General features: G+C 32.5%; 15 protein-coding genes and 2 long non-coding RNA genes across 31 annotated transcripts in view; 8 read left to right on the top strand and 9 right to left on the bottom strand.

Annotated features, from left to right (window-relative positions):
* The window catches only part of LOC107010323 (auxin transport protein BIG), a 22,838-nt gene extending 18,723 nt beyond the window's left edge, over positions 1-4,115 (top strand). The window contains exons 12-14 of the mRNA XM_015209600.2: positions 1-548; positions 1,265-1,771; positions 2,974-4,115. The exon at positions 1-548 is cut by the window's left edge and continues 478 nt beyond it. Coding sequence (XP_015065086.1) covers positions 1-548; positions 1,265-1,771; positions 2,974-3,795 — 1,877 coding nt within the window. The 3' untranslated portion in view covers positions 3,796-4,115. The remainder of the gene's footprint in view (positions 549-1,264; positions 1,772-2,973) is intronic.
* Positions 4,116-4,359: 244 nt separating this feature from the next.
* LOC107011456 lies at positions 4,360-7,068 on the bottom strand. Of its 5 annotated transcripts, none has more exons than XR_003576909.1 (3): positions 6,474-7,067; positions 5,199-6,311; positions 4,360-4,588 (listed from the first exon to the last, which is right to left on the bottom strand). It is a non-coding gene; the product is annotated as an uncharacterized LOC107011456 (long non-coding RNA). The 5 variants fall into 5 exon arrangements; XR_001455896.2 differs by having other exon boundaries at positions 5,199-6,651; positions 6,819-7,066; XR_001455895.2 differs by having other exon boundaries at positions 5,199-5,973; positions 6,065-7,066.
* A 1,214-nt stretch (positions 7,069-8,282) lies between these two features.
* LOC107011454 (U3 small nucleolar ribonucleoprotein protein IMP3) lies at positions 8,283-10,764 on the bottom strand. The gene is made up of 4 exons (XM_015210967.2): positions 10,536-10,764; positions 10,335-10,442; positions 9,273-9,347; positions 8,283-8,848 (listed from the first exon to the last, which is right to left on the bottom strand). Exons 1-4 carry the CDS (start codon positions 10,667-10,669, stop codon positions 8,617-8,619), a joined length of 549 nt encoding a protein of 182 aa, XP_015066453.1. The 5' UTR covers positions 10,670-10,764; the 3' UTR covers positions 8,283-8,616.
* A 603-nt stretch (positions 10,765-11,367) lies between these two features.
* Positions 11,368-16,719, bottom strand: LOC107011453 (calcium/calmodulin-regulated receptor-like kinase 2). The gene is made up of 8 exons (XM_015210966.2): positions 16,406-16,719; positions 14,968-15,355; positions 14,196-14,349; positions 13,098-13,224; positions 12,454-12,536; positions 12,300-12,371; positions 11,981-12,184; positions 11,368-11,890 (listed from the first exon to the last, which is right to left on the bottom strand). The coding sequence occupies exons 2-8, from the start codon at positions 15,291-15,293 to the stop codon at positions 11,588-11,590; spliced, it is 1,269 nt and encodes a 422-aa protein (XP_015066452.1). The 5' UTR covers positions 15,294-15,355; positions 16,406-16,719; the 3' UTR covers positions 11,368-11,587.
* A 1,897-nt stretch (positions 16,720-18,616) lies between these two features.
* On the bottom strand, positions 18,617-20,958 carry LOC107008842. The gene is made up of 5 exons (XM_015208033.2): positions 20,619-20,958; positions 20,478-20,530; positions 20,298-20,367; positions 20,017-20,069; positions 18,617-19,230 (listed from the first exon to the last, which is right to left on the bottom strand). The coding sequence occupies exons 1-5, from the start codon at positions 20,710-20,712 to the stop codon at positions 19,069-19,071; spliced, it is 432 nt and encodes a 143-aa protein (XP_015063519.1). The 5' UTR covers positions 20,713-20,958; the 3' UTR covers positions 18,617-19,068.
* Positions 20,959-25,101: 4,143 nt separating this feature from the next.
* LOC107008841 (F-box/kelch-repeat protein At5g15710) lies at positions 25,102-27,510 on the bottom strand. Its single transcript, XM_015208032.2, has one exon. It carries the CDS (start codon positions 26,926-26,928, stop codon positions 25,612-25,614), a length of 1,317 nt encoding a protein of 438 aa, XP_015063518.1. The 5' UTR covers positions 26,929-27,510; the 3' UTR covers positions 25,102-25,611.
* A 6,479-nt stretch (positions 27,511-33,989) lies between these two features.
* LOC107009173 (alpha/beta hydrolase domain-containing protein 17B-like) lies at positions 33,990-39,568 on the top strand. Of its 4 annotated transcripts, none has more exons than XR_003576244.1 (7): positions 33,990-34,651; positions 35,897-35,933; positions 36,021-36,257; positions 36,343-36,390; positions 37,352-37,793; positions 37,923-38,008; positions 38,969-39,568. XR_003576244.1 is itself a non-coding variant. In XM_027914126.1 (7 exons), the coding sequence occupies exons 1-6, from the start codon at positions 34,350-34,352 to the stop codon at positions 37,993-37,995; spliced, it is 1,134 nt and encodes a 377-aa protein (XP_027769927.1). In that variant the 5' UTR covers positions 33,990-34,349; the 3' UTR covers positions 37,996-38,008; positions 38,969-39,568. The 4 variants fall into 4 exon arrangements, 2 of the variants coding, with proteins under 2 accessions (XP_027769927.1, XP_015063937.1); XR_003576243.1 differs by having other exon boundaries at positions 38,987-39,568; XM_027914126.1 differs by having other exon boundaries at positions 37,352-37,788.
* Positions 39,569-40,382: 814 nt separating this feature from the next.
* On the top strand, positions 40,383-51,304 carry LOC107008792 (DNA-directed RNA polymerase 2B, chloroplastic/mitochondrial). Of its 3 annotated transcripts, none has more exons than XM_015207971.2 (19): positions 40,383-41,529; positions 42,601-42,810; positions 42,898-43,031; positions 43,143-43,209; positions 43,345-43,403; positions 43,575-43,692; positions 43,800-43,913; positions 44,055-44,186; positions 44,354-44,770; positions 45,813-45,863; positions 46,266-46,336; positions 47,285-47,369; positions 47,588-47,740; positions 48,274-48,348; positions 49,305-49,394; positions 49,487-49,534; positions 49,736-49,850; positions 49,930-50,033; positions 50,477-51,304. In XM_015207971.2, exons 1-19 carry the CDS (start codon positions 40,621-40,623, stop codon positions 50,585-50,587), a joined length of 3,063 nt encoding a protein of 1,020 aa, XP_015063457.1. In that variant the 5' UTR covers positions 40,383-40,620; the 3' UTR covers positions 50,588-51,304. The 3 variants fall into 3 exon arrangements, with proteins under 3 accessions (XP_015063457.1, XP_015063458.1, XP_027770684.1); XM_015207972.2 differs by having other exon boundaries at positions 40,384-41,529; positions 43,146-43,209; XM_027914883.1 differs by lacking the exons at positions 46,266-46,336; positions 47,285-47,369 and having other exon boundaries at positions 40,384-41,529.
* Positions 51,305-54,374: 3,070 nt separating this feature from the next.
* LOC107011123 (protein GAST1) lies at positions 54,375-55,470 on the top strand. The gene is made up of 4 exons (XM_015210484.2): positions 54,375-54,556; positions 54,665-54,724; positions 54,815-54,848; positions 54,975-55,470. The coding sequence occupies exons 1-4, from the start codon at positions 54,494-54,496 to the stop codon at positions 55,154-55,156; spliced, it is 339 nt and encodes a 112-aa protein (XP_015065970.1). The 5' UTR covers positions 54,375-54,493; the 3' UTR covers positions 55,157-55,470.
* A 670-nt stretch (positions 55,471-56,140) lies between these two features.
* LOC107011122 (kanadaptin) lies at positions 56,141-63,856 on the bottom strand. Its single transcript, XM_015210483.2, has 12 exons — positions 63,234-63,856; positions 62,621-62,706; positions 62,343-62,422; positions 61,981-62,036; positions 61,469-61,517; positions 60,931-61,077; positions 60,303-60,398; positions 60,079-60,192; positions 59,768-59,892; positions 59,046-59,278; positions 56,857-57,666; positions 56,141-56,756 (listed from the first exon to the last, which is right to left on the bottom strand). Exons 1-12 carry the CDS (start codon positions 63,725-63,727, stop codon positions 56,707-56,709), a joined length of 2,340 nt encoding a protein of 779 aa, XP_015065969.1. The 5' UTR covers positions 63,728-63,856; the 3' UTR covers positions 56,141-56,706.
* A 5,493-nt stretch (positions 63,857-69,349) lies between these two features.
* Positions 69,350-85,581, top strand: LOC107010862 (protein furry homolog). 2 transcript variants are annotated; one of them, XM_015210126.2, is made up of 18 exons: positions 69,350-69,665; positions 69,860-70,048; positions 70,782-70,900; positions 71,954-71,999; positions 72,802-72,874; positions 72,961-73,018; positions 73,747-73,842; positions 74,194-74,311; positions 74,379-74,645; positions 75,593-75,694; positions 75,797-76,154; positions 76,239-76,352; positions 77,059-77,687; positions 77,787-77,983; positions 78,467-78,689; positions 79,363-79,482; positions 81,025-81,798; positions 82,279-85,581. In XM_015210126.2, exons 2-18 carry the CDS (start codon positions 69,953-69,955, stop codon positions 85,345-85,347), a joined length of 6,459 nt encoding a protein of 2,152 aa, XP_015065612.1. In that variant the 5' UTR covers positions 69,350-69,665; positions 69,860-69,952; the 3' UTR covers positions 85,348-85,581. The 2 variants fall into 2 exon arrangements, with proteins under 2 accessions (XP_015065612.1, XP_015065613.1); XM_015210127.2 differs by having other exon boundaries at positions 69,350-69,649.
* A 74-nt stretch (positions 85,582-85,655) lies between these two features.
* On the bottom strand, positions 85,656-90,849 carry LOC107010863 (amino acid transporter AVT6A). Of its 2 annotated transcripts, XR_001455758.2 has the most exons (7): positions 90,424-90,849; positions 89,427-89,933; positions 89,142-89,294; positions 88,627-88,830; positions 87,458-87,923; positions 86,496-86,604; positions 86,201-86,340 (listed from the first exon to the last, which is right to left on the bottom strand). XR_001455758.2 is itself a non-coding variant. In XM_015210130.2 (6 exons), exons 2-6 carry the CDS (start codon positions 89,845-89,847, stop codon positions 86,202-86,204), a joined length of 1,383 nt encoding a protein of 460 aa, XP_015065616.1. In that variant the 5' UTR covers positions 89,848-89,933; positions 90,424-90,848; the 3' UTR covers positions 85,656-86,201. The 2 variants fall into 2 exon arrangements, 1 of the variants encoding a protein (XP_015065616.1); XM_015210130.2 differs by lacking the exon at positions 86,496-86,604 and having other exon boundaries at positions 85,656-86,340; positions 90,424-90,848.
* Positions 90,850-96,825: 5,976 nt separating this feature from the next.
* Positions 96,826-101,718, top strand: LOC107008975 (E3 ubiquitin ligase BIG BROTHER-related-like). 4 transcript variants are annotated; one of them, XM_027914967.1, is made up of 2 exons: positions 96,826-98,016; positions 101,018-101,718. In XM_027914967.1, the coding sequence occupies exons 1-2, from the start codon at positions 96,955-96,957 to the stop codon at positions 101,087-101,089; spliced, it is 1,134 nt and encodes a 377-aa protein (XP_027770768.1). In that variant the 5' UTR covers positions 96,826-96,954; the 3' UTR covers positions 101,090-101,718. The 4 variants fall into 4 exon arrangements, 3 of the variants coding, with proteins under 3 accessions (XP_027770768.1, XP_015063694.1, XP_015063692.1); XM_015208208.2 differs by lacking the exon at positions 101,018-101,718 and adding an exon at positions 98,863-99,667; XM_015208206.2 differs by lacking the exon at positions 101,018-101,718 and adding an exon at positions 99,146-99,667.
* A 7,140-nt stretch (positions 101,719-108,858) lies between these two features.
* LOC107009636 (basic leucine zipper 43) lies at positions 108,859-110,329 on the top strand. Its single transcript, XM_015208984.2, has one exon. The coding sequence runs from the start codon at positions 109,570-109,572 to the stop codon at positions 110,110-110,112; it is 543 nt and encodes a 180-aa protein (XP_015064470.1). The 5' UTR covers positions 108,859-109,569; the 3' UTR covers positions 110,113-110,329.
* A 678-nt stretch (positions 110,330-111,007) lies between these two features.
* On the bottom strand, positions 111,008-112,790 carry LOC107009638. Its single transcript, XR_001455437.2, has 2 exons — positions 112,647-112,790; positions 111,008-111,401 (listed from the first exon to the last, which is right to left on the bottom strand). It is a non-coding gene; the product is annotated as an uncharacterized LOC107009638 (long non-coding RNA).
* Positions 112,791-115,441: 2,651 nt separating this feature from the next.
* Positions 115,442-118,333, top strand: LOC107011668 (probable galacturonosyltransferase 9). Its single transcript, XM_015211250.2, has 3 exons — positions 115,442-115,969; positions 116,335-117,561; positions 117,735-118,333. The coding sequence occupies exons 1-3, from the start codon at positions 115,829-115,831 to the stop codon at positions 118,008-118,010; spliced, it is 1,644 nt and encodes a 547-aa protein (XP_015066736.1). The 5' UTR covers positions 115,442-115,828; the 3' UTR covers positions 118,011-118,333.
* A 22,238-nt stretch (positions 118,334-140,571) lies between these two features.
* Positions 140,572-140,925, bottom strand: LOC107010183 (protein GLUTAMINE DUMPER 6). The gene has a single exon (XM_015209424.1). It carries the CDS (start codon positions 140,923-140,925, stop codon positions 140,572-140,574), a length of 354 nt encoding a protein of 117 aa, XP_015064910.1.
* Between the last annotated feature and the right edge of the window lie 1,063 nt (positions 140,926-141,988).

Here is a 141,988-nt window from a genome sequence, read left to right on the forward strand (position 1 = left end):
TTGATAGGCTGCAAAAACATTACGAAGAAAATATGAAAGATGAAACAATTGCGCAGCAAGCTTCAAAGCAAAAATACACCCTAGAGAATTTTGTTAGGGTTTCAGAATCCCTCAAGACAAGTTCTTGTGGAGAGAGGTTGAAAGATATTATACTGGAAAAAGGGATTACTGGGGCTGCAATCAGCCATCTAAAAGAAAGCTTTGCTTTCACTGGACAGGTTGGTTTCAAATCAACTGTGGAGTGGACCTCGGGTTTAAAGCTTCCATCTATTCCTCTTATTTTATCCATGCTGAGGGGTTTGTCGATGGGACATTTAGCAACTCAAAAGTGCATAGATGAAGGAGGAATCTTGCCATTGCTTCATGCTTTAGAGGGTGTCGCTGGTGAGAATGAGATTGGAGCCAGGGCTGAAAACTTGTTGGACACACTGTCTGACAAAGAGGGAAAAGGTGATGGGTTCTTAGCTCAGAAAGTTCACCAACTACGTCATGCGACAAAGGATGAGATGAGGCGACGAGCATTGAGAAAGAGAGCAGAATTACTGCAGGTTCCTCGCCATCCCACTTTACTCTTAACTCCTACTTTACTATTCTTGATGTCCTTTGCGTCTTTATTTTTGTGTTGGCTTGACTTAACACAACTGATGTGTTGCGTAGTAATGAATGATTAAATACCACTTGTCCTCATCTGAAGCATATTTTATGGTCAAATCTTCCCAGCAAAATTGCACATCATAGCCTCCTGTTTGGTAACAAAGCATTTCCAGAACTAGAGATCCTTAGGTGACGAGTAGACATAACAGGAGCATTACTTTAAGAATATTTCTTAAGTAATTGAAACATTTTGCTAAATATAATTTAAAATTGGAAGTTAGAAGTGTCTGTCTTGAATGTAAGAACTGATATTGAGACGCTGTGGAATTGTACAGAAGCTTATCAACAGTATCTATCTCTTAGGAAGATGATTGATACTGAAGCTAGAATTTCTTCAACGTAGGTCGGTGGTTACTTCATATTGTTATATGTAGATGCTAAAGTAGAATAGTTTTCTGTCAAGCATCTAATCATTCTCTGGCAAGAATATCTTTTAATCTAGTGACACAATATGTTTCTTCCCTTCCAATTTCCTTGTGATTTATTTAATGAAGCTTCTTAGATGTCTTTTAGATGCAACATTTAATATCTAACAACTGAGGTTATAAATGTTGTTTCGGTTGGGCCAATATCGTAACTAAGGAGATTCATCTCATTTTTATGGTACCAGGGACTTGGTATGCACCAAGAACTGTCCTCAGATGGTGGTGAACGTATTGTTGTTGCTCGACCTATCTTGGAAGGTTTGGAAGATGTTGAGGATGAGGAAGAGGAAGGCTTGGCTTGCATGGTTTGTCGTGAAGGCTACCGCTTGCGCCCTACAGACTTGCTTGGTGTTTACACTTATAGTAAACGGGTTAATCTTGGTGTTGGAAGCCCTGGAAATGCTCGTGGGGACTGTGTTTACACAACGGTCAGCCATTTCAACGTCATACATTTTCAGTGCCATCAGGAGGCTAAACGAGCAGATGCGGCCTTAAGTAAACCTAAAAAAGAATGGGATGGAGCAGCCCTTAGAAATAACGAGACACTATGCAATAATCTTTTCCCTCTGAGAGGTCCATCAGTACCAATAGGGCAATATATACGCTACGTTGACCAATACTGGGATTACCTGAATGCTCTTGGGCGTGCTGATGGAAGTCGGCTCCGGTTGTTAACTTACGACATTGTTTTGGTGAGTTTCTATCTTTGTTATTCCTTTCTATCATGTTTTCATCTCTCCACTCCTGATCTTCTCTTTTTATCTCTATCCCTCTTTTTTCTTTATCTTTTTCTTTTTTAAGAAGGTAACATATTTGTGTATTCCTTTACACCAAAAATCAAACAGCACTAAGCACATCTTCTGGAATAGTTGGCTTTATCTTGAAAACATCTTTGGTTTCTCTCTTCCCGAACTGTCCCCAAATGCAAACTGGAATATTCTTTCATCTCATTTTGTGAATTGCATTACTGCCTTCTCTGTTCCAGCCTCTTTTATTTTAATCCCTCCCTTTCCGTGTGGTTGGGATCGAGGAGGTAGGAATGGTTTTGTTGGACGATGAGGTAGGTTAGGGGTGTTAAATGGGAGGGTTGGGTTAATTTGATTCCGAAGGTCTGCATACACTCTACCCTCCCCAAACCCCACTTTATGGGATTTCACTGGGTATGTTGTTATTGTTGATTTTGTGTGATTCCTATTTTGTTGATTTCAGAAGGTTAAATTGGTTCAATAAAGTACGAAAAAGTTCTTGCACTTTTTGAGACTATAATTTTGTTCATATCATTCTTGAAAGTTGAGTATGGAGTAGAAGATCTGAAAACTTGGTCAAAAATGTGTTTCATTTTCTCTAATGGCAAATGGACTTCCCTCTGGATGGAAAAATCAGACCTCTGTTTTGCTTTTCTAAATCCTTTTCCAATTTATTCAACTTTAATTATAATCAATTTATTCTACTTTTTCCCATCGTAATTTGATAGAGTAGAATGTTCACAGAAAAGGTAAGAATATGTGTTGAACATATTCCAAATCAGACCATCTGATGTTTAAAATTTGACAGCATTAAGGTCAGAAACATAACTAAGTCAACATTACCTCTGTTAGAACTTGGAAGTACAAAAAGTCGAGAACCCACAAGCTGCTTAGAAATTTATCATTCCTGCTGGAGTTCAGAAGCTAATGGTCACCAACTTGGATAATTAATTATGACCTGTTAGGTAACACTTGTGTCAACCCAATCTGACCCAATATTTTGATGGGTCAACCCATCTTGACCCAATCAGTTCAAGCTTTGGCGGGTTACATATTCTTGGGCTGATTTTTCCACTTCTGAAGTAGGTGAAGCTTCATACAACAGAGACTGTTGATTTTAATGCAAATCTTTTTTGGGTGACATGCAGATGCTTGCTCGATTTGCCACTGGTGCTTCATTTAGTGCAGATTGCAGGGGTGGTGGAAAAGACAGTAATGCTCGATTTTTGCCTTTCATGATGCAAATGGCGCGTCACCTTCTTGATCATGATTCTTCTCAGCAGCATATCATGATTAAGTCTATCTCAACCTATTTAAGTTCTCCTGCATCAGAATCCAGAGCCTCCACTACCTCTGGAACTCAGACTTCCGCTGGTACAGAGGAGACTGTCCAATTCATGATGGTTACCTCACTTCTTTCAGAATCCTATGAGTCGTGGCTGCAGAATCGCGCTTCCTTTTTACAACGAGGTATATACCATGCGTATATCCAGCGGACTCATGGTAGGCCTGTGCCTCGCTCGTCCCCCAATATGTCTGGGGCTTTGAAAACAGAGTCGGGAAGTACAAGTACATCTGCTTCTGAGGCTGGGGGATCAATTGAGTTATTCTCAACTATTCAACCAATGCTTGTCTACACTGGTTTGATAGAACAACTGCAGCGCTTCTTCAAGGTAAAAAAACCATCTAGTGCGACCACCTTGCGAACCCAAGGGACTTCCAAGAATGTGGAAGATGATGACGAGGGCAGAAAGCTAGAAGGCTGGGAGTTAGTCATGAAAGAGAGACTATTAAATGTTAAGGAAATGGCAGATTTTTCGTCTGAACTGTTATCGTGGCTTGATGACATGACTTCAGCAACGGATTTCCAGGAGGCATTTGATGTTCTTGGTGTTTTGGGTGATGTGCTTTCTGGGTTCAGTCGATGTGAAGATTATGTACATGCTGCAATCAGTGGTGGGAAAAACTGATCCATCAAAGGTGTTTCTGTGACATGCTTTCTGGGTTCAGTCAATGTGAGGATTATGTACATGGTGGCGGGCCAAACATAGAATTCGTCGAAGGCTCACTTCGGTTAAGTATTGTATTCCCTAGTCTTCTTACTTCGGTGTATGTGGAATATTCTTTTGTAGGTGCGTCTTTTTTTCCCTTGTACACGAATTGCGAGTGAGCCTTCTGAGTTTTGTTTCTCAATGTAGTCGAAGTGTACATCTTTCTGTATCGACCATAACTTAAAACCAGTAAAATAGCCTCCCCTTTGGGCAGCAAAAAAATTAAATACTTTTGTCTACTTGAGTATCACAAACATTTTAAATTCAAGTTGATATATTTTAATCATTCCAAATACACCACAAAATAAATATAGATACAAGCAGATCAAACAATTATTGAATAAGTATATTACGGACATCGATTATGAAATGGTGCAAAGAGATATGTCTTAATACATAGAATAAACAAAAATTATTCTCATGTTAAGTTTGGAGTCGTTATGGATTTTGCATAGTGCTGTTGAAAGAAGATGAGACAAAGCATAAGAATGAAAAAATTATCCTTCAAAAAAATGAGTCTGAAACTTCCACAATTTTGATTGCTTTATACAATTTCTGATCTTAAATTAAGAACTCAATTGATATTCATTGAGATTGGATACTGTAAAAGGAAAAGAAAATGACCAGTCTCAGGAATTAACCCATGTGTAGAGTTTATATGTAACTCAACTTAATTGCCTGACCACCTAAGAATATCCCTACATAAAAGATCCTGCAATCAAATCGAATTAACACCAAACTTTATACCATCCATAAGCATTAGGAAGTAAAAAATAAATAATAGAAATTCTGAGGTTTACAACTCGAATTCAAGCAGCAAAAAAATCTGCAAATTCTTTTTAAAAATATTTGAAGTTATAATTCTCAAGATTCAAGAGGAATTTCAAATGCATCGAACTTAACAAGTGTTCAACAGAATTACTCTAAAGCCATATATGTGAGTTTAGGCAAGATGTTGTCCTACTAAATAACAGGAAACTTCAATTGTGATAAAAACCAGCAAGGAAACAATCTTTTTTCACCAACTTATTGTCAAATCCAAAAAGCCTCTACGAAATATTAAGAACGGGCTTCTGAAGGCAATCAAGAAAATCAAACCCCATGACTTGAAGTAATTTTATTTGGATTTTCAAGCAACTATTTCCAAATAGAAACTAATCCAAATGATTTGTTCACAAAATACCAACCAACAGTTGCATCTATAAAGAGATAATCCAATGTGAGTAATATAATTGATACATGTACAGATCTTTATTCAGGATTAAGTGAGTGTATATCTTTTTGAGATTATCAGTAATACATTTATCAGAAGAAAAGTTCACCTGGTCCAGTGTGGTTTTCGCTCCTTCCATTCAATGTTGGAGAATGCTGAGGATTTCTCCATAGATGTACAAATCATCCATATTATATTCAACCCGGAGAGAACATGCTGTGTCGACCAACTTAAACAATAGGATGATAAATAAATTCAATGAGGAAAGGTATATTCATTTCAACAAAGAAGAACATAATGATCTTGAATGAAATAGTGATTCAAATACAGGATAAACAGAGAAGGAATAACATTATTTTTTGAACCTCAACATTCATCACTACGAAACAGTAATACTTATCAATAAAACTAAGAAAGGTAAGACCATCAATGTTTCTTTTTCTAGAATGAAACTAAATCCTTTTAAGCTCCTAATGCAAAGCACAGTAACTGCTAACTTTTTAATATACTCTAGCAAATAGCATCTAATCTTTGCAAACTTCCAAAAACTTTTGAATCGAAGCCAAACAGACACATATATATCAACTTTCAACATCATCAAAAATCACCTTGTTTGTCCATTTTATCTTTATACATACAATTTTGTGATTACTTCAACTTGACAGAATGAAGTTTATCTTTTTAGTCTGATCAATTGTAGGAACTTCCAATTACGTTAATCAGAACGTTTTGTTGACTCCCCATCGTGTGTACTTGTGTGCTCCCCTTGAGCCTAGTATTTCCTATTTCAGATGTCAACAAGTTTCATTTTCACACTTGGCCTGAAGAGAGAAACATAACTAATATATTTGATTTAGCAATTTCAAGGTACAAAACATGTCATCCTGTAAACAATGTCAAAAACAACGACCAGGTTAGTAGTGTTATACCTATCCTAATGGATACTACCCAAGCTAAATCTCAAAAGAACTTTACCTTCAAAACCTTTCGATAACCTAATGGATACTACCCAAACTAACTCCCATGAGTTGTATTACTAACAATTTCCAACAAAAGAAAGGTCCGAATTAGAACTAGCTCACGGACTCTCCTTTAAAGACAAAGCTTGCTGGGAAAGCACACATAACATCTGAATGGCAGTATTTTGTTGTTGCTAGCGTAAAGGAAGGAATAGTTGATTAACACCACATCCTTCAAAAGTAAAGTACAACTTCCGACAATCCTTCAAAAGAAAGTATAACTTGAGATAATGAAGTAATATAATAAATTGAGCAACATTAAATGCATTAGATCAATGTCAAAAATCATTCATCTTTTCAGAATTCCCCATTATCTTACTTGACACAATTTTCAACTTTTAAGAATCAAGTTCAAAAATCTCAACTATGTAAAAGAACTGAAGGGGCTGTATACAAAAGTCTGTCCAATCGAATGTCTTCATTCAACTTTCCATTCAATTCCTAGGTGGTAACCCACCCTTGTGAAAATCATACGCTGACCGAATTGAACTCCAAATAGCCTTAGGCATTTGCTAATGTAACAAATTCTTCAATATCCATACACTGTGAGAATAACAACATAATTTGTTGGAAAAAGAAAGATTTCTTGAAATTTTGATATTCGTAATGCCAATATATTCTTGAAAACTACGGTTTCTTTTGATTTTCTTTAAATATAATACGAATGTAGCTTTAAAAAGACAACAAGTTGTTGATTTTCTTCACTTAACTGCGAATGCATGCAAGAAATTCAAGAAAAACTGACAATATCAAGTAGATAGGTCGGCTGCAGCAAAATTGATTTGGGGTTCTGATCGGACATCGCCCTGCAAAAAAAAAAAAAACCCAAAATCCAAATTCAGTAACGAAAGCATACCGAAGATGCACAAAAAAAGGAAATAAATTCGAGTGAGATGAAACGAAGAACCAAAAGCACAGCGCAGACAAAAGATGAAGGTACATAAACAGTGAGAAAGAATCTGTATTTATAGTGATGAGAAGCACCGTAATAAGCACGCTAAGTACTAAAATGTATTAATGACTTATTAAGTACGCTAAAGGTAAAATCGTGTATTTAAACGCTCGGAGGAAACAAAATAACCTAAGAATATATAAAAATTATACATTTATGGTAACTTCGTAAGTTAAAATTTTTTATTTCCGTAATTATTTTTATATACGTGATCGTTTTAAATTTCATATTTATCAAGAAAACTAGATAAGTTTATCGTTATATATTTATTTAGTGTTCTTTTAAAGTTAAATTTTTTAATTGCTGAAAATAAATTAATTTACATTGATTAATTTAATTGACCAATGAACCAGAATTAATTATCTAGTTTCCTACATTATACGCTTATAACTCTTAAGGATAAAATAGAAAGCGTAATATTATTTACTTATTAGGAAACATATATTTTTAGTAAAGGTCACGTATAAATATCAATGTAGAGACTAGAGAGTATGCGCATCTTTGAAATTTTGAAATTATACTGTTGATAGAATTATAATAAAGAATTGAAAACCATATTTTAATATTGTCTTATTAAACATTCCAAACTTAAATAATTAAATTATCAAATAACTAAATTAAAAAAGAAATACTCCCTTCATTCGATATTATTTGTCATGTTATGTTTTTTGAAAATCAATTTAACTAATTTTTAAAGTTAAATCACATTAATTCGACATTTTAAATAAAAAAAATAGATATTCTAAAATTATATGAAAAGTACTATAAATAGCAATTTTTGCATATTAATATGATTAAAAAGTACATTTTAAAATATTAATTAAAGTTTTCCTAATTTGACTTTAAAAATAGAAATCATGACAAATAATACTGAACGGATGAAAGTAGTCCTTTTTAACTTTAAATATCTTCTAAACATAACCGTGACACTCCATAAAAGATGTCTTAAAAGATGCAAAAAGAAAAGAAAAAGAACTCAATAAAAGATTAGAAAAAATGTAGGAAACAAAAAGACCAGCCTTCAAAGAAATGAGACTGAAACCGTCATAATTTTGATTGCTTCATACAATTTTTAACCTTAAATTAACATGCTCTTCTTTCATCTATTCTAAAAACATGTCTTTAGATTGAATAAGGTAAAATATTGTAAAGTTCATGTCTTTAGATTGAATAAGGTAAAATATTGTAAAGTTCATATGCTGACCACCCAAAAATTATCTCTAGATATAGAATCTTGTACAGTAAAATCGAATTAACACCAAACATTATACCATCCATAAGCATTAGAAAATCAACTTTGAATATAATAAATTTAACTCCAAATGACCGACATGTGAATTAAGTTACTAACAAGGATATTCTATTAAACTTTACTGTTGAATATAATGTGTACATCTTCAACAGTCTACAGGAGCAAAAATGTAGAGGGGAGGTAGTACAAGGCAACCTAGCAGGAGGTAAATCTGCCAGGGAACTCCAACAATGGCCAAGAAGAATGTGTTCCATTTCTCTCATTCAATCAATTCTCAAATGCTTCATAAATCTGTCACCAGTCATCAATTCATTGCATCATAATCGTCTAGCTGATCGTTGTACTCCAAGACCTTTCTCCTAATCTTAGATGTATCTACCCAAGTGATGAAATCCTCCATATTTCTCGTCACGAGAAATGCTGGGTCAACAACTGTATCGGGTCCAACTCGAATATGACCTTGTTCTATGTATGTCACTGCTTCCTTCATGTGTTCAGCAAACTTCAGCCTCACCAAGATAGTGGACAACCTACGCCTGTGAATGAAGAATACATGCATGTCTTTATTACCAAGAACATTATCCTTGCAAATTTTGATCAGGAAGAACAAAAACATGCAGTAACACAACTCCATTTATGACCAACGAGTGGTGTCTCGCAATGTTGTCTTAAATCAACAACCTAAGAAGAGTTGAAAAATGATTGCTTATGCTTGGAAGATTGGTAGGTAGGTGAGAGGTTCTTTTGTATGCACGTAAAACTGCATAATGTTACCTTTCAGAGATTTTTAAGTGTAGAAAATATAGAGAATTTAAATTTAAATGTTTTTTTATTTGTATTTGCATAATAATGGCATGAGATGAGTTTAAATGGATGGTAAGTGATGATTCATACAGCTGACCCCAACTTGTTTGTAGTTGTAAAGAACTACACAATAGGAAATATAGAGAGCTCATTTACCTGCAGAAGGATGACACGGATAAGTTCTCACACACGGATAAGCTTTTCCTTGTAGTTATTACGCCCATGTTGTACCTGAATTAAGGAGAAATTTATCAGAATTTGTAATTTCATGAAATCTGTGGAAATACTAAGGAGAGATAAGGAGGATGTGCTTTCACAGAGAAAATGATTGAGGAAAGATTTTCAGCACAAGGAAGGATGAGAGCAATAACAACATCTCTCAAACCAGAAAAGAGGAAAAAGGGAAATGTTCATGCACATATATTACACTGCTAACGATCATCTTTGCATTAAGTTCACAAAATATAGTAATGCATACAAATCAAGCAAACAGAAGATCAGAAGCAGAGATGGATGCAGTCATCAACTGTTTCAGAAGAAATCACATGGTCACCAAGTATCTGATGCTCACTTGTTGAAAACAGAAGTTCTGTAGCTGAGTTATTTTATAGCTACAACAGATTAAGGTCTATCACTCCTGCACCATTATCTTCTTAACTGGCTATTGTCTACATATACTAAGAAAAAAAAACTAAATAAATATACATATTATTGAAAAATTAATGTAGGCATTAAGTAATTAGCCTACACAATGAAGGTCACAAGTTGATATCCGGAGAAAGGATTTTCAAACTATAAAGAAACAAACATAAAAAGCCAAGGGAATCCAACATCTACTATATATATATATATATAAGATAATTTTGACCTTGTAGACTGTAGTACACAGCATAAATTTTTGCCCAACTTCACTTGGAAAAATATCTCTCACGAACTTAAATTATCAGGGCACTCAAACTTGATAAGTATCGCAACAACATACCCAGTGTAATCCCACAAGTGAGATCCCGTGAGGGTGGTGTGAAGCAGTCTCAGACAGGTTGTTAAGGAAAAAACACATGCTGAAAACAAGGAAACAAGAACAATAGCAACAACAAATAATACAATAATTGAAGCAAGCAAACAACATGTAATACTAAAATCGAAGAAACAAGATACTAAGAGAGTAATTATAACAATAAATGGGATTAACAACATAAGTTAGGCTAAAACACTCACAGCTTCTCTAGAAGAGAATCAGTCATTTCTATTCTATATGGATCTCTTGGGTCCATCTGCTTCAGTATATTCACAAGCTTCTGCACTGTTCTGCACAAACCCGAATACCTAAATAGAGATAAAACAAACAAGAAATTAGCTTTATACACCAATAAGACTGTAAGAACAGAAACATTCACATGTGATATAGGAAAGACATACTTTTTGTAGTCGTCTCTGCCAGTGACGTGGTAACGACGCATGACATCAGCTTCTCTGTGACCTCCTTCTCTCTTCCATTCAAGGAAGTTCACCTTCTTCAGAAGCTTCTTTTCATGAGCTTTAAGCTTCCTCATCCTGATTGACTATGGCTACCGATTTCGAGCTCTGTAAGGCGAAGGGGACACAATTAGGTTAACCTAAGGAAGAAGAAGATTATTCAATCGGTTGGTTTCGGGTTGGGCCGATGTAAACAAAATAATCGGCCCAAATTAATAACGATCTTTGAAAGTTGTCTGAATTAGCCACTTTTTGGTCCGGTAATCAAAGTTTACCTGCTACTTCGAAAATATAATTAAAAAATAGGATGTTTTCTTTTTATTGTGCAAGTAAAAATTTGGACAAAAATACTCCCAAGTAAATTTGTAAAACTCGTAGAGTTTGAATTGCACATTTTCAATTATACTTTTAAATTATTTTGAATATTTCTATTGCATATAATTGGCTAGGACCGCATAGAATAAACAATACCTATAGTCACTGCTAACCATACTCTAGGTTAGGGAGAAAAAATGTCCAAAGTATCATTAAATATTATATTAGTAATCCCTAGATATTAGATGGTGTATTAAATTTTTCACGTATTAGATATTGTTTAAATTGTAATACAAGGACTATTTCATTTAATACATTCTACGACTCCTAAAGTCTTTCTTTGGCTAAAGTTAGAAATCTTTTTCTCATTTAAAATTGAAAAAAAATATATTTAACCGTGAAAATCTTGAATATGAACTTGAAAAAGCTAAGATATTAATAAGCGTGAATTAGTAAGAGGTGGAAAGAAAGGATACATGTTAAAATCTTGTCAACTTAAATTTTCCGATATAAAAATTCTTTACATGGTTAGTTTATATAACTTAAATCATATCCAAAAACACCAATTTCATGCCAAGTTGTTGATCCAACACTCAGCGTGATGTCTTTCCTATATCTTTTATGCTGCAAAAAATAAGCTCAAGAATTGAAACAAAGTGTTCATGGTTGTGAATGAAAAGTCATTCAACTTCTCTTTCATTAATGCTGGCCATGTTTCTCAATTCAACCTGTTGATGTTCTATCCTTCTAGCCATTCTTGAACTGTCATATCTTGTAAATGACATGGTATCCTCTTTGACAAGGCGCCTCTGTTTTATTTTCAATATTGCATGTGATATTTCGCCCATGGAAGGACGCTTCCTAGGTGTTCTGTGTATGCATTTATGAGCAATTGCAGCAAGACTCCTCACTTGTTCTACACTGCATGTTCCAACAAGCTTCTTGTCTAGGATCTCATCAACTCCATCAGAACTCATTGCCGCCTTTGTACATAACAGGTCAAGAACAATAAGAGAACGTAAAATTTGCATTTGAAGTGTGATGGGATGGGATGGGATGATCTGGGAACTTACAAGATTTACATATTCCATTAAGTTCTGATGTGGATGAATAGCGGTGATTAGTTCAAAAAGGATAATGCCAAAGCTATATATGTCACTCTTCGTTGTGAACTTGCTTGTGGATATATACATAGGATCTATGTAGCCATATGTACCTTTAAGGCCTGAATTGCGGCCATCATATACCTCCTCTTTTGACAGCCCAAAATCAGCAACCTAGTCATAAAGAAAGAGGTAAATACTCGGAAGTAACAACTTCGGCTAATATGCAAAGGAAGCAATTTAATAGACAACAACAGCAGCAAAGTTGAGTGTATGGAGTTCCACTGACCTTAGCTCTCATAGATTGATCTAGCAATATATTGGCAGTCTTCAAATCACGGTGTATCACTGGGGGAACTGCCTGTTGGAAGAAATGTGAACCAAGAATAAGTAACCAGTCTTGTGAGCACGGCAAATAGAAGTAAATTGGTCAGTCAGACTACCCCATCGTGAAGATACTCAACGCCATGTGAAATATCAAGGGCTATTTGCACCCGATCTTCCCAACTCAAGCTGTATTCCTCACCTGAACATGTGCAGGACAAAACAGTTTCATCACCTCTTCTTAGTCAACAGAAGATTTAAAATAGAGAAACCACACAGAAGGAAGAAGCTCCATTGAACGTATAACCATAGAGAGACAATTAACATTCAGATTATTTTGCGTTGTTTACTGATCATCCCCTCCAGATTCCTTTACATTTAAGTGATGATTCTACAGGAATTGGTTGTTTCATTGCAAAAAAATTGACTTTGTAGAATATATAGAGTGATGGATATAACTGTTGATAGTAGCGGCAGAGATGATTCCAAGTTGGAGGTTAAGCCACTAAAGTACTCTGAGAACTAGAAGAAACAAGCTCTGGAAACCCTTTTTCTTGATTTTGGTAAATATATAGAGAAAGAAATAGGATGATTATTTAAGGCAATGAAAACATTTGTTTCGATTCGAAGTTCTCTTTTAGGGAAAGAACAAGAAAATTGTTTCACAGGCAGCTTTAAGTTAGAGCAAAATGTCTAGAAGTTTCTCATCAGTAGTCATCTCCAATAAAGTAATGTTATAAAAGGAAAAGAGTAATACACTTACTGTATAAAAGGTTTGCCAAACTTCCATTACTCATGAACTCATATATTAACATGCGATGTCCTTTATCAACACAATAACCCACCAAATTTACTAAATTCCGATGATGAAGCCTACCTAGAAGTGTTACCTGCACAAACACCAATCGAAATCAAAACTTTATCGAGAACATTCACCTTCATGAGAAATATGAATAGAGGAGCATAAGATGCATTATTGTACTGTTTGAGAGTTGGAAATCGATATGCTTAAAGAACCTCTTAAGACCTTTAGAACCTATATGCTAGCTTCTTTTTTGGCCCTTCTTTTAGCCTCATGTGAATAGGAATTTTTCCCTAAATATGTCCTAAGTAAATATGCTTCACCATTATCTTAGAGCCCACATGGCATACAAGTCTCATCCAATTACATTGAAGTGCGGTAACATCATCTCCGCCTTACAAGATAAAATGTTCATTTGAGATGCCCCTTTTTATCTCTATATTAAGGTGGCAGATGTATAACTGCTTTCTGAGACTGACCAAGATGATAGATAAAATTATTGATAAGGACCAATTTACAAATTTGATATAGTTCATAAACAATAGTAAAAGAATTTTTTGACTGTCTCATCCAAAATACTAAGATGATGGGTAGGTAATGAGTAGAGTTAACCCAGAACCTTTAAACAGTCTTGGATGTCCTTTTACACGTGACATTAGGCACTGCAGGTTTTAAATACCCTCCATACATAACCCAATTATAGGGTCTACACATGGATGACAAGTGAGGAATAGATTTATCAAAGGTTAGCTATAATATATAAAAGAATCTATCCAACTCAATGTTTTAAGACAATTAGTGGGTAAACCATGTGTTTCATAAACCAGTTATGGGTACCCTTATGCGTCTAATGTGAAATTTGTATACCTCTGAACAAAATTCTTATTTACGTGAACATAAATCTCAAATAAAACGGATATATAGATACAGTTTACAGCCACTACTTTAGCTTTCACTGTTGGATGAGGCTATATAATAAGGATGCTGCAGCAGAATAATTCTTCATAGAAATGACAACACTGTTATTTCTCTGGGAAAAAGTTAACGAGCAATCCATACCTCTGTAAAGAACTCCTTCTCTCCTTGTCTTGAGTCAGTAGCAAGAACTTTCACTGCAACTACTCCACCAGCAGGCATTGTAGCTTTGTACACTGGACCAAAAGAGCCCTGTCCCAGAATGGTTGTAAAGTTTTGGGTAGCTTTTTGAATGTCCCTGGGGTTCCAAAAAAGATCAGCACCGGCAGTTGGCATTGTTAAGCATTTTAATATGGAATTCGTAGAGAAAAATGTATTCAATAAAAGGCTTATTTTAACAATGCTAAATTGCCAATTACAACTTCTAGGCATTCTTCAAACCAGATTGCCTAACACATCCAATGTGTATTTGAAGGATCAATAGTTTCATTAGTTGGGGAATCAAAGAAACGTATAAAAATATTCCGTTGCATTCTGACACCTGGATTACATAATCTCTCAACATGCTTATATGATGACAAACGAAGCAAGCATAGAGATAAAAGGAAGAAGAAGTCATCAGCTTGCCGCTAAGAAAAGAACCAAAGCCTGATGGCGATGCCAGAGAGAAATTATAGAGACAAGTAAAAATTTTCTGAAATACACGGGATAAAAAGGTATCTATGTATGTTTTATGGATTTAAATTGCTCTTAAGTTGCTAATCAATACACATTAAGAAGAGGAACCATGATTGAAGAGTTTCCCTCAGTTACTATTTAGGATGCAATAACATGAAAAGCTGTTGAATTTAGTCATCTACAAGGTAATTCCCCCACCAAAGATATTAATATCCCTTTAGAGTTGTAGATAACATACTTGTAAAAATATCTTGGTAATCCAGATGCTGAAGCAAATTGATCTTTAGAAGGGTGACTCCACCAACTGTGCTGTGGTTTTGTGGCAGGAAATCCTGATGTCTTAATAGCTACAGAATTTGACAGAGATGCACTAAAATCAACGCTTGTTCCAAGTCCATTTGTCCGTATTGGAAGAGTTGCTAGAGATCTCTCATTTGCATGGTGCTGAAGATGAACACGCCTTTTGTACCACCGAATTCCAAAGAAAACAAGTGATGCAATGAGAATTCCAAAAGCCACACCGACACAGATGCCAATAATAACTAAATCAGCTTTATGAACCATTATTCAATCTTTTCCCAAAAACAAGAAACTTGACCATGTTGTGAGACTAGGATGGAGCTTATCTGTCATAACGAAGGTAAATAACCATTCAGAAGTGAATAGTGAACCTTTTCCAGTCAGTATACAAATTAAATATTGAAGTAAGAAAGCATTAAACTTGGAAGAACATATGGCTCTTGATGATATTATTCATGCTGGTGTCAGAAAGAAATATTACATGTTGTCAACTAAATTGGGCAAGTAGGGAGCAACAAGCACCACCAGTGGAGTACAACACCCCCACCCCCAGGTACATTGTTCATATTGACAGTAGGAAGAAGAATTTCGTTTGATAAGGTAAATAAATTCTATAAATGTTTGAACAAAAGATTATACATTGTCAATTGAATTCAGCAAGTTAAGGGACGAGGGAGAATCAGCAGGGGAATACCCTACCTCTGGAGAAACATGTCAAAAGCATCTAAAGACAAATTGTGCACAAATCTATTACTCTTTTTTATAACAAGAGAATCCCCAGCCATAGCCCTTTGGATGCAGTCATATTACGAAGCAAATTGATACTTCACCAGAAAGAAAAAAAGCATAATCTATGGAAAGGAAGAACAAAAAAAATCAGGTACGCTAAACCATAGCCCCTGAAGCATTATACCAGTCCTCTTCTCCATATGGGTTCACGTCAAATAAATTGATTGGTGTTGAAATTCTGACTTAATTAATGCCACCTCAGTGAAAGACACCAAAATATACCCTTGAGTTATCATATGGAAAATACCTTGAAATCTAGTGAAAACAAAGATTCAAAACTTCTACTCACCCTGACAGACTACAATAATCATCCCTTATTGCTTTATTACTACACAAACCAACCAAATCAATTTTTTTTTCTTTTCAAGAAAGCCTGCAGTTCAAAATTATGTTAAAGAACTAGATCAGACCACTCTTTTCATTCACAATCAAAATACTTGAAGACCCCCAGTCCACTCATCAAGCAAACACCTCCCACACCCCAACCCCCCAAAAAAAACCATAATTAGCAGTACATGTAACTAAATACGCAGAAAACGAAAATCAAGAATCTTGATTTATTTTTTATAAAAAAAAAAAAAACATACCTACAGAGGGGAATCTCATTGGGTTTCCATCAAAACCAAGAAAAAGAGAAAGAAACCGTAAAAGGGTGTGCTATCAATTGTTGAATTGGCGCAGTAGAATAATGGGTAAAAAGCCAATGCACGCGGTTTACTTTTGGTTTTTAGAAGTAGAAAAGCAGAGCCCTACTAAACATTTGGGGTGGCTAAGCACACATTAATGGGCGATTGTTAAGGGATTTGACAGAACTTGGGCGAGTCCGCCTTCGGATTTTTCAATGTAGCACTGCCATTTTGGTCGTCTGCTTGTAGTCAATTTCGGTGTAATATTTTCATCTATTTTCAAAAAAAAAAAAAAAACTTAAAAGTACACTTATACTTTCGATCCAAATATATAGGTATCTTGTTATATTTTCTCCCTAAATATAGCACTTTATTATACATTAACACAAATTTATCCTTAATTTTGATTAATGAACAGGTGTTAAGCTCAAAAATAAATAATTCATCTCCTATTTTTTAAAAAAAACTCATTTGTTTAACCTGGACCAACCTTTTTTTTTTTTTTTTTGGTCTTCTTCTTCAAGACCTAATTTGAAATTTTATTTTATTTTTTACATCATTTTATCGAAATATTAGGTTAGATTTTTTAAAAAAAAACATATTTGATTTTTTAGATAGGAATATTAATTTTACCTTAATGGTTTGAGTTGAGGGGCAATGTAGGTCCCTTACAAACCACTTGTGAGAGCAGATGAATGTTGGTTAGGTTTGAAATAATTAATAAAGAAATGGTCCTCTGCCAGACTACAAATGGAAGTAAAATAAAAAATATTCGTTTGGTTGGTTTTGGTCAGAAGCTTTTGTGTTTGTGCCATGAATAAGTCCTCCAATCATGTGCCTATTGCTTCTGAAATGGTCACCCAATATATATATATAAAATATATATACTACAACAAGTTACATAAATTTAATATTGTTTTTGTTTTTATTCCATAAAAACGTCCACATTAGAGTTTGACTATTTTAAATTTATATTGTTTAGAACTTTTTTTCATGAATTGAATCTGAGATTTCTGATTAAAAAATGAGCAGTTTCATTCACTACACCATATCTGTTGGTTGTTGTTTCTGCCTCTTTAAAAAAATAGAAATGGATCTATAAGAGGTACAAAGGTAGGGTAGTAATATTCGAAATAGGAACAATTTGTTGTATTATATCACTGACAAGGCACTTGCACCATAACGGACAATACATTGAAGAATATAACGAGATTGTAGTAATGTTCAAACAACCTTCAAGGCTCTGCATTTATTCATCTCCAATCCTTCTACTTTTGGTATAATTTAATCTAGTCATGTTCTTTTTAACCAACTACATTAAATTGCGATATACTGAATCTAAACTTAGAAATCGTTTGGTAGGCTGCATTAAAAGAATTAGTCCATAGATTATGTAAGGTATTATTTAGTATCATGTTTGATAGGAATTTAGGCTTGTGTTATACATTCTACATGGTATTATAGAATGTATTACTAATACCTTCCATTTGGAGGTATTAGTAATACATAGGATATAATACCATAGAATAAGCCTATATAAAGACAAAAATATCCCTCAAATCATTTTAATTATTTTGTGTATTTTCTTGATTTTATTATTTATATTTGTACTAGTAAATTTATTTAAATAAATTAGCTTACAGATTATTTAGAAAGAAATACAAATTTGAAATGTGAGTTGTGTATTTGTATATGAAGTTTGTGATCTTTTATATACATATATGTTTGCTTGGTTCTCTAATTATTTGTATTTTAAAAAATATTAATATACATATTAAAACTATAACCTGCAATTTTATGTGTACATATAGATTATTTATTCAATTTTGTCATTGTTGACCATTTTTTCAATTTTAAAAGTAGATTGTTTATCTTTTTAAAATTGAAAAATGTCGTGTTATGAGTGATCAATTATTCAAATGACAATTATTTATCCTCAAATAGTTCAAGTTAAAAAATAACAAACAAGACAACTAAATTGTTCTTCCCATAGCTAGTTAATTAGAAGGTTATAAAAAATAATATTGTCCGGCAATTATCCATCTTGATCCTAATCCAATTACAAAATAATTCAAGGGTATAATTGGAAAAAATAATTTATAGAGTTATTATCCAAACACAAGATGAGGTGGGAAAAAATGAATCAAACACGTGATAAAATTTAACCCAACATTACTAATCGCAATACTAATAATCCCTGCATTATTAATCCCTGTGGTTACATAAGCATGCCGATTAAAATACCTAGACATGATTAATATTCGACTACAATATACAAGGTTAAACGGAGTTTGATGGAGTAATATATATAAACTATAAAGATAGGAAGGAAGCAAATGTACAATAACAAACATGATTTTTGGGCCTTCACTACTAGGGAGGCAAAATTGTGTGGCCCAAATCTACTTGTACTAGTTACTACTACTAAGGTTTTAATTCAGGAAATTACACCTAATGATCTTGAAAATGGACGATTTTGAGCTTTTGACCTTTAACTTAGTTTATAGACGAACCTTCGAGGTTAAAATTTGTTAAAACTTCGAAGTTTTGCCCCGTAATGTAAGTGAGGTAAAAGTTCAAAATCACCTACCTTCAAGACTATTTTTATAAATCGCTCGTTTTAATTAGTCGGTAGGCTTGTGATTATTGATGGGTGGTTTGCTGCGGCGAGGCTTGCTTCTTCCACTATAGTCTTTGGTCAGAAGCTTTGTTATTTCATCTTCTACATCAACAAACTCCTTCGATTCTTCTTTCTTACCTCTCTCGTGATTCTTCTTGATATCCGCCTAGTAATCCACTATAAATATTAGTAATAGAATGCAAGAATTAAAAAAAATGTGATGTTACATTTATCAAAAGGTATATTCATATGTGGTCAATGAAATAGCGTTAAATCAAGTTCAAATTACAGCAAACATAAAAATACAATAGGCAATTTTTTCCCGATTAATCAACTTAATTTTAATGAATGTGTGTGTTATAACCATCATCAGGCTGTCTAACTTTAGGTAAATTAACGATCATAAAAAGTAGGATTAATATTCTGAATTTTACTAAGGCGTGTTTATTCTTATTAAAAATGCACTAATAATATAAGAATTAATCATTTTATTTATATATTGTAGATAAGTTAAACCCATTTTTTTTAAATTAATAAACAACAGACTGATTAATATTGTGCCCCGTGAGTTAGAGCGTGAATGATAGCATCTTTTAAGGTATATGTGTCTATTTGTCCCCCGGAGCCGAGGTTGTTGAAATATCATTACAAGAAATAAAGAATTTAGCGGTAATATTATAAGTATTGTATTTATTTATTTTTAAAATAAATTGATCTTATTTTATTTTTTAACTAAAAGATTTTAAAGTTAAAAAGATAAATATTAAAAATAAAATAACATAAATAAAATATTATTTTATCAAAGTTAACATAATTATTTTTCATATTAAAATATATGTATATTAATAATTAGACATTAATATAAATATCAAAAATTTTAACGATTCTAAATAATTCATTTGTCGCTGAATATTTTGGCGAAAATAATACTCGAAAAATGGGAAAAGAGAACCTGAACATTCACGTGAGAGGTCTTCATTGAATCAAATCCAGCATCTCCTTTCACTACCAAAAATAAAATAAAAATTACTGATCGGACAATTTTTATTACTCTAAAAAAAAAGAATTAAAAGTTCAAAATGATCAGAAAATCATGTTAGCTATGAACTATTTAGCAATATAGCTTCTTTTTTTAAAAAAAATTGCTTCAGAACGAATAGATCGATTCGAAATTAAATGATCATCACGTATATTAAAACAGAATAGCTAGTAGTAGTATATATATATATATACCTGAAAATTGATACACTAGCATTTTTCTAATTCCTCCAGCAGATGCAACGATACCATCCACATGCGAATCCTACATAAATTTCAAAAGAATATATGTAAATAGTATACTACAAATAACTGCTAAGAAGAGAACGAAATCAAGAATCAGATCAAACGTAATTCTGTATACTTTTAACATACATGATCTTTTTCTATAGAGGTAAACTTTAGCCACTCTTTTTTCCTTAGCTTTCCTACAGAAAGCAAAGAAGGGGAGAAATATTACTACTTAGCTTGTAAATAGCGGCTATTAAGAAAATGTATGAATTGAAGTGTAGTTACCAAACAGAACATTAGCTGAAGTGTGTTGTTGTTGTTGAAGAATGAGCAAAGCAATTACAAGTACAAGCTGAATATTGAAACAAAGTGACACCATATTATTATCAACTTAAATAAGCATAGATTAATTTTCTTCATCAAGAGAGTGGGAGTAGTAAATATATAGTAGAATTAATGTGGGATTTTTATACAGTTTTTTCAAAAATAAAAGTTTTGAGTCAAAGTTAGGATTCCAACACCTGTCTGTCTTATTCTATTATTATATAACATACTTCGGTAATCTCAACTCTTCAAATATATTAATTTAACAAAACTTATTAATAAAAGGGAAAAGGGTCTGATATACCCCTCAACTTTGTCATTTGGAGCTGATATATCACTCGTTATAAAAGTGGCTCATATATGCCCTTACCGTTATACAAACGGCTCATATATACCCCTGCCGTTTATAAAATGGCTCACATATACTCTTCATTTAACGGAAGTTAAAAAATTAGTTTTAAATTTATATTTATTACTTCTAATTTTTTAAAAAAAATTATTTAGGGGTATATATGATTCTTCTATCAAAGTTCAAGGTATATTTTAATTTTTTTGATACATAAATTATTTTTTGACTTCTTTTATTATAATTATTTGAATTTCTTATTCTTATTTTGTTTTTTTCTTTCATTCCTTAGTTTAAAGAATAAAAAATTAAACTATTTTTTTGTGTGTATTATTGTAATTTAATTTCGTATTCGAAGAAAAAATTTGGTCATCTACGATAAGTTTTACAAGAATATTAGTGAAACATAAATAAATTTGATTATCAAAATAATAATTATAAATTAGTCATTGAAACAAAAAAATATGTTTGACGAGAATTAAATTTACTCATATGGGATTATATTTTTTAGAAAAAAATAATAAAAATTTAGATTAAAATTATTTTTTTTTTCATTTCCGTTAGAGGAAAAGGGTATATGTGAGCCATTTATTTACAAGTAGGGGTATATATGAGCCACTTTCATAACAAGGGGTATATCAGCTCTGAATGACAAAGTTGAGGGGTATATCAGACTTTTTTCCCTTAATAAAATGTTCGGAGTGATAAGGATCAATTTTAATATTAAAATAAACAAAATAAAAGAAAACTTTTAGGGAGAAATAAGAAAAATGTAATAGTTCGGTTAAATTTATTTATTAATATGATAAATATATAACATGAACCAAAGGTTGTAATTTTCTACTAATATTTTATTTTGAAGGACAAAACAATAAGAATCAAAATATTGGATTTGAACAAGCTAAGTCATAGTTTATCTTTAATTTTAAAAAAAAAGTTGTCAGTAATTTTATAAGAGATGATGAGCTGTTATATATGGTTCCACAAGGTGCCATGCAAATCATGAGTAGATAATGGAGAGTGAATTATTAGTACCAAAATTAAATTAAATGTACTTTAATCTTATTCGCAGATTCGGCTACTGTACACCACCTTAAAGTTTTAAAAAAGTGTGTGAAAAAATATAAATAATAAAATAAACAAATAGTGATATGCTTTGGATGCCATTTCGGCTTCTACTGGGGTAATCTTGTAAAAATATTTGTACCATCTTGTTATTTAAAAGTTAAAACAAAATTACTGTTTATACAATCTTGTTAAATACTCAATAGCATTGATTGGTAAATTTAAAACAAATTAATAAGTATTAGTTTAGTGTTTAGATAACAGTACTCACTCCAATTCAAATAATTAAATTGCAAGGAAGAAGATTAGGACATAAATTCGATATTACTTTTCATTTTTATCCTTATTAATTATTGTTAAGTTAATTCTTAAAAGATATAAGACATAAATATGCCCTTTTACTTAGTTTCAAATTACATTTATGTCCTTCAACTTTGAGTATGCACAAGTAGACACTTAAACTTGTATAAAGTTAACAAATTGACACACACGTCATACATGTCATTTTTTTGTCCTACGTGGTTTTTGCCATGTAGGACTCATGTGTTTATTTATTTAAAAGTTGGATAGTTAAAATGTCTGTTTGCGCATTATGAAAGTTGAAGGTCAAAATTAAAATTTAAAATTGAGTTTAGGATCCAATATATATAATTAATCATAATAAGTAATTTCAAATACTAATGAATTTATAATACAAACTCTTAAAATATATCGATCGAGTCTTTCATCCATAATAGTGGACTATTTCAATTGAATCTTCAAAATAAAAATTTATAAAATATACTAATTCACTTTTAAATTTGGTGAAGATGACGTGTAGAGTATAGTATTAATTTGTCAATATAGTGAATAATTTTTTTTATTATAATGTCAGCCACATTGATAAGGAATTTCTAAGAAAAGAATTCAGAGCAATTGAAGTTTCTTGAACTTAAGGGTTTAATTTGGTTTTTTAAAATATCAAATCACATTATTTGTGTCGGTTTTTTAAATCAATAAATTAAATTAAATTAACAAATCATAATTTAAAAGTACTAAATTATGCTAAAATAAGTTTAATAAGTATTAGTTACATGACTAAATATTTAAAGAAAATCAAAATTAGATTATGTATTTTAATTGTCTAAAGCAAATGTAAAATCAAAAAACAAATATTCTTAAAGATAATTTTTTTTTTGTATTAGTATTACTTTGATTTTGATTTAAGTTTTACTATAATTACTAACGTATGTGAACTATAAGCTTTATGGAACTATTTAAAATTGTGAATTTCAAACTTGAAATAATATATTAAAAGATAAAAAACTATAAAAAAGAAAAGAAATATTTAACAATTATATTAAAGTAAATATTTTTATGTATAAAATAAAAATTTTAAATTATATGTAATATCGGGTTTATTTGGTCTCGAGTTGATTCTTTTAGTTAAAATTAAACCAACCTAAATATAATCGTATTTTTTTTTCAACAACAAATCAAATCAAATTAACCACTAGTCGAGTTTTTTTTTCTTGATTTGAAATTTGATTCGATTTTATACACCCCTACTTATTACATAAAAAAATTCAACTAAAGGTGAAAAATGATAGAATATTCTAAAAGTAATTTTGAAGATTAAATAATTAAGTTAATTTGAAATATGAAAAATATATTGATCAATTCAATTATTTTAAATCAGAGAGTATATATATTAATGTAAGGAGGGATGTACCTTCCAAGTGATTGATCCTTGAAAACTGTGTGATTTCTCTGTTCCTACCCTTCTTCCTCGCTGGTTCCAATTACTGGGTTTTGCTGGAACTGCAGGTTCACTCTTTACGAAAATCAACACATTTTACTAACTACATAATTTAACTCTTTCTTCCTACCTGTTATGTATATATAACTTAAAAAGTGGAGATTGGTAAAACATTAGATAGACAATATATTTGATCAAGAAATGACAAGGTTTTGTATTTGGTCGTACGAGATTAGGAGATAAATTAAATCCCAAAGTAAAGGATTAGTCATGAGTAAGGCTACGAGTACCGATGACTTTGTCTCCCTCTTTTTAACCAAATGTAACTTGTCTAATATGATGAAGAAAAAATTCTCTCTTGATAACGCTCCTTACCAAGTGTTTCCTGCCTCCGTTGGAATTTGAACTTGAAACCTCATGGTTCTACCTCTCACTTCATTGACCACTAGACCACACCTTGGGCGAGTATGACACAAACTCAACAAGTCCTGCAGCATTTTGCCCAAAACCATAGATACTATGCCTGCTGATGTAGAGGAATCTGAGATTTCCAGACTTTGATGTAAGTTCAGCCACCAAAGGTAAGAGGAGCACAAAACTAGATTATGCATTTGATAGAGATTAATACGATTTGCTCTCCTAATTTATACTTGACCTAGTTCCCAAGGTACTACAAATGCATTGATGGAAAGACAGGGGAGGGAGAAAAAGTGGGTTTATACAAACTAGAAGCTATGAAGAGATGCTACTCCTAGCCAGTAGATGTTACACATGCTTCGGCCAAGAATGTTCAACCATGAATAGGAAGCATACATCAAAATACAAGAATACAATTTATCAACTCCCTGGGATTTTACCCATTATGTCTAAGTGGACAAGAAATATATCATTTATAGCCTATAGTAAGTGTCTCAACCAGTGCATGAAGCTATGGATGAACATGGGGATAAGGAAGCATCAAACACTGAAAGAGTGTAGCAACAAAGATAACATTTTTTCTTATATACCCTATAGTAAGCATCTTAGTAAGTGCAAGATGAAGCTAAGGACGAACATGGAGGAAAATGAAGCATGAGTAACAAAGACAAGCATAAGAGAGTTACCATTTAAACCTAGTCTGATACTGATAATAACACACTAAGAAAGGCACAATTTCAAAATATAAGAAATACGTAACATAATTAAGACAGCAGTAAATCATTATAAACATCATTCCTGCAGAAAAGACAAGGGATTTGAATAACTAGCATGAATGTCCAACTATCCTGCAGTTCGATCACCATCAACATGTAAAGTAAAGAAGCTGTTGGTAGTTGTGAGATAAAGAAGAGCTGAAATGTAAGATCACAGTGATTTTTTGTTACTTCAGTTAAGAAAAGCAACAAGAATGTGCTGATTACTTACAAAGAGAAGATCAATGTACATAAGCTGAAAACAAAATTTTATCTTACAACCATACTCCCGAATCGTCCATCCCCACGGTCATCTCGAGAAGATACCCGACACTCAGGTCTTCATGAAACCTTGTCCAAGCAAGGAAATGTTTTCAACTTCTTCCCCCTCGAATAACACCTCAGGCCATTAATGTGCAGAATCAAAACCTTCTCGAGACTCTAGCCTCGAGAATTCGAACTTTTACCAGATAGATTAAGATGGATAAATTTAAGCTTGAGAATCTAGCCTGAGGAAAGTTCAATGATGAACGGCAGGCAGTACAGAACTTGAAGGAAACAAGACTGCTGAATCATCAAGATAGCTAATGACCCTGGTAAAAAGTATGTTGGAAATTTAAGCTAAGCATTACTTTAGTATATTGAAGCATCAAATCTTGGCTCATAGAAGCAGACTTGGCTGTTATATGATTGAAGAGCACACCCAGCAATCCAAGACCACACCTTCTTATCAACATCATAAAGAAGGCCTTTTCCTTGGTTCCAAGATGTGAAGCATATTAGGTTATCCTGTCCAAAGCATTCAAATCTTTCAGCAGATAGTCTTAAAAGTGCACGAAAATATCTTGGAGGCATCCTGCTTATTTCAACCCAGACGACTTTTGTGTGATCTAGTTCCCATATCCTCATACTTTGAAGAGTACTATAGAGCCCTATCCTTCCAACCAAAAATAGGCGTTTGTGAGTTCCAGCAACTAGGTACCCATCCAACAATGAGCGTGGAAACTTAGCAGGGATGTGTTCCCACTGCCCTGTATCCAGCCGATACATCATCAAACCAAGTGGGGAGAGAGTTTCCAAATACAGTCTTGAATCACAAAATGCCATCTTGGAGGAACAAAGGTTTACAGCAGGCATTGTCTGGTGAAGCGACCATTTGTCGATCTTTGAATCATATACCTCCGTTGGCAAAGACCTGTCACCATAAATATCACTGGTGGCAATAACTTTAAATGACCTATCCTTTCTATCAACAACCATAAGCAACTGCCTCTGCTGATTATAATGCATGCTAGGCAATGTCCTCCAAGTCTGTGTCAAGGGATTACAAACTAAAGTTTTGAATGTCAACACATCTAATCCTGAGAAACAAACAAGACCTCCTGAAGACCCAACTAGCCAAAATGCCCACTGTGGTAAGAAAGTGAATGGTATTCTAAACCACTGTTTCAGTGGCAAGCTAAATACCGAACACTGAGGGGTCTGTGAATTCTTCCAAAATGTAAGAAGGCAGGGTCCATGGGAGGGCACTTGGGAATGAAACTTCAAAAAGCTATGATCTTGCAAAATTGAATTCCACCTTTTACAAACAGATCGGAGCCGAAATATCATGAACGGTGGAACTCTAGCTAAGATTTCATTCAGCAAATCTTCTGGGAGCATGGCCCAGATATTATCTTCCATTTGAACATCTGGTTGAACCGCTTTAGCAAATGTGGTTACAGTCTCTTCATCCAATCCCCTTGGTTTCGTCTTAACCACTTTCTGCCTTGAAGGGCTTGTATTTCTTGATCCTATACGCCCTAATGGGCTTGTATTCCTGGAGCCACTACTTCCAAAGCTGCTAACTTGCCTGTGAATACTGTCCTCTTCTGGCAAAGACCCAATTTTTACCTGTGTCGAGTTCAACAACCCAGACCCAGATTCCGAAGATTCCGCTATTTCAACCATTGAATCAAATCCCAGAAATCCCCACTTAGCTAGAACCTATGAATGTGGGTACAATTAATCCCCCAAAACCCCAATTCTAATTGAGCTGCACACACCAGACCAAACCCAAAGTAACTTCAATCAAGGCAAAACTCCAATTAGGTTGAATTTACAATGTAAACAGTTCTCCATTGAACTTAGAAATGCTCAATTTTGATTGATGAAAACACCAACAACAAAAAGGATCATCTGAGGTATGGATCGAATCTTTTTCCAACTGGGTTTCACAGATCCGATTCGAACAAAATCGAATCTTGTTGGAGGGACTACAGATTTGAGGATAAAAATGATAAAAAGTTGTAGAAAAAGGTTACCTCAATGTATAAATTACAGGGCATATCGCTATCCGTCAAAACCAAATCCTGTATGTTATCATCTCTCCGTTCTTGCCTCTTTCGTGAACTGCGTTACCATGTTTTTTTTTTCCACTACTGAACTACAGAGTAATAATTTTCAGAAATATATAAAAAAAAAATGAAAATTATATGATTTTTGAAAAAGAGTTTTTGCTAATTTTGATTTTTGACCAGTATATTGCTTATCCAATTGTTTGCAACAATCTTTTTTTGAACAACGGAATAATAAATACAATAGGAAAGAAAAAATAAATTATTTTGAATAATGAATTTTTGGGAATTTTATATATTCTCTATATTCTTTTTTTAAGAAGATAAAAATGTTTAAAGAAGTTTTTTTCTCTCCATTATACACGAATTTCTTATATATATAAATGTGATTTAAATTTATTTTATAAATAGTAAAATTACTTATATTTTGCGCAGGAATTTAATATCTCAGGAATTTATACATTGTATTATATTACATGCAAGATTATGTAGTAACAAACATTAATAATGTAAAGGAAAATAAAAAATTATTACTTTTTATCATTTTTATTCTTAATAACGTAAACATAAATTAATGACTTTAAAAACACATACCAGAATTTGTAACATAAGCAATAGTATCAAAGAATTATTCAACATGAGCAAAGTACACAAATATTTAATTATGAAAAAGTAGAAGAAGTTCATAATTTTTAATAACGACTGTAAGAAAAATTACATACCATGATTTGTAACATAAGTAATGATGTCACTGAGCCACTCAACAGGAGCAAAGTGCATAAATATTTAATTGTGAAGAAGAAGAAAAAGAAGAGGTTCAGAATTTTTGTTATTTTAAAATGAACGAAAATCTCTGTATTTACAGATAACAAAGATTAATGTGAACAAATATTTATTATGCCTTATCGGAAAGGTTACAACTATATTAAAAAGATGCAATCATTCAGAAATGTTACAACTTTACATAAAAATCGCAACTCTTAATTATAGTCGCAACTTTTCATAAAGTCACAATTTTTCATAAAAGTCGCACATTTTCATTAAAATTACAACTTTTCATAAAAGTCACAAATTTTAATGAAAGAGGAAGGTTAGTTTGAAAATAAATAAATTAAAAGAAGATTTTAGTTTGTGGTGGTGACACGTAGTCGGACCTAATGTTCTTTTTTATATGATATTAGTAAAATTACCCGTGCTTCGTGTGGAAATTTAACTTCACATAATTTAGAAATTAATACTTAAAATCTATCTATCATTAAAATTAAAACACTATATTATCTTACATACAAGGTTACATAGTAACAAACTTTAATAATATAAAGAAAAAATAAAATTATTACATCTTATTATTTATCTTTAATAACATAAGTATAAATTAATGACTGTAAAAACACATATCATGATTTGTAACATAAGTAATAGTGTCAGTGAGCCGCTCAACAGGAGCAAAGTACACAAATAATTAATTGTGATGAAGAAGAAGTACAAAATTTTCGTTGTTTTAAAATGAGAGAAAATCTCTTGACAACAAAAGGTAGAAGGAACAAATGTTTATTGTGTCTTACTGTAAAGGTTATACAACTATTTAGAAAAGTTGCATCTTTCAGGAATGTTACAACCTTTCATAAAAGTTACAACTCTTCAGTAAAGTCGCAACTTATCATAAAAATCACAATTTTTCATAAAATCACAACTTTTTATTAAATGAGAAAGATTAGTTTTGAAAATAAATAAATTAAAAGATAATTCTAATTTGTAACGGCGCCACATAAACGGATCTAAGATTATCTAATTTATATATATATATAATATATATATATATATATGTGTGTGTGTGTGTGTGTGTGTGAGAGAGAGAGAGAGAGAGAGAGAATGATAATGACTTTGGCTTCACCATGTCATGAGTTACATATGGTATAAAACTTTCAAGTCAATTAGGTTTTTGTTGAACAATATCATTATGTAAATAGTAAGATAGTGAAAGCTCATTAATTATGGAAAAAAATCATAATTCACAAATATCCGATACACTAAATAATCCATTTAATTTTTTATTTTATTTATTCAAATAATATGGAAGGTGAAACCTCAAGAAAATTTTATCTTTCTTCCCTTTGAAATAACGAAATTATAACATTGATAACCAAAAGTCCAAAAATAGATAACATTCAATCTGCCTTAGGAATTTCCCCAAAAACTAAACCTTGAGTTTTTTTTTTTTTAAGAAGATAATGAATTTGTTTTCTTTTAAAAAATAATTTTTAAAAATCAAAATAGGACAAAAATACGTTCACGCTTCACATGCAAAGAATCGAAATGGTTATCTTGTTGCCTCTTTTGACAAAACAAAACTTGTGATTGAAAAATTAAAGTAAAAACAAAATCCAATTTAATAGTAATTACAATGTCTTAAAATAATTTAATTGCTGCAATGATTGAACAATTCAGAATTATCAATGAAAAAAAGGCTTGTTTTTTTTATAAAAAAAATTATACATATAGAATAGAAAGAGAGGATAAAATTAGTAGAGTCCGTTATTTTGTCGTTAATAAATAAGTAGATTAAATTAATTTGTTGCGTATTTAAAATAATGAGAATTAGACAAATTGTCCTAATTATTGGTGGAGACCACACCACAACAACGCTAGCTGTCCATTCACAGGTCAACAAATCTAACTTGGGTACTACTACTAACATTATTAATTTATTATTAGTATTTCGGTGCAAATTCTTTTTAAAAAGTTGAGTGTTTTTTTTATTTATAATTTAAACATTCAAATTTCATGACTGTTAAACTCAAAGTTACAATGAAAAATAAAACTAATAAAGAAATTGTAAAATAATAATAAATTCGTAAAATAAAGATTGTTGAAGAAGATAACTAGAAGGAAAAGGAGAAGTTTAGACTTAAAGAAAGGGAATAAAAGGGCTAAATATTTTTCTCAACAATTTGCATAAATCGTTATTTCTGATTGTCCTTTTAATTAGTTGTCAATTGGACCTGAATCACAAATCAACCTTTGTGAAGACCCTAATTTTATTGCTTCTTTTCGACTCAATAACTAGTTGCTTGACATCCATATAGATGTCGATATTAGGTCGAAATTGGTTCATAATAAAAAACTTGAAAGGTTTAAGATTTAATTTTTTATATAAAATTATAATTTTTAGATAAATCAATTATTTTATTATTTTTTTTCCGCTTAAGAGCAAATTATAAGCTTTATGCATACAAATTAATTTAACCAACTAATAAGTATCAGATTTAATATAATTATACAAAATAAAAGGAGTATTAACTGCAAAGTTGGTAAATTTCAAATAGTAAAAATACTTTTGTCAATAAGAAAATATTGCACAAATTGTCAAAAATTACTATTATTTATTTTTATACTATTAGGGTCGTTTACTCGTTCTTATTACCCTGTTTATCTTTACTCACTTTAAATTACTTTACCAGAAAATGTAAAACATTACATCACTTAAAATAAAAATAAACTGTATTTAATTGCATGCATTATTGTAGAATGTAGATATACTACATAAACATTATTGAGCCCAACCTTTTCATCTATTTATTTCTCAATACATTTATTTAGTCTTAAAAAATCCATGTATGTTTAATAACAAAACAAAATATTGGTGATTGTCATAAATACATTGAATTAAGTGGATTGTACATTAAGCTTATCATAAACTTATCCTTATCATGGATATGTATTCCCAAGGTGATGAATCTTTTTGGGATAGAAATGTATCTACTAATGTGACATTAAAAATACATACCTTATGAGCTTGATTTCATAACACGTTATCAGCACGAGTCTCTAGCCAATTGAGAGTGAGTTTTAATTTTTCTTTAACTCATGTTTTGGTTGATCTCGTTATGAGAATCAAGGTATTATTTGCATAAAATCAGGTATGTATTTTTTAAAATATTTTTATGATTTAGAATAAAATAGTATTCAGTCACTAACAATTATCAGGAACCGAAGACATATACTACTATTGGTTAAATATGACAGGCTATACAAAATTTCTTAAAAAGAAGAAGATATAAAATTTTAATAGCATGAGTTTGAATATTATTTTGATTGTTTTGAAAGACTCAAAGGGTGAGTCATGTTGTACTTCGGTCTATTATACCGTTGGTTAAGGGTAAGACGATGGGCTCAAGTCTCATCGCACCAAAAAGGGTAAGACATCAGGTTAAAGTCCTGATGCACCATAATAAAACAAAATAATTGAGGATAAGACGATAGATTCAAGTTCTATCGCACCAAAAGGGTAAGACATCAATTTGAGTTTTGATGCACCGTAATGATAATGTATTGGGTTCAAGTCCCATAGAATTATGGCCTAATGTTCCTTGTATGGATAAGACATTGAGTTTGAGTCTCAATGCACCATAGTGGTGATAAAATGATGATTGAAGAAAAATAATAAGGCTTTGGTGAAAAGCCTTGAAATTCGTCCTATTGAATTTGCTCCATTCCTTGAAAAGAATGTGGTAGCAACATATGATAACTTTGAAATCTGATGTTGACTTGCTCCATTCAATCATATGAATGTGGTAGCAGTGAATGATTAGTCTGAAAGATGACAAATAATTAATGATATGAATAAGGGCGTGGAGGAACAGCATTATAATAGTTATCATTGTGGTAATGATAAAAGGAAGAACACTATGAGTTCTTCAAATAGTCCTTCAAAATGTGAAGGCAATTTTTATTATCAAAATGGTATGAAAGGTCATTAGACTTGTGAATGTTGTCAACCCAATAATTTGACAAGTTTATAAATCCTCTATCATGATACAAGAAGATAAAGTGATGGTACACTTGATCTTTCAAAGTGATGTTGAGGTGTGTCATGGAAATATGATGAATTTTAAAGCCATGACAATGTGCTTATAATGCAAATTTATGAAGTACATATAAATAATTAGTCCATTCCTTGAAAAGAATGTGACTTGTGATGAGTATCGTGAATGCTCGACCATTCTATAAGAGAATGGACCCAGATGTGATAAAATCATTATGGGTTAGATATATGCAACAACTCACCTCTATGGGAGGTTTGAAAAAAAATGATATATGTCAAAACTCACCTCTACGGGAGGTTTGAGAGGAAATAAATTTTATTTGACAGAAATGGCTAATCGTATTGTACGTTTATACGTCACTATGGTATGTTTATTATGAACTACCGAAAGAGAAAAAGAAAGAAATAGGTCTTGCCTATAAGAGTTGTGGTCATTATTGTGTGGCAATACAAATTTGTCATTAGTTGTGTACATATGGTATAACAAAAGAAAAACAAGAAACATGTCTTGATCGTAATAATTTTAACCATGACAATAATGATATAATTTCTCCTTGAGGAGATGTTCATCATATTGATGGTGTCATGGAATATGTGATAGTACACAAAATTAGTTGCAAGCTCTAACGAATTAAGTGGATTGTCCATTAAGCTTATCATAAACTTATCCTTATCATGGATATGTATTCCCAAAGTGATGAATCTTTTTGGGATAGAAATGTATCTACTAATGTGACATTAAACATGGTGACCTTTTGGTTGATTTCTTTACCTATAAATAGAGATATCATTCACCATTGTAATATACACTTGAATAAGAAGAAAATTTCCCTTCTTCTATCTACTTCTCTTGTCTTATTCTCTTTATGATTATATTCTTATGAGCTTGATTTTATAACAGTGATGGATAAATAAAAACAAATAAATATAGAACAACATTAATTATTAAAAGGACCTTAAATAAATTATTGATGAACAATGCCTTTTTCTTTAATTAACTTTATATGGACAAATAAAATTAGCCTGATTAAAAAATAGCAAATATCATATGATTATAATTATATACAATGAAAAAAAAACTAATAATTGCAATGTTGTTATCCATCGATACACCGATTATTCATTTCATTTTCGTTATAAATAAATTAAAAAGGTATACATCACATGATTATAAGCTGTGTACAATCAAGAAAACTTTTGGATAGACACAATAGCCTTTAGACAGTCTAATCCAAACTGTTCTTTCGAATCCTCCAAATTCCCATGTTTTCACAAGTCAATTATTACCAAATGACATTTTTTCACTAAATTTTTTTTAGGTATTTGAATTAATTGCCCTAAAAATATACAGCTCAAATATCATTTTATCTTTTATAATTTTAAATATATCATGTGAAAGTATAAAATATTTTTATTTTTTGAGGTAGGTAGTAATAGTATAGATAATTTGAAATGGAGTAGTAATCTTGCATTAAATAGCATATAATAATAAGGCACAATACATATATTGGATTCTAAACTTAGTTTCAAATTTTAATTTTAACCTCTAACTTTCATAATGCACAAATAGACATTCTAACTATCCAACTTTTAAATAAATAAACACATGAGTCCTACATGAAACAATACATGTAGATTACCATGTAAGACAAAAAATGACATATGAGACATGTGTGTCTGTTTGTTCAAATTTATACAAGTTTAAGTGTCTATTTGTATATATCTAAAATTAAAAAGCATAAATATAATTTGAAGCCAATTTAAAGAGCACGTATATATATATATTATGCTTAATAATAATTATTGTGATAGTAGTAAAACAGACATCTCTGTACCATCATAGGACCGGTAAAACCTAAGGCGACACGTGTCAAGCAAAGAGATGAGTAGTACATTGTTCATCCCGTACAACGGCAGCGTACACCACCTAATTTTGGAAGCAGCGTTTATTATACACGTGCTCTCTTCCTTTTTAACGCCGGAAATCCCTCCACCTTTTCCTTTTTCTCTCTTCAAACCAAATCTCTACACTTAGCCGTAGAAATATACGTATAATTAATATATTGATTGCCATTTTTCACCATCAACGGATTCGATTCGGAACCCTAGCTAGATTTTGGGATCCTACACTTATACATAGAGAGATATAGTCTACTGTTACTTGTACTCTTTGTGTAAATAATTCATTTCTAGATTTTGGTTCGGAAGCAATGGGAGCGGTGACATCGTCCATGGCAGCAAAGTTTGCGTTTTTTCCGCCGAATCCGCCGTCGTATGGAGTGGTGGTGGAAGAATCGACGGGGAAATTGAAGTTGACTGAAGTGGCGGCGAAGGAAAACGTTGACGTATTGAAGCTACCGACGAAGAAGGGGACGGAGATTGTCGCGGTGTATATTAGGAATCCGGCGGCGACGCTGACGGTGCTTTACTCGCATGGCAACGCGGCTGATCTAGGGCAGATGTACGAGTTGTTTGTCGAACTCAGTCACCTTCTCCGGGTCAATTTGATGGGGTATATTTTCTCGTGCTCCTTGTACCAGTACTTTTTTTTTAACTCTAATTATTTAAGTTTTTTTGCTTTTTCCTTTTTTTGGGTGAAAAGTATGTCTTGCTGTCGGATGAGAATGGTACAGTGGCTTTTTTGTTTCAATAGTAGAATCCAGTGTATACATCAAGGAGGGTTATTTTAGAAGATCTTTTTATATGTCTGGCACTTTTTTTTTGTTTTTGCTTGGCACGGACTCTTGTTTCGAGTGAAAGGGAGAGCAGTGACCCTCACCACATTCACTGGTAATTTTCCCTCTACGGGGCGGGGTGTGGAAAGCACTGTAAGTTAGTTGACTTCTCGACCAAAGGTGGTCTAGCTCAACCTCCAAGTAGGAATAGATTCTATGAGTCGTGATCCAGTTAAGATGAGGGGCATTTCTAGCATTGAAATCATTCCTGCCAATTTCTGTTACAAGTAAGCTTCCTTAAGCCTAATATATACCGTTGATGCATCTTCAGATTCAGTGATAAAATAATGCTTGCATCGGAAACATAGTAAGGTGATAGACCCATTGAGAGTTTCTGTTCTCACAGCATAATTGAAGTTGAAATACTCTCTGCTCCATCTTATGTGATTAGGCTCTCAGATTAACACATTGCACGATGAAAAAGTTTGTCTGTGTGAGAAGAACTCCCACCAAAGTTTTACATTTGGAAGTTATTTTATTTCCTGAAAGTTGTAAGAGTTGTATGTGAATAAAATGGTATCAAATGGTTTGGGACAAAGGAGCATTATTCTTGATGCTTTTCTATATCTTCTTCCATATGAAGAGAAGACCAGTTGAGAACTTGTTTCCTGCGGCACAGCTGAAGTTGAAATTATACACTGATGAAAGCTAGGATTAATTTTCCAGTCAGATCTGGTGAAATGAGAAGTAAAGCTTGATTCTTTATGGCAAGAGATAAGCATTTCTTACATCTGGACTACGCGGACTGTAGAAGTAACACTTATACCTTGCTCATGTATAGTCTTGGAAATCGTTTCAGCTCTTTTTGGAACTTTTATGACCTCCAAAGAGTGAGATCTATGTAATTGCGATCTTGTGTTTGCGTCCTTTCATCCCCTTTTTATCCGGTTGCATAAATATTGTCTGAATGAACTTGGAGGAAAAGAGTACCCTGAGTTTGAGAAAAAGTCGCTTACTCTCGTCCTTTTGAACAGCTAGTGAAATTTTTTTTGATATTGAACCCCGTTCCTTGCTTCTGGCAGATATGACTATTCAGGGTATGGGCGGTCCACCGGCAAGGTACTAAAGATGTCTTTTGAAGATTAATTAGGGTTGAGGTTTGTTGTGTTTGAAGTGTTAAACTCTTATATTCTTAATTTCCTATAGCCTAGTGAGCAGAATACTTATGCCGACATAGAAGCTGCATATAGATGTCTTGAAGAGACATATGGGGTAAAAGAGGAAGATGTCATACTATATGGACAGTCAGTTGGTAGTGGACCCACACTGGATCTGGCGTCGCGGTTGTCAAGATTGAGGGCAGTGGTTCTTCACAGCCCAATACTCTCCGGACTTCGTGTAATGTATGCAGTGAAGCGGACATATTGGTTTGACATATATAAGGTTAGCTTTATATTTCGAGCAGTTTGTGAAGTTGATTAGAAGGACTGGAGTTCATTGTGTAATTGGTTGCTTCTTTATGGTGCAGAATATTGACAAAATACCATTGGTTGAATGTCCTGTCCTCATTATTCACGTGAGTATTCATTTCTTTTTTCAATCGTCAACATTTACTAATACAGCTATAGTGATAAAACAGAGTGTTGCCAATAATTATAAAATAATTTACTGGTTAACTGTGATCTTTGGATATGAAATGGGGTCATTGGGATAATGCATATTGGGGTATATAAAATTCTTTTTGCCTGATTGTGTTTATGGAGGAACCAGAATAGAGGTTGGACTAAAATCTGATGTTCTTGGCAATTCTGCCTTCGGATTTCTCCAATTTAGCCTCCACTTACGACTCTCTACGAGTCTACTCCACCCCTGCCCCTGAAAATATTCACCACTTCTTTTTTTTCTTTTAGGATAAGTTTTGAGTTTTAGAATATTTATAATTTATTTCTTTTCTTAATAGAATTCTCTATCATTAGGTCGAGCCTTTCCATTTGTTGGGTTGTCGATACTCCTTCCTCCATCCTATTTTGGTTGACCTTTCTATATTAGTCTATCCCATCAATATGACCTCTTTTCTTTAAATTGCATAAGTCCACCACATTCAAATAGAATGTTACATCTTCCCTTTTTTTGTTAGTTTAATTATATCTACATCTTTATTCCCTTCTTACATTTCCAGCCATTTTGTTAAAAGATGTCTTTTTTGAAGACTCAAATGTAATATCTCAGCAAACCTTTTCCTCTAGAGATTTATGCAAGTCGATGCAAAATAGGACAGGGTAATAAGAGTAATTTGCCTTTCTAAGTCTAAGATGATTCCATACCTGTCATATTTTACAATCACAAATTCGCTGTTTGAAAACAAAAATACGAATACGGCGAAGATATATTGTTCTAGAGCACAGTAATAGTATTTTTTTTCTGGATGTACCTTCTTTAGAGAGCAAACTATTCTTTTCTAGTTATATTATAATGGTAACTGTTGGATTCAGAAATGCTAGCTGGTATCTGATATGTATTATTTCTGGGATTTCCAGGGCACTGCAGATGATGTAGTTGATTGCTCCCATGGCAAACAACTTTTTGAGCTATCTAAGCAGAAATATGAGCCTTTGTGGGTTAAAACTGGTAACCATTGTGATTTGGAGCTCTTCCCAGAGTACATAATACATCTGAAGAAGTTCATATCAGCTATTGAGAAATCAACTAGTTTTAGAAATGTATCTGCACTTAGCATGAACCAAATAGATAAACCTCGAAGCAGTACAGATTGTAGACCCCGGCCGAGCACAGATCAGAGGGAGAAATCTAGGCTAAGCACAGAGAAGAGAGAGCCTAGAACAAGCACAGATCAAAGAGAAAAATCCAGAGCTAGCATAGACCGCAAGGAAAAGTCGAGCAAGAGTGTGGATCTCTCAGATAAGGCAAATGATAATACAGAACAACAAGAGAAAGCTAGAAAAAGCATTGATCGGTTAGGTTACTACTGTCTAAGAGTGCTTCACTTTATTTATTTTCGTCTCTTTTACCGCTATGTTAATTCAGAATAGCCTTATCTTGTATAAAATGTGATAAACTGTTATGACTGATAGATGTTATTGGTGGCAGCTTTGGCAACATGATGAGATCTGCCGTATTGTGCAATATTGATTGCTTCAAGCCAGTGGGAGCAAATGTCTGAATGTCTGATGAAGGTTAGTCTAAAAGGGTAGTCTTTACCACCTTCGGCTTTTGAACACTTGGTTGTTTATTTGGTTTTATCGGTTTCATCTTTAATTCTTACCTTGTCCATATGTTCCTTTAAAACTAGGGATTTTCCTTCTTTCTTATGATTGATTTGCTTCATCATTTTGGAGTCTTAACGTCTATTTCCTTGTACTACATGGTTAGCCATTTGGTCAATGTTTGAAGTCCTTGTGCAGGTTTATTCACCTCAAATAACTGTATATACTCCTATTTGTAATCTGTGGCTCTCTGTCTGAGTTCTTGATTGCCTAATAAACTTATCATCAACAAAAAGAAATATATGGATATCCTGAATTCTGTGCAAACTTTCGCATGTAACTGAAATGCACGAGCGTATGTTGCATTTCTTTTATTCTGGAAACAATTCCATATATTTGATCCCCGAATAGGTCATGTTTGTGTCGTTTGAAGTTTGATGCCTGCTGCTGAAACCTCTAAAGAATCACTAAAATTAAGTTCAATTGAGGTTCTTGTAGTTGCTACGTGTTTCTTTTCAGCATTGTGCAGTATAATGTTAGCACAAAAGCTGTTTGTTTATCAGAAAAATTTCCAAAATACTTGTTGAAATAAGTCATCCAGATAAAACCTTCATAGCTTCGAACCTCAGGAGTAATTTCTAGTGATTAGACAATAAGCTGCAGAAATGGCAGAAAGGATCTACTTTGTTGTAAGTCATACACTGCTTTTGCTGGAAGCGTTTCATGGAGATCCCATGTCTACCCGTTTAATCTCCCTTATGATGAGCTGGTGCGAATATAAAGTAAAACTATATTTTGGTTGATTGTAGAATGTAATGCTTAATTTTGCCTGCTATATTTTATTTAATTGGAGACGATAATGATTGTCATTTCAAATCTTTGACGGACCAGAAAAAACCTGAATGTTTTGTCGAACTCTTACACTTACAGTTATACGATTGCTTTCAGATCGCAGTTTTCCAAGAATGTACGTGCTCCGGAGCTCAACTGAACATCCCAATGCAAACACTGTTTGTAGATACCACGGCGAACCAAAATGGTCTTAGCATGAAAGTTATCACACGGGATCCTACAATTTGGATGAATTGGGTTAATAACCAGGAAAAAGTGGCGGGGTTTCTCCCGTTGGGTTATGTGATTATATGACCCATTACAAAATGTTCTTTTAAAGTTTTATGACCCATTTCACAGGAGATCTGTTTATTATTTTAAGACATAGGAGATACAGTGCTATAAAGTACAATAGATCTTTGTGGTCATTCTCTTTAATTCAAATTGTAACTGGCTATTTATATCATTTCCTCTCCCGTGCCTGTACCAAATGGCAAATGCTATGCTTCAATACCCTGAAGTTGTGTTGCCTGTACTACCGGAAGCGAACCGAATCTTCTGTTGTGGCTTCATGATGAAACAACCCAGGTTTGAGCTTGGTTTTGGAGTAACCATAGTTGTGTCATCTTCCCTCCTTCGACACTCTTTATCATATCGATCTTTCTCCTTTATTATGAATCTACACACTTCCGCTGACTAGACTAGTTTACAGAATATGTACAAAGTGTATGTTGTTGTGGTATGGAGTACCATAAACCAACCAATGAAAAGAATTACTCAAAAGATTTACAAGGGTAATAATTAAGATATCACAACTACCTTTAACCCCATTTATATTGTTCGTTAATTAAAATGGATGAAAAGTTTCTCGGTATATTTTTATTTTTTTTTAATCAAGTTTTTGTAGTTTGTTTGATCTGTCAGTAATTTTTTCTTGGTTAAACTTCAGAAAAGCACAGCCGTAATTGTGACTAACTAATGTAAAAACTAATCTAGTGATTGAATTTTATGTTGGCTTCGTAATTAGAACTCCTCATTTTTCAGCTGTTTTGACAATTTTTTTAAAAAAGTTTTTCTAACTATGTGGAAAAGAGACAATATGCAATTGTAGTTATTTGTTGATTTAGTTGAAGGTATTATTTCAAACGTCAGTACGTTAGATTATAATTTTGAAATAACTTTAACTGATATTTTTACATGCATTTAATTTCGCACAAAATAGAATAAATTATTTCACATTGATAATTATAATTTTAAAATAATTTTATTTGCGAATTAAATTAACATTGTATGCATTTAATAAAAGGAGTAAAAAAATTATTTTTTAAAATGAATTATATCACTCTCACTCCCAAATACATTAATGAAGAACCCAAATTATGTTTTTTCTTGATTAAAATTTAGAGAAACAAAAATTCTGGAATACTTACACGTGTCCCTTGGTCGGGGTCTAGCTCGTAAAAAAGCAGGTGAATGAAGTTACAAAAAAGTGTATTATAAATAGTAGAGGGCATAGACTCCATTAGCCACAACGGACCCAAGATTTAAGGAGGGTTTATAAGGTCGGTTTGCTGTTAGCCATCTCCGTTTATACAAATATATCCAGTTTCCCTTTTTCTTGTTTACTTTACACTTCGGAGTAATTCAGTTTCATGAATATCTCTTGATCCTTCATCTTGCTTCTCTTCTATAATTTATCTGTTTCTTCATTACAACTCTATTTCTTTTACAAAAAAATCTTGAACATTTTGATGTCCTGCACTAAAACCCCTATTTCCCTAACCATCAAATTCAACACTGATTTAGAAACAAACCCATATCATAATTCTCCTATTATGTGGCGAAACATAGTCAAACAGTTCTCTACAAGAACCCCACAAAAGATTCTTCTTACCTCAAAGAATCATGCTTATAGTTATCTTGGTTTCGGCCTAGATTCTGTTTTCAAGGATAAAAGAATATTAAGATCCTTTATCCCTGTTTCTTGTTCGAATAGTGGATTTCTTGAGATGGGGTTTCAGAATCTTGGTGAATTTCTTCCTGGGGATGAGTTCTTGAGGAGACCCTTGTTGTGTGCTATGAAAAGTCAAGTGAGTAACAATGATATTTGTAGAAAGAACTATGCTAGTGTAGCTGAGGCTGTTGCAGTATCTTCCACTGATGCGGAGGAAGATGTGTCTGTGGTTGGTGAAGTTCAAGAATTGTTAACTGAATTAAAGAAAGAAGAGAAAAAACAGTTCACTTTTAGGCGGAGGAAGCAAAGGATGTTGACTAGTGGTATTGACCGCAGGAAGTATCCAGCGCTTATGAGGAGGCAAGTCCAGATAGAGACACAGGCATGGGAACAAGCTGCAAAGGAGTACAGGGAGCTTTTGTTTGATATGTGTGAGCAAAAATTAGCACCCAATTTGCCATATGTGAAGTCATTGTTTTTGGGGTGGTTTGAGCCTTTGCGCAACAAGATAGCTCAAGAGCAGGAATTATGTATCCAAGGGAAGTCTAAAGCAGCGTATTCAAAATATTTTCACCTGTTACCTGCGGATATGATGGCGGTTATCACTATGCATAAGTTGATGGGATTGCTGATGACAGGGGGTGAACATGGTAATGTAAGAGTGGTACAAGCTGCGCTTGCTATTGGTGATGCAATTGAGCAGGAGGTTGGTTATCCTGGAATTTTATGTTTGTGATCTAGAGAACGCTATTTTTAAGCATCAAATTTGCTGCATTATGAACTTTCTCTTTAAACTTTCTTCTGTGTTATTCAGCTCCTCTTCTATAAGTGTTGTGATGGAGCAGTAGAGTGTCTGGAGAATATCACTTTCACTTTTGTGAAGTTTGTACAGATAAATGTTAAAAAAATTGTGTGTCAGCATATTAAGAGACCAACTGTACAATACTTAGAACTATCAAAAGTGGACATTGGACAATAATACTCATGCAGAACTGACAGAACTAGAAGTGTAGAAGTGAAGGAAGCACTACTGACCTAGGACATCGACACTTTTAGCGTTTTGCACTTCTAATTAGTTGTCCATGAAAACAGCTAAGTTGTAGTTGACAACAAATGCTTGCCCAATGGAATCATTCGACATTTAACCTAAATCTATGCAACTAGTGTTTTTAATTATGATGATATAGGGAAGAAAGAAAAACTCAGTGCTACCGCTTTGAATATTATGGTCTAGAAATTGCCTTGTTGACACTGTCAATGTAGTTCCAGGTAAAAATAGAATGTGAAACTTCACCTGCTTTTGCACTAGATTCTAAAGTCTGAATATCAGAAAATGAACTGCAAGTTTTTGAAAACAAAGACTGGTCATAGACTCACTAACTGCACAATATGACATACTTTAGCCTCGCAATTTGCACAAGATGTTCAAGTATTGCAGTGATATAAGGTAGTTTAACTAGCTATGGCTTGACTGGGTTTAACTAAACCAGTATGTGGTTTCTCTAGCTAACAAGAATACTAAAAAATATTTGTGTGTTAGATCTAATTTAACTGATAAATTGAACTGTACTGTCAACATTTTATATGCTAGACAAGATAGTTTCCAAGCATGTTGGAACTGAGTTTATTCGGTTTTATGTTGGCTATCCCATGACAAACCTTATTTTGGTTTACCCTGTGTCAAGTTTCAAGAAATGGTGGGGAGAAATGTTTGAAAAGCACAGAGACTTCCATTTGATAGTACCTGGAGCTGATCATGCACTTCCTCATGCATCAGGTTAGAATACACAAGTTTTTAGAGAAAACAGAGAAGCATAAAGCCGAGAAAGATAGGAACATAAAAGACGGAGAACATGCCACTCTAGAACAAAAGAAACTACACAAGAAAGTCACGAGTCTAATGAAAAAACAGAAGTTACGTGCAGTGAACCAGATAGTGAGAAGTCAAGACGATTCAAAGCCCTGGGGCCAAGATGCTAAAGCAAAGGTTGGGCTTACCCTCGTTGATGTTGAAACTTCAAAAATTTTCTATGTATGATTTGTTGAACTTTGACAGTACTTTTTCTTCTACCAGGTTGGAAGCCGTTTAATTGAGTTCCTCCTACAGACAGCTTATATACAGTCTCCTGCTGATCAGTTAGCAGTTGATCCACCTGACATTCGACCTGCCTTTATACATAGTACTAGAACTTTAGCCAAAGAAACAAAGTACTTTTCATTCCCTTCATGTCGAATTTTTCAAATTTAATTGTGACTACAGTTGATGATATTCTTTTAGAAAAAACAATTGATGATAATTGTGGGACTATTCCCTCACAGAAGTGCGAGCAGAAGATATGGTGTTATCCAATGTGATGAACTGGTTTTCAAAGGACTTGAAAGAACTGTAAGTATTTTTGTGCCTCTTTGGGAGATATATGTTATTTAAAACTTCTTTTGTTGATCAGCTAGCCTTGTTTTATTGAGCTACCAGCTATGAGAACAATCCTCGGTGATTTGTTTAATTTTGTCTTGCAAGCAGGCCAGACACATGGTGATACCTTACATGCCAATGTTGGTGCCTCCTGTGAAGTGGACAGGGTATAGTAATTTGTAGTCTGTTCATATCTCTGTTTTTCCATTCTATTTCCTGTTCCTTTCACTTGTACATATACCACGCATACACACATATATATACTGTATATATTTATGTATCTATATCTTGTTTTTCCTTACAAGAAAATGTGTCTACGTCTTGTTTTCTGTCTACAGTTATGACAAGGGTGGACACCTCTATCTGCCTTCGTATGTCATGCGGACACATGGAGCAAGACAACAACGTGAAGCAGTAAAGAGAGCCTCCCGGAATCAGTTGCAACCAGTTTTTGAGGTTCATTTGCCAATGATTTATCCAATCTTAAATCTTGATATCACGTGTTTCGTTTTTTTGCTCACCTCATGGAACTTGAAACATTTGTTCTTTTTATATGTATCTAGGCTCTTGATACTCTGGGAAGTACCAAATGGAGGATAAACAAAAGGGTACTTTCTGTTGTTGATAGAATATGGGCTGGTGGTGGTCGTCTGGCTGATTTGGTGGACCGTGATGATGTTAGTTGCTCTATGCTTTAACTATTCTTTTGAGATGCAAAAGCTACTTTCTTTGTCATTGTTAAGTAAATGAATTTCATAAGCTGTGTAAAATGGTTTATGTGGTATGGGCGATCACTGTAATATTTCTGTTGTTTGCAGGTCCCTTTGCCAGAAGAACCAGATACGGAAGATGAGGCAGTATGCACGAAGTGGAGGTGGAAAGTAAAGTCTGTCAAGAAAGAGAACAGAGAAAGACACTCACAACGATGTGACATCGAGCTGAAACTTGCTGTAGGTTCCAGTTGCTTCTCTCTTTATATTCTACTAAACTTCCGATTACATCTGGAAACATATATAGAGAATCTTATTCGGGCACAGTTGCAATCACGGCTCATATATTTCTGCGTCTGTTACTGTTAGATTTTCTTCCTGAGGTTTTCTTCTCCATGATTGAACAGGTAGCGCATAGAATGAAAGATGAAGAAGGTTTCTTCTACCCGCACAATGTTGATTTCCGAGGTCGCGCATACCCCATGCATCCACATTTAAACCATCTCGGTTCTGATATCTGTCGGGGTGTCCTGGAGTTTGCAGCAGGTCGTCCTCTTGGAGAATCAGGCTTGCGCTGGTTGAAGATACACCTTGCAAATTTATTTGCTGGTGGTGTGGATAAATTATCTCTTGATGGTAGAATAGCTTTTACTGAAAGTCACTTGGATGATATATTTGATTCTGCTGACAAACCGCTCGAAGGAAGGCGCTGGTGGTTGAATGCAGAGGATCCTTTTCAGTGCCTGGCCGTATGCATTAATCTTAGTGAAGCTGTCAGAAGTTCATCCCCAGAGACAGTTATTTCTCATGTTCCTGTACACCAGGCAAGTTTCACTATTATTGAGGCCTGCACATTTAATTTGTCTGTTGAGGTTTTGGAGAGAAAGAAACCTTAGATGCCTTGAGGAAAAGTTCAACACTATACACAAGAGCAAATCAAATTGTATAATGTGTTTCTCTTTCTGGTGTAAGGAAGTAAGTATCGTAAAATAATGCAGAATCTATGCTTGAATTTCCATGAACCCTACAAAGAATGGTAAAAATGCTTTTGAAGCTCTATCTTTGCTTCGGATAACCCTTTGTACAGATTACTTCCTTAATACTATGTTGATAATGTAATAACAACAATTACCTACCCAGTGTAATCACACAAGTGGGGATGGGAGGTTAGGATGGTACACAGACCACCTTACCCCTACCTTTGTGGGGCAGAGAGGCTGTTTCCGATTGACCTAATGTATTATCATTTCTCAAAAAAGAACGGAAAAACATTGTCTTTTGATGTTTGACTCAAACTGAGAGTACAGCTGCACCTTTATTTATAAGCCATTGCTACGTGTTATGAAAACCATGTCAGTATGATTAGAAGGCAGCACAAAGTCTTATGTGGAAATCATTGATATATGACATGATTTGCAATGGTTTAAGAAAGACTGTATATTTACCTTCCTCGCCAATTGATGGGGCATGTATTTCAAACAGTTTCTTGGGGTTTGAATTCCATTATAAACTACATATTTTGAAAAAGCTGGCTGATTTCGTTAGTTGCTTCCTGACTAATGAAAAAGTTCAAACAAAAGGAATTTTGGTCTTATTGCAGAGTCATTTAATATAAGTTGGTGAAAGTTGACAATTCATTTCATGTAGATTACAGGAGTTGGGCTAGAACTCAGTTGCACCTGACAGCTATTCATGTCTCAAACTAACTGTTGTTCGAGAAATGTTACTTGATATAATTTTCAACTAATGAGACCATTTGCTGCCTAAGTACATTATCTTTTTTGATTGAACTTCTCTGTAATATTTTGAGTTTGTGTGTAAAATTTATCTCATAAAACTTTTGTATCTTTCTGTTGTAATTTTCAGGATGGTTCCTGCAATGGTTTACAACATTATGCTGCCCTCGGAAGAGATAAGGTAATAAAAAGAGCGATGTTGAACATAAGTGTTTGATTACAATATATCTGATATGCATTCCCCCTTTCCACCCAATTGACATGTTTTAACTTTGCTTGAATTATATTAAAGCCTAGACCACCACCATTTGCTTCTTCCATCTTCCTTGCTACTTCCCTCTTTGGGGTTCAGAATCTTATGTGGTTCAGTTACAATTAGTAAAACAGATGCATGTTTAGAGTGCCTCCATCAGTTTAACACTATCTCCATTCTTTCTTATCTTATCAATCAAGCATAGAGAGTTCATTTTCCTTCTTTGTGTGAGATGAGCCAAACGAATTATTTATTACTTTTTTATTTTGTTATCTATAATAATCTATGGATCTACATAATCAACTCTTCTATTGACATTCATCGGTTCAGTTGGGAGCTGCTGCAGTCAATTTGGTTGCTGGAGAAAAACCTGCTGATGTTTACTCTGGCATAGCAGCTAGGTGTGTTTTTTTAATCCTTTTTCCTGTTAATGGACTAAGAGGTCTTGAGGTGCTGCTATTCTTTCTCTTGACCCCTAATTGCATGTGAAGCAAACAATTTTCCCGCAGTAGCAACTATAGTACCAACACTTGGTCATTAGCATATGACAAACCACTGGCCTGCTTCAGACTAGAACATTAGGAGCGGATGCAGGTCGACCTTTCCTGCCATAGCAAAGCTTTCCTTAGTTTCTACTATTAATGTTTGGAGAAAAAACTGTATTGGAATAGAAAGAACATCGTATCTTTGGTAATTTATGCTTTACTTTATTGCTTGCTATGATCTTGTAAGGAGGATAAGAGTGCAGCACGTGAAAGGTCACACTTCAATTAAACAATGAACCCATGGGCCACAGACATTCCCAAAATGACATGATTTGGCTTCAAAATTTTGCTGCTGCTCTGCATCTAATTGTGTAGACATGTGTAAAGACAAAATCTGGAGTCCCTTACTAAACTTTCTGGAATGATGAATATCATTAAATTAGTTATGGAGTTCTCAAATTGTCGATCTGTGAGCTCTGGGAAATGTCACGAAAATTTTCAGAGACCCCATGTTGTGCTCATATGAAAATATTTAAGGAGATAAAAATAAGCTTTTTCATAATGTGGAAGGAAAAATTTATTGATATCCAAGTGTTGGACGAGGCATTAATTCATACTTTGTGGGATCTTTATCACTGCTGAATTAGAACTAGAAGCTCTTCCTTTTTGAAGATTTTGTATTCCCTTTGGGGTCACAGGTTCAAACGCTTAAAGGTTCAGAGTTTTCCCCTTAACTGTCAAAAGAAACATTGAGTTGGAATATCTTTCATCTTAACACTTCTAGCTAATTAAGTATAAACCCTTGGAAGTTAGTATTGAGGAATAAGAGATAGTGAACAATATTTTGATGTGGCTATTTTTCAGAGTCCTTGATATTATGAATAGAGATGCACAAAGAGATCCTGCAGAATTTCCAGATGCTGTTCGTGCAAGGGTTTTAGTTAATCAGGTATCATGCTGATCACCTTGTTAAGGCCACAGCCAACAGCGTACTCCCCTTTTCTGAATTTGTTGGTAGTTTGAGATAAATGGTTTTGACAGATAGAGTTTTGGTGTGCCACCGGAAAGAGAACTGTTGCTACTGATATTCATGAGTTTTTTGTGTTGCAGTTGCTTGATGATAAGGCAACTAAATCACGCAGGTTTGGTTTATGGCTTGTCATACAGGTTGACAGGAAATTGGTGAAGCAGACAGTGATGACATCAGTCTATGGGGTCACTTACATTGGGGCTCGTGATCAAATAAAGAGGAGGTTAAAGGAGCGTGGTGCAATTGCTGATGATACTGAGCTATTTGGTGCTGCTTGCTATGCCGCAAAAGTAAGGGCAAGATGGAGTACCATATGTTGATAATTTTTCGATTGGTGTTCTATATATCAACATATTGAAACATGATAAACGGGTTTTATTATAATTGGTACTCTTTTGGTAGCTGCTTCTAGGCCTAACTGTCATCAGTTGAGAATCAGCTCTTTAATTGCTTAAAACTAAAGAACAAAACTGCTGCTTCTGGTGGCAGCTGTATCTGGTTTCTGCTTTGCTTCGAAGTGACTGACAATTTGTGTGTTTCGCACCCATAAATAGCCCACTTGTCACATGCTTTGTTTACTTCCTCTAAATGTAATCGACGTATCATATCACATGAAGTCCTATAAGAAGATATCACCAATGTTGTGATGCTTATAGAGTGCAAATTAACTTGGGCAATAAATTAACTCCCATTACATCATATAATGAAGCTCTTATCTTGGTCAACAATCAGCACCTTTTGACGCATTGATTTGCCCATTCCATCATATGTAATTAAGTTCTTATCTTGGTCAATGACCAGCATCTTTTGACACATTGATTAGGTCACATTAACTGCATTGGGGGAGATGTTTGAAGCGGCACGCAGCATCATGACTTGGCTTGGGGAATGTGCTAAGGTATGCCTAATTGCTTACTTTATCACCATTGAAATGTGTTGCAAGTTCGATCACCCTCTGTCTAGGTCAAAGAGCAGTTATGTTGCTACACTATGGTGTCGACTACCGGACTGGTTAACTCTTGCACAAGCTCTTAGTGAGTAATAACTCTTCAGTGGTCATCTTTTAGTTGATCTTAGTCAAATTTTTTTGTAAATTCGCTCAACCCTGTTTTTCTACTTCTGTTTCTAATGATGTTAAAACTATCAATGTGGACATGTATATCTGTGATTATATGTTCCTGTTGTTATTGACACATGATGGTAAAGATTTTAATGGGCTGAAGGGTTTTTCCCTGGTTGATTGGACCGTTGAGATAGTGGAGGAGAAGTTTGGTGTGCAAGTGGTACACAAAAGTGGTAGAACCGATGTTTTCCACAAGTGGGATCTTGTGGGTACTCCAAAGTCCAATTATCTCTACCTCCATGAGGTAGTGGTATAGCACCAATTATCCACTTCAATTTTTCACCATGTAAATGCACCAATCATCTCTACCTCCACGAGGTAGTGGTAAGATCTGCGTATAGTCTACCATCCCCAGACCTCATTTGTGGGATTTCATTGGGTATGTTGGATGGGATGGCCCTTCAAAACAAAGAACTTACTTGAATTTCGTAGATGAGACTAGTCCTATCAGCTATTTTGGGTGGGATGGCCCTTCATAAGCATATATGTATTTGGATTAATTACTTTGAGCCTTCAGAAGACCGGTCAAAGATATAGCATCTGATGACAGTTGAAAAAAAAAAAGATTTTCCATCTGAAGCAGGGTTATCAAATTATACAAGAACTATGTTTATTCAATGATTAAAAAAAATTGAGATTGGATATTTTGCACAAATATTTGATCAGGTGATAAAAGTGCATTAGAGTTTGTTCTGCTCAAGTATCTTCATTGACCTCTAATTTTTCAACAGATAATTGCTTCTGAAAATGAACCAGTCAGATGGACAACTCCTCTTGGGCTTCCAGTTGTTCAGCCTTACCGCAAAATTGGAAGACATTTTGTGAGTGTTACTATGTTGTCTATTTTTGGTCCCCATGCTATTATAAACTACTCAAGAGTCATTACATCTCTATTTGGCAAATCTTGTTGCAGATTAAGACTTCTCTCCAAATTTTGACTTTGCAACGGGAAACAGAAAAGGTATATTCTTGTTTTTGCCCTCATGCTTTATGTTATCTAATATGTCGTTCTTCTATATCAACAAGGTGGGAACTAATGGGATACAAATGAATGTCCATTTATCGCTTTCATTTACATATTCTTCTTCAAATGTTTCCTCTTTGAGATTCAACTTGGTAAACTTCCAGTAGAAAATTGCTTATCTTTCTATGGCCTTTGCAGGTAATGGTCAAGAGGCAAAGGACAGCTTTTCCGCCAAATTTCATTCACTCCCTTGATGGTTCACATATGATGATGACTGCAGTTGCATGCAGAAGGGCTGGCTTAAACTTTGCAGGTTTCCTTTAGTTCTCTTTTTTGCCCCCACTTTCTGTGGGTTCTGTGGAAAGAAAACAATTGAACATTTTCTGCTACAGGTGTTCATGACTCGTATTGGACGCATGCGTGCGATGTTGATAAGTTGAACAGGATATTGAGAGAAAAGTTTGTAGAGCTTTATGAAACGCCGATTCTAGAGAAAGTATGTATCAGCATTATCAGAGAAGTAGAAATACCACATTATCAATTTCAGTGTTCCTTATTAGTTATTACTTGAGAAACTAACTACACTCCGCCTTCCAAACAAGAATATAAGGAAGCATTAAAACGTTTTTAAAAGATGAGTATTGCCCAGCTTCCTTTCACCATTGGAAGAAATAATCTGTATGGGAAATGGTTGCAGCTCTTCCTTGTTATCAAACAGAGCTGATGAAGTTGAACGAGAATGACAAATATTTGTTCAATTAAAAAATAATCAAAATACTTCTTTGCTTCTTTGTTTTTCCTTCTGAAGTAGTTGCAAGAGGAAACCTGTCCCATTGATCAAGTCATTCACAAAAATTACTTTAATGTGTTTGATGTGTCAAAATCTGAAAATGTTACTTCATTTTCCGCTCATATTTGTTTCTTTCCATCTTTTTGCAGTTGTTGGAGGGCTTCCAAGTTTCCTATCCTACACTGTCATTCCCCCCTTTGCCTGAACGTGGGGACTTTGATTTGAGAGATGTCATAGAATCTCCCTATTTCTTCAATTGATTAGGTTCACGTGTACCTCACCCCTCTTTGAAGTACTAAGCTGGGCAGGGCCTTCTTGTGTTTCAAATGCCATAATGGTAACACGAGAAAAGTTTGTGCTTACTAATCCGGTGAGATGCAGATTCTGCTGTATGTATAAAACACGATTAGTGTCTTACATCCCGGATGGTCTGGCTCTTTTCTCGATCGTTTAACCTGCACTCTCTAGTGCAGCTGGGACAGAAACTTCCAGTCGGAGCCTGTATGCATTGAGAATTGAGATTCACCAACCTGTTTCTAACAGATTATGGTGGATATGTGATGGTGCCTCCTAATTTAGTCATGGTCAGAAGAAAGCTTGTCAAAAAATATAGACGGTCATTCTGGGGTCTAGTTTCTACTGCAGAAGCATTGAGATGCAAGGATACAATTGATTTCCAGGCTTCCTAGGCTGTTCTCCTTTATGCAAAGTATACAATCTTTGTATTTTAATTGTAAATAGTATTGGCTTGTGCTGTAACCACCATTATGAGAGAACATGGGTATGATAGAGCGAAATTTACAAGCTTTCAGGCATGTGTTTGAGATTAAAAGATGTATAGTGGTTGAGACAACTGTATTGTTGCAAGATCTTCTGGTGGCGAGTCTTCTGTACTAACAAAATCTGTTTATATCTTTTGTATATATGCTGTAACAAATGTCTTTTATCTAAGAGTTGCCTTGATCAATCTTGCTATATGATTCAGTGACAGTGACAGTTGATAAACAATCAAGAACAACCCCTTTCCTTACAGTAGTCTCCAGGAAATTTATGTTCAGTTTTTGGAAATTCGAATTATTATTTTTTAGATAATGATCAAATGCTCTAGATCCGCAAGTCTCATGGTCATTCTTTTTAACATCATCTTCTTTTTTTTTTAATGTAATGCTATTAGTCACCTTGTACTTTCCTCTATGGCCAAAGTCTAGCTTAATTGAGGCAATAAAAAAGAAGTATCTAAACGTGAATCATGAAGAGACTAGCATATAATTGCAAGCAAATGGTGATTTATGGCTACGCTTCTTCTGATCTATTAATTCAAACTACTTAACCATGGTTAAAGACGAGGGTTTGTATTCAAGCTACGTTAGTGCATGTAATTTTTTTCCCCACTTAAACCTGAAAATACTCCGTTAAAAAAAGAGAAATTTCGATCATTTCGCCACATTCTCAAATTACACAAATACTTACTTGTTAATACTTAGTATCCTGCAAGGCTTGTACTTGCACAAACTTATAAAGCTGGGACTCTCTCGATTGTTCAATATATACAACCAATTAATCCCATCCCTGACCTACTCTCAGCCCCAATCAAAAGAGAAAATTGCAAAACTCCAAGTGCATTATTGAAACTAGGAATTAATTAAAAAATGTATCATGGACCGAGCTAGAGATATATAATGAATCAGTGCTAAAAAACTTTTAAAATGGAATCTATTAAAAGAGAAAATTGCAAAACTCCAAGTGCATTATTGAAAGTAGGTGCATCACGGACCGAGCTAGTGATATATTATGAATCAGTGTTAAAAGAACTTTTAAGATGTAATTTATTAAGTTCAATTTTTGAATCGGCTTCTGCTTTATGAAACTCCAAGTATAAAGACAAAAGAGAAGAAAAGTAACAAAGTGGGAAGATTAGTGGTCACTCAAAACAATCATGGGATATAGCTAGTGTTTTTCGCAATGAAATTTGATCAGATTTTCTTTGAATTTCAAGTAAAATGTGTGTCCAGACGCAATTTTTATGTTTCAAATATTACAACTTCAAAAACTCAAAATTTTTAAATTTTAACTTCAAAATCTATGACGAAACGCGAAAATAGCATGACTTTTGTACTTGAGGCACTTTATTAGTTAGTTGGATATTGAAGAAATATTGTTGAAGTCCATTTATATTATGGAAGTTGCTGTACATATATTGTTGGTGGTGGGCAAATTGAAAGCTGGAACCTCTAAAAAAAGGGCATGTGAAAGCACATGGTGAAGGGTATGCTATCACTTTCATTTGTTTTCATTTGCACATGCTGATGTGAGATAATTGAGATAACTTCTTCACTCCAACTTGTTTCCTCTTAAATTATTTAGTACTATACTTGTCACCACTCTGTTTATCACACTACATATTTTGCCTAAACTTCTATTAATATGACTGAAATTCAGTCATCTTTTTTATCAAGTCTAACTGATACTGCATATTTAAAGCGAGTGCACCGTGACTTATTTTTAAAAAAATGAATAGATGTATGAAAATGTCGAAATAGGATACCTCACAGGGGTGATTTAATTGGTGCAACAGCTATCTGGTGGTATTCCTTAAGGAATATTAAGGATCGATCCCCGATCAATTGTTGAGCTCATTTTATCGGGCTTATCTAGCGCAAATTACATTTCTGATGTGAGTTACAAGCTATTGCAAAAAAAAAAGAATTTATCTAACGCTACTTTGCAAAAAAACTTTATCATATTTTGAGGAAAAAAAATATCGACATTGACTTAAAAATGCGGTGTTGATAAATGATAATGAATTCACTGGATGGTAACTATACCCCTTTCGATATATAAAAAAATTTCAAAAAATGAAGCACAAAAAATATTTGGTTATTCATTGTTAAGTCCCACATAAGTGGGACGAGGAATAGGTAGACTCCTTATATGAATTTAGCCAATCTCTCTTCGTGAATTAATTTAACGGTTCATCCCAATTAATGAATTAAAGAATTTTAGAAAACATTTTCTTTTTTTAGATAAATAAATTCTTTAAAATAAGGATAATGAAGTAGAGAAAATAAATTTCTCAAGAGACATTCCAAGTTTATTGTCTTCTCTCCACCTATCCAACCCCACCCCTTGACCATCGCGCTCCTGAACCCTCACTCCCCACCTCGTCCAACCCCCACTTCTTGACCATCTCACACTCGTTATTTCTATAGTATTTTGCTAGATTTCATATAAATATTCTTGAGATATATTTTCCTACTTACTTATCCAAATCGAAAAAAAACTTATTTTTCAGAAAAAGCACTTCCCTTAACACACACTAAAGAAGTGTTTTTCCATCTATTAAACCCAAAATGTAAGCAGTTTTGTGTTTTCCATCCTTTTTGTTATTCTCTTTTTCATTTTGCATCACTACTTGGAGAAACTTTTTAGCTTTCAACTTTTTATTTTCCTTTTTATCCCAAATAAAAGAAGAACAGAGCCATGTGCCTTGTAAGGTTGAAAAAGACAATTATGAATTAATGACCCTCCCACACCTTCTTACTGCTTGGAGACTAAGAATTGAATGACCTAGTTGAGAAATATCTTTCACATACTATTATAGACACTTTTTTCAATTTATATATTTGCTTATTTCATCTTAATTTGTTTGTCATTTTTCTATAAATTGGTAATTAATTAAACAGTTACCATTAATGACATGACCTGTTGGGGCCACTTCATTCAAAAGTTTAACGTCTTTAAGAGCAGAGAAAAATATAAATATGTATACTTTTTAGATTATGCTATGTATGGTTTCCCCTCTCGCACATTATCTTTTTGAACTGAAAAAGAAATTGACTTAAAACGAACAAAAAGGGCAAAAAACTTCTTACATTATGCGAAATTGAAATAAAATGCTCCGGTTAATAGTTTGGTCCAAAATTATTGATGCAGTTAATAAATTTTGGACCAAACTATTGATGGCAGAGACATTTTTAGATCAAACTATTACCTGTGTATATATTTATTCAATTTTGCATAGGGGATACTGTTGGAGTGTGACAACAGCAAGTGCTAGGCTAAAGAGCTTAACCACTTGAGAAGATCCCTCTCTATAAATAGAAGTCGATTCTCTCAAAGCTCTACACACTTCACTTCCTCTCTTAGCTTCAAACAAAATTACTACAATGGCTGGGAAAATGAGCATTGTCTTGTTTGTTCTTTTGGTGGTTTTCCTGACTCAAAGTCAGGTGAGCCCAAATGTTTTGTGCATCTCTATTGTTTTCGACTCGAATTATATATATATATATACGTATTGTTGAAAATATATTAAATGATGTGTGTGGTTGTGTGTTCAGGTTTCAAGGGCCAACACTATGCGTGATGAGCAGCAGCAACAACAGAGAAATAACCAACTGGTATGATCCATCTTGCGATTTTATGTACTTTATTAGCTGATCAATTTTAATTTCCATGACTAAACTATATTTTAAATGTGGTGTTTGCAGTATGGTGTTAGTGAGGGAAGTCTTCATCCTCAAGGTATAAAAACTCACTAACTAATTTTAAGTTCAACTTCTCATAGGAATAATGCTGAGATTACCGTACAAATTTTTAATAAAGGTAGGTAGCTCCGTCCTGATGAAGTGTGTTGTTGTAATTTTTCAGATTGTCAACCAAAATGCACGTACCGGTGTTCAAAGACATCGTATAAGAAGCCGTGTATGTTTTTCTGCCAGAAATGCTGTGCAAAGTGTTTGTGTGTTCCTGCTGGTACCTATGGCAATAAGCAAAGTTGCCCTTGCTACAATAACTGGAAGACCAAAAGAGGTGGCCCAAAGTGCCCATGATCATCCATATTGTATTAAAATGTGACTGCAAACACCCAACTTCTGTCAAATCTAGTAGTATTAATTAATTAATCAACACTTGTCTCAAGTGGTGTATTAGCTAGTAATGTTAGGTCCCAATTATATAGAAGAAGATTGGGCTAGCTACAAGTACTATAGCATGGTTATAATTATGCAGCTTTTTTGTGTGACTTATTTTATATTATTATGACTATATCTTAAGTGATATTTATTGGTGTACCATAAGAATTATAGCATGTTCAAGTCATCTAGTCCAAGGCCAACTTGGCGTTTGAATGGGCTATTATACTAAAGCAATCTCTCTCTCTCTCTCAAGACTAGTTTAGTAGTTTTTACAACAACTAACTGATTCTTCGACTCTTGAGTATCTTAATAACCGCCGCCGGCCACTTGAGTACCACCGCACCAGCCACCCTCCCGAAATCTCCGATCAAAGTTGAAACTCCTACATTCTCAAATATATCGTTCAGTTTCTTCCAAGTCATTCTCTTTCAATGGGGAAAACGGTTGTACCCAACGAAGCACTTGACAAAATGTTCTAGCTCAACGGAAGAATCATGAACTGAGTTTTCGATTTTTCATCTGGGCTTTAAAACGAAAGCGATTTTGCAGCTGGATTTGCTTGTAAAAGATGGGGGATTCGATTTATACTGGACTGTTCTATATGAACTTTAAGGTTTCTGGGAGCAGAAAAGGCTGTAGAGGATTTTGGTAAAGATCAATGAAGCACAGGGACTTCTGAAGTGTATGAAAAATCACTAGAGAATTATGTTGTTCCCCTGAACACAACTACGATTGGGGGTTTTAAGGGTGAATGATAAAATTCTGCAGAATTATTTTCTCCCAAAGGTGTCAGCTTTGAGGTATGGCTTTCAAATGTAAAATTCCATGCCTTCAGAAGAATACAACCTCTCACTCTTAATCAGATGTTTTTGGATTCAAATATTGAGAATAGAGAAACGGTAGTTGTTCCCCTTCTATTGGGCCTTCGTGCATTGAAAATCTTGATTAATTGGTTGCCGAACACGTTATACAAAAATAAAATCGACTTGTATCATGCTACACAAAATCACTTATGAGCTTTTTTGGAGCGGGCACAAAGCATTGCATTACAAGCACATCTTCTCATTATCTCTATCCTTTCCGAGTCAATCTCTATATACAATTCAATCAGGAAGGTGTCAGGTTCTTGTTACTCAACAGAAGGTACAGGAGCAAGAGTGGGAGAATGGGATCATAATCCAGTTCTTGTATCTTCCCGTTTTCTCTTTCTTTTCTTCTCTTCAAACAACAAATCTTTCATGGAATTGTACACCTACAATGTCAATGTTGGTGTTTCAGCCAAGCATAAAACATCACTGATGTGGACCCCTCCTCTGTCTCGCTCAGACGTCCCTGTCAAGGATTTTTGCAAGATGAGATCTCAAACCAAGCTGTAAATGCTATTTAGTTACATGATCCATCAGCAGTCTGTAAGCCGAGCTACCCCATCCCATAGTTACGTGTCAAACAATCAAAATCTCAACCATTCAGTAACCAAGACGATCATTCAGTGAGGTGCGTCCATCACCTGATTGCCCTGGTAAAAGTTTCACAAAGACCAGCAAAATTGTCAAAAAAAACTTGAACATCCATTAGTAAGCAACTAAGCGTAGGCATGAACCAAATAAGTGGCATACCTTCAGGAGGAACCCAAGAATCGTAATCCTTCTCACTCTTCAGAAATGATGGTCTGTCTGGACCAAGAACCTTCTTTTGCTTTTTTTTCTTTTCCTTCCTGGTTTGACTTTCATGTGATACATCGCCTCCGCTGGATTCCACTTCATCATCAGTACTATGGTATCTTTGAGAATGTTTCAACAGCAGAGCTACCGCATCTTCTGCTTGTAAATCAGCTCCAGTGGATTCTTGAGAATCTTTGACTTCAGTAACATCAGACTTCTCAACTTGCTTGCGCTTCCTTATTATTAGTCCAGGACCTGCACTTTCAATTCCAGAGTCGGCAGTCAACTGTGTAGCATCTGGTTTTACCAAAACTTTGTTCCTGTCTTTGTAGTCAACAAATTGATCATTGTCTTGCAGTTCTGTCTGTCGTTCAATAACTTTCTCTTGTTTTTTCTTTTCATCTACAGCACCAAGCCATTGGGGCTTACTAGCGATGTACACAACATTTTTACCACCAGCTGCATCAGCCACAATCTCCTTCTTTGTTTCTTGACTTAATGAAGAGTTAGCATCAATAGTATCCTGTTTCTCCATTAAGACCTTAGGTTCTGCTCTATCTTTTTTGTTCTGCTCGGGTGGAGGCTGCTGACGAGCAGCAGTTGCAACAGTTTTGGTCATATTGGTCTTTGGTTCTTGTACTTTCAGCTCCCTCTTTTTAGCAGCCTCACCAGTAGGATCAGCAATCTTAAGCAAGTAAAGTACCCTGTCCAACTCCGTTTGGAGAGTAGCGAGTTCCTTGTGAAGCTTTTCCTCCTCCTCCAGAGCTGGCACAGAACCAAAAAGTAAAAGGTCAACAAAAGACATACTAAATTCTGTCAAAATTCTATCTCAATAAAGGAGTTTGAATATAATTCATGGGTGGGATACCCATTCTTCCACTATCAGAAATGATCCCTTGCATAATTGAATGCTCATACACATAAATATGCAAGTGTTACTGGAGTGGAAGGATTCAGCTACACCGTTCAGCAGATATGCATGTTGTTAACTGAACAAAACTACCCAATGCATTTCTCTTAGATAAATGCACAACCATTCTTATTATAAACTGACAGCCTTTTTTTTTTTATGGAAGTAAGGAGAATTCGTTAGAAGGCATCAAGAAGATGCAAGGCAAAATATTTACAGCATAAAAGGGGTCTGCTCCTGTACAAGAATTTACTAGATGACTAAAGAGCAGACAAAGTCCAAAAAAAGATCAACTGTGGTGACAGGGGCCTGGTTGAACCAACTTATAAGAAGACTAAACAGTTGGATTTAAGAATGTGGTTAGGAATTGAAACCCCATCGAAACATCTACAATTTCTTTCATTCCAGATGCACCAAAAAATAGCTGCAGGCACCATATCTGTATGTATGTTAAAAAAAAATAAAAAACTTAAAAATATCATCAACTTGAAGATGCATATTCAAGTTGATGATATTGAATGCTGCCTATGTGATGGGAAAGTTATGGAAACAAATGAACACCTGTTTGAAAAATGCACATGGATGAAAAGTGTATGGCAGGAGATTAGTGAATGGACAGGTATTGCCTTGCAAAAAGAGGGGATCAATCAAGTGCTAGGCAACATCAAAAGGAAACATTGGAAGCAATTTAAGGAGGAGGTAATTGCAGCCATTTGTGGAGCTGTTTTACACCACACTTGGCAAGCAAGAAATTGGAGAAGGTTCAAAGGGAAGCATGTACATACGAAAGAGGCAGCAACACAGATAAAGAAGGAGATAATAGAAAGGTTAAATTTAGTTAGTCATTCCAAGAAAGCACAGAAATGTAGTTCTTTTATTCAGCATTTACTTTGTAACTAGTTTGTTTTGGTTGGAGGCCTAGTTCCTGATCTTGGAAATAGGTGCTCTTTAGTTTGTACTTGTTCCTTGATGGCATGGTAATATTTTACATTTGTTACCAAAAAAAATTAAATAATATCAATCATTAGGGATTGGTCCCATTATTAACAGAAGAGACAAAGTGAGAGACCAGTGCATGATAAGATGCCACCAGATACTCCACAAGCTTTGTCAAATTTAACTGAAATCTCAAATATATAATTATCATAAAAAGAAACCCAAATGTTACCTCCAACGAGATAAGACATTAGCATTCAGACAATTTTGGAGTTTATTTGCTAAAATAATCACGCACCTAGCTGAGATGAAAGGCCAGACATGTAAGCATCTAGTTCATCTCCAGCTTCAACTGCACTTTCCTGACCTGTACCATCCTTTTCATCAAGAAATAATTTTCTCTTGTCTTCCATTTCCCTGACAATGGCATCCTTCTTATCAAGAAGAGAATCAGCTGTCTCGATTGATTGATTTTCGCCAACTTTTCTCTTTGAAGGCTTCTGTGTGCGATCATAGAATTCATCCTCCTCACTGTGCGGTAAGAAATTCAAGTCACCTTGTCAATGCGCTAGCTCAACTCACTAATGACAATCACAAGTATACTGCCAACCTTATTTAGATCATTTCAAGCAAACATACGGCGTACACAATGAAATTTGTTGAAATTATTGAAGATCTACAAATTATGTACTAACCACATGTTGTCAATGGACTAGCTCCACTCACTTAATAAAAATCACGACAATTTCAAGTGTGCGTTTGGCCAAAGAATTGTGTTTTCAGGAATGTGAAAAAACACCAAAACAATACTTCCACTCTAAAATACTCACAAAAATTCAAAAACAACTTCAATTTGTACTCATGGCCAAACACAGCTTTTTTTCAAATACTCACAATTTTCATGGCCAAACGCCAATCTGACATTCCTAAGATCATTTCAAGAATTATGTACTGCATAAAGCATCAACCAAACAATGAAGTTCATTGAGATAAATGAAGATCTGCAAATTACATACTAACCTTGAAAACTCTTCTTCTTCAGGCTCCTTTTTCTTTCCATTGGATGTCCTTCCAGTGCGTGCACCAAGACTTTCCCGTATACTCTCATTTAAAGTCTCTTCCAAGTTTTCAAGCTCTTCCACTATCTGATAAATTTTCAACACATGAATTAAAGGAAGGATATTGCTAAAACATTCAGTATACTGGAGTATTATTAGACCTTATAAGAAAGGAGTTAAATGAACATGTGATATTCAACACCAAATAGAACAAAAGAATGTCTTCTTTGAGTATTAAGGAATCAAAGAGAAAATGCTGAAGGAGCTATTAACCTGTGATATCCTCTGTTCATTACGAGCAATTTGAGTTTGTTGTCCCTGTGTCAATCCACCTTGAGAAATATCCTTGGCCCGAATAGCATCTATCTCTTTTTTCATATGAGCAATCTGAAATCAAAAGGGGTACAATAAGATACGCATACATTTGCAAAGGGGTACTTTTCCTCAAGAGATCCTTCAGGTTAACAGTAACATAGAGAAATTAAGTAAACAGGTACCTTTTCAAGTCTTTTCACAACTTTTTCACGTGTTTTTTCCTGCTTCTCTGTAAGCTGTCCCTTGTAAGTTTGCCAAGTTATTTCGTCAACTTCATCCTAGCATCAAAATCAATTCGGATAGCACTCTATCAGGATTTCATCACATGCTACAAGAATTTAAAATATTGAATGAATAATAGCAGGAAAGAATGACTGCAGTGTGCAAGGGATCAGTGCTCAGAAAAAAAGATTAACTCGTCTATGCAGGTGAAAGCAACCAATGCATAGTTACTTGCACAACCCGTTACTCTTTAATTCCTTGGACAGTATCACTTATTATGGAGTCCACAACATTGTCAAAGGTGTTGCTGAATATTTTAAATACATAAACAATTTCTTTCAAAAAAAAAATAACGGTGGGTTGGGGAATGGGCTCTGCACCTCTGCAGAGATTTAAGTTGTCTAACAACCTACAGAGAGGAGACATTCGGAAAAAAAAAAGAGAAAAATTAACACTAAAAACCTTGCCAGTGAGAAATTAGTTGATATGTGTAGGGGAACATCCTAGAGTAACTTTAATAACTGTTATCCAAAAAGAATTGTAACATTTACCAAATACCCTAGAGGAAAATGAGACACATAAACTGACCTCGTTCTCCTCAATAGCATCATCACGCATTCCCCATGAGATCCCATCTGCACGAGATGCTTCCAGTTTTGCACGGAGAAGTGATGCTTCCATGTCATGCATCTCTTCCCGGATCTTCGCTTGTCTTACCCTCTTCAGGTCAGCTTCCTACAACATAAAAACAAAGTAATGCATTTGAAACTAGTTAACTCTAATAAAAGTGTTCTGTTTGGTAAAATTTTGCCTTTCAATTTGTTGAATATGTGTCATCTGTTCTGGTAATCAGTTCCAAAAGGGATTTGATGAAAAATGCTATATTGCACTGGCAAGACAAGCAAGAATAACTGTATAAAATGTTCTAAGAAATAAAAGGAACTCCGCTTTTTTAACTTATAAATAAGAACAATTATGAATTATCCGATCAAGGGCATTAAATAGCTTGTACCCATAGAACATCTGGTGTGACATAGATAAGGAATAAATAGGAGTTAATATCATTCCAATTGTCATTACAAAAGTAATTAGTATCTTTGGAATTGCAATAGCACAACTGTCATACCGGTGGCATCAAGTCAGTTGGTCCTTGAAATATGTATAATCGTGATGATCTGTAGAAAGGGAAGAACATTAGAAAAATGCCAAAACATTATAACACCACTAGTAAGAGAACTTGTTTATTCCTTCCGAGCATGATCATTTTTAATCCAGTGTATTTTGTATCATTGCGCCTGCAACATAACCTTTGTACTTCTAGGACACTCTTCTTGTGAAAATGTTGCATCCTAAAGGCCCAACATTCATCGTATTATTACTTTGTTGGTCTTAAAATCTTCTCATCTAACTTGCCTTCTCATTTTGAATGATGAAATTTTATATTTAAAAAAAAGATAAATGAAAGAGCTCACTGTGGAACTACTGGATCATAATATCAGAATGAGGCAACCATCCATAATGAATGTAGTCTATCCTAGAATCTCAAATATACATGATTTTAACGATCATCCTATCAGATAGATAACATAACAACATAGAGTGCCAGTTTTCTTCAACAAGCTGGAGTTAATAACTTACTGTCCAAATCGAAGGACATCACCAACATGGAGATCCACAAAAACTCTCTTCTTCACCTAATAGTTTGCAAATGGGCAAGCCATTAGTATATATGCTCTTTACTAATTTGAAAAATGAAACCAGTCAACCACACCATAAAAAATGACAAGAATGGAACTAATAATCTTGACAGTAACATGCAAGTGCTACAAGAAAAATAATGGAGTAGCTATCAATTATGGGCAGAGGATAGAGCAGACAACTATAAAAAGGCATGATGCATAAGCTGAAGGCATGCAATTGATTATTTGAACCTCCTCATCTGTTTTATATTCTGAGTTAACTGGAGTAACTGATAGATATAAAATGATACGTTAAAGTACCTCTTTTTTATTAACAAATGTCCCGTGTGTACTACCAAGGTCATAAACATAAGCATTGCCGTTTCCCTTGAACTGTAAAACTGCAAAGAGATGGTAGTTACATAATCAACGCCAATCAAAAATCTTTTTTAAAAAATGAACAAATATTTGCATATGAACTGTGTTAATTACACCAAGAATATCCATATGCACAACAGCACAACGATATAAGGAAACAAAAGGCTGGTAGAGCAAAGTTAGTCCCATATATACCACTTGTAGAAGTAAAGAAGCATTACCAGCGTGAAAGCGAGAGATGGTCGGGTGTTCAAGGACAAAATCACAAAGATCAACACGCCCAAACATGTACGCCCCCTTCTTGTGCCTGGACAGCAGTAAAAGGTGATAAGAATTCCATTAAACAAAGTAAAATCCCAGCAACTGATACAAAATATGAAGCCTTGCAGAGTCCCAGAAACAATGCAAATGGGCCGTCCTCCCCATTCGGGAGACATGAACAGTAAGAGAGATATAGAAACCCGTACAGAATGTATAACTAGAAAAATTAAACTTGTGCAAGTTCAATTGTAGGAGCTACAAAGTAAGATAGCACTTGATAAGAAACCTCAGTAACCCTTACACGTATCTTCTAGTAATATGATAGACAATTTCAAACCAATAAACTAAACATTAGGCAATTGTACCCAAAATATAGATACTACTCAGGAAAAAAAACTTAATGTGATAATCAAGCACAGTAGTTATTTTGCTTTAGTCAATATATTCGAAGGACACAAAAAAAATTCTTCCTTATCGATTCGTTTGATTGTGTTACCGAAAGTGGTACTTAAAACCCAGCACAACAGAAGAATAAGCTTATGAGGAACCAAACATAAGTTTGCAGACACATACACATCAAATTTATCAATGATGGATCCATCTTTAAGCACTTCAAGATAAAACTTATGACACGGACGCCCACTCCATGTCGGAATCGTGTACGGAACTGAAGCAGCTGATCGTTGTTCTTGCTTCTTGTCTTCATTGGTGTCGTTACTCTGGGACACAGAGCTCGAGCTGGAGTCATCTTGAGAATTGGCACTTTGTTCATGTTCAGCACCGGTTTTATCCGAGTTCGACTTGCTAAGGAATTTAGGGGGTGGGGGTTTCATTAAACTCAAATTGGAGTCTTCCGAATCGCTAGGTTGTGATTGGTAGTTCTCTTGATCGATTTGTTTGGATGAATCCGAATCCGACTTGCTTAGAAGTTTTGGAAGTGGGGGTTTCATTGAAGTCCGAGTAGAGTTTGAGGTCGAAACTTCGTCTAAGTTTGAAGCATCAGGTTCCTGGGTCACAACCGCGGTTTTAGGGTTCCGGGGCGGCGGCGGGTTCATGTCAGTCGTCATTCTAAGACGGGAAGATGAACTTAGTGGCAAGGAGGAAGGTGGAGGAGAATGGAAGACGGAAGGAACAGCAAGAAGAGGTGGAGAAATTGGACCCAATTCTTGAAGCCCTCCGGATACGGGTCTAAAGCATCCCAAAAAGGATTTATACCTATTTTTTCGTGGCACTCCCTTGAGAAGAAGGGCTTTTTTTTTTTTTGTATTAAAAATAAATTTACTACTAATTATATTTTGCAAGAAAATACTCTTATGTATTTTTGCATGCATCTCATTTGTAAAAGTAAATTCTAGTAAACAGGCCTGAAATATTTTGCATTAATGATAATTTGACTAATAATTATTTTGTATTTCAAATATTAACTATCTTATCTAATTTTTATAAGGAAATTAATTTTTTATAAGAAATTTTAGAATAATTAAGATCTCAATTTTTGATCTATTCTTTTTTCATTTCACAAATACTATGACTCATGCATAGAGGATATTTTATTACTCCTTTATTTATTTTTTATATTTAATCTCACTGTTCATCATCATTCACCACTCATATACTTGTTCTCAATTATTATAATAGTCCATTATGAATCATTATAATCATCATTGTGATTTATTATTACTCGTGATTACACAAAACTCACTAACACATTTTATTTATAATCAACATTTATAATAATTGTTGTTTATTATGACAAAATACATAAGGAAAAATCCTTTTGGCCATAATAGTAAAAACACATGTTCACACTATGAACTAGTTTATTTTTGACATTGTCTTTAATTCAAATAGTGAATATATTCTTCAATTATATTTCCAATGCATTGAAAATAATTGATGAGATTAATTATTTATGATTCCATAGTTAAACATTAAAAATGAACCACAAAATATATCTACCAAAAAAATCATAAGTATCCCACCCTTCTCTCTTGAAACTTTCAATATCTAAAAAATTGCTTACTAAAAAAAGTTAAAAATATAAGCGTAGTAAAAAACTATGTAACCAAAAAAAAATGTAAAAAATATAGTATCTCTTTTTTAGTTTCAAAAATTCCTCCTTTTTACTTTTTTTTTTTTTACAAAAAATTATTTATTTTCTATTTCTTATGTCTTAATGATAAAAAGGAAAAATTTTAAAAATACAAAAAGAGGAACAAAGTGTAGATGATCTATTTTACTTTATATTTTCTAATCTGCAAAAGATAAATTATATCTAAATTTTAATATTAAAAATTTATATTTATAATACTCAAAATTAATAATATGAAATTAATCGAGTTGACAAAATAATTACTCCTACTTATTTGAAGGAGTTGTTATTACAAATTAAATTTTTACAAAGTTAAATAATAAAAGTAGACTATATTTATTAGATTGTACTTAGAATATATGTGAGCGAAATATGAAAAAACTGAAACTACAATAATATTTCTCGTATTATGCAATTGTCTTCATATCTCAATCTCAGATGAATCATATCATAATAAAGATTTATCAATATTAGTATTTTTTTTATTTGAGTAGTAGAGATGCATACAAATATTATTTGGATAAAAATGTTGATGGAGTTTCATTGAGAAATTATATTAACATCGAACGGATTTAAATTATATATTATTATTTTTAAGATAATCTAAAAAATATTATAATAAAAACAGTCAAAACTCAAAATGCTTTTAATATATTATACAAATCATAAAATTCATATAACTTATAAGTATCAATCCTAATTAATTACACTAAACATTTGTATATTATATATTCAGTCAAAGATAGACCCTCTATATTTTGAAATCAAACATTCACGTCCTCTATATTACAAAAATCATACAAATTTTATCCACCAATAATGTTATTTCTACTTTCCTAACAATATATATAAATATTGTATAATATAAATGTTCTACACAAAAGAAATTTATATATACATAATTCTAAAGCAAGAAAATAAATAAAAAGAAATTACACATAAAAAATATTGTATTTAAATAAAATTATAAATAAAGTACGTATTTATATTAAAATAAGTTATTACTAACCGTTATATATCTTATTAACTAATTTGTATCACTTAACATTTTTAAAAAATATATTAATTTTCTTTTAAATCAAATGCATGAATAAAAAGTTTCTTTTCGGTTTAAAATTTTGTGAGAATAACTTCACAAAAACTGTTTTTTTTTTATAATTTTAGTTTATCTATTAATAATTTACTTTAACATATGAATAGTGTATTTAAAATTGAATTATAATATAATTTTTTCAATATATTAATTATTTATATAAAAATGTGAAATTAAATCTAAAAAATAGTGTTTTTTCTGTTATCTTATAGAATTACTTTATTGGAGACATAAAGATATTTATACTTATTAGTTTTTTTTTTAATTTACTTCACATTTTATTTTTATTTTTAAAAGAGCCAGTAAAATAAAATAAAAAAGTAAGGTAAAGAAGTAAAATGACAAAAAAACGAGAAGAAAAAAGAATTTGACGAAGAAACATAACTATTAAATATTTTATTTTCCTATTTTAGTAGGTGGGATCCAAAAAATTAATCTTATCAAAATAATTAATGCTTATGCAATTTATAGATAATAGTTAGCCTTAATTTTATTTTAAATGAAAAAGGTTATAAGTGTCTTTTCAAAATTCTGATCAAAATTTTCTGACGATTTAGCATCTCTCAATACATATTACATAATTACCTTATCAAAATAATTTTTTTTAAATAGACATTTTAAGTTTGTGCAAGTCTTATTACCCCATAAAATCATTTCCAATCATTATAAATATAACATTTTGATTTATTTTTACATCAGCTGCGATATCACGCTTAAGAAGGGCGTGAATGAGGAAAATTTGGCTTCAACCAGTGAAAACATATCAATTTGATCTCCCAACAACTGCATCTACTTCACTTAACGGATCAGGCAACAAAATTGAAGAAAACCCAATTTCTGAGTGAAAAACTTTAGCGGAGTAAATATAAATTCTTAAATGCTCCATCCCACCCCCGCGGCGAACAAGGGAGGTAAGAGACAACAAATTCAATCTCCGTCGCCGAGGAAATTAGATAGTTAGGATGAAATTTTTCACCTACAACGAGCTTAAGAGTCCGTTTGGCTGGGCTTAAAAAAAGTAATTTTTGAAAATTACAGAAAATGCTGAAACTGTTTATTTTTAAAAAGTAGTTATGTGTTTGAATAAAAATGCAGAAGTTAAAAAAAAGTTGTTGATGTGTTTGACAAATGAGTGCTGATAAACACTTTTTTAAATCAAAATGTTTGAAGTACCCTTAAAAGTTGTTATAATGATAAAAGTTGATTAATTTAAGTTTTTTTACTTAAAAAAATAAAACAAATTAATTTATATTTTACATCCATAAGTAATTATATTTTGCTATCATTCACATATTTTTTTACTATCACAAAATTGTTTATAAATAATAATTATAATATTGATATATAATAATAATAATAATAATAATTGTATGTAACAATAAATAATAAAGACTACTACAATAATAATAAATAATAATAATAATATAGTAATATAATAATAATTATAATGATAATATAATAATAATAATAATAAATAATAATAAATTAAATAATAATAATAATAATATAATAATAATAATAATATATAATATATAATAATAATATATAATAATGATAAAGAATAATAAAATAATAATAATAAAAAAATTTAATAAAATATAAATAATAATAATTATAATAATAATATATAATAATAATAATAATATATAATAATAAAATATATGAAAATAATATAATAATAATATAATAATTTATGATATATAATAATAATAATAAAAATAATAAAATATTAATTATAATAGTAATAATATATAATAATAATAATAATATATAACAATAATAATAAAGAATAATAATAATAATAAATAATAATAATAATAAAATATTAATAATAATAATAATAATTATAAAGTAAAATAATAATAATAATAAGTAATAATAATAATAAAATAAAATAATAATAAAAATAAAAATAAAAGAACTAAGGATAAAAAGGTAATATACACGGTCAACATAAAATGACTTTTAATTTGAAAAAAAAAACACCCCTCAGTTTAATCAATTTTTAAGTGCATCCAAACAGACTGTAAAATGTGTTTTGTTTGATGGATTGAGACTATGCTAGTCCGTTACAATTTAAATCTTTCATGAAAATTCCATCTATAACAATTTAAAAAATAATTTATAATCTTAGTCTTCAAAATATTTTCAAAATAATTAAAATTGAAGTATTAGAGAATGGCCAATTTGTTGCAGTATCTGATAAAGATACAAAATGTGCAAGAGTAATTTTTTTGGAATACACATTCCACGACAAATTGATAATCCAAACATCATATTTATTGTTTGATTCGCTTAACTAGTCTAGTTAAAGGTTGTATTTGAAAAAAATAATAATTTTGAAACAAATAATAGTTTTAGTGGAAAGGAGTGATTGAGTGAAATGAATAATCCAGTTGGATTTAGAGGTTGAAATGTGAAAGAATTTAGGTTTTACCCGATTTTTTATTAAATGGATGATAGAAAATAAATTATTTCTTTTGAAGTGAACACATGTGCAAATTTTGAGATTATCATTATTGTTTAAATGGTGTATTTATAATGGTTAAAATTGTTTTGTGATGTAAGAGGATTAACGCAAATTTTAGATGTCTACTTCAAAAATTATTTAAGTTTAATTAGGTAATTATGTATTTTCTCAGTTATTAATTTTCATCACCAATATTTATTATTATTGACAATCGTCACCTAAAAAAAATATCAAAATTTTAACTAGTTTTAATCATAAATCATCTTTTAATCCCCTTCTTTCCAATATTTTTGTTAATGTGAGTATTAATTCAGTTGATATTTTATTCAATTTTTATATTTATTTGAGTAACTTTTAATTAAATAAGTTTTATTTCATAAAATATTAAAAGAAATAGGTATATTTATTTTCTAGATATTAAAACTTTTTTATACATTTTGATATTCATATATATATTCAATATTTTAGTTGGATAAAGTAACATAGATTATATTTTAGAATCGCCATTTTAATTATAAATACATTTTATTGAATAATATGCAAGTTTATCCATTTTACAATAACTTCAGTCATATATTAAAACTTAATTATCTTTATCTAAATTTCATGCTTGTACTATTGAGTTCAACTACTGTATGGGAATGAGTTTCAATTATTTTTTGTTACAACTTCATTCATAAATGTAAGCTGTGTCTAATTTTGTCTTTATTCTATATTAATTATTCGTAAAATAATACGTATTTATCATTTATAAATCATAATTATACTTTTACAAGTAAAATGATTTATATCCTACAAAATATCTAATTTCAACAGGTAAGTATTAAAAAAATTCATAAATTTATATTAAACTTTGAATAAGTCAATTATTTTAATTTTTGAACTACGAAAAAGTACAAAAATTTACTGAAACTTAATACAATAGAGGGATTAATATATTAGATACTATCATTTTAAAAATAAATACAAATTAATAAGTGTGTTCAAATTATAAGACAAATAAATGGGCCTCAGTACAAAAGAGTCAGCAAATTGTTAAAAAGAAAAAGATAATTAAAAGTAGTCTGACGATATTGACGACAACGAAGAGAGCACTGGTCTGATTGGGTCTACAGCTAAAATCCAACTATCAGAAGAAGAAAACTGCAGTAATGACCCGGCAGTGAAACGCTTCCTTTATTGTTTTTGCTACCTGACAAGAAATCAGTATCAGGCAGGAAGAGCGATGCTGCAGAAATTAGAAACTGGAAAACAATAGCAATGACTAAGTTTGAAGATGAAGATGGATTATTCACTCGCCGCTGAATTTTCAAGTAGCAGGATTTCCGATTCCGGTACCGTCTCTTTTCGGTTAGTACTTATCATCCTCTACTTCTCTTTGTAATATATTGGCTGAATTTAGCATGATAACAGTATCTGGATGAACCCTAATTTATACTTTACATTTCGAATTCACGTACTCGACTCAAATTAGCTTGGGATCGAGGGGTAGTTGGTTGAGTCAAATTTCGAAGTCCTTCAATCTGAATTGGGATCACGCGCAGGTACGAAGTGGACAGTTTCTACTGGATATGAAATCTGAAGTTTGCAGTTGCATCAAAGTGGGGTAAGATTGAGAGAACAAAAGTAAAAAAGAAATGAAGGCTGGGAGTGCAGCTAAGCTGATTGTTGACGCGTTGCTTCAGAGGTTCCTTCCGCTTGCTAGGCGTCGCATTGAAACCGCTCAAGCTCAGGTACTCTTTAACCAAAAGTTTTCTATATTTTCATGTGTTGATACCATTTTGGGGATTATTTGTGTTTTGTGATATACTGTGTTTTTGATTCTTAACTTCTTGTCAAGAAAGATATTTGCAAAATGCTTGTCATATTAGTCGGCAGCATAGTTCCTGTAACACTAAGAGAAAGTTCAAGATGGATTCTGGAGTCATATTCTTCCATTTATGCTGGTTTAGACAAAAGATAAACTTCTCCGAGAGTAATTAATGCAAGCGCATTAGAATTTGTTCTGAGGAATACCCTTTTATGCTGCCTCTAGCTCTCAAGTGTGGAAAGGAGAATTATGGTATGCTTTTACTAAGGGGGAATATATGGAGGAAAATAAACAAAGAGACTAAGTGGATTCAACATCTACTATATATACATAAAAAGTATTTTTGACCTTATATATATAGTATTATTTTTTGACGATGAACCACTTACGGTACCCTGGCTCCGCCAAGTTGGTCCTCTAACCCCACAAAGGGAAAATGACAAGCATGGTCTACTTAACATGAGGTGGAGCGGAATATTTTCGTTGTTTACTTTACATCCATTAGTTTGATTCTGGATTAAAACAAGTTGTTTATTGCTTAATTTTCTTTTTTAAATTATTATTTTTAATTTTTTCCGGATAGGTTTTTGTGATTAATTTCCTTTTGACTTGGATTCTTCAACTTTGTCTAAAATTTCTCACTTGACGAAGTACAGGATGGACAGTACCTTCGGCCATCTGATCCAGCCTATGAGCAAGTACTGGATTCATTGGCTATGGTTGCACGCCACACACCTGTTCCTCTCCTGGAGGCCCTTCTAAGATGGAGAGAAAGGTGCACATCTTCAGTTACAATTTATCCTAATCATGGCACATGGTTTTCATTTATGTGTTAAGTCAAAGTGTAGTTTTCATCATTCCGCTGCCAATTAATGCAAGTTCATTTTGGTGAAAGAAAATTTTCCCTTCGTAGTTCATACAGTTGTGCTAGCAAATCCATTTGGTAAATTCAATATATTGCACAGTTGTTCCCCTTACGTGTGCTGTATGAGAATTCACATACATGATAAACCATGGTAAATTATTCACTAGCTTGTTAATTACTCCTTACTTTCCAATATAAACATTTCTTTTAATTTTGGCAAATCTCAAATGTTTGCCATTATTCCAATCCCGATCATAATACTACTATTTTCAGCAATTCAAATTCTTTTAGCTATTAACATTTAAGATTTGATATGATCTTTTTTCTTCCGAGCTAGTTTTCAACCATTACAGCAACAACAGAATACCCAGTTTTCAACCATTATTTTACTATATTCATCCACTATCACTTATATAAAAATAAACTAAATTAACGTCGTAAACTGCGTGTCCAGGTAAAATGGGATGGCGGAATAATAGTTGTAGTTTCATTTCGTTCTAGTTAATCTGGGACTGGAGAAGTATGTTACAGTTTTGAAAAAGTAGAACTAGGACAAGGGAAAATAGAGGAGATCAGTTGCCACGCGGGCAATTGCATTTTCTGCTACTGTTCTTGAATATGGACGACCTCTAATAGCTGGGGCCTTGACTTACCATTTTTGGCTTGAGGTGACCATGGGGAGATTTTACACGTGATAAGTGTTTTTTTGTTCAATAAAGAAACCTTGCTCTTTCTGAAATTATCACTCTTATAGTCTTCTTTTATGAAGTAGTGCAGTTCATTGATTGAGACTAGGGGACGCATAGGAAGTACAAATCTATCATGAAAATCGCCATGCCATCAATCTATTTTTATTTCTGATGAAGCTTTGTTAATGTGATGGGATTACACTACAATAATGTGTATACTACAGTAGAGAGATTTTTCAATGCTTTGAATCTGATGTACTATGGTTGGTTGCAGCGAATCTCCCAAAGGTGCAAATGATGCATCAACATTTCAGAGAAAGGTTTGTTAATCTACCAACTCTCTTGTCTGTGACTCCTTTTTGAAAAGGAAGTCCATGAGTCCTTCCCTCATTCACATCTTTAGCATGGAAGTTGCTATGAGGTTGTTCCTCTGCACTTCCATTTTCTGGTTATTGAACAAATTCATTGAAAATGACTTATCACACAATCTATGAAAAAGCAAAAGAATGGAACTATGGGAGTCACTTCTTTTAAACCACACATCTGGTAGGCTGAAATTACAACACAGCTATGCAGCTCAAAATATTTCCCGGCAAAATAGCCATCCTCTCACTTTAAGAGAAACTTAACTTTCCAAGTGTAGAACCTCATGTGTTTTTTCCTTTTGGGACTCGATAAAACTGGAGAACCTCATAAAGTTGACCTTAATGTATATATATATATATATATATAATATAAAGAGAGAACCTCATGCAGTTGTCTGCAGGAGTTGGAAGAAACCAGAAAGGAAGAGATTGTTTTTACAATATAAGAAAATAAACCCAAAACTGTTCTAACTGAAGGATTAAAAGAAGTAGCCATTATTACCTCTACTGGCAGAGTAATGAGCATGAAGGCATTACTGCTGTACATTTAGGCCACTATTCATTTCGTGCCTAATGATACCAAGTGGTATTATATCATAGGTACTTTACATGCATATTCTCTTTTTGTGAAGTATCTGATTAAGTTCTGTATGATTTAGCAACTTAAGTATCTTTGTTGAAGCTCGTGAGGAAGTTCTTTCATGGTTCTTAAATTTCTCAAATCCTTATAAAAAAAGTAAGTTCTTCCATGGTTCAGCTTGCAGTGGAGTGCATCTTTTGTTCTGCGTGTATTCGCTTTGTGGAATGTTGTCCACAAGAAGGGCTTACAGGTAGATTTACAGATTCAACAAGTCTACCTTTCTCTAGGAAGCTAATCCACTGCTAGTTGAGTAAAATGTGTCTCCTTGAACTGCAGAGAAGCTTTGGATTGGGCTTGAGAATTTTGTATTCGATTGGCTAATAAATGCAGACAGGTAGGTTATAAAGCTAGTTCAAAACTTATGGTACTACTCGGTTTCCTCTTTGTTTTTTTCCAGAATGATAGTATAAGTTATTGACAAGTGCTTTGGTCCACCTTTTAGTTCATTTATCCTGTTATGGTTTATTCTTATTTGCTAGAGCCATAATGTAACCTCAGTATGCTTTTCATTCCTCTTCCTGGATTTTATTTTATGTATTTTATTTAATTTTTTTGGTCTTGTCTGCCAGAACTTCTTTTCAAAACCTTGTTCTTGTACAACATCCAAACAACATGATTTATGTTCTTCTGTATTAGTATTTACCATATAAACAAAAGGATTGCTTTGTTTCTTGAGACGGTATGAATGGAAAGCACAGTATTTCTATTGTATTTATTACCTTCCCCACCTGTAAAATATAATTTGGTCTTTAATGGACTTCAAAAGGATTACAATATTATAGCTAGGACAAATATGCAATCTAAACCTTTTCATATCAGATGTACTTATATTTATCACTCTGACATGTATGCTTTTATTTTGAACTTACAAGAAAGTTGCTTTTGTTTAGTTTAAATATGTCTTTATTTTTATGGCTAGTTAGACAGTCAAGTGAGTTTATCTAATCTTAATTATTTTATTTTTTTATCTAATCAACCCTGTAATCTTAACTCGAATGCTAGAATTATAAAATAACTATTGGCTTTTAAGTCCATATACTGAACCAATTTTATCTGTTGCAGAGTTGTTAGCCAGGTTGAGTATCCTTCGTTGGTTGATTTGCGGGGGCTTCTTCTAGACTTAGTTGCTCAACTCCTTGGTGCTCTATCTCGGATCAGGTAAGTAAAGGGAACCCAATTTTTTGTAGTCCAATGTTCAAACTCAACTCTTGATCGGTTAATAGTTACTCATACCGAGATTTGTTGCTTAATTTGGAAATACTATTCAACAGATAGAACAAAAAGTGGAAAGTAACAGGAAAAATTGAAATCAACTCTGTACTTTACCCTGATGCGTGTTTCACTGGAAAATAAGAAGTTACTTTCATACAGTTGTGATAAATCTTTACCCTGTAGACATTATTGAATTCACAATCTTTGCAACAAACCATGTTAATCAACGAGGAGGTGACTTTCAGCCTCATGGTTAGTTTATGTGAGTGTTAATGTTTTCCCATTGTCTGTCAACAGATTTAGTTCAGTGACGGAGCGCTTTTTCATGGAACTCAATACCCGTCGTATAGATACTAATGTTGCTCGCAGTGAAGCACTTAGTATTATAAATGGAATGCGCTATCTCAAGCTAGGGGTATGTGTCATGTTTTTCTTGCTGAATAGATATGCATAGAAGCATCATTAAGATATGTTATTTTCAGGTGAAGACAGAGGGTGGACTGAATGCTTCAGCTTCCTTTGTGGCTAAAGCTAACCCTTTGAATCGTGCTCCTCACAAACGAAAAAGCGAACTTCATCATGCCTTATGCAATATGCTATCCAATATCCTAGCACCTCTTGCGGATGGTGTTAAGGGTCAATGGCCTCCTTCAAGCGTAGATCCTGCGCTAACTCTATGGTATGAAGCAGTGGCACGAATAAGGATACAGCTCATGCATTGGATGGATAAGCAGAGCAAACATATCTCTGTAAGCATAGAAATCTTTTTATAGACCTTTACTTGTCAATGTAATCTCTATTTTGGTCACAAGGATGGTTGAAATTACCTATTTAGTACTCCCTCTGTTTCAATTTTGTCTACTTTTGAATTTGTGGTCTTAAACCAAGGATTTGTAGAATATCCCAAAATGTCCTTTAATCTTGTGGTCTTGAACATGTTACGACTAAAGGACTGCCAAAAAAAGAGAGAGGAAAGAAACGTTCTTTTTGAAACGAAACAAAAAGGAAAATAAGACCAACAATTTGAAATGGAGAGAGTAATATTTAAAGAGGAATCTCAAAATTTTAAAATCTTTATTTGCTGTCAAACTGTACCTCAAGTTTGTTCTCAAGTGAGATGGTTTCCCCTTCCTGCTTGTTGACCCAGATAGCTTCTTTATCATTCTTTTTCCATAAAGCATACATACATTCTTACATTTCGGTTTTGTGGTCAGACTCATCATTGATGTTGCTGTCTCTTTCCTCAAATCTTAGTAGATATTTTATATCGTTTGCGCCTAGAATGTCAGTTAAGGGGCCTACAAGATACATGTATTAGATCTTCTATTGTAACACGCTGGTGTTTTTGCAAGAATAAATTGGAATCCAGGGAATAGCAGGAATTTGCTATACTTGGTTTCCTTCATTCAGCTCAGGACACTGTATAAGTTATCATCTAGAGGTCAGCGTAGTGCTTACCACATTTATATACTAGCCTGGAAAAAGTTCCTATGAATAATAAACACTTTAGCTTGTCCTGAGCTTCATGTGGATTTTGTACGTGAAGAGGCCTTGCTCTCTCAAAATCTGAAGAGTCCTCTCTTAAATGCTACTATTACATTTATTTTTTGAAATAGAAATGCTAATATTACATTTATAGTCTTCTTTTTTGTAATTATCGTAGTTTCTCTAATTTGTATTTGTTCTGCAACTCTAGGTTGGCTATCCTTTAGTGACACTTCTTCTGTGTCTTGGTGATCCACATGTTTTTCTCAGTAACTTTGGTCCTCACATGGAACAACTGTATAAGCATCTGAAGGTAAGCTGTAATTATAATCTTTATTGCAAAAAAATATAACCTTGTTGTGGCTGCCTTTTTGAAGATTTTTCAGCGTACATATAATATTGATCCTTTTCATAGGACAAGAACCATCGATTCATGGCCTTAGACTGCTTACATCGTGTACTGAGATTCTACTTGAGTGTTCATGGTGATTCCCAGCCTCCAAATCGTGTTTGGGATTACCTAGACAGTGTGACATCACAGCTCCTTACAGTTCTCAGAAAAGGCATGCTTACACAGGATGTACAACATGATAAGCTCGTCGAATTCTGTGTGACTATTGCTGAACATAACATTGATTTCGCTATGAACCATATGATATTGGAGTTGCTGAAGCAAGACAGTCCAAGTGAAGCTAAAGTTATTGGTCTTCGTGCTTTGCTTGCCATTGTCATGACTCCGACCAGTCAGCATGTTGGCTTGGAAATTCTCCATGGTAATGATAATATACTCGGTTTCATTGGCATTTGTTATTCGTTTGGCCTTGCTTTTCTGAACTCATGTCATTCTTTATCGACAGTTCGTGGTATTGGCCATTTCATCCCAAAAGTGAAGGCTGCAATTGAGTCAATTTTGAGATCTTGTCACAGGACATATAGCCAGGCGCTTCTTACTTCTTCAAGGACCACTATAGGTAATTATCTACGGTACAAATAGCACTTATACTCTTGAAGATTGATTAGACTTAACTTGCATATCTTTATGATAAGGTCAGCTGACATGTGGAATTTATTCAAGAATTTTTGTACTTTAGCTTGTTTTTGACTGTTACCTCCTTAAGATGCTTTTCTCAATTGTATTTCCCGTTGAAAATGTGTTATTTGTTGGTCAGCTTCTATTTACTGCATATACATCAAGAGATACCCCATCATGATGTATATACCTTTTTATCTGTTTTGTGCATTTCAAAAGTATGCCACTTGAAGTATGAATGCCAGAATTATGTGTGGGTATTGCATCTAATTGCATTAATCTGTCTCAGTAAGTTTGTGTGGATGTTCAATTTCTTATTTCATTTAATAGATTGACATATTAAACTTTGGTTACTCATATCTAAATTCACAGCTTGAAAGTCTTCCATTCACCGGTCACTCATTTGTCTCTGCTAATTGCTGCTTGTCCTTATACCTGCTTTGTGCCATGTTTATGGTTTACACTGTAAAATCATAACACCAAATCTATTCATCATCCACACTTTTTAGGTTTGATACCCAAAAAACTAGCTACGTTTACGTTCCATGCATCCCCCTACGATGTATCTTTTGGTTTGTGAGATTGAACTGCCCCTATACATTGTGTGAAGTAGTGATTTTATTTACAGAACTCTTTTGTTGTGCCAGATGCTGTAACAAAAGAGAAATCTCAGGGATATCTATTCCGCTCAGTTCTGAAGTGTATACCATATCTGATTGAAGAAGTTGGCCGAAGTGATAAAATTACTGAGATAATACCTCAACATGGCATTAGTATTGATCCTGGCGTGCGTGAGGAAGCGGTACAGGTACTCAATCGGATTGTCAGGTACCTGCCACATCGTCGCTTTTCAGTCATGAGAGGGATGTCAAACTTCATTCTACGTCTTCCAGATGAGTTTCCCCTTCTCATTCAGACTTCTCTGGGGCGCCTTCTGGAGCTCATGCGTTTTTGGAGAGCTTGTCTAGTTGATGATAAGGTGGAGTACGATGCTTCTGATGCAAAGCGTGTGCAGAGAACAGAGGGATTCAAGAAATCTTCTTTCCATCACTCTCAAGAAACAATTGAATTTCGTGCTTCAGAGATAGATGCAGTTGGTCTTATTTTCCTTAGTTCAGTGGATAGTCAGATCCGACACACAGCACTGGAGTTACTGCGCTGTGTTCGTGCTTTAAGAAATGATACAAGGGAACTCTCATTGCATGAGAGATCAGATAATGTTTTGAAAGATGAAGCTGAACCGATATTCATAATTGATGTTTTAGAAGAGCATGGGGTGGGTAGCATTCTCTTTCCCTTTTAATGCATCCTGACATTTTCTTATTTTTATTAGGAAATTCAAGCGCATATCTAGTAAGGATCTTTGCTTCTGCAGGATGATATTGTTCAGAGTTGTTACTGGGATTCAGGCCGTCCATTTGATCTGAGGCGAGAGGCTGATCCTGTACCCCCTGATGTTACTCTCCAATCTATTCTCTTTGAGAGCCCGGATAAGAACAGATGGGCCCGCTGTCTTAGCGAGCTTGTCAAGCATGCATCGGAGCTGTGTCCAAGTTCTGTTCAGGAAGCAAAGTAAGCAATCTGTGGAAATATAGATATCTGAAACATGCCGAAATGTCCCAAGCTTCCTGCTTTAATGTGTCATTTTTTTTTTCATGAGTACATTTTGGTATACTTGGGGAAGCCAAAGTGACCCTCTTGTGGAATTATTTGTGTAATGGTTGTCCACCTATAATTTAGTAAATAGCTTGCCAAAAAAGTTAAACGTAGTAAATGTAATTCTTTACTTACCATTAGTCACAAGTATTTTTTCCTCCGAGGAAAATATACGAATGCCCATTCCATAAGGTGATAGTTTCTCCTGATAGGAATTCAGAGTTCTTTCAGGAAGCATGTCTTCTATAGGAATATTCTCACCATTGTTAAAGCCATTGAATATTTGAAGTTCCATTCCTCAATCATTGATGCAATTCCTTATTTTAAAGTTTTTAAACTTAACAGTAATTTTATGCAGAAAGTTTGAAGTTTCATATAATGTTGATGCCTCATATACAGATTGGAAGTTATTCAGCGGCTTGCTCATATAACGCCTGCTGAGTTGGGAGGTAAGGCCCATCAGTCACAGGACACTGACAACAAGCTAGATCAATGGCTGATGTATGCTATGTTTGCATGCTCATGTCCATCTGATAGTAGAGAAGGTGGTGGCACGGCAGCAATAAAAGAACTTTTCCACCTCATTTTCCCGTCCCTAAAGTCTGGCTCTGAAACAAATATAGTGAGTAGCTACTACCTGTAATCATTCTGATAATAGCAGAATGATCGGATCTATGTTATCATTTTTACTACATTTATTGGTCGGAGTAGCAGTAAGTAAGAGATTTTGTAATGGTGGAAAATCTGAACATGGCATGAGTGTGATTTACTTGGGTTCATTTTTCTCTTACCTTTATTTTTCACTGGGGATACTTAAGCATCCAAGCTCCAACTGTATACATGGTTTAAAAATTTGTTAAGCCACTGTCTATATTATTTTCTGATATGTTAGCTTCTAGTGACCTGCTTAAGAACAAATATTTCATATTCTGGAACTTCAAAGATTGTTAAAACCAAGATTTAATTGGGTAATCACTGGAAGAGTTTCTGTAGGATTGACGGGCTAAGAATGCTATATCTTGGGGTTGCTTAAAATTTGACAGTCAATACTGATAAACCTCATGTGCACATTAAATGCAATTCTCTCTGTACTTTTTTGAGATAATTTTTGTTGGATTTTTTATTCTCCAAAACGTTTGATACTAAATATAAGCATCCAAAAATTTAGGATGTAACGAAGTTCTTTTTTTCCAAAAATAAAGTATCTGCATGATTGAAAAGAGTAAAAGGAGCGAAATATAACTCTTCTTTGAGTTGGCATCATGTTGAGTGACTTCTTCTTCCTGCTTGTTTAGCATGCAGCTACAATGGCTCTGGGGCACTCCCATCTTGAAATATGCGAAGTCATGTTTAGTGAGCTTGCATCTTTCATTGACGAGGCCTCTCTGGAGGCAGAAGGGAAACCAAAATGGAAGGTAATTTTTTCAAACTCTTGTCATCGTGGTTTCCTTTTGTGGTCACTTGCTTTATATGTAATTTCAGTAAAAGAGTGATCTTGCTTTCGTCTTTGTTTTGTCTGGATAGATTGAGCAATTTGATGTTTTGTCCATTTTATATATTACTAAGTAGCCTAGGAGTTTTTTAATGTGCGCATGTGCTAGTATTGAGAATTATAAAAGTATACTCCTTATGGTTCTAGTACTACAGTAAGAAACTGATCTGGCATTAAGTGTTAGCAGACGAACTTGAAGTAGTCAGCAAGGAGATGAAATTGAGGAACAAAAGAATACCTAAGAAAACAAAATAACGACACCTCAATGCTAAGCTAGTTTGGCTCAGCATATTCATTTTGCTCTATTTGGACCCGTATTTGATAATTTGGGTGTTCTCTGACTCTAGAGGTTCTCTAATTTATAAAAAATTACTAAGATTATCGACATGTCCTACTGGCATCCGTATATCTGAACAGACAAAAAGGCTCCCAGTAACATTGGGCATATTGTAAACATACTTCAAGACTAAGCATTACCCCAACTAGTCAGTGTTGCCTACATGAATCTTTCGCTTCTAATTTGTTATTTGTCTTATTTCTTGCTAAATCTGCATAGATTTTAAGAGATTGTAGATCTTTTGAGACAACTTTCTTCCATGTGATCTTAGGTCTACTTTTTTTCCCATTTAATAACTTCAACATTTTGGTTTAAAGTGTACCAGCCAGATGTCTATGTAGGAAGTTTATGAACTGTTTCAAGCATCTTCTCTGGTTTTATCCTCTATGTATGTTACTAGAGGATACAATTAAAAAAGGTCGATTGAGACGGTTTGGTCATATCCCCGCGAACTTCCAAATGCACCTATCTACATGTGTAAAACCATGATGATTGAAAGATAATATTGTTAAGAATCGTCGAGAAAATGTGCTCAATGGGGAAGTCGGAATCTAGAAGAAATTGGAATAAAGCAAGCCAAAACATAAATATGGAGCAAATTAGACTAAGCAAATATTCGAAATCTGGACTTCTTTTCCTTATTGTGGTTTTTCATTTCCCTCCCTCCCGTTGCTTTGTCAGGTTATGAGCTTATGCATACTTGTTAGGTACATAAATGCCAAGCAATAATGTTAATAAGCCTTACAAGAATCCAGGTTAACACTTTTTTGCTTGAACGAATGCTTATAGTTGTAGAGCATATGTTGCTGATGATGTTCTTATATACTAGCATCTTACTCTATTTAAAGAACTTCTAACAATCTTCTACAATTGATGTTAAGAAAGAAAGAAATCAGATGTCAAATTCATGTCTTGAAAAATATACTGCTCACATCTATTACATGCATAGGATATTTCCATATTTATGGCAAAGAAAAGTACAGGTTCAGGAACTTGCCAAAACTGCAGCTACATAGTCCTTTGAGATCCCCATGCCAAAGTTTGTAAATTGTTGATTGTCTCTGTCATTGTCGGTACAAATTCTGTGCTTTGGTTCTTTTTAGTAGAATCTCGATCGTTTCATTGCAGAGCCAAAGGTCCCGTCGAGAAGAACTTCGTGTTCACATTGCAAATATATACCGTACAGTTTCTGAAAACATCTGGCCTGGAATGCTTAGTAGGAAGCCTGTTTTCCGCCTACATTATTTGAAGTTCATTGAAGAAACAACCAGACAGATATTAACAGCATCTGCCGAGAGTTTCCAGGAGATGCAACCACTCCGTTATGCACTTGCTTCTGTACTGAGATCTCTGGCCCCTGAATTTGTTGAGTCAAAATCAGAGAAATTTGATATTAGAACTAGGAAGCGGCTTTTTGATCTTCTACTCTCCTGGAGCGATGATGCTGGCAATACATGGAGTCAGGATGGTGTTAATGATTATCGACGTGAAGTTGAGCGTTACAAGTCTACTCAGCACTCTCGATCAAAGGATTCTATTGACAAACTCACATTTGATAAAGAACTGAATGAACAGGTAGAAGCCATCCAATGGGCTTCCATGAATGCAATGGCTTCACTGTTATATGGACCCTGCTTTGATGATAATGCCAGAAAGATGAGTGGCCGTGTAATATCTTGGATAAATAGCCTATTCATTGAGCCTGCACCAAGGGCACCCTTTGGTTATTCACCTGCTGATCCAAGAACTCCATCTTATTCAAAGTACACTGGTGAAAGTGGCAGAGGAACAACTGGTCGTGATAGGCACAGAGGAGGTCATCTTCGAGTTTCACTTGCAAAATTAGCTTTAAGAAATCTTCTTATAACAAACTTGGACCTGTTTCCTGCTTGCATTGACCAGGTGCTGCTTCTTTTTCCAAATGCTTATAGAAAGTTCATGGTGCAGTTTTACTCGTTTATTGTACACTACATATTTTGTTAAAATGTATTCTGTAAGCAAACCTTCTAAAACATGAATTTTATGTGACTTGTCAATATTGTGGGTGAGGGTGTGTAATATAGTGATTTTATGTGTTGTATTATCCCCATTGATTTCAGGAGGTAAACCATTTAGCAAGTATTTAATCTTTTATGCATTTTTGATTGGAAAAGTGAGTTTCCTCTGTTATGCCTTCTGTTTAGTTGGTGCTGTGGTGGCATTCTTATATCATTTTGTTATTTTCTATCTAGTATCAAAAATATATTTGAAAATTCAGATCCTCTACTTTGATTTTTTTGACATGGAGCAAGTTATCACTTTTCTTGCCCTAGGCAGATGTTTAGCATACATGTTTTTTATTTTTATCCCTTTGAAATACTTACGAGTCTTTATTTGGCACAGTGCTACTACTCTGATGCTGCAATTGCAGATGGCTATTTCAGTGTGCTAGCTGAAGTCTATATGCGTCAAGAGATTCCAAAATGTGAAATACAGAGACTCTTAAGTCTGATCCTCTACAAGGTGGTGGATCCTTCCAGACAGATTCGTGATGATGCCCTTCAAATGCTTGAGACGCTTTCTGTCCGTGAATGGGCCGATGATGGGATGGAGGGTTCAGGAAGCTACAGAGCTGCTGTAGTTGGGAACCTTCCAGACTCGTATCAACAGTTCCAATACAAACTCTCTTGCAAACTTGCTAAAGATCATCCTGAACTGAGCCAGTTGCTTTGTGAAGAAATTATGCAGAGACAGCTTGATGCTGTTGATATAATTGCACAGCACCAAGTCCTCACCTGCATGGCTCCATGGATAGAGAATCTCAATTTCTGGAAACTCAAGGATTCTGGCTGGAGTGAGAGATTGTTGAAAAGTCTGTATTATGTGACATGGAGACATGGTGATCAGTTTCCTGATGAAATTGAAAAGCTTTGGAGCACAATTGCTAGCAAACCCAGGAACATAAGTCCCGTTTTAGATTTTTTGATTGCAAAAGGGATTGAAGATTGTGATTCAAATGCGTCAGCAGAAATAAGTGGTGCATTTGCTACATATTTCTCTGTTGCTAAAAGGGTTGGTTTATACTTGGCTCGTATCTGCCCCCAACGTACTATAGATCACCTGGTTTATCAACTGGCTCAACGTATGCTTGAAGATAACATAGAGCCTCTGAGGTCTAGTGCAAACAGAGGAGATGGTAATGGAAACTTTCTGTTGGAGTTCTCACAAGGACCGTCTGTGGCTCAAGTTTCATCAATTGTAGACAGCCAACCGCACATGTCACCTTTATTAGTTCGTGGATCTCTTGATGGTCCTCTAAGAAACACAAGTGGGAGCTTGAGCTGGAGAACAGCAGGGGTTGGAGGCAGAAGTGCCTCGGGCCCCTTGAGTCCTATGCCTCCTGAATTGAATATTGTTCCTCTAACTGCTGGTCGGTCCGGCCAACTTCTTCCTTCACTGGTGAACATGTCAGGGCCATTAATGGGAGTTCGGAGTTCAACAGGAAGCCTACGAAGTCGTCATGTCTCTCGAGACAGCGGAGATTATCACATTGATACTCCAAATTCTGGGGAAGAAGGGTTGCACTTGGCGGCTGGAACACATGCTGTTAATGCAAAAGAACTTCAATCAGCATTGCAAGGTCATCAACAGCACCTACTCACCCATGCAGACATAGCGTTAATTTTACTTGCTGAAATCGCCTATGAGAATGATGAAGATTTCCGGGAGCATTTACCATTGCTCTTTCATGTCACTTTCGTCTCCATGGATAGTTCAGAGGATATTGTCTTGGAGCATTGTCAGCACCTTCTGGTTAATCTGTTGTATTCCCTTGCTGGGCGTCATTTGGAATTGTACGACGTTGAAAATAGTGATGGAGAGAACAAGCAGCAAGTAGTGAGCTTGATAAAGTATGTTCAATCTAAGCGAGGTAGCATGATGTGGGAGAATGAGGACACTACAGTTGTCAGAACAGAACTGCCAAGTGCAGCACTCTTATCTGCTTTAGTGCAGAGCATGGTGGATGCTATCTTTTTCCAAGGAGATCTACGGGAAACTTGGGGAGCAGAGGCTCTTAAATGGGCTATGGAATGCACATCAAGACACCTGGCCTGCCGCTCGCACCAGATATACCGGGCACTGCGGCCTCGTGTAACTAATGATGCTTGTGTATCCTTGCTACGTTGCCTTCACAGATGCTTGAGTAACCCAGTACCACCTGTTCTAGGCTTTGTCATGGAGATCTTGTTGACATTACAGGTAATGGTGGAGAATATGGAGCCAGAAAAGGTGATATTATATCCCCAGCTTTTCTGGGGTTGTGTTGCCATGATGCATACAGACTTCGTTCATGTGTATTGTCAGGTGCTGGAACTCGTTTGTCGTGTAATTGATCGCTTATCGTTCCGAGATAGAACTACTGAGAATGTGCTTCTCTCAAGCATGCCCAGAGATGAGCTTGATTCAAATGTTGGTGACAATTCTGACTTCCAGCGTCTGGAATCACGGAACGTTAGTGAGCCATTACCCTCAAATGCAAAGGTGCCAGTCTTTGAAGGAGTGCAACCACTGGTTCTTAAAGGCCTTATGTCAACTGTCAGTCATGGTGTCTCTATTGAAGTTCTATCGAGAATAACCGTGCCTTCATGTGATTCAATCTTCGGTGATGCAGAAACACGCCTACTAATGAACATAACAGGCTTACTTCCCTGGCTCTGCCTACAGCTTAACCAAGACGCAGGGGTAGGTCCTGCTTCACCATTCCATCACCAGTATCAAAAAGCTTGCTCTGTTGCAACCAATATAGCTGTCTGGTGTCGAGCAAAATCGATAGATGAATTGGCTACTGTGTTCATGGCTTACTCCCGCGGTGAGATAAAAAATATAGAACACCTTCTAGCTTGTGTTTCACCATTACTGTGCAATGAATGGTTCCCCAAGCACTCGGCTCTAGCATTTGGGCATCTCCTACGTCTTCTTGAGAAAGGGCCAGTTGAATATCAGCGTGTCATACTTCTCATGCTGAAGGCATTGCTTCAGCATACTCCAATGGATGCTGCTCAAAGTCCGCATATGTATGCAATTGTATCTCAGTTGGTAGAGAGCACTTTGTGTTGGGAGGCACTTAGTGTATTGGAAGCCCTCTTGCAGAGCTGTAGCTTACCTGGATCACATCCGCATGAGCCAGGACAGTTTGAGAATGGACTTGCTGGCTCTGAAGAGAAGATTCTTGCGCCTCAGACCTCATTTAAGGCTCGGAGTGGGCCATTGCAGTATGCGATGCTCGGACTTGGAGCTGGCTCCACAGCAGTAGTCCAACCTAATGCATCTGAATCAGGTTTATCAGCGAAAGAATTAGCGCTTCAAAACACAAGGCTGATGCTAGGTAGAGTGCTTGATAGTTGTGCACTTGGGAGGAGGAGAGATTACAGAAGATTGGTTCCTTTTGTGACTAGTACTGGGAATCCATAGAGGTCATTTTGCACATTATTTTGGTAGCACCAAGTTTGAATATTTGCAGTACAGAGGTCATTTTGGACATTATTTCGGTAGCACAGTTTGAATATCGACTAGCTGGGTTTTGTAAATAGGTGTAGTGTAACTATTATTATGTAGAGTTAGTTTAGGCCCTGTCCCTGTATTCAGAATGCACCAATGTATTTTTGTTTCAGAATCTAACCAATCAAATGGTACCTCATGCTTCACTTATATTTCTTCAGAAGATGAAATTTGTTTGCTTGATGGAAAAAGTACATACAAGAGAATGAAAACCATCCATCGACGTGCAATTACCATTGCTAAAAAAAGCAATTAATATAACAGAATTTTACAGAGTTCCCCTCGATCATTTAACCACAAAAACTCTCCAATGACCAAAAGCACTGACAGGAAAGAAAATGAAACAATGCAAATAAATTGAATTCCAAACACCAGCCAACTAAAAAGGACGTCTGGGACCCGGAGATTCATTAAGGAAAAGAAAAAACAGCAACAAACCCAACCAATGGAAATGAATACACAAGAAATCAACATACAGAGAACTGAAGCCAATCCAAGCTGAATTTGCTGTTTATACGACATCATTTCGTATGTAAGACAAAACTTCAGTGGGCACTGTACAAGACTATAGGCTGCAGCCATGTCTTGATGCATGTTAAGCAAAGCTACTCAAATTTTCATATTGAGCAGTGTTTGTAAACTTATTAGAACTAGACTCCAGTAGCTTCAAAGAAAAGCTTAGCCAGTATTATCCTGCCTTCACCCTAACTTCACCATGAGTACAACTGATACTTCGAATTCCTCGTGTCACACAGGTACATGAGAAATCACTCGCGCGGTGATGAATTCTTTTTAAACAAGGCATATGCATCGCTGTATATGGCCACCATGTTCGAAAAGACAGCAAGGACAATCATAAAAATACTTAGGATCTTGTCTCTCTTAGTTGCTATGCCATACCGATCCCTGCAACAAAATACAACCAATTCTATAAATGCTCATCCGATTTCGCCATACACCTGGGGGGGGGAGGATGTGGGGTTTGAAAGCAGGGAGAAGAAGATATATTGCAATTATAGGCTAAAGATGTATCCAATCTTTGTAATTCTTAAAATTCACACCTAAATGTTTAAACTTCAAATAATCAATGGCCCAGGACTCGGAAAGAACCAGCAAACATAAATTCATTAATCAATCAACACTGAGTCCTGCCTGGACAAAACTTCCAAACTGCAAACAAGGTAAATGTTATCCAATTTTTAGAGATATTGCTCTTGTACCTCCTACCATAATTCGAATGAGAAAGATGAAAGCACAAGTATCAGTTTGAAACTCTTAACGTGTCGAATGATAAAGGTCTTACTAGATACCGTCCAGTGGATCAGCAAAGAAATTTGAGGGCGAAGAGGATTGATTGGGGAAAATCTGGTATCAGTAATAAAAGCAAGTTGTAATCAATTTATTGTCATCCTATGATTGTATTTAACCATGAGATATCCAAGCACCTCCAACTTAAATAGCATAGAATTCTCAGACGTGACGTCTTTCTACTCCTTTCAAAGAAGCAAACTATTAGTAACCTTTCAACATTGGACAAACAAAATATTCTCTGCTTCTTGACCAACTCTTCTACCATATAGAAGTCAGAAAACTTTGTTGTCAGTAGTCTCAAATGTACAGCTTTTTCAAAGGAGGGGTGAACATAAGTAGACATCTCCCAATCAACAAAAAAGTTAACAGAACTCAAACTAAGATGAGGTCAGCTTATTCACTTTCTTGACCGGAGGGCACAGCAAGTATGCTCGCACCAAATTTTACGAAGGCCACCAAATGCAGGCTGATCAGATGTGCCAACAAAGCTGGTTAGCAATTTCCGTTCACAAACTTTCATGCATGCAACAACTCAAACGAGTCCAACTACTATCATGTTCCTTTAAAGTTCGTGCAGGTCGTGTAGGGAGGTGGAGGTGGGGGACGCTTGGCAGACAAGATATATATTGCAAGCTATAATCCCAAGTTCTGGATTTGCTAAGCATCAGTCAAGTAATACCTTAAATAAATTGTGCAACAGAAATGTGTTTACCTGAGAGTAACAGCAGCAGGAAATATGAACCCTATGCAAACAGCAGCAGTTGCTCCAGTGAATTGGAACGCATCCCAGATGCTTGGGATGAAATTCGCCCCCAAAAAGATGATGGCAATGAGACCACCGCTGATTAAAGCAAACCTCAAATTGTCCAGGGTTAGAGGGCTTGCAGAAGGAAATACTAGGCCATCCAAGTTAAGCCGCAGTGGGTAGAAAACAATGGGAAAGACGAGCATCAGGTGGGCAGCATAGCTGACACGCACAACATCATTAAGCAAGGAGCCAAATGGAATTCCAAGATCAGCATCGAAGTTGGCAAGCACATCATCAAGAGTTGCATCGCCAAATAGGAGAAAACCAAAAATGCTTGTCAGCACATACACACTCGAGCAAAGAGCTAGCGCACTTTGCACCACTGCTCTGATCTGCCTGCTTTCTTCAAGTTCATTTTCAATGGAGTGAACTGCATAAGTATGCTTGTTTAGTCTAATGTTGTAGCAAGACGGATGTACAGTTAAATTTCCATTTACAACTGCAACATCCAATTTGACAAGAATGTGCACCAAGGAAGAAAATTTCACATAGGATATTATATTAAGTCAATCATATATACTAGAAGAAGTAGACTAAACATTTGAATGGACTACATGGAGGAAAAACGACTTAGAAGTAGGATCATCTAAAGATAACAGGAACTCCTGATGGTTTCTCCATCTTCCATGGTCAGATCAAATCAAGAAGTGGACTTACAAAAAGAGTAGGAAAAGTAAGTCATAATGCAAGCAGTAATGATCTTGAAATATGATATATTTGAATAACACATTCAATAATCATCAATTAATGCACCAAACAACCAGAACTTTTGTATTAATAGTACTTCGAATATAATAAAACTGTTTGAATTAATCTGAGATATATATATGGTTGTCGTGACTTATATAATAAAAGAATTTATATGATTATATGAAAGACTCCTCCAACTGAGAAATCTGAAAGTATAAGAATACAAAAACTATGGGAAATATGTACCTTAGATTAATTTTCAAGCATAGCAGAGATGTTTCTACCTTTAAACTTGGTCGAATCTATGTATACCTCCCTTTCATAAAATATTAGCAGTAAAACAAAACAGCAAAATCCGCATGAAAATATAATTGGGCCATTACCATTATAGTGACAGATGTATGCAGTGACCAGTACAGGAACAACTGTGAAGAGCTTGAGGAATGACGTCAGATCATGACAACTGGGAAGCAATCTGGGCATAAGAATTGATCCATTTATCAGCTTGAATATGGTGATTCCCACAGTTACGACCAGAAATACAACAGCCAGGGCGACTGATAATGCAGATGTATATCTCAATGAATCTGCAAAGGAAATTGAGTAACATAATGTCACCACATTACACATGTAATACAGAGAAATAGTACTGTTGATGTTAAGTTTATTTCTGCATTGCACAGAATTGAAAATACTATCTACTCCTAGGAATGTAGCAACTGCCCATGTATTTCTGAAGATCCATGAAAAAAAAATTGAGTTGCTTACCAAAAGGCAACCAAGTTCTATATATACCTAGTTGACTGAAATTCATATTTCAGTGATAAAAATAGCATGAAAGGATTGTATAAATTAAGTAATATCCCAAAAAACTGACGTATCTACAGAAAGTACTTACCTATACGCTTTAAGCAAGCTAATGGTGCAAATACACCAAGGGTGGTCACAAGAAGAACAAAGAATCGTCCATTCCACCAATGAACTCCGAACCAACCTTCCAGGACACCAGCATGGTGGGTTCCACTTGAAGTTGTTCCAGAAAGCACGTCACCTTTGAAAGGAGAATATAAAGAGTGAGTATCACAATCATCGTGGAATTAACGGTGGATGAAAAAGTAGTCATAAGCTTAATGCACATGAAGCTAAGTCTTTAAGGAGTGGTAATCAATTATTGCTTACCTACCTATGATAATCATGTATACAATAAGAACACCAATATTGTTAACAAGTACACATATTTGAAGCAACATCTTCCCATAATTGCCAAAAGCATCGCCCATAAGACCTCCATAAGAAACTGAATTTGAAGTCCTACTAAACCTGATTAACAACTCAATTGAAGCTTCTGTGAGGAAAGCCATCAAGATGATCATAATAATCCCAGGAATGAGTCCCAACACCTTCATAATTGCAGGTAAGGCCATGATTCCAGCACCGACAATTGTAGTCGACAAATTAAATACAGCCCCACTATATGAAGCCCCATTGAACTCATCGAATCCGCCATCTTTCTGATGCTTTGTAGGCAATAATGGCGATTGGTCATCTACTACTGGTTGTTTGTTCTTTCTTGATCTTTTCTCTTTTACAGTTCCAATAGTCATATTTGAATTCTGAAGCTTCGAGAGGTCAAAATTGGAAACTTTACGATCAGCTTATGCTTTTTGTATCCTTCAGACAAAAAAATAATCTGCACATAATACTTAACAGGTATCAGTTATACATTCTATGACCTCCTAAATAGTAAATTCCAAGCTACCCAACAACAACATGCCCAGTATTATAATCCCACAAGTGATGTCTACGAAACTTTTAAATTACACTATTGATTAGAAGCCCGGAGTTTATGCAAACTTTACCACTACCTCGAGATAATAGAGAAGTTATCTGATAGACCTGGAACAAATTCCACAAGAATTTCAAACATGCTTGAACTATGAATATATGAATTTAACTAGTGAAACAAACTCTTTGGGACAAAATCCAATTATTTACACAAGTTAAAAGAACCCAAAACTAAATCTCATTAACTCCAATTTACCCCAAAGTGGCAATCAACAATTCCGACACAAAAAACCACATTAAACAAGAAAGTAAGCAATAAACATAATCAAAAAACGGTTCCCATAAATAGAATCTACTCAATTTTCTTTTAAGTGTACAGATACTAAAAATCATACCTGAAATGGATTTTTTTAAAAAAGCAAGACTCTTTGAGATAAACCTTTTCCACAAGAGTGACACAAAAATTGAACAAGAATTCAAGAACCCAGAATTGGAAAATCTTGATATATCGTCCTTAATCCAAAAATAAAAAATAAAAAATCAACAATCCCGCAGTCTCTCAAAAATTATTGATGACCAATAAAAATTATCCAAGGCCAAAACTTTAACAGGGTTTTGTAGGTTTAGTATAAAAAACAGAAAAGGAAGAAGAAGAAGAAAGCTTCACGCAAAGAATTGATTGAATAAATTTATACGTATGAACAGTTTCATTGACTAAAACTTTGTTAAAGAAAATACAAAACTCGGCCTTCACTAATTCTTATCTTGAAAGAGATGAAAGAAAAGACGTGTGTCCTTCTCAGCTATTTTCAAGATCAAGAAATTTTAGGTTTATGTATACTTACTTATACAAGGGACATTTCACCCTTTTGCGGTTTTGCCTCAAATTTTCTTTTTACACATTTTATAAGATTTTTTTTCAATTTATTTAATCTATTTTTATTTGATAAAAATATAAGAAAATAAAATTTTTTTAAAAAAGTTTATGAAATTAATAGTCAAGGTGTTTGTAATTTCAAGAAAGTTATTGCTCAGACTGAAATGGAAAAATTCACTAGTGAATTTGTATTTAAATTGCTAGAATTATAAATAAAACAACTCGAGATAATTAATTTCAAAAAATACAAGGCGAATCATATTTATTCTTGCGGTAACCTTTTGTTATCACTAACTCCTTGTCTACCCAACAATACTTAATAAAATTAAAATTTTAGTTTATTAGGTTATTAGTGAATGTTTGATTTTTTATCTGATAATTTTTTTTTATTCTTTAAGATAAAAAAGTACAACTATATCAATTTTGATCTTTCAAATTTCATAAGTTAAATATTAAAATTGAACGTGTAATCTATAATTTAAATTATAATAATTGGATCATTAAATTGTTTCACCACGATAGTATCCTCATAAAAAGTAAAAAGTTAATATACGGGTGTTGTTTGCTTCTTACACTATGTTTGGATCATTGTTACTCATTGTTTCATAATATATTGTATTGTATTGTACTGTATTATATGGTAGATACAATGTTTGGATAGACTGTATTGTTTATTGTTGTTTTAATAACATTTTAATTGTTTAGTTTGATCGTATTGTAATTTATAAATTTACTAAAGAATCCTAATTATTCTAGGATAGGAGGTTTGACTAGATTTAAAGAATTAAGATAAAGGGTAAAATAGTATTTTGAAATATTATAAAAATATATAATTGAAAAAAAGAAATTAAGTAATAATTGGAACACACCAAATTAGTTGTTCCATAAAATAAGGATTTTTATTATTACGTAACAATAAAATTTAACGATATAATACATTTTAAGTAACAATCGAAATAAACATTGTAGATATAGTAACGTGTTAGTGATTTTACTAACCTGCCTTAATAATACAGCAATAGTGGCAGTTTAATTTGATGAAGTACGTGCTATTTTTTATAAAAAAAATTTACTGTAATAGAGAGTAAGATAATCGTGATTTTTGTTTGCTGAAACAATCAAAATACTAGTATACTTTATACAAATATAATATAATCCAAGTTGTCAAAAGATAGACGATGAAATAAGAATTTTGTTTCTTCTTTGAAATAATAATTTAATAAACAAGAATTGAACAATAATTGGTCGAAAGTATTCTTTGTTAGGTGGATTGATATTATACGCATAGTCCATGATATAAAAATACAAATATTTATTTTTAATATTGTTGAAGTTTCTACGTAAAAAACGTGAATTTTATATATAAAATATTTTTAATTTATTTAAGTTATAATTTGTTTAAGTTACCATCAAAATAATTTATTAAGGTCAACAATAAGACTTTTTCATATCAGAAAAGGGATAAAAATATATTAATATATAAGATCAAATCCAAAATATATCGAATGACAAAATTATTCACATTCAAAAATCAAATACAACAAAAATAAATTTAATATGCTTTCATATAAAAAAAAAACACTAAAAACTCGAATGAGATTGAAATTGTGACTTTATATATAAGAATATCCTTTTAGAAATATAGAAGCCAATACTATATCCTAAATATCGTGTGCTCATATATTTCTGGATAGTGAAGCTCCTAATGAAAACATGAATTTCCAAATTCTAGAATCACTATGTTCAATAACACAGAAAGAATATATTAATTGTAAGTTTAAATCTCAATTTATTATTTAATCACAATAAATGAATATAATTTAATACATAATTGAGAGATGTAAGTTTTTGTTCCAAGTGTTTACACTAAATTGCCGTCCTTCTAGGTGTATACATGTTTAAATTTGATAAGTATATATTAATGAGAGAAATTAAATTAAATTCATAATGAGAATAACGAAAATAGAAAAATAAAATATAATCAAAGTCCCATTCAAAGTAGGCCATTGATGTGTTTGTCACGTAATCATCAATAGTTAATCCATAAAAGTAAACATAAATTATGTCAATAATGACAATATGACAAAACAAAAGAAAAATCAGAATTGGCCTTTGTAGGTGAATTAATTTTTAATTAATCACATGGTAAGCACTAAGCAAGTTATTATTGTAAGTTTTTCTCTAACATAAACGTAGGAATAAGGTGGTGACACGTGGCTAATGAAAACGTGAACACACTAGATTAGCAAGGAATCTAAGCGATTTGCTTTATTGGCTAATTGTGATTCACTAAATTGACTCTTTAATTTATTTTTGTAGAAAAAAATACTTGTGTTAAGTTTCACAAGTACACCTTTCGTTTTGATTCATATAAATTTATTTGTTTATTAATCGGTTTCAAAAGGAATCCCCTTGTATAATTAATTTTTTTTATAAATAGTCATCACAAAAATTATGATAAAAACAATCATTTTTATATTATTTGTGATAAAACAATCATTTTATATCAAAGGTGTAATTGTTAGTAAGAAAGTGAAATTTGAAAGCGCGTAAGGCAAAAGTGTTTGTGTTTGGTGATGAAATTAAAATTGCTCAAGGATACACAAATATCTTGTAGAAGACAAATGTGTGCAATACTCAAATTAAAATTTGAATTACAGTTATTGATTGAATAATATACTTTGATTGTAAAGGATATGTAAGGACTTTAAACCTAAAAATGGTAATTGTGAAGTGATAACATATACATGTGTGTGATATGGATTGGCTACAGCTGAAAACAACAAAAAAACAAATATAAAAAAATAAATAGGCACCTCTCCCCTCTTTGACTAGTGATGAGGTACTAACTATTATTTTCAAAAGTAAACAATATATAGTAATCTTATAATAAACTTAATAAAGATAAGAAATCAAGTATTAAAAAAAATAAACTTAATAAAGATATCAAGAAATCAAGTATTAAAAAAATACGTTCTTCTTCCGTCTTTCTCTACTTCATTAAACCCTATGAATCATTTTAGGAATTTGAATTCCATAAATTATTCATGAAGTTGAAATTTTAATTTATTTTTTTATATTTTAATTTGAATTAAGTTTATATGTGTTAAATTATTTTTTAAGTTTAAACTTATATATATTTAAAAATTATGAGTTTGGAGTCAAAAGAGTAAAAAAAAATTATTAAAAATTCTAAAAGGGCATATCAAAGAAAAAATTTAACCAAAAGGATAAAATTGATACGGTTATTCTAATTTTTTATAATATCACTGCGCATGGAGGGTTTTTTTTTTTAAAAAAAAAAGTTAAATTGAAATGCTGCTACAGCAACGATTTCCTTTCCCTTAAAAAAATTTGATCTTCTTCTCTTTGCAGCAAGCCAGCAATAGAGGCATTGGCTGCTTTATTAAAAAAAATTGACAAAATCGTTGCCATAGCAGCGATTTTAAGGAATTCTTTTTGATGAAATTGTTGACACAACAACGATTTTTGTATTTTTTAAAGAATATTGACACGTCAATTTTATCAAAACAAAATCGCTACGTCAGGAGCAATTTTACCCTTTTGGTTGAAAAAAATATTGATGTACCCTTTTGAAATTTTTGTCAAATATTTTTAACGAAACAATTTTGCCCTTTTGATTAAAAAAATATTGATGTATTCTTTTAAAATTTTTGCCAAATTTTTTTTTTACCCTTTTAACTTCGAACTCCAAAAATTATTTTCATCAGTTTGAAATACCACTAAAAATACTTGTCAATGTAGGAGAACTCAAGGAAATGGTCTTTAAGTTCATTAAATTTACAACTAAGAATATAAGGACTTTGTATGCTAGATATTTTTTTGGTCAAAATTTTGAACTTCAACATTGTATGCTTTCATATTTCTATATATTTCAATAAATAAAAGTGCTTACTTTTACTAAATTTATTTTTAAAGTATTGATTAAATTTAATAATTAACATTGATAAATATTTGATAGAGTAAATTAAAAGATTTAAACTATTCAAGTGATACTTAAATAAATATTTTGAATTTATTATAAAAGTTTATTGTTTTGATTTGTCTTCCATTAAATTCTTAATGATCTCTCCCACTTCAGGCATAAAATGAGATATCTCACATATAGATTTTTCATGTAAGAAGGCATGCTTGTAGTCGTCGACATATGTTGAACGCAACAACAAATTCAATATTATTTTCTTTTTTTTGTATATTTGAGTATTATTTTAGAAGTGTTCATGGTTTGTTTTGGAGTGATTATTGATTAAAAGTCGGTTTTTAAATTTCTATAATCAAATAAAAAATAACTATGATTTGATTCGATTAAATTCAAATATTTTAGTTTTTTCGATTTGAAAACAATAAGTATAATAAGGACATATATCTTTCAATAGACACGGACACATCGTACAGAAACCATCCATATAAAATCTCTTATAGATTAAATTAATCAATTAAACAAACAAAGAAATTTAAATAAGCAATACTAAAATCATTATACATCAAATATCAAAAGAATACTATTTTTGTATAGCAAAAATAAAATGAAAACCTCAAGCTCAACAATTGACAAACTACCCAGGGAGGAGTACTAGTAAATTATGTACCAAAACTCTAAGCTGAGTTTTTATTTTTTATATATAAATAATATATAAATAATTATAAAGTTTACAATAACTTGATTCAATTTGTTTTTTTTAAATAAAATTAAAATTAAAATAGTATCAATTTTCGTAGTCTAAAATCATATGAAATATTAAATTTTAATATGTTTGATCCATTTTACGATACGATTTGATTTTTCATCCATAACGATAAACAATCAAAAGAATTACAATCATTTTAAATATTAGATACTATAAATGTCTTTTTTATATTGCAACGTTCATAATGTAAAAACATAGTCATAAGTACATTTTCTTCAATTTCTTCTTTCTTTTTGGATCAGATTTAAGGCACTATGTTCATAGACCATACATAAAATACTATCACCTTAACACTTGATGAATAAAATAGAGACCATTTTTTTAGGATAATTATATCAAATGATTATTCATCGTTTTGATTATAAAAAGTTGTTAATTTCTTCTCCACTTTTACTGTCGTCGTCTTCTGCTACCAGTTTCATCTTTTAGATTTTTTTCCCCTATTCTTCTTCTTCCAGCTTTTTCTTTTTTTTTTTTTTAAAAAAAAATTCAATGTACCACAAATATTAATAGTTTTTAGAAAATAATTCATCAATAGATTCGAAACATTAAAAAAAAAATAATATCACAGATTTTCAGATTGTTTAGACATAGTTTTGAGTTAGTTAAGATTAAATAGGCAGTGTATATTTAGGTATACATAAAATATAGGGAAACTTGCAATATATTATAATAAAATAATATTTATCATTTATAGCAATATTTTTTTTTCTATTTTATCACTTTTAATTTATTTATAATACAAATTTAATACATATAAAAGAACAATTTATTATTCTCATATAATACAAGTTTTAATGATGGATAATACGTATATCACACATTTTTATACATTTGTGTAAAATTTTACCAAACAAACATAATATATTTTAAAAAAATAATTCTAATTCTTATGTATTGCATACATAATTTACTAAAATTAGTAATTATTTATTAAAGTATATCAATTCATATAATTTTTCTAAAATAAATATATCTTACGTATAGTTAAATTATATTCGATTTTTAGAGTATATATGATATATAATCAATATATAACCAAGTTATAATGTATAGTCGATAAGTTCTTTTTATGATTTTTGACAAATTATATTATATGATCAACATGTATATTTTATGATTTTAGCTTTTTATATAAGCAAAAATATGATTATATTTATCATATATCAATTATTTTATAATATATATTTGAAACTATCCAAATATAAATTTGTAAAAAGATTACAAAAGGACAGCAAATATCCTGTATCTTCTAACTTGTTTATATGAACAACCAAAACAATGGAGCTTAAACTTAATTTGAGCTAAAAATCTCCCTTTTGTTTTTGTTTACCAATTCAATGGCGGAAAATTATAGCCTTCGTTTCCATAAACAGACAACCAATTTTAGCGAGAACGAAGTCGAACAGGAGAACCCCACATACTCCTTTTCTCCTTATAATCCCACCTTCTTTATTCCCTCATTTGACTCGAGCACCGAATCCGTTGATTCGGAGTCCGATCGCTCCGACTTGATCGGAAACCCTAGTTCCTTTTTCTACTGCAATGAAGACCAAATGGACCTTGTAACCGATTTGTTGGACTCCCGAAATGACGAAGTAACGGATCATCCCCATGTTGTTCACAACAATTCTAATTCTAGGGTTTTGCCAGACGATGAAGAAGTAGAGCTTGGGTTTGAATTTGATGGACTTCGGGTCGTTGGGGTAGACTCCGAGTCCGATTCAGAAGACGAGGAGGTTATTCACCAAATTGGCAATTCGAGTGTGCCGGATTTGTGGAACTGTTTTCGGGTTGGTGATGAGGGGGATTTGGATGAAGATTCAGAGTGGGAAGAAGTTGAGAGGGTTGAAGGGAGGGAGGACAATATTAGTTATCTGATTGGACGAATGGAAGAAATTTCTGTTTCTTCTGATTTCTCTTCTGAAGAAGGAAATTTGGGTTTGGGTGAAGATGGAGAAGAGGGGCAATCGAGGAATTTAGAATGGGAATTTCTGGTGGCGGTTAATGATCTCGAAAGGAGCCTTGAATTTCACAATGCTGTTATACTTCAAGATGGCGGTGGGTTTGGTGCTGTTGATTTTGTTGGAAGCCAAGAGAGGTTAAAGGGTAGTCCACCAGCAGCTAAATCTGTGCTGGAAAATCTTCCTTTGGTGGTCGTGAGTGATGAACATTTGAAAGGAAGCAATGCAGCTTGTGCAGTTTGCAAAGATGAGATTTTGTCAACGGAGAAAGTTACTAGGTTGCCCTGTTCTCACTATTACCATTGTGATTGTATTATGCCATGGCTAAATATCCGTAATACATGTCCTGTTTGTCGCCACGAGTTGCCCACGGATAATGCTGATTATGAGAGGGAAAATGGAAGGAGTGCTGGTTCAGGACATGTTAATGATTTTCAGGTTAGATACAATTTTGAATCTGTACTCTGACATTGCAAATTCTGTTCTGTTGACAGATTTCGTGGACATATTACTAATCTCATTTTAGCTGAGCATGTTGAAAATCTATTCATATCATTTTCTTTTTTTTCTTCCTTTAACTTTTTGTGTTGGTACTGTATATGTAAAGTTGCCAATTTTATTCTGATAGTATCACATAGACAGCTAGTTGGATTACCACCGAAAAATGATGAAAACTCTAAATCTCTGTATATTCAAAGGTTAGTAGTTTAGTAATCCCTCCATTTAAAAAAGAGCGTCCCTATTTCCTTTTTAGTTTGTTTAGAAAAGAATGTACCCTTTCCTTTTTTGGCAACACTTTAACTTTCTAGGTGGTATGTTTAAGACCACAATATTAAAGTACATTTTGGTACATTTGACATAACTTAATTTAGAACCACAAAATTAAAAAAATTCTTTCTTTTCTTAAACTCCGTTCCAAGTCAAACTAGGTCATTCTTTTTGAAACGAAGGGAGTACTATTTTGGAAATTTAGAGTTGGTTTTGTTTTTCAATGAGATGGTGAAAGTGTACACCATAGAATTATTAGATCTTTTTTTCTTGTCCAACTTGAAATGGTTGCCGAATCATTATCTTGGTAATATGCTGGGGAAGCTTTTCAGAATCTTGACCTTAGTGTATTCTAATATTTCTAATATATCTAGTTGTACTAAAGATCTTGCATCATATAGTGATGCTTACCTTTTTTTTTTTATAATATTCACATAATTATCAAATCTCTGGATTTGTAACTTGCAGCATGTTGTCTTCACATGTGTTTATCATATATATTTACTTTCTTATCAGAACTTCTAGAGCCTTTTGATTTCTGCTTTCTTTTGACAAGTAAAAGAATTTCGTTACATTGGCTACATTAGCACCAAGTACCTCTTCAAAGTGGATACAAAATACAACAGCTCCCTATACTTCCTGTAAGGAGCTAAAGAGTACAAATTAATTATCTATGTTGTGTATATATTTCAATATAAGCGAACAGATATAATTATTTCTATTTTATATATTACTGTTAAAACCTTGGGTTGAAGCATTTGTTGTTTCTCTCTTTCCGAACAATTCATAAAAATGCAAGCTGGAATCATGGTCCAACCCTTTTGGTGCTGCTTGCCAGTAATCCTTCCTTACCAGCTGAAATAAGTTCCCTTTAGAGGCATGGACATCATCAACTTTGTGTGTATAAAGGAGCATATTCAATAACTGTGTCAAGAGACACACAACTAAATAAATGATTAGCGTCTTCAACTCTCTGGCACACATTAGCAGCTGTTAAACATAAGCGTACCTTTTATCTGGGGATAACATCAGGTCAAACAAATGTCATGAATAGCAGTCCAGCTGAAGCGAACCACCTTAAGAGATACTTTGTTTATTCAGATCTTCCCCAGACCAGTTTATGCTGTACTCTTAGCTATTTTTAATGCATTGTAGGCTGTAGAATTGCTTGATAAAGAAAGATCCACATTTACTTACCCCCATCTCAAGGAGTGACACTCATTTGTTGTCTCTTATACCACTTATACAATATCAAATTATCAATAACTAAGATGATAGGGTATCAAATTTCCAATTATAACAGTTTCTCAGTTTTTAATTGCGTCATGATGTGTTTGGTGTTAAGCTATTGCAACCTCCTTTACTTTTAGAATGAAAAGGGAAAATCATCTTCATGATCTTAGGTACATGTCCATTATCATTTGAAAAAGAAGTTCTTGATATATATTTTTCAAGGACAGAGGATGCTTCTTTCTCACATCCTCCTGAGCGACTAGAACTGCCAAATCTCTTGGTCGGAAATAAAGGAAATATTACCACGGAAGAAACTTCTCTCGGCAGTTGCCTGGAAGTTCTTTTCCTACTGGGTGGAAATTGCACTGCTCGCTCTTTTCTTGAAATAGGAAATTTGATCTTAGTTTTTACAACTTCACAACCACATCTACAACTGGGAGTTGAGACACAAACTAGTGGGGTGTTTGTCCATGAGCAATGGATTTATCTTGATCAACTGTAATTTTGACAGATACCGACCATTACATTTTCGATTAATATAAAAAAGTAGTTAACTGTGCTGTCAAGAACACAGTTTGTGAAATCTTTCTACCCAGAGATTAAGCCTACCTTATTTTGCAGTAACCATTGTCTTCTAGACTTCTTGATTTTTGCTTTTTTTCATAACAAATTCAACATCAGTTCTTGTTAGGTATATTTCACTCTAATTTTCACAGTTCCAGAGTTACCTTCTCCCATATAACTTGGTAGAGATTATGTTGCTCACTCTTTACTTCCCATGAGATGTTACCTTCAGTTTGTGTGATTTCTTTCTACTCTTCACCTACTTCGTCTCAATTTCCAATCGTATCCGCCTGCATTATGTATCTACTCTAGATCATAGCTGCGGTTATGAAGAAGTTGGACAATTACTGAAGGCAGTACTTACCGATGGGAGGTAGATTGGTCTTGTTTGACAGCATACTTAGTTATTCTTTCAAAATAATTAAAAAGGCAGGTGATTAGGTGTCTTGGGAATGATAATCAAGATCAGATCATCCACCTATGGACAAGTACCACCTTCTCCAACCAGTTACTTTCTTTTCTCAAACATTTCTTAAGGTATAGGAAGAGATCTAGAAGGAAATTGACCATAAAAATGTGGGATGTGCTAACTTGGTAGTTCATTATTGTCTTTACTTTGAAGTCCTCCGTCCTGTTCAATAAAATGGTAATAATTTTATTCGTAAACAACACAAGTTGCTGTAATTTTCTGATTAAGCGAGCAAAAAATCAATAGTATAGCCCTCTTCTAATCTTTAGAGGGGCTATGTGAAATCTAATGAAGTTTCTGCCTCATTTGCATATTCCTTTCTATACAAGAATTGAAAGCGAAATAAAAAGATATAATCTGACTTAATCTTCTGTACTGGTTTTTGTTTGCCTTCAAAACGTAAAGTTTCTTTATCTGGGCAAGTGGGGGCTGTTCAAGTGGTTGAGCAGCTTCACTTCCAAGTGGGAACGCTATTGATCCCCTCCTAGTGGGGCGTTCCTTTATCTGCAAAACACCCACCAGATACAAGCTGGAATCATATGCCACCAGCTATTAGTGGTTTCCGTTTGTCCGCCTCATAAATAACATCTGTTCATAAGGGTAAACCTCTTTTATGAAGATTATCTTTAGTGAGCCAGGCCTCCTTTGCCCCAATCCAAGAAAAATCATATCTTTAGTGGTCATAAAAATAAATAGCAAAGTTCATCAAGAAGAGAAGCTGTCAGTGGCTCCATTGATAAAATTTTATCCAGTTAAACCGTCTTCTTTCAAAGGTCATCTCTTTTTAGGTTTAGGAGCAAAGCCCATATGATCAAGTGCCTTTTTAGAAGACCTGCATTTGTAATCTTACTTGACCATTGCCTAACCTTGACGAAAGGAGTCTCATATTGATGAATAGTGTTACTGGCATCTTACTGGACCAATACCAAAACATTAGAACAGTTTTTATTTCATTTTCATAAAAGGTAAGCTGAATTACGGTAGCTGCATTCAACACCCAAGTTTTTGTTGTTTTTTTTTTGGCCAAGCTAATTCAGATTGTGGTTGCTGGGTGGCTCTGGTCAATGTACTTTTGTATGTAAATTTGCAATTTTCAGGCTGTACAATAATAAATCTAATGCATGCCGAATTGTTGGTTAAACTTCTTTATCATTTATATTATATGATGATGATTCGGATGTTGCCAAAAGGAAGGGAAAAAAGAAAGAAAGAAAGAAAGAAGAAGCAAAGATAAAGAAGAAAAAAAAGAATTCTTTAAAAAGAAAAGAGAGTCGAAAAAGCAAAATGTTTTTCAAACTACAGTATACGAGAACTTTATTGAAGAAAAACACTTTCGAGTATGGCTACTTTATTTACTTTAAACGTTGCTAATTTCTTCTCAAATACGACTGCTTCTATATTGACATAATGCATGAATTTTGAATCCATCAAAATAAACTAATCCGAGAAGTAAGTCACATGACACAAATCATTAAGCTAGCGTTTGGCTATAGATTTCCAAATATTCTTGGCAAATATTATTTGGGTGAAAATTTGGGTGAATTTCACCATGTGTTTGGCCATATTATTTGGAAAATATATTTCAATTTTTTAGAAAAATATGATTTATACCCATAAGTTTTTAAAATATAAAAGATAACCATAAGTTTGTATTACAAGTTAATTGGATCTTTGTAAAAATAACAAAAAATAGTGTCCATGACACTAGAGTAATGTCGTGATTTGGAGTGAGTATAACAAGCATCATTTCATACATCGCGAAGTAGACAAAACACATAACTTTGTTATCTTGAGCCGATTGTTCATCATTTTCATCAATAACCATATTATCATGGACAAACACTATTTGCCAAGTTTTCCCCCAAATATTATTTGGGAAGTCTATGGACAAACGGGCATATGAATTTACGGAAAGTATTACAACTTTACTCGTCGAACTTGTGTTTCAATATACTAAGGGGAAACAGATAAATCCACATTTAGTGTTTGGATCAAGTTTCACAACTATATTTGAATTCATACCGAAAAAGTAGAATCGAAACGAAGATTTTGGTTAAGGATGAAATATTAGTTACTATTCCACCGCAACCCTAGTTATTCTAATTAGGGTGCGTAATTTTTCTATTTGTTATTTGATGATATTCGAGGCTTTACCTAACTACTCTAGATTTTTGTCAGGCAGAAGTCGAAAAAGAAAGTCAGTGACAAGAGTAATATGTTCAGGAATTAATCCTGCTTCTCATTACTTCTGATCTAGTTTAATGACTTTTTGGTTACTGAACTAATTTCTTTTCTAAGTCAACATATTTTTCACTTAAATAACTTGGCAACGTTTTTTGCTGTTGGTACTGTAGTTATAGACATATACCACTGTCGCCAATAAAATTTAGTTTTAGATTAGAAAGGGATAAGAAAGAAAAAGAAGTAATAAAAATTATCCCAAGCCGTCATTTAAAAATACTAGAGAGGTAAACTCTGGCTCTTCAAATACCCACAGAGGCAAACCAAACCAAGTAAAATCCTCTTGCAAGTGGCCTCTGGTTCAACATTCTACCCCCCCTATTTTTGTATTTTTCAAAACTGTGGGGCACTGAAAATTATTTTTTCAATCATAGTTGGATTGAATATTTGTATGCGTGGGCAGTCTTTTTAAGTGCTGCTAATACTTGTTATGTTTTATTTTTCAAAGATTAAATTATATGAATTTTAATTAATAATTTTTTTGTTTATTATATTAAGAGAAAAATAATAATTGACAGTATTTTTTATATAATTTTAGATATCTAAATTGTGATCTTACGATGTAAAATTAATCTATGCAATTCAACACTAAAAATAGTCAATTAGACTCTCCGAAAGTAAAAATTACAAGTTGAGTAAAAAACCAGGCCCTTTGGTACATTTTAGTGGTCAGTAGATCAGAACAACAACATAAATTTGTCATTTTTGTCCTTGTACTTCAAGGTATTGCATAATATAAGCCCCCAAGTTTACCAAATATGTTCAACTATTAATCAAGTAGCAACTTCATGGCCCTAGTTAAGAAGGTAGGCCTCAGCTAAACATAGAAAAGATAGTGTAGCATCATTCCCACACGTCTCTTAGGGTAGCCTAAGAATGTATAGTAGTATGAAGATTCATTCCAAGATCTCAAGAAATTGGATAAATTTCAATAAAAGATATTTTCATCATTGTTATGTTGAGTATAATTCTAAAATTACCAGAGAAAGTAAGCAGCACTAAAAACAAAGCTACACTAGAAGCAGCCACAATATCAACAATGTCTCTTGAATTGGGTGCACATCAAATTCACTTTGATGCTACTGCAACTAAATTTCCAGTAGACTAGAAATCTCAATAGTGTAAATAAAATTCCAAGATTTTTCATCTGAATATTTTTAGATAAACATGTCGGCAATTGATTGAGCTGTTTGTCACTGTACATGAACTTGACAAAATTGAAACAAAAATCAGTCATATTTGTGTCAACATATGTACTCCAAGTGTTTATTAATTAACTTCCTTTTCTTTATTGCTTTTCCTTTCAACCTTACAGATTAAGTTATGCATTCTGCTACCTTAATCACTGAGCTATTTATCCGCTATTTATCCCACCATTTATATCATAATTATGAATAATTATTTTTCAGCCAAACGACAGGATCATGAAAAGAGGGTTAAGAAATAAAATAATTGGTTCAGATGGTTCTAAGTTTCATTAATCATATCAATTATCAAATATCATATCATATTATATTAATAGTGTGAAACAAGAAAGTAAAAAATTAGATTAATAAAATAATTTTATAAAAAATTTTATCGACTAAACACATTTTGAAAATAGAAAATCTGAAAAATTTGAAGGGTAAATTAATAATTTAATACACTAACTTCAATATATTGAGTTATTAACCATATTCATTTACTAAGGCCTTTAACTATTGATAAATATGTAAAGGCATAAGTTTTAGACTTTAGTTCTCTTCATTCGCTTTCTTTCATTTAATAATTTTTGCATAAAGTTTTAAGTTATAATTTTCCAATTTAATTAATTATTTTCTCCTATTTAAAACCCATCTTTACAAGAAAAAAGTACCTAATCTTCTATTATGAAAGAAAGGTCATGTTGATTTCCTTGAAAAGAAAATTTGAGATAACTAATGTTTTGTCTTGCCTAATTGCCTAATATCTATGTGAAAGTTCTATATGCATTTTTTTTATCAATAACAATAATTTGTAATTATTTTATTGTTGATCTATTTTTATTTCGTGGTAGATTACTAAATCAAAATCTACAAGCATTTATCATATAGGAGTTGATTTTCTTTCACAATACATGTGCGTTTCTCCGTCTATATCATAGAGATTAATATCTCTAATGGATAGTTAGGATGTCTTTCAATAGGGTTACATATTTGATTGTGCGGAAGATGTGATGAATATATATTATTGTCTGCAACATACGTTCTCAGAGACTAGTACTTACATAAACGGCTAAGAACAATGTAAATACAACAACAGCAACAGTGATCAAAACCATGAGGATAATGAATAATTAAAAAGAAAACCCATTTGCTTAAAGAAAAATTAAAACACCTTTATTCTCCACAATTTATAGTGGATTTAGACCTTAACAAGTACGTAAGCGAACTCCAATGATATGCCCAAAACTCGAAGTAAATAGTAATGAAATGCAGCACCATCACACAACTTATCAAACTTTATGCTTTGCACCTTGAGGTGTCAATTTTATTAAACATGTTAAGCAACAAAAGATACAAGCATTCAACTTGGTAATAGTTTAATAGTCCCTTCTAACGTTAATTTAAGCTAAAAAAAAAAAGAGATGAAAAAGGGTAAGCACATGAGGAACTTATCCTGTCCTGACCAATCTATTTATAGTCAACGACCTAATTAATGATAACAATTAATCATCTATCTTTTTGGATTAACTATTTATGGTGTTAAACATAAAAGCTGGAACAGTCCCAGTAAGGAAATTCTTAGCTTGGTGAACTAACTTGGATGTGCCAACTTTCTTAACAATTAAAATAGATTGATTATGCATGCAAGTAAAATAAAGCCATAACAAAAAGGTTAATAGGAATTTTTATACAACAAGCAATGGATAGTACAGACTTCAGAGAAGTCGATAGTAACCAATAATCAATTACTAATAAAATTGTTTTAGTACGACTAGCAATAACGAAATTAACTTGTCTTTGTACCATATTTCAAAGTGGCCCTATATTTAAAGCTAAAAAATTATCACTTGGGTCTAGAATCACTAACAGATGTACTAAGGTCGTGACGAAATAGATCATAAAGTAGCTTTAATTTGCTCTCTGCTTTTATTCAACACAAACCCATTCTTATCCGTTCCTGATTTTAAAACTTGATTTGCATCACCAAAAGGCCAAAACAGTTACATTAACACAACCACAACTTTTAGGTAGTAGTATATATAATAAAATTATCAAAAATTGTCTCTTTCTAAAGTCACTTTCTGCCCATTAGAAGATCCTGGGACTTTCATCCCAATTCAAATTTTTAGAGCTTGATGGCTTGAAAGTCTCTGTTTCAGCACTCACAACGAGCCCAAGAATAAAGTAATGGGCAAGGTCAGGCTTCGATAAATTCCCTCACTTGGTAACTAGAGAGCCAACCTTCAATAAGAACTCAAATGGAGTACCCGTCCGTCATGCAGATTAATTTTATGATGATCAAGATGAACCAGCCAAATAAATTATAAAGCTAATACTTAATTAAAAGATGATCAATTATTGAGGCTTAAGGATGAAGTAATTAAAAATGACCAAAAGCAAAGTAAAACTAAGCCACAGTTCCCAGCTAGTCGGGACAAAAACTTGATTGGGTTGAACACATGATTGTTGTGAAGAACTTATGTGCACTCACTACCTTTTGAAAGAAGAAAAGAAAGGGAAGTTGAATAGGGTACGTCAGTGGGGTGCAATAATGTGCATATCAGGTACAAGTGACAGTACCACAAAATTGAGTTCCCCATCATGATGACCACGGCACCTGAAGCATTCAAAAACTATGGCTTCTGTTTGATGTGATTGGTAGCCAATTGGCCATAGGATTGCACACGACAGCCACGCGCACCCTACTAGCAGGGTCCCCCTGCAGAAACCTACCGTGCAGCTCTGTTTTCTTTGTCTACCAGCTTTTGTACCTTTTTAACAGATAATCTAGAGAATTTGATATCAAATGAGGCTGATGTTAAATCAAGTACCCTTTGTGCAAGACCTTGGCCGATAGTTTAGGGCACTGTCCCAATAACTTGTATTCCTGGGTATTTCTGATGAGAAAGATTTGCTATTTGAAGGGTATAAGGGGTAAAATAGCGGGATATGGCCGTAATTACGGGAAGATAGATAAGATATGCTGACATGCACCAGCTTCTTAAGTGGGCAATATCTTTTTTGGTAATGTTTTCCACGGAAATGATTTCTTGAAAAATATATAGATTTTTTGCTTATTACTAGTGTTGGGCTTATTAACAAAGAAAATATAATCGCAATAATATTCATATGTTATCTAGCAAAACACTACGAGGCAAGATAGAATGGTGAGTGGGGAATCAGTGTGGTGGTGGGTGGGATGATCAAGGGATAGGAGTCGGAGGATTAGGTGGGTAGAGAGGAAACAATAAACTCGAAAGATCACTTGTGTAATATTTTTTTCCTACTTTTATTAAAAAAGTTATTTTCCATATTTTAAAGCTATTTATTTTCTTAGAGAAAATATTTTCTGCCATTTTGACCAATAACAAAAGAAAAACACCCTAATAATCATAAATTTTACTTTTCCAACCTAGCAAGCTTTTCTTTTCTGAAGACGACAAGAACACATAAAGTACACCTTTTTCAATTGTATTTTTTTTCAAAACATAGGCATTTCAAAAGTGTACCAAATGAGAGGACACCAAACAGATTTCGACATCTAAGGCATAAATTTTCCGCAAGGACATCAATTAAAGATATAAAGGTATAAACATGAAATGAAACTAGGGTCTTTCTCACTTTCCAAGTATGTGTAGTATCTCCAACCTTTGTTGATCGCCGAGCAAGTAGAAATATTGTTGTTTTACTTGAATATTTAAAAAATTTAATTGATTTCGAGTCCAAGTATGTAAAACACATCCAAAAGAGAGTAAAACAAGAAGATCAGAGAATTAATTGGGACGAAGATCAGAGAATTAATTGGGACCGTAATAACTGAACCTGATGGCAAAATACTAAAATGTACAAGGTCCAGCTCAAACAGTCCTCAATACAAGATAAATCCAAATGTACCGTATATGTATAGGTACACTCTGCAGTGATCTATATCAATCACCCAAACACCAGAAATGGTCATATAGGAAAGGACGTTCATTTAAAAGCTAAAGTATATAAAGTATAGGACGGAAAGAAATGCAACAAAGGCAAAACAATTTGAAGACAGGAATAGAAAGAGGAGTCAATACTTGTGTAATTATATTCTTGACCATTCAGTCCACTCAACAGACCCACCTGAAAGGGGTAGAGCATTATCCCTAAGGACTGAGGAATTTCTGGTTTTGGATGCATTGCAAATCTTTTTTTCATAGTGGAAGACTGGATTTCAAAGCCCATCCATATCTTACCACCTCTTCCTTCCACCACCAACCGAAAAACATGACTTTAGTCGTATGAGTAAATCTCGACACTGTGTACAGCTAAGAAATTTTGACCTCTAAAGCAGAAGCCAGAGGAAAATGCAGAGAACAATTGCTGCAAAAGCATAAAGGCAAGTTCTTGCTGAGACCATAAGGAACCCTATAAGAAACTCGGAGGAAAGCATTGAATCTATCTTGACTTTAATAAGCTGAAGTTATTCTTATTTTCCTTTTTCCGGAAAATTATTAATCATCTTACTGGTCTTAACAGAACTTTTATTTTACAAAGCTGGGAGAAGCTTAACGTGTTTCTTCAGATTAATCAATCGTGAGTGGGTGTTTCTAAATAAGAGGAATTAAGCACAAATCAATAAGTAGTCACTAGTTATTTTAAACTAATCAAGTAGCTTGATACTTCCCAATCTGATTTCATGAATGCTTGGAAATATTGAATCTAGTTTATGATGAGTTTATTTTCCTAAATTACAAAAAAATAGAAGAATCACTTTCAATTCGGTTCATTAGGTTGGAAATACAATCACATTTACTAAACCTTACTCTGGCTTTACACATGATAAAGAGAGTGTATGGTGACTAATTACAACAAGCTCTGCAGAAAATCACCTTTCCCCGATGACAATTTAGAGCTTTAGTGGTGACTAATGCAACTAGCATGAATATGAAGCACCTCATATTCACGGCTAAATTGCCACCAGTGATTGTAAGTCACTATTGTTATGCATAGGAGGAGCTATGCATATATTATGTGTATTTTTAAATCATGTTGTGGTTGTTGAGTCATCAACTTATCAAGTGTATGATCTTTCCACTTACAAAATATGGTTTGCCTTCACAAACCTCATAAACTATTCTTTTACGGCAGTTACCATTGTTGTCAAAACCCATCATAGAGCGAAAACATCATGGATCGTATTGGCCTGGCAATAATGCTGAGTTGGTCTACCTGGATGGCCCTTCATGTCGAGTATATGTCCATGTAGCAGATTAAGTAAAACATATGTTCATGGAGTAAATATTCTCTCATATGACCCTCAGATGTTATCATACGCACATGCACATGTTCAGGATTATATTATGATGATTTCATTTTCAAGAAACTTTACTGTATCTAATTGATACAATATGGGACCGTCTTAACTTTTTCCTAATCCTATAAGTAGCCCCCTTCCTGCTCACGTTATCATTCGCACTTCAAAGCCAATTTCTTTTGCTTGACCCTCCATTAAGATCTAAATCAAAAAATTGTCCTTGTAAACTAATATACTTTTAAGCCATGCAACCCACTGATGTCACAGACTTCTATTACCTACTTCCTTCTAACCCAACTCAATTCCCATCTCAATCTTGTGTGAACTATAACCCATCCACATTTCAGCTAAATACGGTCTTGAATCCTTTGTATCATCTTCAGATCACTCCTCAAGTTCAAGACCTCAATCCACAACTAACATGTTTCAACAGTAACTCTACATCTGATGAAGCTGATGAGCAACAGTGGACTCTTATAAATGAACGTAAACAGAGAAGAATGATATCGAATAGAGAGTCTGCACGGAGATCACGCATGCGCAAGCAGAGGCACCTAGATGAGCTTTGGGCACAGGTTCTTTGGCTCCGAAATGAGAATCACCAGCTCCTGGACAAACTAAATCATGCCTCTGAGCGCCATGATCAAGTACTTCAAGAAAATGCTCAACTGAAAAACGAAACTTCAGAACTTCGCAAAATGATCACTGGCATGCAGCTTAGTAGTCCTTGTCCTAGCTCAAGAGCTCTTGAAAATGAACCTTGCAGTGGTTTACCTCAAAATGAATAACTAATCAGATTAAAATGGAAGTTATGCTGGTTGGGATAAGGCCGTGGTTTTGATTTCCTTGTTATATATTTGTAGTTGGGATGGTGGCCACAATTTGAGTTTTCCCTCTATCTCTTATGTTGACAAGATGAAGGCTATGAATTTAGTTTTTACTGTATCTCCTTTCTTCTTGTGCTGGTATGCTATTCAATAAAAATCCCCTTCTTTATGCTGTTCATGATGCTAGTTTCACTATACATGCATTAACAGATAAAGAATAAAATCCACCTCTATTCATAAAGAAGAAAAAGTAAGAAACCATGAGATAGCAAGTGACCTATGCAAGTCTACCGGATTGATTTTTAAAAATCAGTGATGAATCTGCAACAGAAAAAATGGGAAGAGAAACACTAGGAACCTTCCACTAAAGAAGCTTAGCCAATGGATTGGCCAAGTACAGTAGAAGATTTTTTTCCTTGAAAGTTGCATGCCTAAGATAGTTAAACAGGACGACAGGAGAGAGGTTTGTGCCTGTCAGGTTGTTTACGGCAAGCATACCCTGAACAGGATAAACATTTCATAAAGCAGTCCAATGATTCCAAAATTCACTGTTCCTAGCTTTAATTGTTATCTTCAGAGTTTCAGAATTTGAGTATGTCATTTTATCACAACCTACTCGCATACAAGCACAACTATAGTAAATGTGACTCAATCCTACTTCTTCCTTATGTAACAGGCGAAAAAGAGCACATTCATAGGGGGCATCAAGAATTACCAGTAACACTAATAAACAAACTCCAACAACAGTGTGAACTCCCATTCTACAATTTCTTGTGAATATTTTTCCGTCATGTTTTTTGTAGTACAGATATCACCTTCCTTCTTAGTGATTTCCACTGGTTCCTCCTCTCAATTAAAACCTGAACTTTTGAAAAAATGTAAATTTATCATATTTAACATTCACCTCCTAGGTATATCACAATAAAAGTGAACTTTTTTTGCTAGCCTATCTACAACAACAAACCGGTGAAGTCCCACAAGTGGGGCTTGACACACAGGCCATCCCAAGAAAGATAATTTCAAGTATATCGAGTCTGTAATCTAGGAAAGTGGGAAGTTCGGTGATAATATTACACATCGTATCGTTGTGGTGTACCTTCTTTATAGTGTTGAAACGAATTCACGGGTGATTAGCTTGGCACATTATTCAGTAACAGCATAGTTCTTAGGCAACAGATGTCTTTCTCTTGAGGTTGTTTGCTATGAACTATACTAACACCTTACTGATTCAGCACCACCACATGAGTAGACTGCAGAAAGCCAAAGTTTCATATATTTCTTAAAATATGTTTCCAATAATACAAAGTTTGTCTATGCATGACAGCATGAAACAGCAAATAAAAATAACATTCAGTCACCCAGTAATTGCTGTTCTTTATAGTCTGGCTGTTCTCGCAAGAAAATTCACTGTTCAACCTTATCGAAAATTAAAATAGTATTTCAATTGGAATGCCATACTTGAGAAGTAAAATCACTTTTCCTCCTTTAGCACTGCAGTTAGATACTAGGGAGTTCAGCGTAATTGGTTTAGTCTCATTTCTTTGTTAATTGAAAGCAGATGATCAGGAAGGTCGGATCTTTTCTAGTTAATTAGATAATAGAATACAGGAATCATCATCTTCTATAAGCAAGGCCATAGTCCTAATCAAATATAAAACGAAGTTCACATTCTCTAAAAGGCTTGAGGGGCAACAGACCTGTCTCTACATGTGGTAGATGTAAATAGTAAAGTAAAAGAGAGTCTCTTCTCTAATGCATTAAACTTTTAGATAAGACAAGTTTACACAATTCTATGTGCTGAATTTTTGTTTGTACCTCACTGCTACTCCACAAAATAATTAAGCCCGCATGTGAATGGCGTGTTACATATACTACTTAAATAAATATAAGTGCTCATTTTCTAATAGCTTGAACCTTTTGATGAGGTTCAATAAGTTGACATATCTTAGACTTCTACTGTTCAGAAAAAAAAAACTTGCCGAAACTTGACATCTTCAACAAAATGGTAGGATTTGTTATATAAATTTTCAGAATTCCTCATTCCTGGTATAACATAACTCAATTTAAACAAAGTAATTATTAGTTGTTTAACTCCAAATGAATAATATAGGTACAGTCTATATCCAAAATAGGCGGTTTAAACTCAATGTTTTCATGAAAAATCAACTTCATCACTGCAATAAGTTATAAGATGCAAACTACTAACTTTACCAGATCAATTGAACATGACCTAATTTTTCTCGCGGATACTACAAGTATGTCAGCTTTATCACTTCAACGAAGAACATACAAAATGTAATTAATTACTGTAAGTTAAACTAATATAGAAGATAAATCAGAATGTCTAGCTCGTAATAATAATTGTAAAGTTTGATGAAATCGCCTGCGGTTTTCATATTTATCAATTTCAATGGAAATAGAACATTATACGTAACTGAGCATTTGAAATTTCAGGAGATGTATCTAAGGCGACGGACAGATTAGTCGGGAATTACCTGTGATCGGAATCCGATGGAACTCAAATGGAAGACGGTGAAGTGTTGATGAGAAGAAGCTTCGTGCTTGAGATCCAAAACTGTAGGAGTAAAAATTAGAAAACCTCGTCCCGCTTATTTGAACTTTCCCTGTGGCGGTTTCCCGGGTTTAATAAACCAAAATTCAAACCTTTTTGCGTGTTTTAATCATAAGTATATATATATAAAAAAAAACTCTAGGCCCACTTTATTAAAATTATTTATTTCAAAAATTAATCTTACCCGTTCATGAAAAGCTGTGAATTTTATGAAGAATTGCGACTTTTATATAGAGTTGTGATTTTTATGAGAAGTTGCGACTTTAATAAATAGTTATCACTGGTATGAAAAGTTACTAACTCTATGAAAGGTTGTGACCTTTCGAATGGCTGCAACTTTTCAAATAGTTGTAACATTTTCGATAAAGCACAATAAATATTTGTTTACACTACCCTTTGTTATCTATAAATAGATGAATTTTCTCTCATTTTAAAACATAAATTATTATTATTATTATTATTTTTCACAAATAAATATATGTGTATTTTGCTCATGTTGAGTGACTCATTGATACCACTGTTTATGTTACAGATGCAGATGCTTGTATGTATTTTTCCGGTTATTAACTTATGCTTAGATTATTAAGAATAAATGATAAAATCTAATAATTTTCATTGTCCTTTACATTATTAATGTTTGTTACTACATAATCTTGTATGTAAGATGATTTACTGTTTTAGTTTTAATGATTGATCAATTTTAAGTATTATTTATATATTTCATGATAATAAATTCTCGCGCGAGTAATTTTACTAATTTTAATTTAAATTAGGAGTATTTCTTAAGATATCACTTATTTGGAATAATTAAGTTACAGATATTTCTTATTTGGAATATAATCAAGATGCCCGTTATTTTTTCAGATATTAGTTATTAATTAATACCTTTTATTTTTAAGGAACAATATGTTAGTTATAGTTACAAATAATAATACTTTTTTTCCTTATAAACACCACCTATTTATCATGCATTAAAATTTTAAAAAAATTACCATTTAAAATTTATCTAATTTCCTAAGTACACTTTTTCAACCAAACCTACTCTGAGTTTCTATTAAGGCAACAAAAATATTTTCTTAATTACTATATTATGTAGCTATTATTATATTATATTTATTATATGATTTCAACGCACTTCTAAAAGTATAATTTCACATCTTTACTAATACAGGAAATTAAGAAAGAAGTTGTATTTTCTTAAACACAATTCTAAAAAACCCATTCAATTATTGAAAGTATAATTAATTGTCAAGATCTACCCCCAATACTAATTATGCATATCACTAAAATAGTTATTCTAAATTACATTTGCAAAATTACACTAAAATTAATTACATAATTCCATTTTACCCTTGATATTGATTATTATTTTTTAAAAGTTTTAATCAAGTTTGCAAGGTTTAAAAAAAACAATTAAGAGGTAAATTAGTAAATTATTCTTTTATTTATGATTTCTTAAGAGACATGTAAATTGTAAAGTTATAGTAATTTACTATAACAAGGTAGAGTTTACACAAGTCTAATCCCTATTGTCGAGATAAACAAAATGTTCTTGATAAAATTATCGCAAAAGAAAAAATAGTTCAAAACATAACAAATTAGGAAATAACGAATGTAAAAAGACAAATTTTTGTTACTAAAAAATAATGATAATAATCAAATTTTAGATAATTAGAACTTCTAGAGTAGTGTAATAATGACTAGAACGAAATAAATTTGTGCATGTTGTGCGCACACATACATGTAAAAATGTCAAATGGGCGGGTTGGATTGAATTGAAAATATTAAAATAGGTTAAAATGAAAATCGGGTTGGATCTTGACCCATCCGAGTTTACTTTGAGCTCAAAAGGGCTAAAAACGAATTAGGTCTTGATTCGATTAATCTCAATAATTTAACATATTTTATAATCACAATTTGAATTTTCGCTCAAAAATTTTTGTTTAAAAAGTAACAAATAGATAGATAAAACCTAAAAGATGTTAAATAAATAATAATTCATACATTCAATATAAGAACATATCTTAATAAAAAGTTTTAAAACGGAGTGAAATTGGAAATTGAATTGGGGTCAATTGATAATTTTATTTAAATGGATTAGACTTGAATAAGTTGAGATTGAACCTCAATACAAATTATCTTGAACTAAACGCTTAAAATTCTGAACATAGTACATATATTTGGATTCATTTTTTACACACACATATATATATATATATATATAACACATTCAACTAAAATTAATTCTAAATTTAGTTGATCTCATAACTAACTATTACTAGTGGTGGTTGCACTTGCAATATTTATAAATGAAGTTAGGTGGTCAAGGATTAGTTTATAATTTAGACGTCTACAACATATGAAGTTATTTGCACATGGACGATAATAAAGGTAGAGTAAGAGCTAGTAAGCATTTAAGGGTGATCATTAGAATTTTATTTAAGGAAAAATTTCATTATATATAATTAAAATTACTTTATATATATATTGAAAATTTAAATTATTTTAAATGTATATCTAACAGATATGAATTTGACTCCTTCGTATTTATATTTGTTTGCACTTTACATTCTCACTATATATGTATATATATAAAATTATTTATTTTAATTTTTTACTATATATTGAAAATTCTGACTCTACTAAAAGCAAAAGTGGGCGAGGGAGAACATATATATATATTAATAAAAAGAGAAAATACATCATAAACGAAAGTCGAGGGTTATTTCTGAAAAACATAAGTAATTAAGGGAGGGCTTCTTCATCTGTTTATTTCCTTTTCACTGGACATGCCTTTTCATCTTTACTAGGAGTAATCAATCGCGTTAGATCCCGAGTTGATTGAAATTTCGCAATCAGGAAAAAACCACCGACGCGGGAGAGAGATCACTCTCCATCTTCAACTCCCAGCTTCAGATCTCATTAATCAACTCCACTCATACAATTCTACCTAATACAAATTCCACATTAATTCCCCATTATTCTTCCACATAAATTGAACTCAATCTGCACTCCGGGTAGCATATGTAGTTTTACAGATTCAGAGCAGAATCGTTTGGTGTTTTCACATTATCAATTAGATCCGTCGGAGAGAGATCTGAATAAATGGCGGTTGCAGTCCGAGGAGGCCGTGGCGGCGGATCGGCACTTCGGAATTTCTTCTCATATCGAATCTTCGTCTCGGCTATGTTTACTTTACTGTTTCTCGCCACTCTCTCCGTCCTCTTCTCATCTCATCACGATTCTGTACGTTTTCACTCTCCGCTTATGACTTTAATTTTCAAATTTTACCTTATTTGCTTATGCATATTGTTTGCAATGTGTTCTCTAATGGATTCTGCTTTTTTTCCCTGCTCAAGCTTGAAGATTAATCGTTTTCCTTAACAAGTAGTAGTAGTTGTTTATTATTATAACTAGATTTGAGTTTTCATGAGGTAATTTATTTTAACTTTCCCTCATAAATGTTTCATTCTCCATGGATATGGCATGCTTTATATCTTCTATACATAATATGTTCGTGGAGATTTAATCAGTTTATATTTAGGAAAGATTTAGCTACACTGAAATATGTCAAAAGAGAAATTGACTAACATTTTGATCATGCGCAACAGACTATTGGGAATGCATACTTGCATCGGTCATTGGTGTCAATAAATTCAGATCCATTGAAGACTAGGTTAGATTTAATACATAAACAAGCAAATGATCATATAGCACTTGTGAATGCGTACGCCGCTTATGCGAGGAAGCTGAAGTTGGAGATTGCTAAGCAACTTAAGATGTTTGAAGATTTGGCCCAGAATTTTTCTGATCTACAATCAAAGCAAAATTACCGCTCTAATTTGTTTGATACTGATGGCCCCCTGGATGACGACTCCTTGAAACAGTTTGAGAAGGAGGTTAAGGATAAGGTCAAGTTTGCGAGGTTATTGATTGCTGACTCAAAAGAGTCTTACGATAATCAATTGAAAATACAGAAGTTGAAGGACACAATATTTGCTGTTAATGAGTTGTTCGTGAAGGCAAAGAAAAATGGAGCTTTTGCCAGCTCGATTGCTGCTAAATCAACTCCAAAGAGCTTGCATTGTCTTGCTATGCGGCTTATGGAGGAGAGAATCTCACATCCTGAAAAATATAGGGATGAGGACCCAGAGCCTGAGTATGAGGATCCTACTTTGTATCATTATGCCATATTTTCAGATAATGTCATTGCAGTATCCGTGGTTGTGAATTCGGTTATAAAGAACGCAGAGGAGCCATGGAAACACGTGTTCCATGTTGTTACCGATAGGATGAATTTAGCTGCAATGAAAGTGTGGTTTAAGATGAGGCCTATTCAGCAAGCTCACATTGAAATCAAATCTGTTGAAGATTTTACATTCTTAACTTCTTCCTATGTTCCAGTGCTCAAGCAACTTGAGTCCGCAAAGCTGCAGAACTTTTACTTCCAAAACAGTGCGGAGAATGCTACGCAAGATGTGAACAACATGAAATTTAAGAATCCAAAGTACTTGTCTATGTTAAATCACTTAAGATTTTATTTGCCCGAGATGTATCCAACACTTCACAGGATTTTGTTTCTGGATGATGATGTTGTGGTTCAGAAGGATTTGACTGCATTGTGGACAATCGATTTGGATGGGAAGGTCAATGGGGCAGTTGAGACCTGCTTTGGATCTTTTCATCGCTATTCTCAGTACTTGAATTTCTCTCACCCTCTTGTTAGGGAAAAGTTCAACCCTAAGGCGTGTGCCTGGGCATTTGGGATGAATATTTTTGATCTTGACGCCTGGAGGCGTGAAAGATGCACTGAGCAGTATCACTACTGGCAGAATTTGGTGAGTTGTTTTATGTTGTACCTTCTTTCTTTGTATGGTCAATTTTCTTGGACAGCTTATCATAGCTTAGAAAACAATAGGCTGAATTAGAGAATCGATTGAGCTAGGACTTCATTTCTTTTATCAGATATCCTATTAAAGAATTAATTCTTATCAATTATTTCTTTTATTAGAATGAGGATCGGACATTGTGGAAATTGGGAACACTTCCAGCTGGGCTGATGACCTTCTTCTCGAAAACCAAATCACTGGATAAGTCGTGGCATGTACTTGGGCTTGGGTTCAATCCGAGTGTAAGCATGGATGAAATCCACAAGGCTGCTGTGATTCACTATAATGGGGATATGAAGCCTTGGCTGGACATAGCCTTGAATCAATACAAGGAGCTATGGACTAAATATATTGATTCTGAAATGGAATTTGTGCAGATGTGCAATTTTGGCGTGTAGAGGAGCACACTGTTATGCCTCAGCAACAATGAGGTAACAGAAACTATCAAACTAAAGCACACTCATTGTTCATCTGAATACTTGAAAAAATATTTTCATCCAGAGCAAACTAAGGCTGTTGATACTGTCTACAGTATCTCTCAAATTTCTTGTCTTGTTAGTTATTGTAATTTTAAAAATTTGAAATCAAGCGATCAGCTTTTGTAGACAGTGAAGTGATTCTTTTGTAAGGGACTTTTAACACGTACAATGTGTTCAGTGATTAATTAGAAGATTCTGAAACCATAAATGCACTTATATAAACTGCTACTAGTTTCTTTTTACTGGCTCTAGTCTGCTGTGAAGATAGCAATAAATTAATAGCTTTTAATAATCGAGTTGCCTATGAGAAGTTTGGATGGGATTGCAAGGCTTATTTTGTTGTCAACCACCAAAATGTTCTTAAATTCTTATGTATTTTCAAATAGTGTCATTTATGAGAGTTATGCAGGTTGCCTTGTTAAATCATTACTAATAAGCGAGTAAGGCAGTATTAGCCCTCATGGCATTCTGCACCTCTCCTAATATCGCTGTACATGTATTTTTGTAAAAAAAGATATTGTTCCATTTGCTGCTTACAAGGTGATCTCAGCCATACTTGACAATCCTCTTACCACAAGTCTTCATCTTCTCAAATGTTTGCAGTTACTATAGGTTAGTAATTCTCTCACTTCTTACATGTTACATCTCCTTCTTTGCTCAATCCCTCCAATCTGATCTTAATTTTTTTCTCATAGCGTTGGGTTATCATGTCATAACGTTGCGTATGTCTCCTTTCAAATAAATGAAATAATAGAAAAGGGAAGAGGGGCTAGTTGTAAGAAATGAATCATGCAAGATGCACTATAGATTCCATGACATTCTGATAAAAAAAAAATTGTCTGCCTATCCCAACACATATAGGATTCTAAGCTAAGAGTTCTTGGTTACTACTAATGATATTTGTGCTGAAGTATGTGTTGGACTTGGTAATCCAGTCCCCTTCATAAGGCTCAATTTGTGAAATAGCTACCTATGTCTTTGCTTCAACACATGCATATCTCCATTTCAAATTACACGTCTTAAATGTGGCTTGAAACAGTTTGAACGGTTACTATTTGCGTGGTGCCACATGCCCAGCCATTCTTTCAGGCATGCAACAGTGGGGAAGTTAATCTAAGAGAATCCTATATACTAATATAATAGGGCGAATAAAACACCCTTGGAACTACTCCTCTCTCAATAAGAGAGCGGAATATAAAATGATGCTGCAGTAATTTATTGGAAAATATACAATTGTTTACCCAAAGATAAGCGTATTATTTGTGTCTTACGTCTTGCTTTTGCTGGTGTTACAAATTAACCACCCATGATTGGGTGTACTGTAGAAATTAGAATATCCCAAAGAACATTGTACAGAGTACAGTATGAAACATGAAAGATTAGGCGGTAGAAAAGAGTAGTGTCGGGGAATGAGGAACGTTCAATGTGTGCCACTATTGTACATTCGTAGTGGTGCTGTTACTTTTTGAAAAGTTATTCAGGACTCATTCCTTAAACTAGTAAAGTGGGATCCATCTGAGTCACCATAACATGATTGATCATGAGCTTCGAGCCGCTGCGTCCAAGTACAATAGTAAAGCATATTTGTGTCACTTGTCATCACTAATTTTTACATCTTTTAATTAACTTCTACTAGTACTTTTTTGAAACATGACATCTGAAGGGAAGCATCTAACCAACTTCCACGGCCATTTGCATTTAGCATCTACCGGCAACTTCAGAAATAGAAAAAAAGGGTTTATCATATATCGTTTCTTTAAAACCTACTAGTACGTAACAGTTTTTGTGAAGACGATGAACATTTGTAACATATTCCCTCGAGTGTGAGACACTTTTTGACACCTATTCGCTCTCCCTGCTCTATGAAGACAAGTGGGCATTTAGAGAACAAATAACAAACATGATGTCCAACATTGTTAAAAATATATATCATGTGAAGAAAATTAAATTTAGGTTCGCCTCGAGAATCATTCAATATCATACGAGTCCATTAATATGTTTCTCCATTTGGAGCAAACAATATGAGGTATCTAGAGAAAGCAAATGGGAAAAGGAAAGTCTCATCAGAGTAGCTCCCTGTTAGGATAAACATACAACTACCAGGCTCTATAGATAGATTCCCCAATGTAATTAGAGTAACGGTAGTGCGAGTTATCTACCATACTAGCTTAGTATAGAACTATTGAAAATGCAAGAATCAAAATGACTTTATTTTATTAGGTCAAGCAAGAGATGGAGTGGCCAAGTAGCTAGGCTTGTCATCACCAGCCATGATAACCACAATCTTCGGTTTCATTGTCACTATCATGTTATGTACATGTGTGGAAATCATCGTCCCACTCCCACCATTGTTCTCACCCCGTGAATTACGCGATTTCTTTCTGCAATATGCACAGGCAAGAATGACCAGTGCTACAGAAATGAGTAGAAATATAAAAGCTAGGCCTCCAAAAAGGTAAGGTACCGTAGAATTCCATCTCCAGACAGAGCAAGAATATGGGCTACTACAGAATTTTGGTGTAACGTTAATGGTTTCGGGAATTAATTACCAGCACTTTATAAAGGTGAAAATTGAGTATGTTGAGAAGGAAGATTCTAAATGTGCCCTTTAGATTCCTCTGTGAAGTTGTAAGAAAATCAAAGTGATAGTACTATAAATTAATAGCCCACTTAAAGTAGTAAAGTGAACACAGCCGCTAGCAGACTAGTAGTTCCGATGTGTGCTTTTGTCTCACAGATCGACTTAAAAGTTAGTCAAATCTACTTTTATGTCAGTTTTGACTTCTAAAAGTTTTTGATAAATAAAAAAAAAATTTAAAATAATTCAAAAACCTAAAGTAGGTCTCCCCTACTTTTTATTTTTTGACTTAAAAATTATTTCAGCTTGATTTTTTTATTTTTGACTTAAAATTCATTTCAGTTTGACTTTTTATTTATAACTTAAAAGATACTTTTTTAAGTCAATTCAAACGGGCTCTTAGTCATAAGTCATATTGTAAAACTTTAGCATATAGAGGATTGTGATATACGGAACGGAATACATTAACACACGTTCGTCTATACACGTAGAATAATTTAAACATTTTGTTTGCATCTTTTCTATATGTATTAGTTATACAATAATGATCATAATGATCTATTTTCACACCTACTTGTATGCAAGGATCTAGTTGGAAAGATGCTCAATATATTACTTTCACTATTCACTACAAAAACGAAAGAAATTACCAAAGTTTGTCAAGAAACAAGAACGAATAACAAAATCTCAAACTAGTAGTAATTAGCTATATATTTTGTTTATTACATTAAAATTATAAAACTAATTCTTCAACAGCATATAATTACTATAAGTATAAATATTACAAAAAAAATCACTTCATATATCAAATAATAATATCCATGTGGAACCACTTAAATTTTTTTTTAAAAGAAGCATTTGACATTCTGTAATGGTTCGATTGAACTTAAAAACAATGGTAAAAGCATTAATCTTGGACCTTCTTGTAATGAATAAAATATCTGATTTAATTATGAAACACTATCTTTCTGGGCCAATACGTAATCTATTATAATGGAGCTTTAAAGTTCAGCGTCAATTATAGGCGTCTCATCGCTTTTGATTAATATATTCGTCCCCGTTCAGCCGTTCATATATAATAATAGTGTTCCATTATACACAAAATATACTATGTCCATATGATTTTTATATGTAAAAGTATTGTATTATTATCCGAAAATTAGTTTGACAACAAATTTGATCGTTAAAATAATAAACTTTAATTTAAAACACGAAGGGAAGTCTGGTAGCAACATCCCTGTGGTGCAACCTTTTCTCGGATTCTGTTAATGTCGTTTTTTTAGATGTCGGACTGTTTTTTTTTTAAAAATAAATAATAAAAAAATAGTTACATAAAATTTAGTTATGATGTCACTTATTCTTTGAATTTTATTAAATAGATTAATTAAAGAGAGAAATATAGAAAATATTTTAAAACTTTTTAGCTCCTGAACAATTGACAGTCTTTGAAATAGGCCTCTATTGACTAACTAAATATATATACATCCTTGATTTGCGATACAAAATATAACAAGTAATTTCAAACTTTTGTATGGGCATGAGAAAGATGTGTTGAAACATCTTAAGCTTGGGAAGTTAATCAAGTAAATAATATTTTTTAAGTTTATCAATTGTTTAAAAATAAAATTAATAATTTACTCTAAATTTGAAAGTTTTTCAAATATCAGGTGCTTTTTAGTTGTTGACCAGGAAAAATTGTAGTGCCGCGGCGCTTCGTTCTAGTAATAGTAAGGCATAAGTGTAGGGGGAATATCCTACCGAATATATGCAAAAAAAGTTGTACTAATTTCGAGTACTTCAGGTATTGCGTTCGAGAATTGCGAGTGCCACATAGGGGTGGATCTACCGAGCTGGTGATGTAACTGAAATTTTTTAAATAAAATATACGATATATATAAGGTGATTTCATAAATAAAAATTGATAATTTAAAATTTATTTAGAAATTTCAATTTAAGTTTTGAATTACCAGCTGTGATTTATGAATTCCAATTTCAAATCCTCTAGAAAATTCTAAAATTTACCAGCGACCACGTACTACTAGAAAAACAGAGCAACCACTGACAAGTTCCTTCTTTGATTTCTCAATTTTTGTTTGTTTCTCACATTTTAAATTTCACAAATAATAAAATTTAATTTTTCATTTATTATTCATTACTCACGTAAAAGCTTAATTTTTAATTTCATACTTGAAAGAAATTTAAACTTAAAATCTAGCGTCAAAGAAAACTCGATAACTTCAGGCTCTTTGATCACTGACAAGTGTTTTGATTATTGATAGTAGCGACACTCATGACAATAGCTATGTGCCTCTTTTCCCAAGGAAAATTTTATAAAATTTGTGTTCTTTTCTCTTTCATTGTCATCATCTACTCATTATTCGTTTCATCGATCTTTTCACACTTTTTTGCGTGAACGGCTCGCCGCATCCCTATCCACATAAAGTTAGTTTTGGCATTTATCACAACACCCACTAATGGTGAATTTGTTGAAGACTCCTAATCCAATCTTTGTTCTTCTAATTAAAGTAATCAAATACGGAATCCTCTATTAGTAAATCCAAATTTTTCAAAAATTTTAATTTTTCATTAATCCCACAAGTAGAGAGGAGCTACAAAGACGGAAGAGGGTTCATCCGAAATGGACTTCAATACCACAAACACCAGGACAGAGAACTCTTTTGTAAAAAAAAGAAATCTTAGATTTTAGTTTTGCCATTAATAAAATACCGAATTCTTGTTAGTCTCATCTTTGATTACACTAATACTAAAAAAAAAAGGAAAAAGAAGTGAAGAACTCAACTGTGTATATGTATATATCATGTTGAGAGATTATACATAACAAATCATAACTCTGATTACGGCAAAAATAAGTCATGACTGATCTATTTCTCAACGTTGTTTGTTTAACATAATCCGGAAAATTACAAAATTAAGCTAGCTGGGGCTTACAAGAGAGAGATTCAGGGGAAGCAAAATTAGGGAGCTGATGAGTGAGTAGGTTTATCAGAAACAGGAACTCCGATGTGGGTAGGTTTGTGATCTCCGGCCATGATGACGATAATACTGGGAGACATCTCAACAATTGTACTGTTCGGCGTCGGACATGCATATTTCTCCGGGTCGGAGTTAGAGGAAAAACGTTTATGGAAGGAACAAGCGAGGATGATGAGGGAAACAACAATCAGAAGCAACATTATCCCCAAACTTCCAAAAAGATAAGGAAGTGGAGATCTCCATGTCCAGAATGAGGAGGAGCTTGGTGTATCACTTAAATCTCTCATTATTTTTTCTCTCTCTCTGCTCTGTTACACAAAAGAGCTCTGAGGCAGATGATGGAAATTTCTAGCTATTTTATAGAGGTGAACAACTTCCACACTCAATAAAATTGCTTATTTGCCACTACCTTTATACTCTCTCTCCTCTTATTTTATTTTATTGCTAAATATTTATTCGCACCAGGTATTAATTTTTATTGTGCTTAAGTATATAAGTCACTTGTATAAATACTTAAAAAGTTTTATACTTTTCAATTAAAACTATGTATAAAATATATCAAAATAAATTTAATTTTTTATTGAATTTAATATGTCATGTTATTCGCGTGAAGGATGTATTACAAAAAATATAATAAGAATCCTAAAGTTAAAAATATCTTTAATTTTTTTGCTTTTTCTCAATATTCGTATTGGAGTCTGACTCTTTTATTCAAACTTAAAACGTCTGATTAACGATAAATAACTTTATCTATTGCACCATATTTTTTTAAAGATATCTTATTTTGATTTTGTTTTAACCGGCGTTAAATATTTTGGTTAATTCCTCTGTATTCAAGTTTCTTAAATCTCATAGTGTAGTTTCATGGTATGTAAAAAGTAAGTTAATTAGTACTATATTTTTCTTTGCCAGCGTACCAATTACAACTTCCTTTTGTGCATACCACTTTTAGTTGTAAAGATTTAACACTCCATCATAAAGTTGGTAGTTGGCTTAATTAGACCAATTTAACTAGTAAAATTTTTTAAGGGATCGTTTGGTTGGTCGGGATCAAATACAAAATGATATTTTATCAATTAAGATATTTATGAGATTATCTGATTTTATTTTTTTATATAATATAATTTATATTAAGTAACAGACAATTGAAACCAAACAATACTCATTACTAAACGCATGATATATAAATATTATAGTTATTCCATCAACTAAACGATCCGTTATTAGATGAAACAAGAGTACTACTTCAAATTTAGGATGTGTTTAATGAAAAAAATTTCCGATAAACGGATAGTTTACATATTTATATTCTTATGTTTAATATGTATTATTAAATGTGGAACTTGCGTTTTTCTGCTTTTAGAATGATCATTTTTAAGTATTTATTTTATTTAAAAAATACTTTTTAAGATATTGAATATTAATTAATTAATCAAAACACTTATATCCGTACCAAACGAAAAGATAGATGGACTCATGATTACCAAGTGGCCTTGTGAGGAATTTAAACAATTTGATTTTTTTTTCTTTTTTACAAGTTAAGGCAAATAAAAATAAGACAGAAGAAATTTGAATAAACCAGCTCATAGAATTGTATGAAGACAAGACAAACTTTTTGCCTATGTCAACAATTATCGTTACGTGTCTTTACATCCTTTTGGTACTTATTAGTACTTCAACTATTTATGAATCTCTCTTGTTTTCAAGTCTACATACGTCTTCGTCTAGATTTTAGTCAAACAGTGAAGCCGAATTCAGATAATTTCTTCGTTTTAATTTATTTATCTTAAATAAAAGAGTGTTATATAAGTAGAAAGCATTCTTATTTTCAAAGGTGAGGGATAGGAATATATATATCTTAATTTAACTCGACTTAAAATTTTAAAAAATAAAGTTTGATTTCTTAAAAAATAATTTTTAAAATTCGAATGTTTGATATGAAGTTTTAAATATAGAAATAGGTATTTTCTAAAAACATAAAAGAATAAATTAAAATAGCAAAAATTAGTAAAATTTAGCAAATGAAGTTTAAAGTTTAAACCTGTGATTTCAGCAACTTTTGAACCCTGCTATTAGCTAACCCACTGTGAATAAAAAATAAGTTCAGTAATATTTTTTTTTTGGTAATATAAGTTGATTAATTCATTCGTTTTAAGTAATTCTAATTTTTTTAGTTTTTTTTAAAAAAATACTTTTGTCTTTTGTTTTATAATTTTTAAATTTATTTTTCATATAATATGCTTAAGATCATAAAATTTATTTTAATATATTTGATATATTTTCAACTTTATATCATAAATTAAAAGGCTTAACCTTCATATTGGATTAAAACATAATAAATAAATACTTTAAACCTCATTTGTGATGTTTATATATATGTATTTTATTGATAAATCCCACGCATTACATTCCACAACTGACTCTAGTGAGTGGTGACAACAAAATTAAGTTAAAAAGATATGTATTTTGACCACATGAATCTAATAGATAACGCCCCCAGCTTTGATTTATTTTTTTTAAAAAAAAATTATTATTTAAATTTGGGTGGATTTGAGATATGGAAAGAAGAAGCAGATTTGATGAAGTTAATAATCAACTTTAAACACATTTTCCATATTGTAGGACAGGACAAGAAAATAATTAGCAAAAAGTGTCTGCCACTTAAAGAAGAAGAGACTTCTTTATGTGGGTACAAATTACTTGTACAATGTCGCTTTTGAGACGGATATCTTACCGCTGTAAAAATTGCGGTGACGTGACAAGTATTTTTTTTATTTTAGATATTAAATTTGAATCATGAATATAAAATTTTATTTATTAAATAATAATTTATGTCAAAAATATAATTTTCAATATAGATTTGAATTAATCGGATCTTAAAAGAAAACAGAAAGTATATAATTACTGTAACTGAATGGAATATAAATCATCATGCATCACCAAATTTGTTTCTAGACTGACCAACATTTTTTAGTGCTCAACACTTATTTTACAATTTTGATGACATTGCCGAGCCACCGCACTCTACCAACCCAACCGGGTCGGGTCATATATTTTTACATAGGTTAGGCCGCTAATCTAGCAGTTTCACTAATTATTTTAGTTAAATATATACTTCCAAAATGAACCATGCTAAAAATTGTGGCAAAGCCAAAAATAAAGTGATCCATACTAAAATACTTTTAGTTTGTGTTATATCTAGAACTAGAAAAGTAAAGAAAAGAAAAGAAATAGGTTTATTTATTCGTTTTTTTATATAATTAAACGAATTCTAAAAATTAGAATTAAACATATTGAGCTATCAATAATCTATTTAGTGTAATTTTTATAAGTGAAGCCTGAAAAAAGCAAAATATATGTTATCGTCTTCTATCTTATAAAGATAAAAAAGAAAATTGACATATAATCTGTTCAAATAAAACATATCATCTGATATAAAATAGAACAATACAATTCTATTACCGTCAATTGCAACAGTTAAATCAACCAAAAGGTGTCTATCATTTAAAATACTAACAAAGTGGATCAATTGCAAATTATTTCAGAGTGGGTATCGAATAATGAGTTTATAGTTCCACTTAAAAAAAAAAAGTAGTATTATAACTTCCTCTCTTAATTGACTTATTATCGCCATATTTTACAATAAATTTCACGCAGACTACTTTTTACTTACTTCCTTTGTCTATTTTAAACAACTTTCAAAAGTAACTTCATATATATCACTTCAATGAGGCACAAAATCATATTTACAAAAAATAGAATGTTAAGAACAATTAGATATATTTCCAACACACCATATTATCAAATTACTCATGGTAATTATATATAACAAATCTTATTATAAAATAGTTTCATTAAAATAGAAAGAAAAGAAACTTTTTGGATGACTCTAGAAGAGATATATTGTTGTGTGATGCGTCTACACATTATTATCAATCCAATATGTAGTTATTATTACTCCATTACTCCTCATTTCTCTACTCTGCCTTTTTTGCTCTTTTAATTTGTATTCCAGCTGGTACTTATTATTGTTAAGTGAATTGTTGAGGTATTGATATATTTTTTTATAAAATATTTATAGATATAAATTCACTATTACCTTTTTACTATTCTTAAGCTATTCTACTAAAAAATATAAAGTAATTAAGAACTTCATTAATTGAATGGTAAATATGAAAATCTTTTTTAATCATAAATAATTCATTTATTTTGAATTTGAAATAAGTCCCTAACAGTTTATTTATATATCGCCATAAAAGTTTTTGCCGCTGAACATTTTCATTTTAAGTTGATAGTGATAAATTAATATATTTTTTATTTAAACACCCACTATATTTATGACTCAAAATTGCAACAGATATTTTATTTTATATTATGGATCAACTTATTCATGATATTATTGACTTTGGATTTAGACACACAACTTTAAAGCGCTTCTAGAATGTAAGACATACTAATTTAAAGAAAAAAATGATTTTCGCCCAATGTTAAATATATCAATCAGGACATTTTTGTGATAAGACTGATAGTTTACTTAATTATTGTTTCATCCACACTTAATATCTCTATTTTGCGTGAACTGCTCACCGCATTTCTATCCATATTTACACAAATAGTACTTCAGCACTGACAATTATATATTTGTAACATATTAAGAGATTAGCATATCAAAGATATATAGTGAATAATAAAGGTGAACAGTACACCTTAGTTTATGTTGAATAGACATACTCGACTCTCAGCTAATTATCAAATAAAGCTGAAACGAATTTTCAAGCAATTCTTTAACTTTTAAAAATTCATATTTATAAGAAATGCTTGAATTAACACAGAAATCATAATAAGATTATAAATGCAATCCGGCAAATTAAATTGGTTCTAGGAGAATCTTATATATACAGAGAGCGCCCTTATATAACAAAACTTATAGATAGGATCAGGAACAGGAATAAACGATCGATCGACTAGTATTAATTAGTCAATCGGGACATTTATCAGATGAAGAAATTGGAACTCCGATGTGCGTGGGTTTCCGTTCACCGGCCATTATAACGGCGATGGTCGGAGAAATCTCCGCCATTGTAGTACTGTTGTTTCCCCGATCTGCAGATTTGTCTTCTTCAAACCACTGTCGATAGAAGGTACAGAGGGGGAGGAGAAGAGCCGCAATAATGAGCGCCGATGTTAATGCCAAAGCAACAAACAGGTAATGAAGAGTTGATTTTCGTGTCCAAAATGAACCAGTACCATTTGGATGAATATAACTGTTCATGCTCGAATTTGTTGGTGTCTCTCTCGTAACTTTTTCTATACAACAAAAAAGTTATTGAAAATTGAAATTACCCAGATGAAACTTATAGAGAGGTAACAATTTGCGCTCCAAGCACTACACTTAATGAAATGGCTAAATATGTTTTTCTCTTTTTAATTTTGTACATTGACTATATTAATTTTCATCCTAAAATATAATGCTTCATTATTGGATATAGTTTAGAAATTTTACTCTCTCTTTTTTTTTCCATTTAAATCTTTATGTCCAAAAGCTTTTTTTTTTCTTTTAACAAATTGTAACACAATAGGAAAAACAATTAACTTATTATGCATTAGTCATCATTGCTATGATTCATGCCATATCATTTTTTCAGTAAGCTTCTTTCCCACTGCACAATTCCTTTATTTCATTGATTTCACATGTTCGATCAATTAAAATAAATAGAAAAATAATAATCTACCTTTTCTTTTATATTTTATTTATACTTGTTTCCTATATTAGTAATTTAACAAGTTTATTTGAATTAACCTATATACTCCTTTAAATTTTTTTATCTTACTTTTTCTTGTTTTTTTTTACTTTTAATAAATTCTTTCTTTCTTTTTTTGTTCAACTCATTAACTTAGTTTTTCTACCTATTTAGTTTAAGATCAATAACATACCTAATACCAATGAAATCTCCATAAAACAGGGTCTGGAGTAAAAATATTAATTTAAGATTACAAGATTTTTATTTCGTGTCAATTTTAAAATGAGTAGTAATTAGTACTGATAAAATGAGCTCATATTTTGCTGATCTGTTCAACCAGTCCATATTTTAATGGGTCGGATGAGTGACTTTTCACATGTATAAAATATGGGTTGTTATCCATATTTGACCCATAAAAATATGGGTAAAATATGAATTAGCCAAATGGATTGAACTTCTACCTTTTATCCACTCAAAATTCATGATATTACTAAAAATAGTGTAACTTATCTTCCTTTCTTCTCTATAATTGAAAAGGTGAAGTCTTTGACCCTCCAAAAATATTAATTATAATTATATTTTATTTATTTAATTAATTTTATATTGGATAATCAATAATAACGTAAAATAAACAAATCATATATTAGTATTTGCATTGCTTAAAGTGTATTAAGCATGTTTTAGTACTAAAATGCAAATATACATTTACTTTGAAATTAAACATATTTTCATCTTGTTATTATATAAATTTATTTTATATTGAAAAGTTATAGGATTTTTTTAATTTTTATGATACAATAAAATTAAATAAAGTATGTTAGAACATTTTTCATCTAAAAAAACTAGTAAATTACTATTTATTTATGAAAATATGAATAAAATAGTATTTTACCCAACTTATTTATTACCCAATTAATTTTTATCCATATCAAAATATGAGCATATTGAATTATTATCGTTTATCCATTTGATCCAACCCTAATAGTAATTAAAAGGGAATGAATTATACATATACCTTGTATCTGTCCTTTGATTTTCCCATATTGATTCCAAAACATTACGTTTGGGAGCCACCGCGTACACCAACCCTAAACAGAAAATCCTCTGCCAATTGTATTCTACTTATCAAAAGTGAATTGATGCAGTAATTTTTAAGTGCTAATTCTTATCAAATTAAAGTTAAGTACTCATAATTATAAGAAATTTGAAAAATATATGCTCGAATTAATTGTACAGTAATTTGATTTGATTCACATAAAGTATTACAGAGATTGATTTTACATATATCCTAGAACTCCAGAAGAAAATTACAAATGCAATCCCAGCTAATCAATTGTTTCTAGGAGAATATATATATAGAGAGAGAGCTAATATAACAAAACTTTTAGACCGGATCAGCAAGAGTCGTCGATCGATCGATCGATCGACGGAGTATGAATTAGTCAATCAGGAATAGGAACTCCGATGTGTGTGGGTTTCCGTTCACCGGCCATGATAACGATGATCCTCGGAGACATCTCCGCCGTTGAAGTACTGTTGTTCCCCCTACTTGCAGATTTATCTTCGTCGTCGTCAGAGCAGGGTTGATAGAAGGAAAATACGAGGAGTATAATAGCCACAATAATGAGTGCCATTGTTAATGCTAAACCACCAAACAGGTATGGAAGAGGTGATTTCCATTGCCAAAATGAATTAGGATTATTTTGATCCAGGTAAATGGTTGAATTTGTTGGTGTTCCTCTCATAACTATGAGCCCCAAGCACTACGCTCTATGAAAATTGAAATGGCTAACATGCCCACTAGTAGTAGGAACTCTGAATAAGTTTATTCTTTTGCTATTTCGTACAATGAATATGTTAATTCTCGTCCTAATATTTAATGACCGATTAGTGGGATATGGTTTAGAAATTTTAAAAACTTTTTTTTCCGTTTAAATATTATTTTTTTTCCTATTTGTACACAGGAGAAAAAATAATTGGCAAAAATAAAATAATAGAGAAAAGAGTAGGCGTTGTTCTACTTTTTAATGTGCACATAATGTCACATTTGAAACGGATTATTTAGCTGTCATATTACTGTAACTCATTATGCATCTGTCATCATAACTAAGATTCATGCCATACCATTGTTTCCGTACACTTCTTCCCAACATTTTCCGAATAAAATAAATTTATTTGTGAAGTTTTTTTTTAAAAAAATCTTACTTCAAAAAGAACATTCACAAGGAATATTCTAGTAGTATATTTTGTAGTATATTTTACTCTTTCTGTCCCTAATAAAAAATTTAAGATTTTTAAAAAAATTATTTTTTTTAAGTAATTAATCGAGAGTATAAATAATTAATTGAGGATATAATATGTAAAATATTTTATTTCTTTTTAATTTGTCAAAATCTAAAAAAAACTAAATTTAGTTTTAAAAAAAATAAAAAATTCTTGAATATGGTGTGAACGCAATGAATCATAAATTTGATCGGTTCTTTTCCAAATTTGATGCCAAAACATTACGTTTCCGAGCCACCGCGTACGTCCCACCAACCCCCAAAACAAAAAATCGTCTGGCAGTTGTATTCTTTTCTCTGTTTTTTGTCAACAAGAGAAGAAACTAAGTCTTAAAAAGACAATCTGCGTTTAAATTAAACGAACTTCTGGAGTAAATAAATAAAAAAGAAACAAAACTGCACAAGAATATTATGAAAGTATTTAATTAAGTATAAACTGGTTAAATTGATTTTTAGACTTGAAGTGCTTATTATAAGCTAATTAATCAAAGCTAATAAGTTGGTCATCTCAATTTATTATTTGTTAGTGTTTGCAAAAAAAATTAGAGTTTTACCATCACAGTAAAACATAAAATATGAAGAAATATAATTATATTGATAAATATTGCGGGTAGTCGGGTACAATTCTGTTCCTCCCTTTATTATGTTTTTTTTTAAGATTTTAGGTTGATTTAATTTGACTTTATCAATTTGTAGAATATTCAAGATCTTGATCTTTAAGAATATCCAATAATTTATGGGAATTTGTACCCTTTATATAGGCATGAATAAGATTTTAGGATTAAGTATTCTCCAAGAATTTTAAATAAAATTGAACATAGATTCTCAATTCGAATTGAACTAAGTACTTTTAATTTGATTTTCATTTTTTTTTATTCGTATTGAATATTTAATTCTCAAAATGTCATTGCCAAATAAAACCTTTTAAGGCTCTAACTCCTCTCAATTTCAGGCAAGTTATTCATCGTGTTCCTTGTAAATAAAAACAATTTAGTCTTTTATCAACAAAAAATATATATATTATTATATTTTTTTAATCAAACATATCAAATCGCTCATTATATATATATATATATATATATATATATATATATACACGCGTAATGTTGCTTGCTTTATTTTTCAACATGCTTTGACTAATAAAGATACTATTTCGCTACTCAACAAGATTGTCAAAGTTTTATTGTTTCATTAAAGAGCAGTTGGCTATTTTTAGTTAGATGTTGGCATAAGAATTGATTTGCAATATGGAAAAATGATCAAGTGAAAGAAAAGCAAAATGCTTAAATATGTCATGAAATTTTGAAAAAATATTTATTTAAAAATTTGACTTATTTATGTCATTTCCGTTTAAGAAAAAAATTATTTGTATTATTATTTGTCAATGAAAACCGTTCCAATTATGTAAAATCATTTTTCACATAGTCAATAATGATTCAGTCACGTCATTAATTAAATTATTTTTTTAAAAAAAAAAATTATTCATGCTATCAACCTTTAAAAAAAGACTCACTATGTCATTTATAAAAATTTGACATAAATAAACGAAAATTTTAACATATGACATAAATAATTATTTTCTCAAAATTAATGACATATTTGAGTTTCACGAAAAAAGCAAATAAAAAATGTATTTAAAAAAAGGAACATTAAATATGAGAAAGATATAGCTAGCGGGAAAAATTGGACTATATTCTCCACTTATGATTGCATAATATTGGAGCTCTCAAGGAAAACAGAAAATACCCAGGTCAATAAGTCAATTACCATCAACTTCAAAAATAAATAAAATAAACATAGCCCCCAAAATGTGTTATTTGAGTTAAAAAATAATGAGTGGAAGTGGGTAATGTGGAATTATTAGTTTAGGTCTTCCACTTAATTAAAAATGTTAATTAAGTTGTTGTGTGTAACTTTCTCTAGTTGACTCATTGGTACCCTTTCTGCCTTTATTAGAATAAAAAAAATGTTTCACATTTATTTATTTTGCCTTTTCTTTTAGTTTGACTTTAAAAAAGAATGGTTCTTTCATTATTAATATCTTTTTAATTCTAATTGTTATATTTATGAATACAGAATTAAATCTTATTAAAGCAATAAATTTTAAAATTTGGTATAGTTCCTTAAATGTTATGCTAAGTCAAAACCAATCAATAATTTAAAATTGAGAGTACTTTTTACTTACTCACTTGTCCAATTTCAATCACGTTGCTTTCAGTGGAGCATAAGATATATATAAATAAAAAGAAGAGGAATTTGACAATATCAAATACTCTGTTTCACCATTATATTATAATTTGATTAAGCAATATAATTAATGATCATCTCCATATGAATTGTTATAATTCTAATTTAATTTTTAAAATTGACAATTTTTTTGTGATAGATATTCGATATTTTTAATAGTGTTACAACTAATATGGAACTGAAAGGACATACATCCATGACATTTTTGGAAGTGGCTCCTTTTTTTTCAATTGCTCCTTTCCCTCTATTTCCTCTGCTCTCTTTTTGATTTTCGATTTGTGTCACTTAATAAATAGATAGGTTAAATTTCGATTGAGCCCATATAAAAATATATCTTTTTAAAAAAAAAATAATCTTCCCACAATTGTGTAAAGACTTAAAATTCATTCTTCCAAAAATAAAACGGAACACTATTGTACGATACTTATAATCGATGAGGACAAGTGCTAACTTTAATGCTAAACCACCGATATAGAGGAAAATGGAGTTCCTTTTGGACCCATGGAGGTCGTTGAATCTGTTTCATTGCGCTATATTCCGCGTTGAAGAAATTTCTCACTCAATTTATGACTAGTTATAGTCGCATTATTCTCTATTCAAAAAAAATATATAAAAATTATTGAAATATATTTTCTTTATTTTTAATTTTTTTATTTTTATTTTAAAAAAGTTTTAAAATTTTTAATTTCTTTAATGTATCCGAGCTATATATTAATATATTCAAATCAGTATCTAATGTATCCGAACAATATATTATGTATCCAGTTCATTTTATAATGTATCCGAACTACATATTATGTATCCAGTTTAGTTTATGATGTATTAAAGATACTCTTTTATATATTGGAGCTACGTATTAATGTATCTAGTTTGTGTTACTTTTTAAGGGATTAATGTAATTACAAATTAAAGAGGGATATATTGTAATTTCATATTAAAACTACGTTATTCTTAAAATTTATAATTAAAAAAAAAGTGTGGAAGATGACTTGGATGAGAAATACTCCCTTCGTTCACTTTTATTTGTCATATTATGCATTTCGTAAGTCAATTAAATTAATTCTCAGAGTTAAACTAAATTACATCAATTCAATATTTCAAATAAGAATATGAGATATTCAAAAACTATATGAAAAGTACTATAAATTACAACTTTTTGCATATCAATATGAAGAAAAAATTAATATTAATGGCTAATATGTTATTAATACTAGTTAGCTACGTAGGCGGAACTAGAATTTTTAATAAGGAGATTCAGAATTTGTAAAAATAGACATATGAAATAATCGAAAAGAATTCGACATCTATTATATATACATATAAAATTATTTTAACTATATCTAGATAATATAATTTTTCATCGAAGAGACTCCGCACATGGTTGACTCCTAGCTCTAAAAAGGTTTCTTCTTTTACTTTTTTTTTTTTGGTAAATCTTCTTTTGCTATTTTATAGTACAATATAATGATTATACAAAAAAAAATGTAATGGATAAATAGTACTCCGCATAATTAAAACATTACGTTTCTGAGTCATCGCGTAAGTTCCACCAACCCCAAACAATAAATTGTCTGCCAATAATTCTATTCTACTTTATTCTTTTCTTTCCTTTTGTCAACAAGAGAAGAAACTTGTGAAATATTGTAATCTTACATCATATATTTTGAAGTCTCAAAAGCAAAAATATGCGCTCAAATAAACCAAATTTATGTGAAAAATGAAAAAAAAGGTATTTCGTAAAGTAAATCAAATCAAACCGACTTATAATTAGTTTTGGATTTATAGATTCTTTTATCTTTTATTTTAGTTAAACCTCTATCATGGAATCGATAAAATTTATAAGCTAAAATTAGGGGTGATAAGTGAATGGGTTAAAATGGATTAGGTAACGGGTCCTAACCCAACTCGCTCAATTTTTACTCACTTAAGTTAATAGCTTTATTTGTTATTTTTATATATTTTTAGTATCTAACAAAATTATTATTTTTTATGTAATAATTATATATAACATATAAAATAAAATAAAAATATTTTGACTGAATCTCTCAAAAAAAATGATTCGGATTTATTTGTCAACCAAATTTTTAATAAATTAAAATAATAAATAGACAAGTCAATAACCAATTCAAACTTAAGTACATTAAATCAAATTGGACGGGTTGAATTTAATTTTGCTGCCCTAAAATTAATCAAAAAAGCTTGACAACAGCAAGAACTTTATTGTGTGAGGAGAAATTGAGCTGCATTTTCCATTTTTGATTACTTCTGGAAGATCCAGGGAAAACAGAAAAGCTTAAGGTCAATAAGTTAATTACCATCAATTTCAGATATAACTAAAATAAACAATAGCCATAAAAATGTGTCCTACTCACTTTGTTTCGTTAGTATTTGTAATAATATATTTCACATTATGTTATTTTACTTTTTAAAATATTTTTACCTTTTAATTTTAATACGTTTTTAATTTTAAAAAATCGATTCATTTTAAAATTAAAAAGAAAAATTATAAACTTAGGTGATAAGAGTATATTAATGTCAACTTCAAGTTGTGGTGTAAATTTAACTTCCTCTAATGGACTCATTAGTGTCCTCTCCCGCTTCTTTAGCAGTAAATTTCACATCATGCTCTCTTTATTCCTTCGATTTTACTTATTTATTTTGAATTTTATGTGCTAGTTAAAAATAATAACTACAACAAATATTTTATTATAATGCACTTGTTTGTTAATGTTTAGTATTAGAATTTAAAAAATAAGTATTTTATGCTAAGAAAAAATTAAAAATAATAATAATAATCTTTCATTATTAATTAGAATATTAAAAATGATAAATATTAAAAACAAAAATCTATTATTTTATTAATAATAGACAAATAAAATGAATACAGAAAAATACTTTTTACTTAATTAGTTACTCCCTTATTCATTTTCCAAGTACGTCAGTTTCCGGTGAAACTCAAATTGAATCATGCGTAACGGACTCGTTATTTTGGCGAGTTCGGAGCCTAAAGAGTACAAAATATTAATAAAAATTTTAAAACGGTATATAAAATTTTATATTAACCAAAACGGTAAAATCACTGCATCAACAACGACTTACCCCATCGGAAAAAACAAAATCGCTGCCTTTGCAGCGATTTTTGCAAAATGTGATTTTAAAAAAAAAAATAAAAAAACTTTTTTTTTTAAAAAAAAATAAGGAAATGTTAAATCCCTGTAATGGATGATATTTTATTATTTTATATGTTGCCAAAATTCAATATCACCACGACGCATATATAAGCAAGACCTCTCTTTTTTTATGCTACCACTCCAAATTCCTTCGGAACGATGATGAACTTGAATTTTTAATACATCCTGCTCTACTGGACCAGGATGTACGTATACATATGATGGATGCATATCTATACACAAAAAATAAAAAGAAATAATAATATTAATATAAGTATCAAAAGATTGAATATATCAACAATATCATATAAAAGTATAAAATTAATTAAAATAAATTAAAAATAAAATAAATTCAAACTCACTTTATAAAGAAAAGGCTTTTAAAAACTTTAGAAAATTAGAAAAATAGCAAGACTAAGATTGTTGGAAAATTGAAAAAGTACAATCAATATGAATGAGCAATTCATCAATTTATAACAAAGTAAAAATGTTGACACTATTTACATGTGAACTGTATTCAACAATTTATAATAAAACAAAAACGATACTATTTACATGTGAATTCAATCAATCCATAATAAAATAAAAACTACACTATTTGCATGTGAATATTCAATCAATTTATAACAAAATAAAAATTACACTATTTACATGTGAAATACAATTCAATCAATTTATAACAAAATAAAAATGTAATGTGACTTTGACACTATTTGCATGTGAATTGACACAATTTTTTTATAAATGCATGTGAATTTTTTTTAAAAGTTTGAATATTTTTGTAAGAATTTGGCGTATCACCTTTTTTTTNATATATATATATATATATATATATATATATATATATATGCAGCTATTTCTTTTTTTTAAAAAAAATAAATTCAATAAAATCGTTGTCTTTAATTTTTTATTTAAAAAATTTAATTTTTTAAATTTAGAATTCTATTTGAATTCAAATATTATTTAAATTTAAATTTAATATAATATCTTTTTTTAGAAAGAAAATATATTTGTTACCTTACTTATTCTTAATTTTTTAAAAATAATGTATATTTTCTTATAAGCTATATATTTGAATTTCAAAAAATATTATTATTTTTTTTTATAAAATCGCTGCTTTAACATTTAAAAAAAATAATTTAAAATCGTTTCCAAGGCAGCGATTTAAAAGAAAAAGCAGCGATTTCCTTATTTTTTTTTATTTTTTTTGTTTTTTTGAGAAATAAAATAAAATCAAGCTAGCAGCCTAGTACGAGTAAAATGGCCAGGGCATAACATTAGGTGTTAATTGTTTGGAGAGCTCGGTTTCATCTGATTAACCTTTCCTTATAAACACTTTTTCCATTTCAAATCAATAGAATAATTGTCTAAAATATGTTTTCACTTATACTTATGCTGTTATACATTTTAGCGTATGAACTTTTTTTTAAAAAAATAATCTTGTTTTACCTTTAATATTAGTTAACTACTCATTCAAAATATTTTTCAAATCCATAAAAAACTATGCACTGAGTGTGCACTTCACATTTCTTAAGGGTGTGCTAGTTTCATTGTAGCAAACAAAAGTAAATTATGCCTAGTAAATATTTCGTAAGTAAAACTTAAAAAAAATTGAATATATGTAAATTGAAAATAAAAAATCTATTTTGGAAAGACTCAAACACTACTAGCCTTTAATGATGAACCATGAGTCTCCCATGATACAAATGAGTTATTGGTCCCCCTTCAACCTATTCCTTCTTTTAATGCACCAAACTTTCTCTTAATTAATTAAAATCTCATTTCCAACACTCCACTCCCTCTCATTATTTTGCTGTAGGCTCTGCGTCACGTTAATGTCTATCAAAAATTTTCACATTATATCCCTTCTCTCTCAACAACATTAAAGGGGAAAAGAAAGATAAAAGCTACGTAGAAATTTAACTCGAGGATAGTATTCTAATGTGCTGAATCTAGAGTTTCAATAAGGCAATTCAAACAAAAGAAGAAGAAATATTCCTTCTATTTACGTGACACTTTTTTTAATTTCGAGATTTAAATCATAGTATATCTTTCACTTTAATCTGTAATTATTCATATTCTTTTAACGAAAAAGGGCCTAAAATACCCTTGAAGTATTGAAAATGATACATAATTGCCCTTCACCCACCTATTGGCTTCAAAATACCCTTTTCACCCATTTATTGGCTTCAAAATACCCTTGACATCCACCTTTGGGTTCAAAATTGACCACTTATTTCACGGTTTCATATTTAACCTATTTATTATTTTTTTTAAATAGTTAAGGCTCGACGATTAGATATAATTTAATACCCAAATTTACCATTAAATCTAAACTATTTAACTTTTGAAATTCAAACGATGACATGCAAATTGATACAAAGAAAGCATAAATCTCATATTTTAAGAATAAATTACGTAATGAAGCAAACATCTACTCGTCAATATTGAAAGAATCATTGACCAGTTTCACAGGGATTTTCTTAAAAAAAGGAAGCAGCGCCAGAATTTAATCAATAAAACTTCCACCCGAAGTTACAATTAAATTTCTAGCTAAAGCCTAATTATATACGTTTTCTATTCTACAAGTTTATTGTTGATCTCCTCAAAAGAAGTGTATTGTAACTTTAATATAATATTGGAAGAATTATTGTTCTCTGTTTTGTTCGTCTTTTGCTTAATTTATTGTGTCGCAGGGTCTCGTTGCTTCAAACATTACTTTCTTTCTCATTTTACGTGGTACTTTTTAAATTTTAAAATTGAAATAACTTTATTTTGAAACGTAAATTTTTTGTAGGTCGTTAAACATTTTAAATTATCAATTATTTTAACTTATATTATTTTTTAAGTAATTTAAAATATATAAATTTTATTTTTAAAAAATGAAAATTTTTCGTAGATCGTTAAACATTTTAAATTATTAATTATTTTGACTTATATTATATTTTAAGTAATTTATAAATATATAAATTTTATGCGTAGGATTGTCTAAGCCGTATAAAGAGTCACTCATCTGGGTCCTGCTCTGATATCATGTGAAATTAGGTATAAGGCCTAACTCACACCTCAAAAGCTAGCTCAAAGGGAGAAGGATTGTCAAAGCCTTATAAAGAGACCATCTATCTCATTAATCATCGATATGGAACTTTTTGTTATTCTTTAACATTTGCTTACTTTAATTAATGCAGAAATTAAGCCCTAAATTAATTTGCTTGACATTAAATAAAACGATACTCGATCCATATTCTTTTCTTTAGCTATAAAATATAAAAAAAAATAAAAATTGGATGACAAGAAGTTGATACAAAAAAATATACTACTAGCTGTTAATTAGTTGAAACAAAAAATATACCACTTCTTATGTACACGTTTTGACAAATCAAAAAGATCAAAAAAATAAAATTATTAATCTAACAATATTTTAAACATAATACGTGATATTATTCGTTTTGAACTGTTGATCCAGGCTTAGACTTTGTTGGGACCATAGCGGATAGGCAAAGTCGGTTTGGCTAACCACGTAGGGTTGTAATCCCCGGGCATGATCACAACAAATTTAGGTTCCATCTCCGGTTTCATCAACTCTATCGTCTTCTTCTCTTGACCGTGATCCGAATCATTAACGTTGTTTGAACGCGACGATGATTCTTCCGTTGAAGGTTTCTTGTATGAACAAGTTACGACTAATAACGCTAACGCAATTAGTCCCAATATAATTGCTAGACCACCAAAAAGATAAGGGACTGGTGAATTCCATTTGGTAATACCTGAGTCTACTAGTAATGTTGAAGTTGCATTATGTGATGGCTTCATCATCATCATATTACTTGACATTTTTTTTCTCTCTATTTTATGGTATTGATATGATATATTATGTTTGTTGTATTTATAAGAGGAGGAAATAATGGGTTTTAACAGTGCATTGATAAGGAGAAATAGTTGCCATATAATGGAACCGTTTTCTACTCAAAAAAAAAAAAAGTTTAGGATTCTTTCTTTGGGTATACTGTATTCCTTGATGATCTATGCACTCAAAAGTTCGACGGTGCATCACTTTTCAATTTCCTGAATTTCCATATTTACCCCTAGTTACCATATTTATGTTTTTTAATTACTCTGATCCATATTAAGTAAATTAGTGAAATTATTTCTTTTAGTTTAAAATAAATAAGTTATCACCACAAATATCTAGTGGCAGAGCCAGAGTTATAGTAAAGGGTTCAAAAACTCAAGAAATAGATACACGAAGTAGCCGAAGGATTTCGATATCTACTATATATACTTAGAAAGTTATTTTAATCATATACAAATAATATAATTTTCCGTCAAAGGAGGCTCGAATTCCCTAATGCCAATGTAGCTCCGCACTGTATATACCCTTTCACTTAATAATTTTTTAAAAAACTATTCTACTTTTAAGAGAGTTTTAGGAATAATAAATGGATAATAGCAAGAAGTATTATTTGATTTATGTCCTTACATAATATTATTCTTAAAAGGATTTGTCATATCTCAACAAAAGGAAGTTTTACTCCCTCTATCATAATATGTGTCCTGTTTTTCGCACATGTCTCTTAGAACATATTAATCAGGTGAGACTGTGAATATTTTACACTCATTTATGTTTTAATATATAATATCTCTTTAGTTGATATTCACTTTATTAATGTATCATCTCTTATAATTGAGGTGTTCATAATTTTTAAAAGCAACTAATTTGTGTTAGGAAATAACATATATAAAAACAAGATAAATATGAATAATCGAGAAAGGAATCTAGAAACATAATTAATGAAACATAATGTAACGTGAAAATTCAACTTGAAAAAAGTTATAGGTAAAGACGAGCAAATTCACTATATTAAAGATAGAGTACAATTTCAAA

Source organism: Solanum pennellii, chromosome 2 (assembly GCF_001406875.1).
Source record: "Solanum pennellii chromosome 2, SPENNV200".
NCBI lineage: Eukaryota > Viridiplantae > Streptophyta > Magnoliopsida > Solanales > Solanaceae > Solanum > Solanum pennellii.

Coding starts and splice junctions, on each gene's coding strand:
- LOC107009173 (XM_027914126.1), top strand. CDS start 34,350: ATGGGAGCGGTGACATCGTCCATGGCAGCAAAGTTTGCGTTTTTTCCG. Junction 35,934..36,020: donor ATGGGCGGTCCACCGGCAAG/GTACTAAAGATG, acceptor AATTTCCTATAG/CCTAGTGAGCAGAATACTTA. Junction 36,258..36,342: donor ATTGGTTTGACATATATAAG/GTTAGCTTTATA, acceptor TTTATGGTGCAG/AATATTGACAAAATACCATT.
- LOC107011122 (XM_015210483.2), bottom strand. CDS start 63,727: ATGACGACTGACATGAACCCGCCGCCGCCCCGGAACCCTAAAACCGCG. Junction 61,518..61,980: donor GATGTCCTTCGATTTGGACA/GTAAGTTATTAA, acceptor CCCTTTCTACAG/ATCATCACGATTATACATAT. Junction 57,667..59,045: donor TGGCCTTTCATCTCAGCTAG/GTGCGTGATTAT, acceptor GTTCTGTGCCAG/CTCTGGAGGAGGAGGAAAAG.
- LOC107011668 (XM_015211250.2), top strand. CDS start 115,829: ATGGCGGTTGCAGTCCGAGGAGGCCGTGGCGGCGGATCGGCACTTCGG. Junction 115,970..116,334: donor TCTCATCTCATCACGATTCT/GTACGTTTTCAC, acceptor CATGCGCAACAG/ACTATTGGGAATGCATACTT. Junction 117,562..117,734: donor ATCACTACTGGCAGAATTTG/GTGAGTTGTTTT, acceptor TTCTTTTATTAG/AATGAGGATCGGACATTGTG.
- LOC107010183 (XM_015209424.1), bottom strand. CDS start 140,925: ATGATGATGATGAAGCCATCACATAATGCAACTTCAACATTACTAGTA.
- LOC107008975 (XM_027914967.1), top strand. CDS start 96,955: ATGGCGGAAAATTATAGCCTTCGTTTCCATAAACAGACAACCAATTTT. Junction 98,017..101,017: donor GACATGTTAATGATTTTCAG/GTTAGATACAAT, acceptor CAAAACGTAAAG/TTTCTTTATCTGGGCAAGTG.
- LOC107011453 (XM_015210966.2), bottom strand. CDS start 15,293: ATGGTTCATAAAGCTGATTTAGTTATTATTGGCATCTGTGTCGGTGTG. Junction 12,372..12,453: donor TTGAGTATCTTCACGATGGG/GTAGTCTGACTG, acceptor TTCTTCCAACAG/GCAGTTCCCCCAGTGATACA. Junction 11,891..11,980: donor TAATGGAATATGTAAATCTT/GTAAGTTCCCAG, acceptor TTATGTACAAAG/GCGGCAATGAGTTCTGATGG.
- LOC107008841 (XM_015208032.2), bottom strand. CDS start 26,928: ATGGTTGAAATAGCGGAATCTTCGGAATCTGGGTCTGGGTTGTTGAAC.
- LOC107009636 (XM_015208984.2), top strand. CDS start 109,570: ATGCAACCCACTGATGTCACAGACTTCTATTACCTACTTCCTTCTAAC.
- LOC107010862 (XM_015210126.2), top strand. CDS start 69,953: ATGAAGGCTGGGAGTGCAGCTAAGCTGATTGTTGACGCGTTGCTTCAG. Junction 73,843..74,193: donor GGTGCTCTATCTCGGATCAG/GTAAGTAAAGGG, acceptor GTCTGTCAACAG/ATTTAGTTCAGTGACGGAGC. Junction 81,799..82,278: donor TTCCTGCTTGCATTGACCAG/GTGCTGCTTCTT, acceptor TATTTGGCACAG/TGCTACTACTCTGATGCTGC.
- LOC107008842 (XM_015208033.2), bottom strand. CDS start 20,712: ATGGTGTCACTTTGTTTCAATATTCAGCTTGTACTTGTAATTGCTTTG. Junction 20,531..20,618: donor TTCAGCTAATGTTCTGTTTG/GTAACTACACTT, acceptor TGCTTTCTGTAG/GAAAGCTAAGGAAAAAAGAG. Junction 20,368..20,477: donor CCTCTATAGAAAAAGATCAT/GTATGTTAAAAG, acceptor AAATTTATGTAG/GATTCGCATGTGGATGGTAT.
- LOC107008792 (XM_015207971.2), top strand. CDS start 40,621: ATGTCCTGCACTAAAACCCCTATTTCCCTAACCATCAAATTCAACACT. Junction 44,771..45,812: donor CTCATGTTCCTGTACACCAG/GCAAGTTTCACT, acceptor TGTAATTTTCAG/GATGGTTCCTGCAATGGTTT. Junction 47,741..48,273: donor CTGCTTGCTATGCCGCAAAA/GTAAGGGCAAGA, acceptor CACATTGATTAG/GTCACATTAACTGCATTGGG.
- LOC107010863 (XM_015210130.2), bottom strand. CDS start 89,847: ATGACTATTGGAACTGTAAAAGAGAAAAGATCAAGAAAGAACAAACAA. Junction 88,831..89,141: donor AGCTTGCTTAAAGCGTATAG/GTAAGTACTTTC, acceptor TTTCCTTTGCAG/ATTCATTGAGATATACATCT. Junction 86,341..87,457: donor CCTGCTGCTGTTACTCTCAG/GTAAACACATTT, acceptor ATTTTGTTGCAG/GGATCGGTATGGCATAGCAA.
- LOC107011123 (XM_015210484.2), top strand. CDS start 54,494: ATGGCTGGGAAAATGAGCATTGTCTTGTTTGTTCTTTTGGTGGTTTTC. Junction 54,557..54,664: donor TTTTCCTGACTCAAAGTCAG/GTGAGCCCAAAT, acceptor TTGTGTGTTCAG/GTTTCAAGGGCCAACACTAT. Junction 54,725..54,814: donor AACAGAGAAATAACCAACTG/GTATGATCCATC, acceptor TGGTGTTTGCAG/TATGGTGTTAGTGAGGGAAG.
- LOC107011454 (XM_015210967.2), bottom strand. CDS start 10,669: ATGAGGAAGCTTAAAGCTCATGAAAAGAAGCTTCTGAAGAAGGTGAAC. Junction 10,443..10,535: donor GGCAGAGACGACTACAAAAA/GTATGTCTTTCC, acceptor ATCTCTATTTAG/GTATTCGGGTTTGTGCAGAA. Junction 9,348..10,334: donor GATTCTCTTCTAGAGAAGCT/GTGAGTGTTTTA, acceptor TCCTTAATTCAG/GTACAACATGGGCGTAATAA.